General features: G+C 35.9%; 3 protein-coding genes across 9 annotated transcripts; 2 read left to right on the forward strand and 1 right to left on the reverse strand.

The window, feature by feature from the left end:
- The first annotated feature begins 2,712 nt into the window (after positions 1 to 2,712).
- LOC131434627 (heterogeneous nuclear ribonucleoprotein K-like) lies at positions 2,713 to 52,284 on the forward strand. Of its 3 annotated transcripts, none has more exons than XM_058601540.1 (10): positions 2,713 to 2,843; positions 34,192 to 34,334; positions 34,427 to 34,483; positions 35,595 to 35,638; positions 36,573 to 36,645; positions 38,521 to 38,619; positions 49,633 to 50,018; positions 50,076 to 50,337; positions 50,397 to 50,566; positions 51,399 to 52,284. In XM_058601540.1, exons 2-10 carry the CDS (start codon positions 34,203 to 34,205, stop codon positions 51,451 to 51,453), a joined length of 1,278 nt encoding a protein of 425 aa, XP_058457523.1. In that variant the 5' UTR covers positions 2,713 to 2,843; positions 34,192 to 34,202; the 3' UTR covers positions 51,454 to 52,284. The 3 variants fall into 3 exon arrangements, with proteins under 3 accessions (XP_058457523.1, XP_058457524.1, XP_058457526.1); XM_058601541.1 differs by having other exon boundaries at positions 50,079 to 50,337; XM_058601543.1 differs by lacking the exons at positions 2,713 to 2,843; positions 35,595 to 35,638 and having other exon boundaries at positions 34,252 to 34,334.
- Positions 52,285 to 77,502: 25,218 nt separating this feature from the next.
- Positions 77,503 to 81,514, forward strand: LOC131435330 (RNA polymerase II-associated protein 3-like). Of its 5 annotated transcripts, XM_058603093.1 has the most exons (7): positions 77,503 to 77,627; positions 77,945 to 78,084; positions 78,650 to 79,609; positions 79,673 to 80,122; positions 80,841 to 80,996; positions 81,054 to 81,246; positions 81,307 to 81,514. In XM_058603093.1, exons 2-7 carry the CDS (start codon positions 77,956 to 77,958, stop codon positions 81,396 to 81,398), a joined length of 1,980 nt encoding a protein of 659 aa, XP_058459076.1. In that variant the 5' UTR covers positions 77,503 to 77,627; positions 77,945 to 77,955; the 3' UTR covers positions 81,399 to 81,514. The 5 variants fall into 5 exon arrangements, with proteins under 5 accessions (XP_058459076.1, XP_058459075.1, XP_058459077.1 ...); XM_058603092.1 differs by lacking the exon at positions 77,503 to 77,627 and having other exon boundaries at positions 77,845 to 78,084; XM_058603094.1 differs by lacking the exons at positions 77,503 to 77,627; positions 77,945 to 78,084 and adding an exon at positions 78,094 to 78,500 and having other exon boundaries at positions 78,560 to 79,609.
- LOC131435332 (N-acetylgalactosamine kinase) lies at positions 81,467 to 103,387 on the reverse strand. Its single transcript, XM_058603097.1, has 7 exons — positions 102,841 to 103,387; positions 90,479 to 90,646; positions 90,215 to 90,416; positions 89,887 to 90,152; positions 89,574 to 89,830; positions 89,326 to 89,518; positions 81,467 to 89,266 (listed from the first exon to the last, which is right to left on the reverse strand). Exons 1-7 carry the CDS (start codon positions 102,972 to 102,974, stop codon positions 89,071 to 89,073), a joined length of 1,416 nt encoding a protein of 471 aa, XP_058459080.1. The 5' UTR covers positions 102,975 to 103,387; the 3' UTR covers positions 81,467 to 89,070.
- Positions 103,388 to 144,179: the final 40,792 nt, after the last annotated feature.

Raw genomic sequence — 144,179 nt, forward strand, 5'->3', positions numbered from 1 at the left:
TTTGGTTGTCTATTGACAATGGCTACCAATTGGAATAGTTTCGAGGCAAGTTAAGACATTTTTTTACGTGTTTTGTTTCGCCGCGTCGAGTGACGGTATCCAATTTTTAACAAACTTCACCCTATAATTCCGGAACCGGAAGTCGGATCCGGATGAAATTCGGAAGTTTTGTATGAGACTATGAGACCTTTCATTTGGTTTGGTCTAAGTTTGTTGAAATCGGTCACGTCATCTCTGAGAAAAGTGAGTAATTTGAAATAAGAATTTTTTCACTAATCACACTATAACTGCGGAACCGGAAGTCGGATCAAAATAAAATTCAGGAATTTTGTATAGGACAATTGTATCTTTCATTTGAATCTAAGTTTGTTAGAATCGGTTCAGCCGTCTCTGAGAAAATTAAGTGCACTTATTTTAATTTTTTTGCACATATCACCCTGTAATTGTGAAAGTGAAGTGTGAAAGCTGAGCAGATTTCTCGCTTGTACTCTGACAGGGCTCTTTCGATTTGCTGCTAATATCATTCCCGCTCTAGGTTTGCTAATGTCAGTCACCAGCTCAGCACAGCTTCTCGCTCCAACTCTGCCTTCGGCCTAAGGCTGTTATTAGTTTCATATTATGGTGAGTCAGGAGAAAAAAATTATTTTGCCAAAAACTGTCCACGTAAAAATCAACGACACTAATAAGTTATGATAGCCCTATGAGTGCTCTACAAAACTCATAGTAGCCGATGTTAGTTAAATTGCATTCAATATTTTTTGCGATTTTTTCAAAATTTCCTAGTTTTAACAATCAGCTATAAGAGAGCTAAAAAATTTCGTTACGTTGAAAGCGCCCTGGCGACGTATAGCGAAAGCTTAAGCTCAGCAACCAAAGCTCTCTTTTAATGTGATACAACATACAAACCAGCAAAAAAGTAGTGTATCACTGTAGCTAAACATGACAAGATGATGAAACGTCATCGACTTTCGCTATCGTTTCGTGCAAGATGCAATACAAAGAGGAATAATCCTTTTGAAGTATGTTACCTCGGAAGATCAATCTAGACATTATGGGGGTCTCGCTAGAGTACAGTTTAAGAGGCTATGTGGCTTACTAGGTGTGTCGGCTTTAAAAGTACTGTTAACCGTGTAATACTAAGCAAACTGACAACCCTGTCACCTGTGTATTAGTTTTCCTAACAACACTTATTTCAATACGCGTTTTTGTATTTCCAATTTTAAGAATAAATGCTCACTCTGAGCTTGACTATCATCATAAATAAAGTAAACCTAGATTCCCCAGTACTATAGTTGAGCAACCAATGACACCAAAAGCGCCGTCTGGTGTAGAATGGGTACGTAAATGCTCCTAAAACGCATGTACAAAGTTGACTGCGCATTTAACACAACCACAGTAGCTAATGGAAAAAGTACAACCGTTTTCTTTTTGTTTAGTTTAGAAGGTGTTCTCGATCTCGTTCTCATTTACGTCGTGCCAGTCTTTAAAAAAATCATTGTAGAACAACTTTCGGTACATCTAAAACAATTGAGCAACAAATCTGAAACTTGTCCATGCTGCACTAGCAGTTATAGAAATTTCATTTTCACATCGTCACGTTAAAAGCAAGTATAGCAACTATAACAATTGTGCAAATTACCCTAAATTTATCAAATGGCTTTCACAATTGTGTTAGACACAATATACACTGAGGTCTTTTTTTACACGGAGAATACGTACCGTTAAAAAAACCGCGTAACTTCGGAGATCCGTAAATGAAAACTACGATACTTCGGAAAGTCGCGTAAAAAACGCAAAACTAAAGAATTTTTTGTACCGAATGTCTTAGAAATGCATGAAACGTCCAGATCTGGTGTAATCCAAGAACAAATTTTTGAAAGAAACGGACTGGGGCATAGAAAAGTTTTAAGATTTCTGGAAACGAAATTTTTTATGCCATATGTTAGCGTGGATTGCTCTGGTTTTGCATTTTCGAGCAGAAGTGCAATTTTTTGACGGTGTTTCATGATCATTTCTGCTCGAAATTGCAAAGCCAGAGCAACCCTCTCAGCAGGCGGTTCTATTTTGTAGGTCGTTGAGCGCTTATTGAACGACATACTGCACGAAATAAAGAAAACTGAATTCGTTCAGTTTGCTGGTATGGTTTGTTGTTGTTTTTTCTCTTGCAAAAATAGTGTTAAATCTAGGTGTTACCTTCATATAGAAAAAAGATTTGTTGTTATTCTACGTGAAGTAGAAGTATTGTACAGGTATGTAGTGTTAGTTTAAAAAAATATGTGGATAAAGCTTCTATAATTGTCCAGTAAAACTAGTCCAACGGGGCTTCAACTCCCCATATTAAAAATGGCAAACAATGGACCTCTGTCTGCCGAGTTTGTTGAACGAAAAAAATGGCATTCGGTTCAACGGTCTGTTTCAAAATCGGCAAACGAAGGTCCCGTGTTGGCCTCCCGTTGAATGATTGATTAGACGTTCATTGGACCGTTCAACGTATTGGACCAATGGAGGACCGCCGTTGAAAGTTTTTTTTTTATTTATTTATTTGTATTTAGCGTAAACTGGGTTAGGTTTGGCATCAAGTGAAAACGACGTTAGTCTATGCCAACCCTGTTTCGCGTTTTCCCTTGTGGTAAATTAAATTATGGTAGATCGAATTATAGCAAACGAGCTTGATATTTATAGACAAGACGAACAATCAACTTGCTCGAATGTCCGGCTTTATGACTAATAATATTCGAGGATAGCAGTTCATTGTGTTTGCAAGCCACGCCAAGCTTAGTCGGAGAAGTGAAAATTATAGTGAAAAAACATATTTGATAGGGTTTATCTGACGGAAATTTGAGGTAAGTTTACTAGTATGTTGTGATAGTTTCAGAAATACTTTTGGTAAAACAGATTGTTAGCTTATTTGATGTAGTAAAACTAGGTTTGTTCATAAGACGAGGATAATGGCGAAATTGGAAAAACGTACGCTTCATAAAGGTCGCTTTTTAATACGATTTTGGTTTGCTTTGTTTTTATTCTATTTTCCATGGTACAGTTTATGCTGCAACAAATCAAAAAAATATTTTGCCGAATTGAAAACTTTATCGCCTGAATCATGCATGATTGCACTATGGGATACCCATATATAAAATTCACGTTTTTAAAATGGCGCATCAGAAACAGCAATAAACTACTTAAAGTGAAGGTCAGTTTGCTGTTGTTTTCTTTAGTATTAGTTATTCAACGTAAAATACCTCTTAAAAGGATCAAGACTCGCACAGCTTATATAATTTCGATCCTTTTCATCTGCATTGTAATAAAGACTATTTGCTTATCAGTGGTGCCATTTTGACAGTTTTGAATTATGCATAAAAATGGTTCTATACTCGATTATTGAGGTATTTGTGTTGTCTAGTGGTTGTAGGGCTGCCTACTTGAAACTTCCAGTCGGTTTCTACTCTGTCTCGAGAATGCGTTTGCAAAGGAATGTAAACAAAACTAGTGTTTGGCGAATACTAGAATGGCAAGATGGGCTATACTAGAATAAACGCTTTTGGATAACGCTCCACCGAATTTGTTTTTCGCATGTGTTATTTGTAATTCTGAAACGTTCGAAGTTTATAGTTCTTTCCGAAGAGAATTATGGTTATCCAATTGATGTTCATGCCTATTCATTCGAACTTACTCACTATCAACAAAGAAGGTGGTAGACTACTTGAACTGTTTTTCAAATGAGGGTGAAACTAACATTGACAGCAAATAGAGAAAAACATCAATGAATGTTTCAATTTTGGTTTCAATTCCTATTTTGAAATTATGTATGTATGTATGTTTGAAGCCACCCTCAGTTCAAGGCATTACCAGTGTATGCGGGTAGAATTACAGTAGATCCGAATTTGATTATAAGATAGCTTTCATATAATAGCTGTTAAGAAGGCCAAAATGGGTTTTGAGGACACGGCGCCTTCCAGCAAGAACATCCGGCCATATAATAAAGAATTTCACTGTGCCAGCTTAAACCCGCCTGATGGTTTGTTTGTTAGAAGGGTGCGTCTTAATCATTTCAGACCTTCAGGGAAAAACACAAAGCTTCCCCCACGTGACTCAGGTTGGCCATCCACTCCATCATCCAGTCATTCACTTGTAAGATACCCTGATTCACTTGTAAGATGTCCCTCCCCGTTGTCGATATACTTGAGCGTAATACAATATAATATAATATAACATAAATTTATATAAAAAAATATAATATAATACAAAACAATATAATATGATATAATTCAATAAACAACACGATATATCATAATATAATATAACATAATTTAATGCAATACAGTATACTACCAAGCTAGTACAAACTTTTTTTAAAAAGCTGTGAATATCCGTTAAAAGTGAAAATCCGTTCAAAATCAGCGTTGCACACGACTTTGCACGTATGAATGTCTGTTGGATATCTGTTCTCTGTGATATAACATAATATAATATAATATAATGTAATGTAATAAAATATAAAATAATAGAACACTATAATATAACATTACACAATATATTCTAACAATATACTATAACATAATACAATATAACACAATACATATACTTATAATATAATATAATACAATATAATATGATATAATACAATGCAGTATAATACCATACAACATAATATAACATAACAGAAGATACTATATGAAATAATATGCTATGATACAATGTATAACAGTTGATGTCGCAGTGAAAGTTTTGCTCTTCTTTCGTCGCAGTACTGCAGGAAATATAATATTTCTTTGTTAATCATAATAATAATAAAAATAATAGTAATAATAATAATAATATTAATAATAATCACCCTCATTCTTGTTTACGTCCGTATCCGCTATACGACGAACGGGTACTTTCGAACGAATACGAATAAGCCATTCTTGTTTTCACTCGAATGAATTCGAACGCGACTCGTTTGCCACAAAATATTCAAATATCAGTAAACTTCAAAAAATGCTAAGCCTTGATGAAATCAGTCCAATTCTTGTGATTATATGTGAAACGCTAGAATGTATGCCATTTTAGTTTAAAACGATACGTGTATTCGAACATCATTCGTACGAACGAAAAGTCGCATTCTCGTTTACGGACGAATAGACGGAATGCCATGGTTTCGATTCGTCAGTTTAATGTTGCGAATCAACCGTTCGAACACATTGAAAAAAGTTTAACCAATTTCTAACAAAATTATTTTCGAATCTAAAGGTGATTTGTGATCAAATCATGAATTTGTGTTTTGCATAAAACATTTAGAAAGCATAGCAATATAGTAAAGTGCTGTTTTTTTCTGGGGAGCTCTTTGAATATATGCGAGGTTCAAAGTTTTTACGCATCAATTTTATATCTATTAAGTACTTTATACAAAATACACCATGGGTAAACATGGTTTATTTTATATTAAATGCATGATTTTACCAATGTAATATATATGTAGGCTATCGAAATCATGACAAAATTGCAAGAAAAATGCAACATATTTTTCGCAGATACTACTGATCGGAAATAAATTTTAAATGTTTTTATCACCTGCAGTACCTACCTGCGCTACCGATCCTTATTTTGCATAGGAATCGCGTACGTACACGTTCGAGTGAAAACAAGAATTGCTTGTTCGCATTCGTTCGAAAGCATGTGTTCGTCGAATAGTCGATACGGACGTAAGCATGATGATACAAAATCAGCGAAAAAAACAAGTCAAATAACAAATGATATCAAAGATTTTTATTTACAACTCAAATCTGTACCAGAACTGATAGTTTAAAGTTGGATGGGCGTTGTTTTTATGCATGTACGATGTTTAAAAGTGTGATTGATTCGAACGTAAACGGGAATACGAATTTGATATACTTTCGAACGTATCGCATACGGCCGTAAACAAGAATGAGGGTGAATAACAACAATATATAATACAATGTAATATAATTCAATTCAATATATAACAAATAATGCAACAAACAACAGAACCAAATGTTGCAATATACTACGATAAATATTGCACTTTATAATGGGCTTCAAACTACAAGCCATTTCGCACCCTCTCATTCTGTTACTAACGCAGAAGCGAATAGCACCCAGTCGACGCAGTTCTATTGACCAAATGTCATCATAGACACTCGGGGAGGCATGAGATAGGAACATGTGAGGACTTAGTTATCTAACCATTTGACGACCATTATGATTTGGTTTTTCTGGTTTACAAAAACTTACTACTTCAAACGTTTCCTGGGAAGGGAAAATTTTCATTTTTAATTCCTTGTCTCCGTGGCGGCTCAACATAGTGAAACGATTGTGTTCCAGAAATGGTTTTACATTTTTCGAAACGATTTTTAAGAAATTTCTCTGCTTTTACATAATCTTCCGAACATTTGTATATGACTGAAATATTGGGTAGAGAAGATGCTTTCCTAGCCCACTTGTACAATTCATTCGCGGTCGAAATTTGACAATCATTGATAATTTGTAAACTTGCGCGACGGACCATTCTTTTGATAGTTCCTCAAGCACCGTCGCATGGCCCTTTTCCAAGAGCTGTCGCGTGAAAATTCCACTGTACAAAACGATGAAAATCATGCTTGTGATGAAAAATATTCGCAGTGTTTTACATTTTTGAATTGTTGAAGAGCGCCGTCAGAAAAATAGATGCACTTGCGTATATGTGGATAGTATTGTAAAAAATATTGATTAAGAGCTTCGAGAAAAACATCACAGTTATTGCGTCATGTTTCTTGCAATCAGAAATAGTTACTAATGTTTTATGATCGATTTTGCTGTTCATTTTTAGTAGAAAACAATGGGGAATATAGTCGCTTAGTCGTTGTTCCAATATAAGCCAGTTATTGCGTTTTGAATAACGAAGGCGTAATTTTCCGCAAAATCGCAAATTACTAAACTTTCGTCACTCTCCAAATTTTTTTTAACATTTTGAAAATATGAAGTTTGTTTTCGAGCAATAAAAAAATTCTTGAGAAATATTCTTGCAGCTTTGCAAAAATTTTCGAAAAACTTATCAGTAGGTGTTGTTAGTTTTCCAAACATGTTTTAGGTTTCATAACCTGATTCTGACTCCTGCGTGACTCTTTTATTTCATTCTTTTTAAAAACTACGTGAATTTTTTTGGACATCTGATCATTAGTTGGACATTTTTTACATTGCCCAAAAAAGCCTTTTTCACTAAAAATGTAACAAAATATCTTTGTAGTGGCAAACACGATAATCGTTGCTGATCATTAATTTGACCAGTCGACTGCCTGAAAACAACGGGAATAGTAACGTTACAAGGAAACAAACTGAGATGTTTCTATTTATTACCTGAAGTCATCAGTCTCATGTTTTCGTGAATGGGACACAGACAAACATTGTGTATCCCACTAGTACCAGAAAAAACACAGTGCTCTGGTCGGAATGAGCAGAATTTTGAAAAGCTAATTTCGATCCCTTCATTTTCACCTATGAATCGTTAATAAACGTCTTAAAGATTCCCAAAAAATAATCTTTTTTGAATTATGCATTTTTTCCCATAAATTTTTACAGATTTCGTGTCCTTTTGACCTGGCATCATAACACTTACAGCGTCACGCTCGTAAAATTTTTTGACTTTAATAACTATTTCAGGGGAAAATTGTTTTTCTGTAAATTATAAATATTTATGGTTTTATGTATAAAGACAACAAGAGTTTGATTCAAAAATAAGTTTTTATTTTTTGTTCCCGGAATCGCAAAAGTTATTTTTTTCCCACGAGATTCTCTACTTTCGTGACAAAATGTCTTGATGTGTTCATCGTATGCGCTGTCTTACGAATACTCCAGTTTTTGGCAAAAAAGTTAAAATTCTAATTCTTTCCGATTTAATTGCATCTTTAGCATGCAATTTTCGTTTTAATTCGGTACGATAACCGGAAGGCAAATATGGTTCATTCTAAAAAGGCAATCAATATTTTAAAATTTGAGAAATGCAATGTTATAATGTAAGTAAATGTACGAATTACTTCTGTATTGTCGCTGAATATAGACACATTGTCATCAGTCTCAGAGGATTCAGAATCTGTGATCATTATTGCATCAACAGAATTTTCCCTCACAGCTGAATAGTGAAAATTGCATAAGTTTCGCAAGTTTTCCAAATTTGTATGTCATCATTATTTTAATACTCACGTAAAGCCCCAATTTTATTCGCTTTCTGCCTACACGGTGCACACAAAACATCATTTGCCTGCAAAAAATCGAATTTCTCAAGAAGGGAAGAAAAAACCCGACGCATCGAATGTTTTTTAATTTGTTAACATGAGTCTAAAAATTAAATGGATTGCAGCAACGATTTTTGAATTTCGAATTCATTTTTACACCGCGATCTTAACTGAAACGTTACTAACAATAAACTGACAAAGTTAGGATTTGATATGTTGCGCGACATGTGTCGACAAGTTAAGCCCGTATACGAGCGAATTGCGCTGCGGTACGCTCCGCGCGTGCGGGTCGTGATTAAAAAAATCACGGCTCCAAAAGTATTGATCTTTCCACGCTGAAACTTTGCCAAGATTCTTTTTTCAACAAAACAAAAATTAGGCCCAAGGTTGAATTTTTTTATTTGTTTATTAATTTTAACTTTTTTTCATTATATTAACTTTAAAGGTTGTTTTATGGAATCGCTTATTTGAAAGCTAAGGAAAAGACGCACATTTCATGTTTTGGACGAATTTTTGTATCTTTATTAGATTTTACAGTAAAGGCTCTTTTTTGAAAACGCGAAATTTCAAAAAATCATGTCTCGAAAACTCCACGTACCATTTTGAAATAAAAAAATACGTGTCGAATATTTTCGAGTTCTTTACCGAAAAAATATAGATGAAAAAAAATTTGGGTGGCTGATTTTGCGTGGAATGCCCCATATATAAAATAATTGCGGAAAAAGTGTGTGTAGCTAATTTTCTTTAGTATGCGTGGACCGGGTGGCCAAGGAAGTTTTGATATTTTCGGTTACAAGTTTGATTACATCACTAAAAATCCAAAAAAGCTACCGCTTGTTTGGCAGCCTTGCTGAACCTATTTTATTTCTCTCTCATGTTTCGTTACGTTACCAGGGAAAAAATGGCGCGTCTAAAAAAATCGACTTACCTTCACAAAAATAACATTCACTTCATTTTTATCGCGAGAACATATATGTTTTTATGTACTAATCGCATCTCAATTAAATTATCTAGACATTGTCAGGATAGATTTCTGATCCATGCTTTTGAAGGCGAGATATTCAAAGAACAAGTTGAAAGATGGCGTTTTCAGTTATGCAATTCGGGACTCCCGACCGCTAATGTCAATGAATCATTCTGAAATTTTCACATAATAATCTAAACTACATTTAGGGGTTTTTTGGGTTTGTACAGAAAAGCACATATTTTATTTCAGCTTTCTTCACGTTTCGCCTTCGGCTCATCAGTGCTTAAAGCAGTTCAAATTGAACTGCCATCTCCGCCTAACAGTTCAATTTGAACCGCTAAGCAGACGCAAAGTTTACACTATTTATGTAACGACTTTTCGGATATTGCACCGAGATGCTATATCCTTTCTGATGGCTAGAACGAAAACGAGTGACGACTGATTACTGGTCGCCGCAGAGTGTGAACATTTAGGGGTTTTTTGGGTTTGTACAGAAAAGCACATATTTTATTTCAGCTTTCTTCACGTTTCGCCTTCGGCTGATCAGTGCTTAAAGCAGTTCAAATTGAACTGCCATCTCCGCCTAACAGTTCAATTTGAACCGCTAAGCAGACGCAAAGTTTACACTATTTATGTAACGACTTTTCGGATATTGCACCGAGATGCTATATCCTTTCTGATGGCTAGAACGAAAACGAGTGACGACTGATTACTGGTCGCCGCAGAGTGTGAACATTTAGGGGTTTTTTGGGTTTGTACAGAAAAGCACATATTTTATTTCAGCTTTTTTCACGTTTCGCCTTCGGCTCATCAGTGCTTAAAGCAGTTCAAATTGAACTGCCATCTCCGCCTAACAGTTCAATTTGAACCGCTAAGCAGACGCAAAGTTTACACTATTTATGTAACGACTTTTCGGATATTGCACCGAGATGCTATATCCTTTCTGATGGCTAGAACGAAAACGAGTGACGACTGATTACTGGTCGCCGCAGAGTGTGAACATTTAGGGGTTTTTTGGGTTTGTACAGAAAAGCACATATTTTATTTCAGCTTTCTTCACGTTTCGCCTTCGGCTCATCAGTGCTTAAAGCAGTTCAAATTGAACTGCCATCTCCGCCTAACAGTTCAATTTGAACCGCTAAGCAAAACTAATTTTCTAGGAGATTATCAGTTGAGTTTTTTGATATTCGTCAACGTTCCTGAGAAAATCAGATTTGATGCGTGAAAATAGTCCTCTAAAACGCCCTAAAACACACTGGCCTCATCCCTTGAGTAAGGGCGCCAAATGAACAGCATACAGGTTTCCATTTTCAGATATATAATTTTGGGTTCAATGCCGTAAAGTCAAATTACAGAACGACAATAAGAAAAGATAGGGATTAAAGTTTTTTCATGATTCGTTGTTTTCCTAAAACTCCAGAAATGTGAATCTTATCTTCACGATAGATATACAGGGTCCGGCACTCGATGTGTAACCAATTAAAAAGGCCATAAATTCAGTTTGGAAAATTACTTTTACTTAATTCAAAGTACAAAATATGTAAAAATAATACAAAATTCAGAATCAATTCACTTTTGCTCGATATGACCACCTTTTGCCTTGACTATGGCCTTGAGACGGTCAAAAAACGAATCGCAAGCTGCCCGAATGTGACTTGCAGGTATTTTGGCCCACTCGCGGACAATAACTTTTTTCAGCGCCTCGAGACTGGTGTATCTTTTAGTTCGGACTTTGCTCTCCAAAATGGCCCAAAGAGAATAATCCATTGGATTCGCATCTGGTGAATTCGAGAGCTATTGTGTGGACGTGATGAAGTTCGGAACGTTGTTTTTCAGCCATTCTTGGTTCACTCGAGCTTTGTGAGACGGTGCCGAGTCCTGCTGAAACGTACATGGTCTGCCACCGAAATGTTTGTCTGCCCACGGCTTCAAAGCAACCTCCAGAATACTTTCCCGATAAAATGTCGCATTTACCTTGACGCCAGGCTCGATGAAAACGATTGGAGAGCGCCCATCTGCTGTTACAGCGGCCCAAACCATTATCTGTTGCGGGTGCTGCCTCTTGGCCAATCGATGACTCAAATTCTCGTATGAACGGTCGGTCAAGTAAACCCTATTTTGAGAGTTTACGAATTGCTTAATTGGAAAAATTTTCTCGTCAGGAAAAAACAATGTTCGGAAATTGGCCGCTTTCGGCCAAACGAAGCAACTCCTTCGCTCTCTCAAGTCAAGATTTTTTTTTCGCGTTCACTTTTGGCAAAATGTTTTCTTGCGCTTGTAAACAATACAACTCCGAACTGTCATTTAGCAAATTTCTAGAGAGCTGATACCCGTGCGTCAGCTGCGCGAGCGGTTTGAAGTTGGTTACACTTCAAGTGCCGGACCCTGTAATTGTTGCTGTCACAATGCACTTCGTCTTCAATTGGCCCAAACGCGATTCGAATTATATCAACCCAGAGTACTTCGAAATTTAAAATTATTTGCATTTGAGTGGCTATGAACAGTTTCGTCCAATGTACTCGAATCATCCCGTTTCCCTGCTATTATTAAATTACATCGATGGAATCGAGATTTGGGAACTCATCGACATGTTTTACCTATTCGAATGAATCACTCTCTTGCTCATAAACTGTCAAACTGATTTTGATTATTATTGTTTTTACGTTTCGTCTTTGACTCATCAATGCAGAGCAGTTCAAATTGAACTGCTTAGTGCTAAACTCGACAGTTCAATTTGAACCGCTAAGCAGACGTATAGTTTCTGCTATTTACAGAACACTTTTTGTTTTGCAACGGAGTGCAATGTCTTTTCTGACGTGCCGAAGCAGACGTAAAGTTTCTGCTATTTACATTTTTGATTTTGGTTGTATTTTGCTTGGATCATTTGGGACTATTAATAGCAGGTAAAAACTGCTTTAAAGTGCGAAGTGTACGTGTATACCTGTTTTGGGGAAATTTTTTGAGATCGAATAAAAAACAATTGTCAGATCGCGAGCAATCATGAGGGTCGTTCGATTATTCTGACTTAAGGGGCGAGTAGGGTCTAACACTTTTTAAAAATCATTTATTTTTTCTTTGTATTTTCTTATGTAAAACATTTCAAGAATATTCTGTGAAATTTTCAAGTCTATCGGAACAAAACTCTGCAAGTTATGGGTCTTTATCTTTGCTTATCTCATACTGCGAAGAAGTAAGAGCTTGGCAGACAGGCCCAAGGCTTCTGCTTCGATTGACTTAAAAACTTGACAAAACATTCACGAAATGTTGCATTATAACAAATTATAAAAGAAAAAAAATATTTTTGGAAAATATTAGACCCAACGGGCTCGGGCTCCCTTGAGTAATAAATGGTTACCATTGATTTTATAGACAAAAAACTTTACACGCGTTTTTCTCGAAAGCTGGTTTTGAAAGTCCGTGTCCATCGTCATTCAAAAACTACTGCATCAATTTTGTTCAAATTTTGCACACACTTTCTACATATAAAAAACCAGACCCCAATGTTTTCCTTTTTGTTGTTTGTTACTTTGGGGAGGTTTTACAGCTTCAAAATTGCGGATTTTTTGTGAAAAATCGTAGTTTGAACAATCACCAAAAATTTTAAAAAATGAAACAGAAACGTTGGGGTCTACAAAAACTTCTACCCTAACTATGCTGCTTTGATTTGTTCACTTCTGATTAGTCTGCGCTGAGACACAGTGGACACCACAAATCATGATTTTTAGAAGTGTCCTAAAAATACTTCTTCACCGACTTATTTCTCAATATTTTTCCACGAAAAAATTACAAAATGTTGTTCGAATGATGCTTTTTGTCATGCAAAACACTATTTTGTTTAACGATAATTCTGAAGAAAATCGCAAAATGATGATTTTTTTTTCATCATTTAGACCCTATCTAAGATGTTGGGGCCACTATCGTAGAGCATTATAATGATATTTTGCTTCAATAATTGATAAGTAATTTTGATTTTCTACATCTAATCTAATATTGTTGCGCTACGAAGTGTGCAGGGGTCCGCTAATATTGATATACACTGAGGTCTTTTTTTATGCGGTCTTTTTTTATGCGGTTTTTTTTACGCGACTTTTTTTATGCGAATTTTCAGAGTTATGCGGTTTTTTTTTATGCGAAGTTTCAGAGTTATGCGGTTTTTTTTAATGCGAATTTTCAGAGTTATGCGGTTTGCCCTTCTGCGGTCTTTTTTTATGCGAAGTTTCAGAGTTATGCGGTTTTTTTATGCGAATTTTCAGAGTTATGCGGTTTTTTTTTATGCGAATTCTCAGAGTTATGCGGTTTTTTTTATGCGTTTTTTTTATGCGGTACGTAAATTCGCATAAAAAAAGACTTCAGTGTATAATATATTTGGTCTCAGCCTTTGCTGAAAAAACTACAAGGATCAGCCCCATGGGGTTGTTCGAGCCATTGATGTGGAACAAGGCAACCAAAATTTCTAATGATCTACAATCAAACAGTTCAATCAATCGTCACACTTTTTTTACGTTGCTGACAGTATGGCCTGTATAAACGATGATTCGGAGCTTTCACCTGCCTTGAACTGACTGAGTTGCTGGAAGCTACCCAAAAACGTCACACCAACAAAGCATCCCAATCCAAAATAATCTCTTCATTGCTACAAGCTGAATTCAATACTGTATAGATCCCACCCTCCCTATGTCCCCTTACTAACTCTAGGGGAGTATGCCGCCCCGCAATACGGCATCCCTTTCTCTCTCCCAAACAACAAGACAATCGGCCACGTTAAGCTAAAAATCGTCACATTTTTGAATTCGCAAACGTACGAGAGTCTGCTTAGATTGAACCAAAACCGAACACGCGAACCCAGAATATAGACTTTATTTGTCGTGATTTGTATTTGTTTTGTAGCCGACGAAATTACACCAAAAGCCCAAATGTATGCAATTATATGTTTGTACACGATACGGATATCCATATTTAAGCTTGCTATACGGATATCGATATTTAAGCTTGTGTTCACGTTTTGTATGCAAGCAGTTATTTTTATAGCGTTTCTCTACCATTAAAACCATACTGGAATTTCGGTTGAAGCGATAAACTTTTTCTTATTATCAATCGAGTTCAGTAAAATAGGACACTGCTAGCTATTAATCAACAATTTAATGATATACAATTAAACATACATGGTAATGAACATTCAAATCAATACGTAGAAATATTTCCAATAAAATGGTGACATAATATTAATAATTGATACAAAATAGACTGAGCTGTAAGTGTTTAAAACCTGCCACATTTCTACGTGTATTTTTCTTGAATTTCTGATTTGCAGCTCTATATAGGAAATAAAGATGTGTTCCACATCAAAACTGAGTCGTGTCTCAAGGTAACATGGGGAAAATTAAAGAAAAAATATTAAAAATTCTTGTTTTTAAGTTTGCTTATGATTGTTCTTATTTCATAACAATCTGTCTCAGTAATGTCATATTGAGACAATACTTGTGTTATACTCATATTTCTGTGAGATAGGTCAATAGGGCTCACAAAATAGTGGAAAAGTTGTCGACTTTGATCTTATCCACCGTTTGCAGGAGGTATATGAGTTTCTTATTTGAGAGCAGAAACTGATTTCTGAGGACCATTATAGAATCTTAGAAAGATTATAAATATGGACTGATTTGTTCAGTGAACCTATGTTTAATTTTCTTCTTTAATTTTCTTTGAAAGATCTTCAACTTTTCCATAGTAGGATCACACGAACGTAATGTTGATGTAGATGGAAGACATTTGAATTTAGTTTGAGCATTTGGTACTGATAGACTCCTAACTTCAATAATGTAATGATTTTAATTTTGTAAAAAAATTTCAGGGTTTACCTTATTTTCGAGATCTGTATCCTAGCCGATTAGTTCTAAGGTATTAGAATATATAACTAATTGAACTAATCAGTGCTTAATTTGAAACACGGAATGTTATTGGTAGATAGTTCGAATTTGAATCTTGTAGTGTAACAATCGATTAAACATTCCATGATACGTCGAAGTAATTTTCACTCAAGAGTGTAAGGTACTTCCAGAGCCGATATTCAGAAACCAGCATAACCCAAACCGATTCGTATGGCCATATGACAAATAAATTACAATATTTTTGAGTCCAACTTTGAAGCTTTTCGGGATTGTCATCTTCTATATCGCTTTGAATTTCAAAAATTCATCATCCTACAATTTGAGAATCGGAAGTCAGAATTGGATAAAATTCGATTTATTTTAATTTGAACTTTTGTTTCTGAAACTCGATTAGGCTTTTTTTGAGAAAACGATTCAGCTTTGAGAAACGATTCGATACTGGAACCGGAATTCGAAATTCGGTGTAGCCGAAGTCAGACAAATTCACCTGAGGAGTTGTATGGTTTACATTTGTTTCAAAATGTGTGAAAATCAATGTAGACATCTTTAAGGAATCGTAGTGCGAATGAATTTTTGGGTGCCCTCCGAAACGAAAACTGAATACCACTAAAACTGAAATAAGTTTATTTGGTTATCGATAAACCTGATTAATTTATGTGAAATAGACATTTTTATACTAATCACCCTGTATCTCCAAAACCGAAAATTGGATTCGACTGAAAAAAGTTTTATAGAATCTTAGAATTTTTCATTTGAATCTTAGATCGGTTCAGCCATCTACGAGAAAAATGAGTTACACAGATTTAATTTCGTTTCACATATCATCCTGTAGTTCCGGAACCAGGGGTCGGAACCAAACATAATTCAGGAACCTTGTTTGGGAGTATACGACTTTTCATATGAATCTGAGTTTGTAGAAAACGGTTGAGTCATCTCCGAAAAAAATTGAGTGAAATTATTTGTCACACACGCATTTGCTGATCTCGACGAACTGATTCGAATGGTATATGGCTGTTATGTTCTTCCAGCATTTATTTCTGTAAATAGTTTAAAACAATATAATTATGGAATTACATATGTCATATTCGAACGAATATGTTGCTAAAAACGAACCGTGCTAAAATCGGTCCGATGTAAAATATCATGCTGTACACAGTCTTTTGGGTACTTAGAAACAAATGTATGTAACAGTATAAAAAATCGTGTTTTATGTTGCTCCCAAGCATTTCTTTGCCAGACAGCGCTCAAAACATCTACTGCTAGAATAGGGGAAAAAGTCACTTACACAAAAATTTCAATATCTCCGTTAAAAATGGACGGATTTCAACAATCTATGACTTGTTGGGTAGGTATTACCGTGCGGAATCTAAGTCTGAAAATATATTCTGTTTTCAAGGTCAATTGTGACAGATACTGTCAAAAAACTGAAAATTTTGATATAAAACTTCGTACAACTCAAAAAGTAAACATCCGATCTCAAAACCATTCAATAGCGTTCTGGGTGACGGGGAGACCTTTCATTTGCGACTAGTTTGATCAAAATCGGTCCAGCCATCTCTGAGATCTCGACCTCTTAGTTGACAACACACATATAGACACACACACACGGACATTTGTTCAGTTCGTCGAGCTGAATCGATTGGTATATGACATTCGGCCCTTCGGGCCTCGGAAAATTTTTCTAAAGTTTGAGCGAATTCTATACCTATTTTTTATATTTATAAAAAAAAGGTAAAAATAGTATTTTAGAAGAGCAAGTCGTAGCAGTCGAAGGTTTGACTAAATATTAGGTATATGTGCATCTAATGATTTTAAGTTGAATTTTATTACATGAGAATTTATATTTTTTGTCTGATAGGACATTGTTTTATGGTTTCCATCACAATCAGAGCATGACCATCTAAGGGTATCATCCATTGAACAGACGTGCTTGCAATGCTACAATTTAAACAGCTTATGTCCATATGACAATGTGTTGTACCATGGCTGACGAGATTGTGTTAGGTTCGCTGTGCCATCATTTTTTTAAATAATTTTTCCGACGAGCTGAGATTTTAAATTTCACTTTCGGAAGAAACGAAGGAAGCTCTGTACAAAATGCTTTGAAATCGCAGGCATAGGTTTTTGCTGGTTTTTCAGAGTGGCAAGCGTCCATTTTAAGGATTGTTGTTCCTTATTGATTTATATTCAGTCATACGTTTGCCAAAAAATAATAAAACAGTCATGTGTGCTAGAAAGAAATCTTTTACGTGTAAACAAAACTTCTAGATGACTAGTAAAAGGCTTTATGATTTTCTTATATGCACTTGTAATAATGAATCTTCCTTATCTATACATCGAGATACCCGAAAAGTACTGCTAATCCTCGATTAGCGGGCCTATTATAATGTTCTTGTTTTGGCCATGGAATATTTGTTTAAAGCTTGAACTAAAAGAATATTTAAAAAAAAACAGGCGAATCGAGCCTATTCCAAAAACCGGTAAACCACTTGCCACCCTGCGGCAGTCGACTTTCCGGAGTTTGAGGATTTCAGAGAGTAATCGTTTCAAATGGTACGTATTGACACGATCAAATTTCATCACAAGATAATATTAGAAGATTCACTAACAAACTACCCCTTTCCGGGGTTTATAATAGTGACAGGTATCAAACTAAGAATCCTTCCCTTCTAAAGTAGATCTGCACTCGGACGTGGCCTAATGCTAATCAACAGGAAACATGACGTCAGCGTGTAATCCTCCAAGACCACCGTTACAATGCAATGCATCGCAAATATTAACCTTATATTATTCAAATTGTGTAAGCAAAAAATATGTTGTATGTAGGGTAACGGAACCCCAATTCATCTCATACCCTTCATTCATCTCATATACAAAAACCTGTTTTAATCCACCTAGTGGTGTAAAGATGCCTTTTCTCATTTCTAATTTTCTCCTGTATATTAAAGCAGAAATTTCCCGAAATACAACAATTGAAAAAAGTCTAGAAAATAGTTTAGAAGATTCCTGCTGCATAATACCGCTACATTGATATACTACATTTGAATTTAAGTTAGTGAAAATCTATTCAATCATGTGTGAGAAAGTGAAGTGAGCTACATTTTATTACATTTAATTACTATAGTTGGTACTTCCGCAACCAAAAGCTGGACATTCGGTTCATTCAACCATACACTAATATGAGCTACAAATTTATTTACGATTTTCTATGAAGATTCGAATTTTGGAAAAATATACTAGTAGTCGAACTTGAATAAAATTCAGCAGATCTTTTATGGGATTATCAATGGTTGGTTTATTTGGTTACAGACTCTCATGGTCGGCAAACTAGAGAAATTAACTAGCAAATAAAGAGAGGTAGTTTATGAAAAATAAAAATTCTTGAAACTGCAATTTTTACACTAAGCACCCTACCTCCCGGAAGCAGGGGTTTAAGCCGAATGAAAATTGGAAGTTTGTAGAAGTCGGTTCAGCCATCTCCGAGAGAAGTGAGTGTCATTTTTTTCATATTTTTAAGGCATTATTTTCACAATTTTAATGCATATCTCCCTGTAATTCAGGAACCGGAAGTGGGATCCAAATGAAATTGTGGAAATTTGTATGGAATCATGAGACCTTTAATTTGAATCTAAGGAAAACCTGGAAAAATTCGGGAATTTGATTTCACCGGGAAAAAGTCGGAAGTTTTAATGAAAAACCGGGAAAAATATTACTAGCTCACCTATGATTAACAGTTGTTAGCATAATGATTTTTTTTTCAACAATTGAAAAGTAGGAGACAATACCCAATTTTGCGTTTGAGCGAAATGTTCAGTACAAGTGTTGAAACAACTTATTGTCCATTGGAAATTGGGCCAACACACTATGTCTCGTCCAACGACTTTTGGAGGCTTGCAGGCAGTTTTTAATCAAACGGGAAGCATCAGAGTATTTTTAGTTGTTATCAATAACAGCATAATGAAAGCTCATTTTGAAAAATAAGGATAATTTGAATGCTTCTGTTGGATTTTTATTGAATTTTTGAATAATTATACAAACCTGCAAAATTTATGACAAAATCTCAAGGTAACATAGGGAAATTTTTCAATAAAATTATTGAAACTGATTTCTGAGGACCAGTATAGAATCTTAGAATAATTTAGAAAATGGATTGATTTGTTCAGTGAATCTATGTTTGATTTTCTTTTAAAGGTCCTCAACTATTTCATAGTAGGATCACATGAACGTTGATATTGATGTAGATGAAGGTGAATTGAATTTAGTTTGGGCTTTTGGAACTTCAAATAATGATTTAAATTATATACGGCTATATATAGATTTCCCAAAACAATTTCAGGGTTAACATTCGATAGTATTCTAGTCGATTAGTTCTAAGCTGGTAGAATATATAACTAATTGAACTAAGCATTGCTTAATTTGAAACCCTGAATGTTATTGATTGATCTGCTAGAATCAGATCAATTGTGGAAAGATTTCTCATAAAAGATAAATTAGTTAAGTAATTGGAAATAAAATTGGTTTGAAACCAGTGGAGAGTTCATCTTGAAAAACTCGTACTTTCTGATTATTTTTCTGCTTACTCTACGAGCATTTGGAATGCTATTAGAGAAAAAAGATCGATATATTGTGCATTTTAACAGCTATCATTTGATTTTTTTGTCCATCAACCCATTGAAAAAAATGGTGTTTTAAAAGAGCAAGTCGTGGCAGCCGTACGGTTTTGCGAAATATTAGGTATACGTACATCTAATGATTTTAAATTCAATTCTTTTACATGAAAATTTCAAATTTTTGGACTGACAGGACTTAATAATCGGTTTTATGGTTTTCATCACAATCACAGCATGATAATTCATCTGAGGCCACGATAAAAGCCATCCTTGGCCATCATGCCGTTTATAATTTTCCCGCCGAACTGAGATTTCCACTTTCACTTCCGGAAGGAGCGAAGAATGCTCTGTGCAAAATGATTTGATGTTGCTATCATAGATTGTTGTTGTTTTTTCCGAGTGGCAAGCGTCCGTTTTTGGGATTGTTGTTCCTTATTGATTTATTTTCAATCATATGTATACCAAAAAATAATAAAAACAGTCATGTGCACTTGGAAGAAATCGGTTACTTGTAACCAAAACCCCTGAATGACTTGAAAAAGGATCTATGCTTTTCTAATATGCACATGTTATAATGAATATTTTCTATTTATACATCGAAATGCCTGGAAAGTATTTGAATCCTCAAATAGCGGGCCTATTACAATGATCCTTTTTTGACTTGGGACATCTGTTTAAAGTTTGAATTAAAAAATGTTAAAAAAAATTAAACAGGGAGCCTATTCCAAAACCCGGGAATTTTCATCTAAAAAAACGGGAAAACCGGGAAATTGAAATCAGAAAATTCACTTGCCACCCTGGAATCTAAGTTTGTGAAAATCTACTCAACCATCTCCGAGAAAAGTGAGTGATATTTTTTTACATTTTTTATGCATTATTTCCACATTTTTGGTGCATATCACCCTGTAGTTCCAGAACCGGAAGTCGGATCCAAATGAAATTCAGGAACTTTGTATGGGGACATAAGACCTTTCATTTGAATCTTAGTTTGTGAAAATCTGTTGAATCATCTCCGAGAAAAACTAGTGGCAATATTTGTCACACACACTACAGCACAGCATCTCACACACAGACATTTTCTCAGTTCGTTAAGCTGAGTCGAATGGTATGACATTTGGCCCTCCGGACCTCGATTCAAAAGTCGGTTTTTGCAGTGATTGTGTAGCCTTTCTATATGAGAAAGGCAACACCATTACTGAGAGTGGGATCTACTATCTCTGTTCGATTCATTGGCTCAAATGATAGAATGAATATTTATACATTCGCAACGAATTTTCGTGTCCCTGTAGCAGTATTATTGCACATTTGTCGAACTCATTTTTCCGTGATATTGCTTCTCAAAGCCACAGCAAAGGTATTGTCAACAATTTTATCACAATTCGTTGATTTGAAGTCGGGTATTCGCATTAAAACGGCAACATTCTTTGTTGAACTTGGAAGTTTTTCGATTTTTTTTATTAATTTGATTCCCAAAATTTTTATACCAACAGAGCTTTGCAAAAGATGTTCATAGTAATTATAAAACAGCTTAAGATTGTTAGTTTTTCTAATAATACGATCATTCTATATTTTGATCTTTTATGGTATGTTATTTGTTCATTTCACTAACATAATAGTGTGGTACAACTAGAAGTGTTAAAGTTTTTCCACTTCCGATGTGTACTGTCTACAGTTACTAATAAATTATGCACTTGTGTATACTGTTCAATTTCATTGCATGAATCGTGGTCTTCCCCTCCGTAAAGCACAGACAGATAAAAGTGGTCTAGCACATAAAGTATATGAAGGATGTGCCTTGGCAACGATTTGTTTGGGTCTCGATGATGAAATGTCAAACATTTCTCGAGATCTTTTTCATTACACATATTCGTCAATTGCTTCAGAAACCAAATGAATGGACATCATGCACATTGTATATTATTCCGTATAGTTTCCCTATCATTATCGAATTCTTCTGCCAGTATTGTTTCGTAATGGTAGTCAGAAATAATGTTTTTTTCATCATCCGGTCTACATGCAAATGTAGATTTCATTTTTCAGGGAAGTAAAATAGTTCAAAGATGATTAATATTGCAATATCCTTAAATTGGCCGTCTATGCTGATGTCAAGAATATGGTACCTTACTTATAGAGCTTTAACGACTATATGGCGTCCATTTTCGGTAAATTATTCATGAACTACTTTTTGCAAGCCTTGGGAAATTCTGCAAATGATCCGTTGTAATATTCCTCAAAGTTGCGTTGCGGTGACGTCGACATCGTATGTTACATGACGTGTACGCAAAACACGTGTCAGCAGTACTTTTAGAGACAATTTCGAAAACATTTTAGAACTTATGATTAGGAAATAATATCTTACCCTCCACAAGTCTGCTAAACCTACTTGCAGTTAAGCATCTCCTACTACTAACTCTAGTTCAGAATATAAAAATTGAAAAATAAAGAATTTAATTAATACGCGGTGTTACAAAAGGAAAAAAGAACAATTTTTATTTTACTCGATTAAACATCGCAATGTAGATGAGTAAATGCAACTTTACGACCGCAATTTTTGACGTATCTTCATTATTTCTTTCTGGTATGCAATTCCTGGTATATGTGCAGGATACAGTAGTTATCGACTCAATAGTGTACTGAATTTGCCTGCTAAATTTTACTCCCAAACACATAAAGAGCTCACGGCTGATCCAGTACTGAACCACCAACTTTGCCGGTTTCCCTTTTCCCTTGCCGAAGTGGTCAGTCTACATTTTAATAACTTTAATTCTGAGTTTGCCAACAAAATGAAGGATATTAAATTGATATTAAACATTAAATAGATATTAAATTAAAGCAATAAATTTATTCTAAAGCATAACTTACTCGTGAAGACAGTCAGTCAAATTTCGTAATTTCACAGGTGAAGCGTCGATAGTGCGGAATAATCATTGCCAGTGTGTATTATATGTTTTTCTTCTGAATTTCGTTTCATCGGCATTCGACTGGTAACGAATAGCTCAAAGTTTGCAGTTTGATGAACACTAATGTATAAACGTTTAAGGGAATTGTATCTGTATTCGCCCATTGAGTCGGAACAGCATCTCTTGTTGTTCCATGCTTGGTCTACAATTAACAGATTGCGCTGGTATCGGTACCAAAAACTTCTCAAAAACAATATTGTTTATTATTACTTTCACAATTCATTTGACAGTATATATCCTAAGGAATAAAGATGTGAAAAATGAAATTCGAAACTAATAACCGAAAGTTTTGATCGATGGAATTAATAGATGAGACGATTAAAATATAAGCTCGGGTACCCAATAGAGAACTACACTGATCGAAAAACCTTTGATGTAGGTGTACCTTTACGCATTCGCTACATTCTGTTGAATTATGATTTGTTCGAATGAACAAATCTAATTTGAAAGCGTTCTATGCCTTGCTTTGACACTTCGAACAAACTTTTTTCTACAAGGTTCTAACCAACCAAGGTAAGACCTTTTATTATATAGGGACATTTACGAAACTCATAAGCTCCGGTCAGATATATAAGACTCAACTGCTGTATATAAATTACTTGTTGGTTTTCGATTGACTAACGTGGTCCAATGAAGGAATGCATATAGATTTGATAATGTTTAGTAAATAGTGAAAATATTAACCCCACCACTGTACTGAAGTTTCCCCTCGAAAATAGAATTTATCGATAAATAGAACTCCTTTACCACTGTTCCAATTAGTTTATCGTTTCCGGTGCATCCTATCGGATGTCCAGTGCTCAACATTCAGTAGGTGTTGTGTTTGTAGTACAAAAAAAACTTTACAATGTGCTGTTTTCTTGAGCTTTAGTCTATGTCCAATCAAATTTAAAGTTGGATAAAGTATTCGTTTTATTTTATATGGCTGTTCTCATTTAAAGAATATATCTGCTTCCGAAAGGTAAATTTTTTTATTTCGAATAGGTAGTGTTGTGATGAATCTTCATGTCTAGTTTTAGTTTTTAATGAGCTAATTTTAGTTTTAAGATAACGATCATTAGACACCTTATTAGACGAACTTATATGTTAGAAAAATATACAAGTGCAGTAAATTCAGTTCAACTGAGATTTATTTTGATATTTTATAACTAGATCGGTTCTACAACAATTTTCTTTCTAAATAATGAACTGTAGAACATAGTTGTGTTATATAGCCCTGATGTAACAGAAAACAATCATTACTGTTCATATTTAATAAATCGAACTAAAGGATTAGGTAAATTTATTCAGAAGTGAATAATTTTTAACAGTTGTTTACACTGTTTCAGGAGAATGATTATTTGTTTCATTTTTTTTACAACTGGAACGATTGTATCAAAATGCATTTGAAGTCTTATGACTACCGCATTTTGTTCACTTTAGTATTATTTTATCATTCTATTATCAAGATTTTTGGAAGAATAGGTAAGATAAACACAGTAGTTGACCTATATACATTTTTTATCATTTCATTAGATTTTCCAGGAAAAGCTCCGACCAACCAAAACCTTAAAACTAGTAATGGTATTTGGTTTATAGTTTTTTTACGGAAAAGTAGTTCGGAGAAATATTTCTTTGCTTCGCCTAGAAGCTAGAGCAGATAGCATATGCTCTTATTTCGTTTATTGATTGTTTTGTAATTCTACTTTTGTATCTTCTTTTTCTACTGGAATAATGACATTGTTTTAAAAAATTTTGAATTGTACACGTATTGCTTTGAAATGAATCGATATTGTCACTCTTGTAATAATAGATATCACCATTGTTCGTCAATCACGACACATTTTGGCTTCAACAACCATTGCGCTATGGTCCGAAACGGGAAATTAGCGTGACAAAAATATTTTCACTATTAAATATTAATTTTTTGTAGTTGGCGTCTTCACAAAAGTTGTTTGTAATCAAATGGCGCTCGTTTTGATGAAAAAAGTTACTAGGATGGTCCTTATTTAGATTGAAATCTGAAAACTAACTTTCTTAATTGAACTCAAAAATGGTTTTGTTGTACAATAAAGTTGAAAGAAATCCTATTTTGAGCAACTTTGCTTTAAAAAGCACCTCTCTAGCTCTTCATTTGATCGAGTTACATCAATTTTCTCGAGTAAAAGTAGGGTGGCTCCTGAAAAATCACTTTTTTTGTTCCAACTTTTTTTGTGAAACGTTATATGGAGTCTCGTCTTCGAGAGAGTTATTGAACTAATTAGTGTGCACAATTTTACCGAACCATTTTTTCATATGAGCTATCAGTAAAAATTTATGATTGTTTTTTCATCAAAAAATAGTCAAGCTTCAAATATCAATATTCATTAGATGCCAGATCGATAAAAATGTGTGTTATACGGTTTGTGAAAGGTTATAATATAAGTAAAAATTTAGGAGAAAATTGGAAGGGTGTTATTTTTTTTAACTTATTTAAAGTAGTCTTAAAAATACCTTCAAAAAACTCAAAAACATTGCATAACCCTTAAATGTATCAACATAGTTTTTATAATAAATAACTTTTTTTTGGAATATGAGTTAAAATTAAATTATTGAGATGGAAATGTGGTGTTCAGCCTTAAGTGGTGACTTTTCAGTCCTATTATATAAATGGAACTTACTAACTAATACAGAGAGCGAATCGATTCAATTGAAGATTGCATCGATTTTTGTCGGAATTTGCTTCTAATATTATGTGACATTACATCTAATGGTTCTATATTTGTGAGTCTGTGTAACTCATTTGTACTAACCCAGGGAGGACGCTCAAAATCATTTTCAGAATTTTCTGAATCCTTTGAAGCGTTTTCTTCCTGGTGGAACAACAACTTGACCAAATTGGTACTGCATAAAGCATGGCTGGTCTGAAAATTTGTTTATAAATTAATAATTTGTTTTTTAGACAGAGCTTAGAATTTCTGTTTATAAGAGGATATGAACATTTAATATATTTATTACACTTTTCCTGGATTCCTTCAATGTGATCCTTGAAAGTGAGTTTTTTGTCATACGTTAAACCTAAGTATTTTGCTTGATTAGACCATGTCAATTCCAAGCCATTCAATTTGAGAATTTGATTATTGTTTGGTTTAAGAAAGGAAGCTCTTGGCTTATGAGGAAAGATAATTAATTGCGTTTTTGCTGCATTTGGTTTAATTTTCCATTTTAACAGATAATCACTGAAAATATTTAAGCTTCTTTGTAGGCGACTGCAGATCACTCTTAGATTTCTACCTGTGGCTAACAGACTTGTGTCGTCACAGAATAGCGATTTCTGACAATCAACGGGTAGATTTGGAAGATCAGAAGTGAAAATATTATGTAAGATTGGAGCTCTACGCTCGAACCCTGCGGAACACCTGCTCGTACGGGTAGCAATTCTGATAGCTAACCTGAAGATGTCGATGTCCGCTGAATTTTCTAAAATAGTTTCATGATCCACATGATTTTCAATATGAGATCTGTAATCCAACCAATTAGCTCTATGATAGTTGAATATAGAACTAATTGGATTAATTAAAGCTTCGTTGGAAAGTCTGAGTGTTACTGGAAGATGATCTGAGTCAAAGTCAGCATGTGTAATCGGTTCACTGCAAATGTGACTTTGATCTGCTAGAACCAGATCAATTGTAGACGGCTTTTTCACGGAAGAGAAACAAGTCGGATTTCTTGGATGAAGAACTGTGAAGTAACCAGCTGAGAGTTGATTATGAAGTATTTCACCATTACTGTTATTTTGCCTACAATTCCACTGGACATGCTTAGCATATAAGTCCTCTATTACGAAAAATTTCGGTCGATATCTTGTGAGTTTTTTCAAATCGCCTTTAAAGAATTTTAATTGTCCACCGGTGCATTTGAATGGCAAATATGCTCCAGCGATGAAATAAATTCCATGAATGTCTTCAACTTCGATTCCCAAGCTTTCAATAACTTTAGTATTGAAAGAAGGTAAAATTCGATGCTTAATTTGCCGTTGGACAAAAATGGCAACTCCACCACCCATTCCAGTAAACCTGTCAAATCGATGAACAAATAATGTGGATTGCTTTTCAATTTGATATTTGGTTTGAGAAAAGTTTCTGTCACAATGGAAATATGATTTTGTGAACTTTGAGAAAATTATAAAATTCATCTTCACTCGATTTCAAAGATCGAGCATTCCAATTTAAAATATTCAAATAATTATTTAACATCACTGTTAAATTTTAAATTCATTATAATATAATTTGCAAATTTCCATCCGATTTGAAATGCTTCAAAAAGTGATGAAGTCGAATTCATTTGGATGATCATTTGAAAAAGTTGATCTTGTAGGTAGATCATTTTATTTTCAGTTATATCGCCTAAATCGACTTCATTTAAAGAAGCGAATGGCATTGAAGGAATATTGGTAGGTAGATCTACCTGTTACACTAGTGTAACTGCCATTAGAAGATGTTTTGGCCGATCTACCTATTAATAAATTGTTTTAGTTAGAAGATGAACTGGAAGGCGTTCCTGTTTTGATTATTTACATTAGAAGAATTATGAAGTATTTTTTTACCTGCTACCAAAGCGTAACTGTCATTAGAAGAAGATGATAACGAGATCGATCCACCTGTCAATAAATTGTTTTCGTTAGAAGACGTATTGGAAGGCGTACCTGTTTTTTGTTTTAAATTCGAAGAAATAAGTGCCTTAGAAGAATTATGCGTGGCATTTGCAACGGTTTTTTGATTTTCAGGTATTATCTGTAAATTTAAGGTCGTCGATTTGACTTGTTGTCTGAGCGAACGAGCGTTTAAAATTTTTTCCGTGACAGAACATTTTTAATAATTTGATTTACAATTCAAAGTAATAATTGGATTTACAATTCAAACACCGTATATCCATATGACAATTTCTGGTTCCATGACCGAAGCCTTGGCAACGACGACATTGCGTTAAGTTTGCAATACGATTATGCCGTTTATAATGTTCCCAATGAATTTTAATGTGGGAAATGAAACGTACTTTTTCTAAAGTTTTCAAATTGTTTACATCACTTCGATTGAAGTTCATGAGAAATTCCAGAGCTTCGCTCTTTTTTTTCATAATTATTACTTGGGAAGCGGCAAAACCAAAGTTCATGAGAAATTCCAGAGCGTGGATTAGAAGTACCATTTGCTCTTTTTTTCATAAGTATTACTTGGCAAGGGGCAAAACCAAGCAATTCTTTTAATTTTTTAATTTCATCAGTACTTTGATCATTTGATAAGCCTTTCAAGACAGCCTTGAAGGGCCTGTCTGATTTTATATCATGTGAATAAAAATTTTTGAAGTTTCTCGGACAAATATCGGATAAGATCTTCGTTCATCGTTCATAATCTTCCAATCCATCATCCAAGACTCGACATTCTCCTCTTCGTCCGATTTGAAATGAGATTTTCACTTCCGAGAGAAAAGTAGAAAGCTCAGTACGGAATGCTTTGAAGTCGGAAATCATCACCCTCACTGGTGGCATAGATTGTTGTTTCTTCCCAGAACGACAAACGACCATTTGGGAATTTTAAAAGAATTTTCTTCTATGTCGCTACAATCGGATTCAGGAAGAATCTAGTAAATATTGCTAGACGGCATAGAATCAACGGAAGGGAAGTCCGTCCGTTGTCTTTTATTTTTACATTCAGATTCTATAAGATCTTGAATGTTATTAGGCTTGTTGCCTTTCCGGTTGAACGCAGGCATTTTTGAAATTAAATGAACTAGGCTAAATTAGTCTTCGATTCGACTCCTAGTTTGTAAAAGTCTTGATAAAGACTGATTTTGTGGTAGTCTTAACAAAGACTGATTAGTTCTTTGAATAGCTAGCCCTAAAAAAAGCTGATTAATTTATTAGTCTTGAAAAAGACTGATTATGTTAGAATATCACTCTTTGTATAGCCTTGAGAAAGGCTGACTAATTGTTAGTCTTTAAAAAGACTGTTAGTGATTCAGGTAGCCTTGAATCAATGATACTCTAGATAGCCAGAAAAAAATTCCAGAAGCCAAGAGCTATACGCGTGCGGTGCGAACGACTGTTCAACACCGACTGTATCAACATAGTTCCTTTAGCAAAATAATAGTATCAGATTAGTTCTACAAGTGTTCCATACACTGTCCATTCGAGAAATGAGACACACAAAAACTACAGCCGAAAATAGATTTTTTTGCTGAACAATTTTATCAAATTTATTACCAAAATAACTGATTCAATTAATTTTGATTCCGTGATCGCAATAATCGTATCGTTAACATTCAAAATAAAATAAAGAACTACAGTTAATGGCGGTTTGGTATGTATTGTATAAATAAAACAATGAATTATTTTAATATCTAAAACTAAATATTTCACTTGTTAGTGTAAGTCGTCTGAACTTCTCATATTTTGTTTGTTCGACATTTCAAAAACATCTTCGATGTTTACGTTTCTGCTGAATTTTCTAGCGTGATTCTCTCTGAAGTTCCAGATACTTTTATTTCGAGTCTCCTGAGCTTCTTCACTAATCATACATACCTATAGTTAAAATCACGTGCTGACTCCGTGTACCAACAATTTATGATCAGTTGATGATAGTGGATACCAGCCATACAACGATACTTACAACGCTTGTATTTTCTCTGTGTTACTTTCGTCGTCGTTTATCTTATTCCGGTTATTGATCAATTGACCTCATCAAAATGATCTACTTGAGTAAGGAACTTTCTTCAGCATTCGGAAATTCTTTAATGATATACTGTAAAATGTCATTATTACTCTTACCAGCGATCATCAAATCCGTAAGCTTTTTGTAAATCATTTTCTGTTCATAGATTTATCATGTTCAACTAGTGCGGAACAACCATTTTACACAGTATCTCTAATCCTCAGTTGCTCAAACTCAATTGAAGTAGTTATTTTGGTTAATTGAAATTGTTCTGCAATCTATTTTCGGTTGTAGTTTTTGTGTGTCTCATTTCTAAAATGGACAGGGATGAAACACTTGTAGAACTAATTTGATACTATTATTTTGCTAAAGGAACTGTGTTAATACGTTAAGGCGTTTAAGAGTTATGCAATGTTTTTGAGTTTTTTGAAGGTATTTTCAAAACTAATTTAAATAAGTTTAAAAAATGGCACCCTTCCAATTTTTTCTTAAATTTTTACTTATATTATGACCTTTCACAAACCGCATATTATACATTTTTATCGATCTGGCATCTAATGAATATTGATATTTGAACCGTGACTATGTTTTTGCTGAAAAAACAATCATAACTTTTTACTGGTAGCTCATACAACTCTTTCTAAGATAACTTTTCCATATAACGTTTCACAAAAAAGTTAGAACAAAAAAGTGATTTTTCAGAAGCCACTCTATTTTTAATCGGAAAAATTGATGTAACTCGATCAAATGAAAAGCTAGAGAGGTGCTTTTTTAAGCAAAGTTGCTCAAAATAAAATTTCCTTCAACTTTATTGTACAACACAACCATTTTTGAGTTCAATTAAGAAAGTTAGTTTTCAGATTTCAATCTAAATAAGGACCACTCTAGTAACTTTTTTCATCAAAAGGATTGTCATTTGATTGATTGGTTGTACAGCTTTTTGGCGCGGGATTTTACCATAATATTCCATTTATAAGTTCGGTTAGATAAATACTAAGTACTTGGAAGGCAGCTCTATAAGCACTTGACAGATTGTAACTAAATTTTTCATATGTAAGCATTACACTCTAAACAAAATTATTGCATTTTTTCGAGTACAGTCCTTATTCAATCGGTACCAACATGTGATTAGGACATATCGTAAGATAGGCCCTTTTGAAAGTTGCTAGAAATAATGCTCATTACTCGAGTTTTATGCATAGAATTCGAGTATTTTGTACATAATTCCGTAGATTGAGTCTCCGTCTACGATAACATATCGATTATTATGTACACATGAATGCTGTAGAGAGGAGCAATGAGCATTACAGTTAGTAATATTTGCAAGGGCCTATCGCACGATATAACCAAATCACACGTTGCTAACGAAATGTTCTATACTAGACTATACAAAAATTATGCAATAGTAACAATAACCATAAGGGGAAATTTTTCTAATAAGCCTAGGTTTATCAAAAAACGTTGAGTCTCATCTTTGAGAAAATTTAGCCCATGAAAAAGAGCGGCTAGGCTGTTACGTCACCTCTGTCATATCTGGAACCAGAAATGACAGCCTTCTAATTTTTGAACTTTATAAATGACTCATACACTCTATAAATGACTATCTCTAAAACGAGCCTATGCATGTAGAATTCGGTTTAGCCGTCCGAAAATCTTGAGCCATTTCTGAGTTAATTGAGCGGCAAAAACGCGTTTTGTCGGCTACGTCACTTATACCGTTATATCTCCGGAACAAGGAAAGACAGACATTTGATTTTTGACCTTAATCGATGGCTCAATAGTAGCTTTCAAATAAGCCTAGACATGTTAAAATCGGTTCAACCAGCTTCGTGAAAATAGAGCGGTAAAAAAATCTAAAAGGTGCACAAACTCACATACATAAACAGACATTTTGCGATCTCTTCGAGCTGAGTCGATTGGTATAAAACACTATGGGTCTTTGAGTTTCCGTTAGAAAGTCAGTATTTTAAGCAATTCTATTATCTTTCTATAGAGAAAGGCAAAACGTGTTTATAGCATTACAATTCATATCGCCAGGGCTTTTTTGTCACTTTTTTCTAAGGGACACGCTAGTGTACAATTTGTTGTAGCCCATTCACTATGTTTTCTGTTCATTGTTTAAAAACATAATATTCTAGGAAAAAATAATGGACGAACTTTGATTAAAGTTTTGCTATAACATTTTACTTCCAAATTTTTCTCATGAGTCTTTTTGAATGTACGAATTTTACTGTTAGGGTCCATGGCAGAATGGTAATTTTTATCAACTATGAAACATGCTTAATGCTCGTATATTTTTTTGACGAAACACAGTACATTTTGCGTGAAATAAGAAAAATATAGTACAGCGACATTGAAAAAAACAGTACATTTGGCAGTACGTATTTATTCTAAGAATAGTGAATAAAAAACAAAAGCAAATAATTATCAGATGATTTCTTTCCATAATCTCAAAAGTTTTTTTTATTCCCCTTTTAAAAGTATTTTTAGTTCAATATAAACATAAAAAATGCACAAACTAATTATCAAATATTTTTTACACAATAATTTAGATATTATTTTGTGAAAACGGATAGCTTTAACTTTTTGGTGGAAACAATTTCCTTTTGTTTTAAATCAACAGAATTTAGCAAAATTGTTTTGACGCGTTCTGAACAAGAATTGATCATGAAAAAACCATGTTGGAAAAGAGAGAAAGAGAAAAATCCATTTATTTTTTGCATGTATTTATATTGGGAGCGGGTCATTTCGCTGAGTCGTTCCGCCGAATGGGTCATTTCGCCTAAAGTCGTTTCGCCGAAAGGATCATGTCGCTGAATGGGATTATTATTTTTTTGGCGTTATTATGTCTCGTGGATAATTGATGTGACGAAGTCACATAACAGTAGCCAAGATGGCTCGGTGGCACAAAGCACACTACGTGTTGTCATTTTGCTTCTGACATTTTGTATTGCGGCAAGTCGAAATTCGATGCGTTAATGATTTAAAACTGTTGTAATTCTTGATACGCAAAATACAGTACATTTTAATGGTAAAATACAGTACAAATTGAAGTATAGTTAATTTAAAAGTAAAAAACAGTACGCAGTATTTGGGTAAAAAATACAGCACAATACTGTAAAATACAATACAGATATGAGCGTTCAACATGCTTCATAGGGTCAAATAATACAGATAGGGGTCACTAATCAGCAGTATTTTTTTACTTGTCACTTGATATTGGGTTGCAAGTAAATACAGTTCGTTCTAAACCGCTTCAAATATAGTCACTGCTCTTTGAAATTAACGTGAGTGTATAAGTTATTGACTATCAAGCCTGATGTCTTCCTATAAGTGAATCCTCTGTTCTGATTTCGGCTGTTTTGAATGAAATTCGATTAAGGTCGATTACAACACTAAGTAATCAACAGTTTTGTTTCTCCAGATTTGAAATTATTTTTCTTGAATTTGATTAGAATTAGTGCCATTTTTAATGATTACTAACCATTGACATTTCAAATTTGTATAAAGAAGGTCTAAGGATAAAATCATTGCAAATTTTTTTTAGCGAATCGGTAACGAAAAAGTACTTCAAATCGATGAAGGCAAGTTTAGTATGGTACTTTCAGAATAATTTGAAACAAGTTTGATTCGAACTCGAATTCGAATTATAGTTTTTCTTTCTCCAAACAACTATTCATCAATACAATTTTTTTTGTGCCTAATGGCTATTGAAAAATAATTAGTTACGACTTAACACCATTGGGACTATTCATGAATGACGTAGATTCACAGAAAGGGATTCTCTAACAGTCTATAATCTTATTTTCTAAAACGTGCACAAATGCTTTAGCAGCTTAACGTCCCTTTGCAAAATTTGAGCTTATTAGGTCAAGGGTAAATAATGTCATATCACGATTAAAGTTTTAAGATTTTCAGTCTTGTGTGAAACGCCTTGAGATTTCCGATATCGACCCGTATGACTTTTCTGATCTAGCTTGATTAACGAAACACAGATTGAAGAAAGACGTATGCATAAGATTTCGAAAATAAAATATTGAAAGCACGAGTCGAATCTGCAAATAGGGCTGTTGGCAGTCGAATGTTTTTGGGAAGCGAGAATGTGCGACATATCGATTGAAGGCCGCAATCGTTTGAAGCTGTGAAGGTTTTCACGTCAACACAAAATTCTTCAAAAGATTTTGATGTTTGTATGTGTGATTTTTCTGTATTGTCATTCAATTCTCTTGTTTGTTCAAACTCCTTTGACAGTATTGCAGTACGATCGCCGTTCAAATGAAGCATTCGCTTGACTTTTTTGCTACTGCCTGGTTTCCTTTACCTAACGCGCTTCGTGGATCACATTCGTTTTTATTCTATTAAATAAAAATAATTTCAAAGTTTGCGAAAACATAAAAACAATCATCACACATAAACAAACACAAACTACCTTTCGAGACCAACTACTCGATTTAGCTTTTCACACCGCATACCACATATTCTAATTAGTTTGTTTGCCCACGCGTATTAAGTTTTAACATGTGTTTCCAATTGAAATGTGCACACTTCTAGAATCAGCTCTACTCTCAAGTTAGCTTGGATAGAACTGCTTATGTAAATTTCGATAAAACCCACTAACAAATTGTTACAGTACGAAAGATTGTTGACTTTTTTACGCTGTTATTTCTGCATAGATCATTGAATTGAACACTTCGAAACAATCTGAGACATACTAACGGAAACGTATGCAATCTTAAACTTAAGAAACCTAAACGGTTGAGTGATTTATAAATGTGTTTATCTATATGCAAAGTTCGCTATATAAATCTGCAATTCGAAAATCCCTGCTCCTAACGTTGGCTTTTGAATGAAACGTACACTGTTTTGATGTGTTTTATCTTTTTCCGATTTATTTCAGAACGAACAAATATGAAGCGTGAAATCGAAGACTGTCAAGAAGAGGACCAGCATAACGACGGTAACGACAACTCGGATAAAAAACCACCAAATAAGCGGTCTCGAAATGACGAGGAAGAAGTTCGTTTACTCATTCCTAGCAAGGTATGTTGTTTTCGTGTTTTTTACGTGTGTTATTTTATATGAATAGTAGCCTTCAACTAATTTTCTTTTGCTAACTTCTTAATTTATTAAAGATGGCTGGAGCTATAATTGGCAAAGGTGGACACAATATCCAAAGGCTACGTACAGAGGTATGCTTAGTTACCGAAAGAGGGTTGCTACTTTAATTTTTAAATTTAATTTAATACGCTTTAGAAGACTTGTATTAATATTTAATTTTATAACATCTCTAGTATACACGGCCACAATTCGAGTTTATACTTATGTTTCTTGTTCAGTCGTAAATACTCCGTTGTTCTAATTCCTCGTCTTTACTGTTAAAAAAGGAACCTATACCATTTGCCGAGAATTTTCCCGTCACCGCCGGTATCTGCGACATAAGTTAATAGAATTACATTCGCAAAATCGTTTCGTGGTTTATGTTTCCTTCGAACATTAAATTAAATTTAAAAAAAATCAAATTTCTATCTACAAGTCTACAAATCTTCTCGAATGATTCTTAACATATATTTTTTCTTCTTTTCTCCGTCTCGGTTGTAAATGTTGATAAAAAAACAACTCACATTCATCTCTACAACGAACCACCAAAAAACTTGAACTGACCTGTTGCCAATACCAATCTCAATAAACCACCAACTCTGCGGCTGACTGATTGTGGGTTCAATCCAAACTCTGTACGATGATCCTGAAATCGGTAAAATCACAATCATTACTTTTTGGGTCAATTTGTATCTCTTCTGAACAAACTGCTGCTGATGCCCGTATCATCAATCTCCAATTCTGGTTCGATCTGACTTTTGACTCGTGCATCAATTTCGCTTGGACCTCGGAACACTGATCCCACGTCAAATTGGCCAACTAAAACAAACAAAAAAAATGGTTCACGAATATATTCGTTTGACTAAAATTGCGTTCAATTCTAACAAACGCAATCGATCCTGTGTTACTATGCCAATGACCAATCTAACAATGCCGATTGCTTACAATCTTTGTGGAAATATGCTCTTTCGGCATATCCAAAACCTGTGCTTCAATTCCTATTATAAAAAAATACACAAAATATCGACGCGCCATATGTGAACATGTGTAACTCTAATGTGCTTGGGTTATCGACTCCACCCTGGCTCCATCGTCGTCCCTGGGAAACACAATTCTCTTGTGGTATCGTGTCCCACCTGAAAACAACCACACCGCTACCGAACCACTCAATACGTCGTCGAATCCCAACGAACCCGTCTACAGTACCAAGCCCAAGTGAATGTAGGCGATTGTACAGGCCCTGAACGGTAAACACCTTTTATTCTTTATTTTAATCCTTATCTTTACTATAGAGCAGCTCATAAGTCTTCTAGGATTTAAGATTCTCAAGTGTAATTGTTATTTACTCCAACATACACGCATATATTGTAACTTCCTCATCTTAGATGGCATCCCACAGTTTCAACACACTGAGGAAAACCCTGACTTCAACCCTATGTGTTCTTGTTGTCTTTGTAGAAGTACTATTTGTATGTGCCTCAACTCAATTCCGTTTTCAGACTAGAAGCAAACAACTTTGTGTGTGGGATTTAAATTTTCAGTTGAAGAAAATAGCTGGAGATCATGACTTTTTCACGAATCGTTCATATATCTACCAACAAAATCAACCCAAATTTCTTACAGTTGTAGTTCATCAGCCAGTTGCACATTACTGTTATTTTTATTCTGTTTACTCACATCAAACAGCATATTAATCAAATTTGATATTTTTCATTCACTTGGAACTGTTAGAGTGAGAAAACAGAAATAAAAATAAGCGTGCCAAATGGAGAGAGATAATATTAAACTCGATGATAAGCAATGCATGGAATCCATATTTTCAAAACAAAGTTGTAAAACTTTGTGTTCGGGTTATTTGATCAAACATTGAAACAGTTTGAATAAACAAAAAACTACCTAAGATATTTTCGATATGTTAATTTTTCGTTTAATGAAGTTTTTGGAATAAAGCCAACAAACCTTCCTTTTCGGTTGAATCCTGAATTTACTGAAATGGTATGCTGTGCAAATCAAAACTGGAGCAAACTAACCCAATTACTGGAAACAAATAGAGTTTTCTTTCTTCTATAGATCTAAAAGGGATAATATATATATGTTAACCCAGTAAAAATTTTCGTCTCGTAGTGCAACAGTACTTGCCATCATTCCATAATTAATAGGAACATTGGTATATACTTCCAGTGTCATCACCATCGGCGCCGACATGGAGACAGCAACCAATGTGGTTAAGGACGTCATGAAACACTTGGACAAGGTAGGTGCATGTTTCATCGATTGTACTATAGATTTGCCTGTATTAACACGGTGGGTGAGATGGTAAAAACCTCTCATGATTTTCATATTAAATAAGTGAAACAGTAGAATAGCTAGTATAACGCCACCCATCGATATCGCGTGCTTTGTAATTACAAGTTGAAATTTTCATAAAGTGCATGGCGACTATATGTCTGTGCACATGTGCTCTCCGTTACGCCTCGTTGCTTGCTTCCTTTTCTTGCGGGGCATGATTTTTTCATGACTTTCCACGATAAAGCGGAGGTCGTCCTAGCGCGTGACAAACTATAGTAGCAGTGGGTAGTACCATGAATTCGAAGAAAAAAAAATCAGCTAGCACTATCTGACCAAACAGCGAATTGGAAATAATAGTAGAGTTGGTTGGTCTGTAATAATACAAATATTTTAATAGTAGAAGCTACCGAATACATAGAGTACAGATACAGCAAATGATTGAAATATTAACTAAAGTACTATGCGGTAGCTCAATTTTTCTATGCAATGGAAAGTTAGATTTCGAGTTTAAACGAACAAATGCAAGGGTTGAAATAATCGCCATCAGCCTACTTTAAACTGTTTTTATGCGACTGTGGGTGCCTTCAGCATACAACGTAAGGCTTAAAAGTTTATTCTTTGCTCTATTTTGATTATGCCTCGTAGCCATCCACCATTCAGTATTGAAAATTTTAACTGAAACGAGCTATACTACTTACAATATACTTGTCTTGTAACTGTATCGGCACTAATATTGTTACTTTGAGCTACAGTTTAGTAATAGGGGAGAGTGGGGCTACTTGAACCACTTTTTTTGTTAATTGATATATCTTTTAAACTATTTGGGGTAAAACATGTTTTACCTACGGTTAATCAAAACAAACCTTTCTTTTCGATATTCAATGTAATCAATAAATGTAAATTCGATTTTTGACATAAATAGCAGCTTTTTACAATATTATGTCAGATATTATGTCCCCATGCATGGGGATGCTTGAACCACCCCATGGGGATAATTGAACCACCTTTAAGGAAAGAATAAAAATATATAGATATGGTGAAGTTAAAATTGTAATGCCATTTTTCTTTGCTAATTCCAAAAATCCCAATGTACAGGTGGCCTTCGTGGTTTTCGAAATTTAATAATTTCAGATTTGTTTTTAACGCGTTCGAAAATTTAATAAAATGCTTCAGCACCTCTAAAAACTATTCTGCATTCATGCATCCTGTTCTATTTGCAAGGCCGAGTGTATTCGGCACACTGTTTTTCAACATTTTAAGAATGAAGTTATCCCGTGGAAATACCATCGCATGTGGTAGAAAACCTCCAGCAGCATAGACGAAAGTGGTTAATGTAACCCCACAAAAAGTGGTTCATGTAACCCCACAAATCATTAACAGATTGGAAGTGTTTTCAAGACGATAAGAAATTTTTTATCTTTTCAAACTTTTTGTGAAAATGAATGAATTTGTATGTATACACGATAACAATTAATGTTATGCAGTTATGTACCACAGGTGGAACACAATAAATATTTTCCAGAATAAAGTGAGGTCGCGATTCGTGCAGTTTCATGCAGAGAATAACTTTTACATTTAATAACAATAACAACAAACGTCAGAAGCGTGCACAAATATGTGTGAGGTTAGGTTACCGATAGGGTTACCGGTACACATGATCGCAGAAAAGTTTTTAGTCAGTGAAGAAATATCCCTAATGGTTCATGTATCCGTGGTTCATCTAACCCCACTCTCCTCTATCCAATAAATACTTAGTTATTTATTAACACAGTATTAAATTATTCCAATTCTTGAGGATTATTGTTAGGACTACACTATTAATCAACTTAATGTATTACAGGCTGGCGATAATGAATACGAACTAAGAGTATTGGTACATCAAAGCCTCGCTGGATGTGTAATCGGACGAGGAGGAACTAAGATTAAGGAACTTAAAGACGTGAGTGATAAATTATATTTTCTTCAATTCTGTTGATTTTCAATTTGTTTTTGGCAAAGATATTAGGTTTTACACGATGACGACACGAATGAACTACCGATGAATCAAGTTCATCTTTTGACAGCTATCAGTGGTTTGTTTACATATCTATTAACACGTATTCAAATTAAAACCAACACATAAACAAGCCACTGATAGCTGTCAAAATTCATTTTGTTTATTTTTGTGAGGTTATGTCAAGTTCGTGCAAAGCCTAATGTTTTGTATTTTGTGCTTGAGACAACTAATCGATTCAGGTGAAGAATCGCTAAAGCTATTCTTATTAATCAAGAAATCATAGGGTCTAGTTAATCAAACATGATTATCAATTATACAAGTAACTTAAATATTTGTTGATGCATGTGATGTTTTTATGTTACAACTAAAAGATTCTTTTTTCTGACGATTTATTCTGTTTCAAAATTAGAAAACAGAATATATGAATATGTCAATAATAATTAAATTTGTTGGTACAATAATCTGTTAAAACAACTGTGAAAATTACTATATGATGTTTTATTTTTGATCCTGACGAAAATGTTCTAATACACTTTTATTTATCTTGACGATATACTGCCCATATTTCTATATCAGTCTCATTTAAAAAAATCGACATGTTGAGGCATCTTTCTACTATTCATAATCTATTTTATTTTCTTCGATAGCAAGTTGTAATATCTGACGGCATAGTAGGGATAGCTTTCATTCGACAAGATTTCTAAAAATGACAAAAATCCATGTGGGGCTGATATGGAAGTGTGGGATAACCATACGTTCAATAATATGAGCTCCACAGTTCTTCTCATATATTCAAATATATCGTTTCATATATCAATTTATATAACATATATCAATATACATTAATTAATGAGGTGAACCGAGAAGCTATCACTGTTAAATGCAATAACTAAAGTATAAGATTAAACTTGGTGGATTCGCTTCGATTGATTGTGTTGTTGTTGAAATATTTTCATTTTCTACTTAGTCGTGATGTAATATAGGGCCGGATGAATAAAATGTAGTAAAGTATGTTGTTTGTAGTATCTTCTCAAAAACAAAGTCCACAGAGTATTACGCGGTTTGGTATAAATAAAAAACAAGTTCGAACATGTAGTTTATGCTACTTCCGAATTTAAGCATTTACTGCATATCGTATCGACACAGAGCCAGAAAAGCTGGCATAAGCATGCACAAAGCAAGAAACGTACTTACATCTGTAAAAATGCCACTTTTTTAATTTCTGTACTTCACTTTATCAGCAAACATACGAGTAGCAACCTCTAGAGCTACCTACCGAAAACTTGTAGTAAATACTATAGTTTGTAGCATGTTTTGACAGGAGCGTGATCCACACGTAGCATTTACTACCGAAATTCAAGCATGCTACGTTTTATTCATACGGCCCATTGTTTTAGGGCCGAACCTAAGAAATATACTGAGAAAATAGAAAATATACACTCCGTCTGATTGTATATTCCGAACGACCAACAATAGTCTGCTCAAGTCGTAAATATCGTAGCAGTGAGCAACAATTTTATGACTTCTAGGAAAGAGGAAGAAAAGAGGCTTAAATTAAAAAATCTTAATTCCTGTGCGGAACTAGACTCGCTGTTCTTTCATAGCAATTGAAGTATCGCCCTATATTATTGAGACGAAGTCGATATAAATCCGATGCCTCCTCGCAAATTGATCTCATGAGTGATCGGGGAGGTCGAATGCGAATAATGAAAACAGCTCATAAGAAATATTCAAAATACTGTCTATCTCACCATCCTAAGTGGAAACAACGACCGCAGTAGCACCAGATCTTATTCATCACCCTAACCTTACGAATTGTAAATAAAACAATTCGACAGTTGTTGACTGGGTTAGGGTTTCTTACTCCGCAAATGGGGACAGACAATTTTTTTTATCCGATAAGCGAGAGACCGCAATTAGGTTCAAACCTCTATGATCAAAAAAGACAAACAAAACAGTTCTAGTTTGAGTTATTCGTTTTTTGCCTTTCTTATATGGAAGATTATACAATCATTGTGAAAACCGAATGTCATACACCATTCGAATCAGCTCGATGAACTGAGCAAATGTCTGTGTGTGTGGCAAATATTTTCACTCACTTTTCTTGGAGATGGATTGTCACAAACTTATATTCAAATGAAAAGTCTTATGGTCTTATATAAAGTTCCTGAATTTCATTTGGATCCGACTTCCGGTTCTGGAATTACATGGTGATATGCACCAATGACGTGAAAATAATATCACTCACTTTTCTCGGTGATGGCTAAACCGATTTTCACAAATTTAGATTCAAATTAAAGGTCTCATGATTCCATACAAAGTTCCACAATTTTATTTGGATCCAACTTCCGGTTCCGGAATTACAGGGTGATATGCACCAAAAATGTGGAAATAATGAATCAAAAATGTAAAAAAATATCACTCACTTTTCTCGGAGATGGTTGAGCTGATTTTCACAAACTTAGATTCCAGGGTGGTAAGTGAATTGTTGATTTCAATTTCTTGGTTTTCCCGTTTTTTTAGATGAAAATTCCCGGTTTTTTGGAATAGGTTAAATCGCCCCTGTTAAGTTTTTTTAATTCAAACTTTAAACAGATGTCCCAAGTCCAAAAAGGATCATTGTAATAGGCCCGCTAATTGAGGATTCAAATACTTTCTAGGCATTTCGATGTATAAATAGAAAATATTCATTATAACATGTGCGTATAAGAAAAGCATAGAGCCTTTTTCAAGTCATTCAGGGGTTTTGGTTACACGTAACCGATTTCTTCCGAGTGCACATGATCGTTTTTATTAATTTTTGGTATACATATGATTGAAAATAAATCAATAAGGAACAACAATCCCAAAAACGGACGCTAAATTTCATTTGGATCCGACTTCCGGTTCTGGAATTACAGGGTGATATGCACCAATAACGTGAAAATAATATCACTCACTTTTCTCGGAGATGGCTAAACCGATTTTCACAAACTTATATTCAAATGAAAAGTCTTATGGTCTTATTCAAAGTTCCTGAATTTCACTTGGATGCGACTTCCGGTTCCGATATTACAGCGTGATATGCACCAAAAATCTGAATTTCTCTAGTTTGCAGTCCTTGAGAGTCTGTAACCTAATAAACCATTGATCAACCATAAATGATTGACTAATTTTTATCCAAGTCCGACTACCGGTACATTTTTTCCAAAACTTAAATCGCCATAGCCATTAAAAAATTTGTATTTCTTATTAGTGTGTGGCTGAATGAACCAATGTCACTATGCCGATATCCAACTTTCGGTTGCGGAAGTACCAAATAGAAATCAAATGTGATAAAATGGAGCTCACTTCACCTTCTCACATATGATTGAAAAGATTTTCACTAACTTAAATTCAAATATAGTAGTATTATGCAATAGAAATCTTCCAAACTTTTTTGAATTGTAGTAATTCGGGGAATTTATGCAAGGGATATTTCCAACACATTGGAAGCCTATAAATTTTATGCCAAATAGCCGTTTGCCAAATAACCATTATACCGAACGGAGTAGCCCCGAACTGGATTGGCTTCGGCTTCGATGTTTGATTGGATTGAATTTTAATTCTTCAGTCGGCGTCTAGTCGCCAAATTAAACGATTGTCTTTAACCAATTGTAACCCAGGGGTATTTGAAATTTGAACCAAATGAGCAAATATCATCAATTCCATAACCCGACGAATGACCGTAACTAGGTTAAAGCAGGGTATAACTAAACGATATAAACAAAATATTTTGGGTTGAAGATGTTGGGAAATGCCAAATCACTATTAAAAATCTTTTCCAAACGAGATTTTCCTATGTATGATATATCGTACGCGGGGTCAATACAGTAGCAACAAAATTATAAGAGATATGCCTATATTTTGGGAGAGATATATACGATTCAATTTCTTTTTAATAGTACCAGTAGAAGTACTTTTAAAGATGAAGGCATAATATAAAAGCAATATTCTATGCATTTCATCCAAACTATACATCTTCGTTTTGGTTTTTACCGGATTGTTATTCATAATATAATTAATGTGTACATTCAAGCTGCAATAAACAACTTAATTTGTTTCCATTTTGTTTCTTAGAAAAATGGATTACCTGTTTGTATGATATTCGAACCTATAGTAGAATTCAATTGTGTAAAAATATTTTATTCTATCATAAATATTCTACTAAACACCCAGACCCTGTTAATTAGCTCATTCGATAGTTTTTCCAATGTTCAATAAGTTTTGGAGGTATTCATACTTCCTTTTCTAAGCAAGCGTTCTACTCCATATTCATGTGTTCGTCAAATCGTAAAGGGTCCCTATTCTTATCGCTATTATTTGCAGCCATGTTTTTGAATAAAATCGATTCGAATGGCAAAAGATTTTCGAAAGACTTTAACTTATTAGAAAATTCTGATTCTCGAATTTATCGGTTAACGATTTGCGTTGGAAAAATACTGCTGCATTGTCCCACCGTATGATATATCATACGTTCAAATGTTAACAAGTTTTTATTGTTTAACATATATTTGTCAAAAGATGGAAGTATCACCTATGGTTTCGAACACAAGATTCACACGAATATGTTGCTTACTCTTCCTTGGTTATTTGTGCGAGCTTTGCAAGGTTATAGCACGAATAAAACGTTGACACTTGAGAATAATTTTAATATACAAAGAAATTAGAAGTGTAAACTATCAATTGATGCTCTATTAAAGTTGTTAGGTATTAAACTTCTAAAGTAAACATTTATTAAAATATAAGAAGTTTCGCGTATGATATACCATGCGCTAGGTCATAATGGGTTAATGAGTATTTCTGGTAATTCCACAAGGACGTGAATTTTCGTGCTATTTTGAAATGCACAATAGCGCGGCTGCTGTATTTCATCAGTTGCAACTAGATCATTTCGTCACAAATTGGTGTGATATCAACCTAATTAAACTAAAACCGTAAATGTATACGATCACCACGTTTTCGTACAAAAAAGTACATATGAAATTCGATTACCCACTTCAAAGCACCAACATAAGTAAAACCATTTGTGTGAAAAGTTTGGGAGTCGGCAAATCGCTAGTATAGAACCCCCACTATCTCAAAAACAAAGCTTATTACATTGAATCGAATTCTCTTCTTCGGTTATGAACATCGAAAGCAGCTGGTTAGATTTGATTTACTGTATGTAGAACGAGTATTATCTCGTATCTTGTTTGTTTTTGATGACTTGAAAAATACAACAATAACTTTCTAACACTAACTCTTCGCAACGATTTGTCTGAAGCAATCATCGCTTCTCTAGTTTCGAGAAGAAAATATTCAAATGCATCAAGTGTATGTATTACTAACAAAGATGTCTGGATTTGAAAGAAACGTCTCCTCGTCGGCCTAAACGTTATTGAATTTTTTTGAGATCAGATGTTTACTTTTCCATTTATACGAAGTTTTATTTAAAAAATGTTTAGCAAAATTTTCAATTGCCACACGATTGTCGAGACTGGCAATCATCATTTTGGTACTTCACCATCATTGAGCTCAGCTCTCCTACTAATCGATTTCAGTAGCATTACTGGGTGATTTGAGTAACTAGGCAATCATTTGCATATTGAGAAAACATAGCCTCAACATTGAGTGGCAATCAATCAGGAGCACTGAGCGCACGGAAAATATTACAATCCATTGAGAGACAATTTGTAAGCCGAGATTTGATATGTTTATGAATAAATTTAATTTTTAATGAAAGTGTAAGGTCAGTAATGATGGATTCTTCATACAAATTTGTAATGTCATTACATTAGAAATTATTAAAAATGATATTCATAAATCTCGTGTAAGGGCTGCTATTCATACAATTATGTCTCGCTTGTATTGCTCTCCACCAGAGTGCCGTGGACGGCCGATATTCGAATTCATTTCAATTCAGCAGCCAGTTGTGCTTTGTTCGAGACATGGAATTCAACCGTGTGCCATGTACACCACGCTACGGTTCGGTTCCTGTTTCCGTACATCGGTACGCGTGCTCGTTTTGAGTACCAGCAAAAATACAACCGAAGCTAGGGTTGTGTTGGTAGATCTGGAGGGTGAACATATAATCACCAGTGAAACTCAGTACGGTGTTCCGAAACTCATTATTAACTTTTGAAAACTTGGAAAGAGAGTTAGATCTTATGAAATCAAAGCTGAGAACCATCAATACCACCACAATTTGGCGTCAGCGATGATGGGTTTGTATAAATCAGCGATGAGTTTACCATTATTTTACAGATTGCATCTTAAATCATGAGGTGAGCTGATGAATAGAAGAAATGAGTGAGTCACCCTTTCATACAATTTCTATTTTCCGTCCGACTTCGAGTTCCGAAATTACAGGGTAATGAGTGATTGGAATCTGAATCGTCATTTAGAACGTCGATCGTTAAAATAATTTCATGAAAACTAAAAACACCGATGAATATTCAAAACACATGCGGATTGATAAGAAAGGTAATTGTAAAAACGATTCTGATTCATTTTGAAAAAGATCGGTTAAAAAGGAAAAGTTGTTCAATATCAAATTCAAATCCATTTATTTGGATTTAGTATATGTTGCCAAGCACACCTTATTATCTCTATTTATGTATTACTATGATTCGTTTAGTTTGCGAGCAAAATCTACACCGCTTGGATATTACTTGCGTGCTATCCGACCTTGCTGCTGCTCGTTCTAAGAGATAGCTGATGGCTTTCGATTAAGGCGGCTAATGCATACACGTATCGAGATGTTATAAATATGACCTGTTACTCGTAACACAAATTCGACAATTTCATTTTCTGATTTTGGAAACAAAATTTTTGATATTCAATTTTATTGAGGTTAATATTGAACCATGATAAAAAATCAAATAAACGGTAGGCAACGAATGATATTTACATTGTATGGCTCTATCGAATGAGCAGAAGATATGAGAAATTCTCGGTCAATCGCACGCACATTTTCATTTCTGGGCTACTTACGAAGTTGGAAGATAAATCATAGTACTGTTTAGTAATTCTCGGAAGTACTTTTTTAGTCCCAATTTAGATAACATCGAATGCGTTATGGAGGGAATGTCCTTGTGCCAGATGTCAACTACGATTAAAATATTCAAAAAGCGTGACGAGCAACATTGCCTCTTGGATATGCTTCCGGAGCTAGCATTAGCCTGTCGTGACATCTGGACATGGTGTCGATCAAATGAAGCACCGTAACTCAATGGTCATATTTTAAGGTGCATGATTATAAATGTGCTGGGTTTAAAAAGTCGGAAATGCTCAATTATTTAAACCGTTAGAATACCATCGGTTATTCTTTGCTTATGTATTGTCTGAAATGTTTATGAAAAATGATTGCATAAATGCTTTCCTATAGTCTGTCATACCTGAAAAGTGTTGTTCTATTGATTCGTTAGATAATCCAAACGAGAATTATCTCTAAGTTAAGATAAAAATTCTGATGGATTGAAATGTATAGAAAATACTTTGTTGCTTCGTTGTTGTCGTTGCATTGCCCTCCTATTGACGCTGATGATGATGATTTCATCCGCAAATGATGAAAAAGGACACGAGCTTACTCATACAATTTGATCACCCTATTCTCATTCCTCCTCTCTATAGAGTGAGAGGGCAGAATAAATGATACCCTCTGATGATGAAATGAAAAAGGATTTCGAGAAAGAGAGAGAATGAGAGCAAATTGTACCCGAGCTTGCGCACCCGCCTTCATTATGCTGTACACCTTTTTAGTTGTTCAGTTTTCGTTCAACTTCATTCCTTGTCACATAGTGTTACTTTCCCTTGAAACAATCTTGTATTAAGATCAGACCTGGTGAATAAAGTTTTCAGTGAGTCCTAGAAATTTTCTGGCCTGTCTGTCATGAGAATGTGTGAATATTTTAATTACTGGTGGATATTGGTACATGGAAATGTGCAAAACACAATTTCTGATCAACGTTGGACTCGGCACTATCCGATAATCGATTGGATGAGTGAATGCACTTCTCAAGTGTGATTACAGGACAAAGAAAATCGAATTTTCCAATTTCTCATTAGAGCAAGCAATTATGTGAATGTGTATTCTAACTAGTGATTGCAGGTAATGTATGCCTTTTTTGATACCCCAATTCTAGTATAAAATTGTAACTACTACGAATATATCACTATCGAGCCAAGTGAGCATAATGGTGATGAACATTTTAACCATACCAAATTGCTTAGTAACCTGTAGCATTTGCTCAATAAATTATTTTTATTAGCACTATCAATTATGTAAAGTCGAATATGTTAGCATATGTTTGTTTGCATTGTTAACGTATTGCATTTTCCTGGTAAAATTTGCGCCTGTTGTCAAACCTTCTATCTATATTTTTTGATAGTAAAGTTGAAAATGTATCCATGTAATATATGTATAAATCTCCACACATTATATGTATTTTTTATAATGCTCTGATGTACTTTGCCTATTCTAACCATATTGGAAAGATTTCGTACCAATGCTGCTGTCGAGATTTACGCAAAAGATGTTATTAATTTTTTTTAAATAAACATTTCAACATCTAAAACATATATTTTTAAATTATGAAGCGAAGTAAAGCTAGAAACCGTTTTTGTCCTACTAGTATCACGTAACTGTTAGGATATTATTTGAAGTTTTCAACAGTTAGGAATTGAAATTGAAATTATGGTAACGTTTCTAATTAGCGAGCCATTCCAAACACAATGTATTAATGTATTAGGTATAAATTGTGAGAAGTTTTGTCAAAACAAACAATATCTTCCCAAACATTAAATCCACAATTGTATCGTACTCGCACCTATACTGTCTTGCAAACTTTACTGATGAATTATTTATAACATGGTATAAATTGTGACTACCACTATTCAGAATTTGTAGAAAAGGTAGAAAAATAAAATTTATTCAAAAAGTAGTATGAAATTTTTAAAATATTCGAACGAGATTTTCGAGCATTAAAAACAATTACAATGTTATCTTTATTTTTTACACGAAAAAAAAAATAAGGTTGTCAGCTGTCCCGTTTTTTATTTGAGCACAGGCATTCATTTTTTTTCTGTTTTCCGGTGCGATCTACGTTCGTTTTCCGTTGCATTTCAAAAAGCTCTTCTTTTTCATTTTATTTTGTATTCTTTATAGTGGCTGACTGCGTTCGATAATCATTACTTTTCCTTCGTCTGTTTTTTAGATGTACGCACATCTTGTGCTTGGTATTTCTTACTGCTTGAATTCCTGAATCGAAACAGGATGCATAGACATGTGTATAGAGGACATGTGGACGGTAAACAACATAGTCGGGATCTTTTCGTTTGGTCGAACGCACGTTAATTTTTCAAAAGACACAAGCCTAAAACGAAGAGCAATAATCGTTAACCCAAACTGAAACATATGCTCATTCTCGTACGTCTTCCCGCTCCTTCGTGAACATTTTTTTTGTTCATGGAGCTCACATCATCTGCTTCGCTATCACCTTTGCCATTGGTAGAAAGAAGAGCAGCCGTTTTTAAATTAGTCAGCCTTTCAGGGTTGTCTTTTGTCGAGTTTCTTTGTACTTTGTCCCTCTAGGTTTGACGAATCAAGGGAAAAAGAAGAGGAGAGTACGGGAGCTGTTGTAAGAATACTTTTCTTTTGCAGAACGTGCAAGAAAAATGCCTGCGGTGTGCGCGCCTGCTCTGAGTTGGGCACGTTCTACTTTGTTGCTACTGTTTCATATTTGTCGGACAAATCTCAAACTCCATTTGACGATTATTCACCTTTATTTTTTAAACTTTTTACGAAATGAGACCTTTGCAAAATTTGTTTTTATTCGAAAATTTATCTGTTTGAATCGTGATATCTTTTTCATAGACGTGTTATATGATGAGGATACTTAGCAACGAATTTCCATTTGATCCCGGTGAACTCATGTTTGTGTGAGAGGTGCTCGAGTGTCATTGCTTTGATGGTGGTCAATAGAAATCTTTGTTGCCATGTTGTAGTCAATTTAGCTTTCTATAAAGGCTTAGAAATAAAATAAAAAAAAATTTAGTTATTTAACAGAGAATTATTGAAGGATTTTCACAAGCTTAAGCCTCACATGCATAAGTCAATGTTACTTCAGTTAACTGTTTAAGTAGATTTATAGTCGTGGTTTTATATAAAAACTACAAGACATAAAAAATGTGGAAATTCATAAAAATTGAAATGCAAGAATTTATCAGCAAATCTCTGCTAGTGCGTTCATACAGGAAAAGTTTTTCGATTCAAAATCTGCTATAAATCGAAATAAAGTCATTTTTACAAATAGTTATGTAATTAGTAAAATCACCTAATTATTTGCGAATATTTCCACTTTGGTTCTAAGAAGTACTGCGGTTCTAGCGACGCGATTATACCAATGCATCGAACAGAGATAGCAAATCTCATTCTAATGATATTAGTATGTGAGATGAATGGAAGTACCGCTGCTCTAGTTGAAACATTGACCCTGTATAATACACGATAAAGTCATTACTACACCGAATGTTGGATTAAAACAGTTTTTCCCTGCATGATAACTTGATGAATTTTCATGTGAATGTGTATTAACATGTGAAAAGGACATATAGTACTATAGTACGAATGTTACAAAAAATATTGCTCATTACTGTAGTTATAAAAATTGTAGTTTGATATATTGCATATAATTTCGTCTTTATTATACGTTTTATAGATTATAGAGCCGAACAATAAGTATTGTTTTTTTTTGTAATATTTGCAGAACGCTATCTACTATGTACCATTTTCACATTTATTTAGAGAACTGAAGTTTCAGTATGATTCGGGGAATCTGTATCGCCGAACAATAGCGCTATATCTTTATGTCACATTTTGATAATTTGTCTTTAGTTTATTACATATCACTTCTGCATAATTCGGAATAATGTAATATTTTTTTATCGATTGCTTAGGAAATCGGTTGCCGACTGAAGATTTTCTCCAACATTGCTCCACAAAGCACTGATCGCATTGCTCAGGTCGTTGGCAGCGAGGAACAGTGTTTAAGAGCATTGAACGAAATAATCGCTTTGATCAAGGGCACTCCTATTAAAGGACCCGTCCACAACTATGATCCCCACAACTACGATGACGTCTACGCTGACGAGTACGGCGGTTACGGAGCTGGAGGAGGTGGTGGCGGAGGCAACGGCGGCTTTCGTAATGGCCGTGGAGCTGGTGACGGTGGTAGCGGCGGAGGTAGATTCGATCAACGTGATCGATTCGACGACAGACGTGGTGGAGGCCGTGGATATGATCGTGGAAACGACCGGGGTGGGAATCGGGGTGGTGGAATGACGTAAGTTTTTATTTGTTAGAAATAATTCTATACATAAAAATATCGCACTTCTTTTAGCAGAGATCGTGAGTTTATAAATCCATGGGCACCGAATGTAAATGATAATCAAATGGGAGGTGGTAACTTTGGAGGAGGCGGTGGTAGTAGAAACGGATTAGGGTTGAGTAACTTAGGAGGGATGAATTTTGGAGGATCCGGTGGAAACATCACCAGTTTAGGAAGCCTGGGTAACTTATCCAATGGGAATATGGGTGGATTCGGAGGAAATAATGGTAATATGGACAACAAATCTTCCACCCAAGTAACAATACCTAAAGACGTTAGTAGAGATACAGATTTCAAAATATGATACACGAATACAGATGATATTTGTTTTAGTTGGCCGGTGCCATCATCGGAAAAGGTGGTGGTCGAATTCGCCGCATACGGAACGAGTCTAACGCTTTTATTCAGATTGATGAAGCTCTACCAGGATCATCGGACCGCATTATTACTATAACTGGAACTCCGAAGGAAATTCAGGCTGCTCAATATATGTTACAGCAGAGGTAAGTTTGTTTTCGATGCAATTCGTAGAACTATATAATCAAACCTAATTATAAGAGTAGAAACTTGATCACCAGAATTTAAATTACATAACACATCTATATCGAAAAAAAAAATTCCATGTGTATCATTATATGTGCATCTCTAAGCGAAATGTCTATTTTTAGCGGTGTAAATTAGAATTCTTCACCGAATTGCTCAACACTAGAGTCCGTTAACTACCTCATTACTGATGGATAAATTTCAGAAAGTCATTTCGCATCCTTCCTGAACTATGTATATTCTCTATTTATTCTTGATACTGCTAAATATTCATAACATAATAATCGAAACGATGTTCTGAAAAAAGGATGTATCATAAGAATTGAATTTTTATGTCTGAATATGATTTTGACATTCACAAATTGCTACCCTTCTTGTCGCTTGCTGTTATATTTTACCATCTTCGTTCCGTAACGTTAAAATCGATTTTCGGAGACACTAGAAATCATTTGTCATGTTTTCGGGGTGCTGCAAACTGCATAGCTTGGTGATGCTAACAATACTACATTACTAAACACGGTTTTTCGTTCCTTAAAATCCATGTGCTGCTTATTAACAAACTGTGTATTGCAATATTTTGTATGGAAGACTAGTGATTTTGTTGTTTGGTTTAAGATAATAACAATAAATCTCAAGTCTTTCTACAAAGGTTGCTGCTTTCTGCTGGTATTAAATAATGTACAAGTGTCATTACTGACTAAAGAAGAAACATATATCTAACAGTGAAAAAAATATTTTATTATGTAACTTGCAATAGTCGAAATTTAAAGCGTTTTATTTTCATCATTGCAGCGTTCGTGAAAATCTTGCTGGCGGTGGAGGAGGCGGGGGATTTAATCGCAATTAAATGCATTTAAAATTATCCTTTACATGCTAAATGATTTAGCCCTAGACGACCATACGTGCGTTTAGCGCATGTAATTGTAACTAACAAAAAGCCACCGGCTAACAAACAAATCGAAGGAAGAATCGCAGCAGTAAAATGTCTTCATTATACATTAAATGTCATGAAGGTTGATTAGTTTGTCACATTTCATACTGTAACATGTGTAGGTAGTTTAGAACCCAGATCATTTCTAAGCTACTGTATATTTTACAACTGATTTCATAATGGGTTGCACACCATCGCGGTAGTATTTTTTTTTTCAATGTTTAACGTTCGAATTATCTGTGTATAGTTGACTTCGCAGCATTGATCTATTTTTTTGATTCAAGATATTGACGACAACAGCTAAAACACATTTTATACACATATTTAAACACAAATTCTAGAACAAGCTTTACATTATGAATATTACAATAGTTCTAATAACGGCCAGTCATGCTTCATTCATATGTTTTACATATATTGTTCGTAAAAACAAATCGAAGCAAATACCCTGTACTGTTATCGATTCTGTCTAGTACAAACAGTTACAAATACTATAATCGAGAACTCAATGAAAATAACATTTACCGCAAATCACAGTACCAAAGGTCAGGTATGTGCAGGGCTGGAAATTGAATGAGAGTTTGATATTCGAATGTGTTTTCATTTCCATTGAAAGCAGGCTCAGTAAATACGCAATCCTGGAAAAATCATAAAAAAGTGTAACGACATTGAAATGAGTGCATACTCCAATGAAATATCCTTATTTTATATAACGATTTGAGTTCAATAAACCATACCGAAGAGCAATATTGTTTATTCCTTACTATTCCGAAATATAAATCTGCAGGTGTCACGTAAAGCTGTTAAGCCGTATCATTCCGTGTAAAAACAAAATCCAAACGTCAAAATTTAAATCTATCGTTTCTACATCGATTCAAATGTACTTTCGTTAAAAGAGGTGTAATAATTCATTACGTTTTCCGGCATGATGTACGCCGAAACAAATTCGTCTTCGAAAAGTGCGATATCGCTAGTATTTGTAAAAGGTTTTGAATACCTGGCCCTTATTACCGGTATCACTACACGGTGAAAACCAAGTGAAGTGATTGTGACCCTTCCTTATCGATATCACTTCACAGTGAAAATCAAGTAAAGTGAATGAAGGTCATTATCACGAAATTCGATTTAGAGAAAAAAAGAGTAATTACTAAGATGGGCTTGTGGTTGTTAGCACATCACCAAAATTTTGAAGAATGATTTTTTTCACTACGGTGATTACTTCACTTTGCATAATACTGGAAATAAGGAAAACAAGTGAAGTGACATGTAAGTGAAATGAATGTGAAAGTGGAAGTGAGACGGTAATAAGTGGTCCTGTCTATGAAGTGACATCAGTGAGTTAGAGTGAAAACATAAATAATTTCACTCAGTACATGATTGATTCAAGTTCATTTTCATCCAGAGATACCAGATATATTCATATAAAATCTGTATTACTGTGAAAAAAAATTGTATATATCTGTATTCACCAGCTCCCTGCTAGGAAGTCTGTGACCTGTTATTCTTTGGTCACAATATATTTCTTTTGGTCACTGAGTCCAGCTTGTATATTTATATTCTTCGAATATTGTATATTTTTGTTTATTTGCATTGTCAGTAAATGTCTGAGTAGAATTTAAACGTCAATCGCATTCCTACTCCGTGTATACATGTTTGAGTCACGTTTAAGTTCTGCTTAATCGCCTCGGTTGGTGTCAAAAGTAGGGTTTTGTTTAATTATTTATTCTATTTATTTATTTATCAATATATTTATTTATTCAAAATTTATTTACATATATTTACTAGTTATTCATTATATATAATGTTTTCAAAAGTATTTATTTATTTATATCCATCAATTTATATAAATCTTTCTTATTGTTCAATACAATTCATATATCAAATCATATTACATATTAATACAATAAAGGGAAACAAGTGTAGTAGTTACAAATATAATCCAAGACACCAACCTGAAGCACAAACGATAAATCATTGTAACCGTCATCTGTCCACACACTGTCATCGTCGTCATCATCATCATCATCGCAGCATAAAATGCGGGGTGGACTGCTTTGAAGGTGGCGGTGGGATTGGGATGGAAAACGGACAGCAAGCCGATAAAACCGCGGGAAAACCTTTGCGCGGTATTTTTCAGACCCGGAAGAGTGAAGATCGCAGCAGCGAGTGACAGTGCGTTTCAAAAGCCATCCATAAAGTTGATCCAAAGGTATCTTAAACCGTTCAGTAGATCCACACAAACGTTAGTTTCTGTTAGGTGAGTCGAGTTGGGATCAGTGTGGTTGCCGTTTCCTTGAGTCGTACGCCGCGAGTGCAATAGATGGTCAGTGTTGTCAAAACCAAAGACGCCAATTACGACGCCACTACCCACGTATTGACAGGGTTTGGCGGGAAAGACCGATCAACAAAGGGAGGACGCCAATCACACATTAACACAATGCCTTTATTGCATTTATCAATATTGGCACTTTCGTTTCCATACAGTTGTACAGTTGCGGCACACAAAGGGCTCAGTTTTGACAAGTTGCTGTTTCATGGGGCACAGAGTGGCACACTTAGACTTACAGTATATCACGTGTTTTTTTAGAGGCACAATATAGTTCGTGTTAAGCGACTCTCCCCTTGCCGATAGAGTTAAAAATCCCATTCGACTTCGCGTTAGACACTCGTGATAACCTAAGTGCACGTGTACCACTTTCCGGGTTGTTTGTGAAACGGAGGCCTCCGTTACAAATAGGCCGAGTTGCTGCATCATCTGGACACCCTGGCCATCACATCACTGTTCCATCGCCCCGAAGCCAGTGCCGTCCCGCCCGTCATTGCCCGCCGAGATCATCAAGTCGACCAACGATCATCACGGCCGCAATGGAGTAGTGAACTGAAATTTCTTCGGAGATCTAAAACGCAAACGACCCTGAACTTGTGGTTCGCGGTAAAAAGTTGCCACTAGTAGTGATATACGAAACAATACGTAACAAGTTATGTAACTTTGGTCAGAATTCTTCTGCAAAGACCAAAACAATGATGAAGAATGGCTAACAAAAAATTGAATATTACTACTTTTGTCGTGAATACGACTTACTTTACTATGGGGCGCCTTTTCAAAAGTTACCCTCTGTGAGAGTGATAAGTTTTTGATCGTGAATAGAACAAAATATCTGCTGCTGTACAACAAATCGTTCGAGAAAAATGTTCCGAACAGTGCTTAATATCGTAGTGAGTTCCACAATTTGGTCCTTCTGAAAGGCAGGAATGAATCCCGTACAGCATCCTGATAATCGACATTAAAATTCTGTATGCGGCTATTTTTATAGCCGTTAGGACCGCCCATTAGTGAAAAAGCTACAAACGAAATCACGTAAAAAGAAACCTCTCAACAAAAATTTAATCAGTTTGAATTCTATCGCCACTACGAGCAGATGGATTGTGTGTCGTTTGCAAAGCTAGTTTCGCTTCCGACAAGAGCGATTACGTCACAGCTGCCAGTTGTTTGCATTGGTGAAAAAACAACGAAAAGAGGACAACGTTGGAGAGCATCACACAAAAGCAGACGTTCTAATGGCTCTAAAAGTTTTCTAAAGAACTATTAGGATTTCTTGCTCGCAAATCGAAGGTAAAAAATCTCAGTTTAGTGCAAATCTAGAACAGTTTGATTAGATTTGTGCACTATTCGCTGTGTGAAATTTACAGTAATCGAGATTAAATGAAGCCTTCTTTGTTTCTGCCAAAAATGTGAGAAAAGGCAATGCTTGCATAATTTATACAATTGATCACCTAATTGATATTCGGAAGTGTTAAGGAACATGTCAGTTGTTTTCGTATTCACGACATTCAGTTATGTCTCTGACATTACCCACCCGCCTTTTTTTCAGTACCCTTTACCATACTCTCACAAATTATCGATCAGATCACTACGATAAGAAAATTAAGACTACTCGATTTAAAATGCTCTATTGTTTGTTTACCATACTTTTACTTACCTTACCTAACAGCTATAAGCCTGGGGTGTCCTTTGCTGTATCAAGAATACGTCTCCACATAACTCGCTCCATGGCTGCTCGTCGCCAGCCACTCAAGGCACGGACGCTTCTGAGATCACCCTCCACTTGATCGATCCATCTTGCTCGCTGCGCTCCTCTTCTTCTATACATCCTTATGACATGCCCAGCCCATCGTATACGTCCGATTTTAGCTGTCAGTACGATAGGTGGTTCTCCTAGCAGCTGTTGCAATTCGTGATTCATACGCCATCTCCACGTTCCTTCTTCCATCTGCACGCCGCCATAGATGATCCTCAGTACCTTTCTTTCGAAAACACTGAGGACGCGTTGGTGCTCTGCCAACATAGTCCAGGTCTCGTGGCCATAGAGAACAACCGGTCTAATGAGCGTTTTGTAGATGGTCAATTTCGTGCGGTGGCGTACTTTTCTCGATCGAAGGGTTTTTCTGAGTCCAAAGTACGCACGATTCCCTGCCAAAATACGTCTCTGTATTTCTCTGCTGGTGTCATTGTCGGCGGTCACCAGTGAGCCCAAATACACGAACTCGTCAACCACCTCGATATCTTCACCGTCTATCAATATTCGTGGTGGGAGGCGTTGTGTTTCTTCTCTAGAGCCTCTTCCTCTCATGTATTTTGTTTTTGACGCATTTATGGCCAGTCCGATACACATATCTTCAGTTATCAGTTCGATGTATGTTTCCATTATCTTCTCAAGGTTACGTGTCACAATATCAATATCGTCGGCGAAGCCAAAAGTTATACGGACTTCCGGAAGATCGTGCCACTCGTGTCGATCCTCGCTCTTCGAATCACACCTTCCGAAGCAATACTGAACAAGATACAAGAGAGTCCATCACCTTACCGTAGCCCTCTCCGAGATACGAAAGGACTCGAGAACATTCCAGATACTCGGACGTAGCACATCACTCTATCCATCGTTGCTTTGACCAATCGCGTCAGTTTATCCGTAAAAACCGTATTCGTGCATTATCTGCCATAGCTGTTCTCGATCGATTGTGTCGTATGCCGCTTTGAAGTCAATGAATAGGTGATACGTGGGTACGTTGTATTCACGACGCTTCTGGAGTATTTGTCTTATCGCGAATATGTGATCCTTAGTGGCGCGGGCTCCAGTAAATCCCGCTTGGTACGGCCCTACGAATTCCTTTGTTATTGGTGATAGACGACGGCAACCCAAGTAGCACACGTTATTACACTTCAATGACAGTAACTTATATGACACAAATTCATGGAACAAGTTGAAGACTTTGCAACGTGCATTATAACTGCTATGTAACCTGAAAAGCGTAAGAGGCGGAGCTTGTGCGATTTACCAAGGGTTGTCAAACAGCTTCCCAGTAAAGAATATTTGATTAGATCCACCGCGCATATTAGTCAAAATGAAACAGAAAATATAAGTTTGTGTCAAGTTACAATTTGTTGATGTTTTTCCCATTCAACATTTACGATTAAAAATTGGCATCCGATAATGAGCTAAAATATAGAATTCAATATTCTTGAAACTCACTATATCTACTCAAAATCTAAGTGCTATTCGGTATTTATGGTGAAGTTGATCATTGTACTTATTGAAAACGTGCGCGCCTTCGATATTTTGGGTTTCAGAACATCGACATACAAAATAATATCCATATTTTTATTCCCGTTATATGAAATTTGAAGCTAAAAAGTCGAAATGAGTTCAGTTAGAACTTTTTGTGATTAATATTAGTTTTTCATATACCAAAGTTAAAACAGTTGACCAAACGCAATTATTAAAAATTGCACTTTTTTTTAAATTTAATGATTATTTCATTCCCTGGTCATAATGGTAGCCATTGGCGTAAATTTTTCCATGCATACACTGCCGTGACAAAGTGTAGAAATATTCTCTCTGGCAGTGCGAATGTACTTCGAAAAATAAAACAAGTTCTGATCTGTAACTGTTTTTTTGTGGTGTTGATATCTACAATAGGGAGTATTGACTGTGCACTTCTATACATCTAATAGATCGTGGGCAGCTGATACTGTTCTGGTTGTAGTTTTGGCTTTAGCTGAGGTGGCGTAAGTAGGTGTGGATATTCGCCAACTTCTTCGGATTTGTATCAGTGCGCGGCTCGTGATTTGCATGATATGATTAGCGTATGTAACAAGACACAAGGTGCAAGGTAGTTACTATCATTCCTATTGCCGGTGGCGAAGGTACTCTATCTGAAGACATTCTTCAATATTTACGTATGTATTTGCAGTAGTGAGCTGTAATTTATTTCCGCTGTAAACAAACTCAATATCAATATCCCATTTCTTATGTACTCATTTTCCACTCATAACACATTTATTTTCCAAATATCAAAATTTGACAACATTGTAACCGATTTCAAAAAAATAAAAGCAGAAAATGAAGAACTGAAACGAGAAATCTTGTAATCCGCGACGAGCTAACTTCGCTGTCTCTAGAACTCTTAAAAGAATTGAGGAAAACACAGGAACTCCTCAACATAAAATATAGTTGGCCAGGTAGAAGCGGAGTTATACTTGTCAAAAAAGACGAGAATTCAAAACCGGACTTAATCAAGAACAGGGAAGACTTAAGTCGATTGTTCTCCTGTTATTAAAACAGCTCCAACTCAATCAACTCTCTCTCTCCTAAGAGAAAAAAATTAACTTCTATGCTATTTTCTTTTTTCTGTTGTATTGTTCCTTTTTTGTCTTATTCTCTTTATTTTAAATGTCTAGTACGATTAAAATTTTTTTTTCATGATAGTGTTGCTGACTTCAATACAAGCTATACTGAGAAGAATAACAAGGATCTACGAATAGTCCAGTGGAATATAAGAGGAATGAATGACATAGATAAGTTTGATGGTATATTTTGAATGACTGTGATGTTGTTTTGGATATCATTGTCATTGGGGAGACATGAATAAAAAATGGCAATACCTCTATTTACAATATCCCCGGGTACAAATCCACCTATTCCTGCAAAGATTCATACCATGGGGGATTAGCTGTGTTCATTAGAAAAGAGATCGCGCATAGCATTATAAAAAACGAAATCATTGATGGCCTACATGCTATCCATGTTGAAATCAATATAAATGCGCAGCTCTCTGATGTCGTATATGTTTACAGACCCCCTTCGTTTGAGTTCGCTAGTTTCCATGACATCTTGGAATCCTGGGGTGGAATCATGTAAGGTGATAAGTGACTATCACCTCCTGGTGATAAAGAGGTGATCACCAGAATATTTGGAATCACCGAAGGTGATCACTTTTACTATCACCATCACCGGTGATTGAGCCAACTTCAAATTCACCTAACGGACAATAATTTATAAAGCCACTTCTAAAAAAATCAAATCACTACTGAAAGTGATAACTAAATTGCTATCATTTCCATTTTGACATTAAGGTGATTAAATCGTGGTGACTATCACCTTACGTAATGCCAACGTTTGATAGTGATGTTAGCCTTTCAGCAGTGGTGACAGAACTTGGTGATTATAAAAAACGATTACATGATTCCAAATTTTCAAAAGTGATAATCACTTGGTGATAATCACCTTACATGATTCTACCCCAGATTTTTTATTGATGACGTTGGCAAGCGAGGAACTCTAGCCAAGACTTTGCTCATGGAGGAAACCCTTCACTACGACCGAGTAGTCGAGCTGATCAGGCTTTTTACTTAATACGTACGATCATTCAGAGCAAAAATTGACACTTCGTATTGAATTTTTCAATAGGGAGGCAAGGGATTGTTACTCTTCTATTCCGATTATTGTAGCAGACGATATTTCCCGGTAATGAGTTATGACAATTTCCCGGTAATGAGTTATGACGATTTTACGGTCATGATCGAAAGTCGAAGGCTTCAGATATTATTAAACGTAAGTGTGGAAACGGTAAGTAATCAATACAAAGTTCAACAAACAAAATGAAACTCACTTGTTATTGAGGCCATATATAGAAAAAAATCTCAGAGAATTGTAAGGTTTTGTTTTTCAACTTCAATATCGTGAATTACGCTGACCAATGCGTTGATCTCTTTTGTCACTGGCATGCGTGTATCGGACGTTGTGGTTATACTGTGGCGGATAGTGATCGTACACATTCTGCGTGAAAAACCCTACCTAGAAGGATATTGCAATCCAGACCAGGCGTATTGCTTTCGTTTGTATCAATTAAGAGCCATTCGCTTGTGTCCTTAGGTGAAGCGGAACATCTGCGAATGGTACGCTGCTCTACCGAACTACAATGAATTGTTAGCTATTTCAAGCAAAGTCTTTTCTAATCTAATGGAAGAATAGTTTGTTTTGGATTTTTTTTTGCTGCAAAAGAGTTTGCTTGACAACGAGTTTGAAGCAACCATAAAAGTGTTACTGGAAATATATTTTTCAATAATTAACAAGGGGTTGCTGTATTTGTGGTAACTGGCGGTAAATCGCTCACGGACACGTTTTATTGCGATTTTTCTTCGGAGTGCCTGGTCACGTCGTCGGTTAAACCCTCGAACCAAATATTTTTCGTGGACTCAGGCTGAATCGTTGCATACCATCTTCCTTTTTCTATAGCCGTTTTCTTATATACACTATTCCAATCCATTTCTGTTTCGTTTTTGGCCAGGACAAAGCAATCGCCGACTGTGAGTGAATTTAAAATAGTTTGTCTACCTTCTGCTGCCTGTACCGCTTTTTGGTCATCTATTTCGTTGCCACTGATGCCTGAGTGGCTAGGGACCAGTTGAGTTTTAAAGTATTTGCATTCTTTGTTTCTCAGTTGTTTGTAAATGTTCCACGCAGTAGGTCCGCCATGTAACTTTTTTTTAAACATGCAATAAAACACAAACGATTCATCCGATTTCAAAATTTATTTTTTCATACTAAAGTAAAATCCTTCCGGTTAATTGTGGAATATAATTTCATTCAAATGGCTGCCTCGGCTGGCCTTGCAGTACGCCATACGGTCAGTCCAGTTTTTTAGTACATTTTCGATTGTATGCAGCTTTATTCCAGCTATGGCTGCACGAATGTTGTCCTTCAAGGTCTTGAATTGTCTCTGGCTTGTCCACATAACAATTGTTGAAAATCAATTTCCTACTACTTCCTCTTCGACCAGTGAGGCAGATACCACTTCAACATTCCTGTCACATTTCACCTTTTTTTCTTTTTCATTATAATAAAAAACCCTAACCTTACAAGTATATACCAACACGTGAAATACAACTTCGTTATTGTTACTGAACTTAATCGCTGTGTGTCGTTCTTATTCCAACTGATTAAACTGTTTACCCAAAAGGTTATGGGCCCAGTGCTACGCGAAAAGTGAATTCATTAATAAAAACATGGAGAGAGAAGATTTTGTGCGAGTGCCTTTATTTGACGGCAGCAACTATCCAGCATGGAAATATCGAATGCAGGTGGTGCTAGAGGAGCACGATTTAACCAGTTGCATTGAGCAAGATATTTGCGAAATGGATGAGTTGGTGGTCAAACCAGAGGATAATACTGCTACTCAGCATGCAAAAGCAATACTTTCTGATAAACGGATGAAGTCAGAGAGGCGCTGTAAGTCTTTGTTGATATCCAGAATTCACGACAATCAGTTGGAATATGTGCAAGATCACAAAACACCAAAATCCATTTGGTTGGCTCTTCAGCGGGTGTTCGAACGGAAGAGTATAGCTAGTCGGTTGCATTTGAAACGAAAAATGCTAACGTTACGTTATGAAAATGACTCTTTGAGTGAGCATTTCCTTATTTTCGATAAAATTGTTCGCGAGTATAAGAGTACAGGTGCACAGATCGATGATCTTGATGTGGTTTGTCATCTTCTTTTAACGTTAGGACCATCCTTTGCAACAGTTGTTACAGCTTTGGAGACTATGCCAGAAGAAAATTTGTCCCTGGAATTTGTAAAATGCCGATTATTAGACGAAGAAATTAAGCAGACAGCTGGAGGAATTGTGCCGGCCGCTTCGGGATCTGTACCAGCAGCCTTTTCTAGTACAAATGCAAATAAACGACAGCAACCGAAGAAGAAAACATGGAAATGTTTTGGGTGTCAGAAAGAAGGCCATAAAATCAGTGACTGTCCAGAGAAAAATGAATGGAATAAAAGACGGGTGGGTAATGTCAGAGACATAACTGGATGTCGTGAATACGAAAACAACTGACATGTTCCTTAACACTTCCGAATATCAATTAGTTGATCAATTGTATGAATTATGCAAGCATTCCCCTTTGCACATTTTTCGCAAAAACAAAGAAGGCTTCACCTTTTGTTGAGAGGCTTGTTTCTACCTGATTTCGTTTGTAGCTCTTTCACCAATGGGCGGTCCTAACGGCTATAAAAATAGCCGCATACAGAATTTTAATGTCGATTATATCATTTTGGATTTGCATAATTTATTGAAAGAAACTATCAATATGCTGTATGGATTCGTTTCCAGCATTCAGAAGAGTCAAATTGCGTAATTCTCTACGACATTAAACTCTGAAACATTTTTCGCGAAAAAAGGCTTCACTTGATCTCGATTACTGTGAATTTCACACAGCGAAAAGTGCACAAATCTAAGCAAACTGTTCTTGATTTGCAGTAAACTGAGGATATTTCCCTACGATCTGCGAACAACAAATCCTAATAGTTCTTTAGAAAACTTTTAGAGCCATTAGAACGGCTGATTTTGTGCAATGCTCTCCACCGTTGTTTTTTCACCAATGCTAATGACTGGCAGCTGTGACGTAATCGCTCTTGTCGAAAGCGAAACTAGCTGTGCAGACGACACAAAACACATCTGCTCGCAGTGGCGATAGTATCCAAACTGATTGAATTTTTGTTAAGAGATTTCCTTTTATGTGATTTCGTTTGTAGCTTTTTCACTAATGGGCGGTCCTAACGGCTATAAAAATAGCCGCATATAGAATTTTAATGTCGATTATTTCATTTCGGATTTGCATAATTTATTGAAAGAAACTATCAATATGTTGTAGGGATTCGTTTCTAGCATTCACAAGGACCAAATTGAGGAACTCACTGCGATATTCACCACTTCTCGGAACATTTTTCCCGGACGATTTGTTGTACAGCAGCAGATATTTTGTTCTCTTCCTTAGAACGCGTTCTGATTGGCTGGTGTTGACATGGATCAAATGAGACAGGTTTTTCAATAGTGTACTATTGAAATACTTCAATGCTTTTGCTATACACGTTTAAATTGAAAAATTTCGATTCTATTGGTAGTTAGATTATATAAATCCTTTCACAGATCACTGAGCTATGAGCTTTAAAAATACGAGAAAGGCAAACGCGCCTTATGAATTATCCTCTTCGATACTCGTTTATACCAAACATTTCAGAAAAGTTTAATTTTGAATTATTTGAGACTATGTCACAAAACTGAAAATTTTATCATAAAATTGTGATCATATTTCCGATGGCATGTCGCAAGAATTATGTTGATTCATTAGATACAACAATAGATATTCACGATCAAAAACTTATCACTCTCTCAGAGGGTAAATTTTGAAAAGGCACCCCATAGTAAAGTAAGTCGTATTCACGACAAAAAACATTCGAAGCAAACCAGTGCATATTTTGGGGATGACGATGGTGGTGTGTGCTTCATGAGTGAACAAACATTCTCTGCCAAACAAAATGTGAGATGGATTATCGATTCCGGGTCATCGGAGCATTTAACGAATAATCGTGCATTGTTACAACAACTTAGTCCAATGAAATGTCCAATGACAATTGCAGTAGCTAAAGAAGGGGAATCTATTGTTGCAAAACATCAAGGTGATGTAAAACTATTTTCCGTCGTTCATGGTAAATCCATTCCAGTTTGTCTTAAAAACGTGCTATATATACCTGATGCTAGAGTTAATCTCCTATCAGTGCGAAAAATGGAGATGTCTGGATTAAATGTGACATTTGCAGACGGAAAAGTTTTAGTGAAGCGAGGACATGCAGTAATTGCAGTAGGTGAACGACGTGGTAAGCTTTATGAGCTAAACTTGTCCGAGAGTGAAAGCATAGGTGAGTCATCTTTCTATACGAGCGGTCGAATACCAAAGGAATTAGAGATATGGCACCGACGTTTCGGCCATCTGAGTGCAAAAGGATTAGACCAGCTAGTTCGAAATAACATGGTTCTTGGAATAAAATTAAAAACTCAAAGATCTTGTGATGTAATACTTTGTGAAGCATGTGTTGCTGGAAAACAAAGTCGACGGCCTTTTATATCGAGTGTGGAAAGACAATCAGGCAGAATTTTAGAGCTTGTTCATTCTGATGTCTGCGGACCTGTCACTCCGATGGGTGTCGGAGGCGAAAGGTATTTTGTCACTTTTATTGACGACTGGAGCCGATTTGTAGTTGTATTCTTGATTAAGTCTAAGGATCAGGTTCTCGAAGTTTTTCGAAAGTATGTGGCAGTTGTATCAGCAAAGTTCGGAACTAAGATCTCTCGTTTGCGTTGTGACAACGGCGGAGAATACAAAAATGGAAAATTTTTGAATTTCTGTGAACAGAATGGCATACAAATTGAATTCACCGTTCCGTACACGCCAGAACAAAACGGCGTTAGTGAACGCAAAAATAGGACATTAGTTGAGAAAGCCCGAGCTATGATGGAGGACTCCGGGGTGGATAAGAGGCTTTGGGGCTCTGCAATTCAGACTGCTGCTTATTTGACAAATCGAGCCCCCTCTCGTGCACTCAATCACAATGCGACCCCTTTCGAGATTTGGGAAGGACGGAAACCCAATGTTGAAAAGCTTCGTGTCTTTGGAGTTTATGTGTATGTGCACATACCGAAGGAACACAGACAAAAACTTGATGCAAAATCATGGAAAGGTATATTCGTGGGTTATTCACCCAACGGTTATAGAATTTGGGATTCAACAAGGAAGCGAATTGTTGTCGCTAGAGATGTGATATTTGTAGAAGAGAAGACTTGTAAGACTGAACCACTCATTTATCAAAATAGAAGCACTGAGCATGATGCAATTCGTGTGAGTCGTGATTCGGAGATCTCATCATCACATGAAGAGAGTGATACGGAGAGCTTTGTTGAAAGTGACGAGCATAATGCTACACCAGGAGACTTATTCGATAGTTGTGTAGACAATACTATTTGCGAAGAAAGTGAGCCTGAGATGGTACAAAATGCACGTCCTGTGCGTAATCGTTCGACACCAGCCTGGTATGAATATTATGAAATGGACATGACTGGTTTCGCTCTAAATGCAGCGACCTTTGTAGATAATTTACCGTGTACTATAGCGGAAATGAGAAAACGTGATGACTGGCCAAAGTGGGAAATTGCAATTTGCGAGGAAATGGATGCATTGAAGAAAAATCACACATGGGACTTGGTTAAACTTCCGGCAGGACGCGTACCCGTTTCTTGTAAATGGGTTTTCAAGGTTAAATACTCTGACGATGGTGCTGAAGATTCCTACAAAGCGAGGCTCGTTGCTAGAGGGTTTACTCAACGACAAGGATTCGATTATTCTGAAACTTATTCACCTACGGCCAAATTGGACACTTTGCGTACAGTACTAGCCGTTGCGAATCACGAGCGAATGTTAATTCACCAATTAGATGTTAAAAGTGCATTCCTCAATGGAGTAATAACGGAGGAGATTTTTATGACTCAACCGGATGGATTCGTTAAAGGAAATGGGCTTGTATGCCGGTTGAATAAATCTCTCTACGGTCTCAAGCAGGCATCCAGGGCATGGAACGAGCGTTTTCATGTTTTTATTGGAAAATTAGGATTCAGAAGAAGTTTGAGCGATAAATGTCTGTATATACGAGGAACAGGACAGCAACAGTTATTTTTGATCATTTATGTAGACGATGTTCTATTGGTTGGACGTCAGCTGAAAATAATCCAAACTATTAAGCAGTGTCTGTCTAATGAGTTTGAAATGAAGGATTTTGGAGAAATTAACTGTTTTCTGGGCATAAAAATTGAAAGAAAAATTGAGCATAGAATTATTCGAATAAGTCAGCGTGCATTTCTGGAGAGATTACTGAAGCGTTTTAACATGGGCGATTGTAAACCTGCATCAACACCGATCGAGCATCGTTTACAACTAAAGCGAGGTGAGGAATCGCAGCGCACCAACAAGCCATTCCGGGAGTTGATCGGATGTTTAGTGTATGTGGCTTTAACAACTAGACCGGATATAAATGCCGCTGTGAATTACTATAGCCAGTTCCAAAGCTGCCCAACTGAAGAACATTGGGGGCACTTGAAGCGTATTTTGCGGTACATTCGCGGGTCTTTAGACTTAGCTCTTCACTTTGAAGGTAACGATAAGGCTCCGATCGTGGAAGCATATTCTGATGCGGATTGGGGTAACGATATTATGGATAGGCGTTCTTTGACTGGTTATGTTTTCCGAGTTTATGGATGTTCGACAAGCTGGCTGACAAAGAAACAATCAACCGTTTCGTTATCTTCGACGGAAGCAGAGCTCATTGCATTGTGTATGACTGTCTGCCATGGCATTTGGGTAGTGCGATTACTGGAGGATCTTGGTATCAAATTGGTTTTTCCTGTAGTATACCATGAGGATAATCAGTCGACGATACGTGTAGTAGAAGACGAAAGGGATACTGGCCGGCTAAAACATATTGATATCAAGTTCTGTTTTGTAAGAGATCTGATTCAACGGGGGCAAATCAAGATTCAATATATTCCGACGAATCTTCAGCCAGCTGATATAATGACGAAAGGCTTGCCAACGAAGCTATTCCTGCAACATCGAGCGGCTTTGGGAATGCAAGTTTCTGGAAATTGAGCGGGTGTGTTGAAAATCAATTTCCTACTACTTCCTCTTCGACCAGTGAGGCAGATACCACTTCAACATTCCTGTCACATTTCACCTTTTTTTCTTTTTCATTATAATAAAAAACCCTAACCTTACAAGTATATACCAACACGTGAAATACAACTTCGTTATTGTTACTGAACTTAATCGCTGTGTGTCGTTCTTATTCCAACTGATTAAACTGTTTACCCAAAAACAATTACCTTTGACAGCCCCCCAAAGATAAATAATAAAGACATGTATGTGCTTACAAATATTTAAAAAAAATCTGGTTCGTTCCCGGTACTTTCTAAAATGACCGCACTCACCGCTTAATTTCATTGTTATCATTTCGATCAAAGTGTGCCATAAAATCTTAATATTTACAAATGAGCTAACGAATCCGGCCTCCTGTCACGACGCCATCTTGATGATGGGAACTCAGCAGTGCAACCAATTTATAACCATTGGTGCCAGTTTCACGGAGGACCGTAGATGTGCGCCAAAAAAAGATCATGACTGTCATGTCTGGAAATTCGTTTGTGGTCTAACGGCGTCAAATCACAGCTCCGAGGCGGCCAAACGACATCCGAATTTTAACTGATAATTCGATCTTCGAAGACTGTGCGCAGAAGATCGATCGTAGCGTTGGCTGTGTGGCACGGAGCGCCGTCTTGTTGGAACTAAATGGTGTCCAAGTCTTGCTCTTCAAGTAACGGGAAGAACCAATCGCTAATCATGGCGCGGTAGCGCTCTCCATTGACTATGGTAGCGGCTCCTGCCTCATTTTCGAAGAAAAATGGCCCAATGATGCCGCCATACCAAAATCCGCACCAAACCGTCACTCTCTGAGGATGCATCGGCTTCTCCATGATAGCGTGCGGATTTTCTGTCCCCCAAATGCGACAATTTTGCTTATTAACATACCCACCGAGATGAAAATGTGCCTCTTCCGAGAAGATGATTTTTTGGCAAAAATCGGCGTCTTCTTCAAGCTGATCGCAAGTCCAGTCGGAGCGTTCCTCAAGCGTATACACAACCATTTTCGTTCAGCGGAAGGATAAAACTAAGTTTCTGTCAAATCAGAAGTGGAATGAATGTTACCAATGTCGTAATAATCGCTAGTTCAAAAAAAAGTTGGCGGACCCTGTAGTTGTCGTGCAATTCCTTGTTATTTCGTAGTGCATGCGCCATGCACTTTTGAAGTCAGTTAACACCAAGACTTTCCTGTATTTCGGTTGTTGTGCTTACTCAAGTGCTGTTTGGATGGCTAATAATTCAGCGTTGGTTATTGTGATGTTGGAAATTACTTTGTCAAAAATCAAATTTAAAAATCTAGGGTAACGGCTCCCTATTTCATCTGAGCTCCTATTTCCATCTCATCCCTTCACCTCATTACTTTGAACATGAATAATATTTTAAAACCTACCTGAACCAAACTGTGAAATGTTTTAAAATGATTATAAAAAGCTATTGTCACACTTTCCTATTGAAAGAAATGGTTTTAAGTTCTTCGGTTATCGTTTTTTTTCATTTCAAATAAACTCACTTTTCAATTTAGGACACATTTTCGTCTCAAGATTTACAGTTCGTCATGTTTCTGATTATCTACTAATCGATTCGTCTCAAAACATGATCACTTTTTCGCACAATTACACTACCATTGAATGCTGGATGACTTCATAATTAGTAATGTTCACTTGCTACTTGTTTAATTAACGATTTAATACTTCAAAAACTACCCGACAAACAATAAAAGTCTTTAAAAATATGAGATGAAAGTTTTTCACTTAGTTCACTTGATTGCGCTTTGTATTCATCTCATTTGGTTTCGCAAAGTTGCCAAGTTATCTCATAATGTTACAAAACAAAAATTGTTTTTCTTCTTCAAAATCTCATCAAAAAGTATGTTTTTTGGTATCCGTGACATTAGTTTAATTATATTATTGATATTAATATTTCAATAAAACTGTTTTGGCTTCGAATATTACCAGGAAGAGCATGTTAAATACTAATGAAATAACCATTGTGGCAAATCTAGTAGCACTGGTTTCATTCCGCTATACGTCAACATAACGCTGTCCCACATTATCGAAATGACGGAATGCGTAATGAATTCTTACTCGACTGCATGATTTTTCAGTGCTCGATCGGTTCAGTGCTAGAATTTTCGCCTGAATTGGCTGCTCGATCAACCTGATTGACAGTGACATTATAAATGTCATTGAATATTCGCTCATTTTATGAATGTGTTAGTGTAAAATTTAGGCGACTTAAGCCATTTCACTACACTCCAGCTAGAAGAATGGATGATGCTGACTAAGGTAGGCCGTTTTGTTAATTTCCAGCGAATTTCAACAGTTTAGTTTGGAATTCTAAGAAGAACAGGTTATTTACTAGTTCTGTATATCCGAAAAACATGAAGATTTCAATGTGTATAATCAGTTTACATGTTTTCATTTAAAAATAAACTGAAAGTCAGCACAAAAACGTGCAAAATCGGGAAAGAAGAAGAAGAAGACAAATTGACAATTCAGTCCGCATCTTCTCACTCAATTCCGAATGATTTCCGAATCAACCGGTTGTAGGCGAACCGGTTCATTCGGAATCGGTTGTTGCACTGGAGTTGGAATTGATTCGGAGTTCATTATGATTTCCACATGAAATTCCGAATGAAAATTTCTCGCCGATTCGGAATTGATTCGGAATCCATTCGGATCTGATAATGTGGGGTGAAGTGTGTGTGTTTCATCGGCTGTGCACAGAGATGCCAAATATTTTCATAAAAAAATATGTATTACGTTGCATAGAAACTCTATATCTGGTCTATCTGTTTTCACTAATAAAATGATGTTAAATCTGTTTTCACTAATAAAATCTGTTAACATCATTTTATTAGTGAAAATAGATAGACCAGATATAGACTTTCTATGCAACGTAATACATATTCTATGAAAATATCTGGCTTCAAATAGTTCAAATTGGTTCCAAATTTTAATATAAATGTTTGTCAGTGTTCATAATCAATTATCTACATAAAAGAGTTCCACTTTAACATGTGATTTGTCCGTTGATTAATAAACTTTTAAAGAATCACCGCAATCAAATACTATACTCAGAGAGAAAAGTCTAATTTTTTAATTCTGTACAAATCTGTATTAAATTTAGGAAATCGTTACAAAATCGGTACTTTGATTTAAACCAGTATGCGAACGCAAAAATCTATACAATACATATAAATCTATATAAATGGCATCTCTGGTTCTACACTTTGTTTTAAGAAGGGCTAATGAATAAATAGTAACAATCACAGTTTTGTTTTTATTTAAAGTTCACCAATTTAACTTTTCAGTAAAATTTTAAATTTAAAGCGGAAGGTAACGGAAACGACTGAAAAATTTTTAAACGTTGAAATGATTTCAAACTGGTTCTGAAAATATCGTATATTGTCTCATTAGGCCGTTTTTAAGAAGAATTCTGACATTTTGAACCTGAGAGTGTAATAGTGAAATATTTCGTTTTGATTGCTGTCGCCATTGCTAATTTATAGGATGAATAAAGGATCAACGATAGGATGGATAAAAATCCATTGAGATGAAATTAGGAGCAGAGTAGTGAACATTTCATAAGTGTTTGTTGCTGTTTTATGAACATTATTTAAATTTCCAAGGAATGTGAATCAAATCTCAATGTGGAGCAAGGCGAATGAAGCAGTAATATGAAATAGTTATAGTGATTTTAGTGGCTAAATCGAGGTTTGAATGCGACGTCCTTACAAATGAGATGAAATAGGGAGCCCTTACCCTACTAAGAGCAAATTCAGCAGTTAAAAGTTCTATATGGAAGATCCATAATAGAACAGAAACTGGAACAAACGTGTCCCCAGCAAGCCGTTCTAATTTTATTTATTCGATCAGTTCTTCTGTCAAATTTAAAACTAGTCTACGATGCCGTTCTATTTTTTGTATATTTGAAACTCGAGTAAAACACTGCTGGGGCTGCTAGTTTTTCTTGTTATAAAATCCAGATTTAAATTTTGTAACTGGCATGAATTAAGGGCATATTCAGGAGTGTTCTAGTTCTAGAAGCATAATTTATGTCAGTTTTAAAATTTAAATCTAGAAATTATAATAAAATAAACTGGCAGCCCCAACAGCGTTTTATCTGTGTTTGTAACTGGCATGAATTAAGGGCATATTCAGGAGTGTTCTAGTTCTAGATGCATAATTTATGTCAGTTTAAAAATTTAAATCTAGAAATTATAACAAAATAAACTGGCAGCCCCAACAGCGTTTTATCTGTGTTTCAAACAGGCGCGTATACAGGGGGGGTTTTAGGGGTTCAAACCCCCCCCCCCCCCCGAAACAAAAAATTATAACCCATGGGAAACATTGTGATATAAATTGTACATGTGTTGATTTATCACCATGTTCTAAAACCCCCCCCGAAAATTTTCTCTGGCTACGCGACTGGTTTCAAATATAGAAAAAATAGAACGACAATGTATACCAGTTTTAAATTTGACAGTAGAACTGGTCGAATAAATAAAACTAAAACGGATTGCTGGGGATACGTTTGTTTCAGTTTCATTTACATTATAAACCACCCATATGAATCTTGCAGCTGCTGAATTTGCTCTAAGCATCTTGAACTAAAACACTACTGAATATGCTCTTAACTGTTTTGGTCTTTCAAACAAGCTCAATTTTTCTACGTGTATGGTAATGGTCTCTGTTACTCACACCGAAGCAGAGTGCGCAGATCTATTCATATACGAAATTAGAATGTGTGCGAGCCAAAGTCAAAGTTTGTTGTGGGCAGAGATGCCAGATATTTTCATAGAAAATTTGTATTATTTGTATAAAAAATCTGTAGGGTAACAGAGGTATTTTGGCCCACTTTAGGATTGATTTTATTTTGGCCCACTTTATAAAAATATCCACCAAATATTGTAATATCTTTAAAAACCCCTTCCGCAATAGGTAATTTAATGTGATTAGCTTCAAATTGATGCAAAATAAGTTACTTAACATCGATAAAATCCGATGAAATCGATAAAATTTGTTAGGTGGGCCAAAATATATGAAGTGGCCAAAATACCTCTGTTAGCCTATTAGTCTGTATTCAGTAATAAAATGAAATTCTTACAACAAAATGATGATAAAAGATGTTATTCCAATAGATTGTGGTTGTAGAATGGTAGATTCAATCAGTCAATTCAACGACGAAGTTTCATAGTTTTTTTTTTATCCACAATTGAATTGCAATTTCATATATTTATCTAGTTTGAAATTGATGACTTTATAATTTGACATGGAATTTCAACGCCCAATATGCAACGTCAAGTCGGTTCATACAACTCTCAGTTTGACAGTAAAGTTTCATGATGCCATTACTTCCTTAAATAAAGTACTGTCTCTGAGCGTATCCAAAAAATCATCTTTTCTGTTAGTTTTTCATTCATTTGGCTTCTCCAATATATGTTTTCACTCAGTCATTGTAAAAAATGAATATCAGTTCAAATTGGTTTCAAATTATAATATAAATGGATTTCACCGATTTTCATATGAATTTGTGATTTGTCCGTTGATTGATAGACTTTTATATCGTCACTGGAATCAAATACTCAAAGATAGCTCAGACAGAAAAGTTAAATTTGTTCTTTCTTACTTTTTGTGACAATCTTACCATGAGGTAAAAACAGTTTTGACTCATAATCATACACTGCGAAAAAGGCATATAGAATTTCGTAAGCTATGAATAGCGGCCCTTACACGATCATTTAAAGTGTCATTACTAAGTAATGACACTTCTGCTCAAACGCTCGTCATTACTGCATTACTGTACATCATTACTTTTTAGCATTACACGTTCATTATTAATGATGAGTATTTGAAACTACTCCAGCAATAGCAATATTTTTATTTTCGTTTAGCTGAAAATAAATTTGATTTGCCATTGAAACGTTAAGGGTCATGAAATATTAACAATTTAAATCTACACTTTGTCATTTTTTCGCATATAGTTCTAAAGATGTTCAGCACTTCCACAAAAAAATAAGAAGAAGAAATAATGTTGGTAATGATGGAAAATCCGGAATTCCATCATTACTCGTGTCATTACTGAACTCGTAGACTTTTTAGTAATGACACTTTTAATGATCGTGTAAGGGCCGCTAATAATGAACCAAGTAGAAGACAGTTCCATTCAGTGCTGTCAACTGGTTTTTCCAAAAATCTGTATTTGGCGAAAAAAACTATCTGTACAATATCTTTCTCGAAAAATCAAACATCAATTTAGTGCGAAAACTGATTTTGCGACCAAAAAAAAAAAAAAAAGGTCGCTCGACCTGGTTTACCCCTATGGAATCCAACACAAAAACTGAAAATCGGTATTTATCTGTATGAAAATTGAAATATCGGTATTTTGAGAGAGCATATCTGTATTCCTGTATCGAGTCCAAAAATCGGTATAAATACCGAGAAATCGGTGTAGTTGGCAGCGCTGGTTCCATTACGTGATATAGATGGCATATATGTCTTCAATAATTGGCACGATGCGGCACGACAAAATTCACTGGGTTATTTCGACATACTCACACTAGCATTAACCTTACAACTGCTGAGAATAGCCACACCAACACATTCGCACGTGGATTGGACTCACGACGTAAAATACACTGGTGGCGTAGTAAGACAGGTTTGGTTGTGTTGGTAATTTTCTCACGAAATTAAGTATGGCGCGCCGGGATTCAAGCATGTAAACATAAACAAATGACCATTTCAGATCGGGATTTCACTTCTAAGTTACTCCAGTTGTCGCGCAGCCTGGCGAATCTTTGGCACTAATTGAAAATCTGGACATTTTTTCTTCAAGGGCTTGCAAGGTAACGCCGAAATATAGAAAATTTTACACACATCCGATTCTGTTCATTTCGTTGGAGGAAGAATTTGGCGGATCGCACTGTGGTATCTATTACAGTTATTATGAATAATGGAGTGATTGTGCTGTGGGTGGCATTTCAAATGCAGGTGATGAAAACGATTGAAACATCCCGGAACAAAACACCGCATTTCACTGTCAATATTTTCGCAAACAGAACCAACTCTAAATATTTTCATAAAAGCAACTCCCGGAACGTCATTTGTTTATGTTTTTTCTTCACGTCTCTCTGTTATTCCAAAATAAAATGACAACCGCACTAACACATAGAAAAGCGTGATCACCAGGGTATTTTACATCGTGCAACGCAGCGACGATTCCGAGCGATGTTACATCATGTATAATTTGTTGTCTTGATTATGAACCACGTGCTTTAACATAAATCTCGTGTAATTTTTCAAAAGGGCGTATAAGCAAGTGACAGTTTCTCCGACGACACGACCAGACACTCCGAAGAAAATTCAGCAATAAAACTGATCGCTAACGATTCACCGTCAGTTACCACAAATCTAGCGACCCCTTGTAAATGATAAAAATAATCTTCTCGAGCAACACTGTTTAAGTTGCTATGGACTAGTTACCAAGGAACCGCAAAACAAATAAACATGTTTTGAAAGCAGTGGAATAGTTCTATTAGTGTTAAACTTTGTCCAAATTAAGCAGAAATGCATTTAAATGAACTCGATTTTCGGAATTTAATCGAAACTATGGATGAAACCAACGAACGAGGACTATGATCTGCTTCCAGCGATTCATCCGTACACTTCAACCGCTAGCTTTTCTGGGCAATAGGATTCGGTGTAATATGCCGGTGTCAAAATTGTTGGTTGATTGCGCAGCAGTGGAAACAGTATTTCACCTTGTTGGCCACTATTCGAGGATTACTAGTGGAATTCCACAAAGAAATCATATTACCGTACGTTATGCAGGTACCGCAGAGCACTAGCCTCGCTCAGCTCGTAGTCGGTCATTTCCATGTCTTCCTTCTCACACAAGGTTACCTGAATTTTGAACTTAGCTTTATAAAAGACATAACTCATACTCCTCAATTTTTACAGAGTCAGGTAAATCCATTAAAATGTTCCGTAATATAATAACCGATCTGAAATTTATTTTGTTTACATTCATCTTGCCTTCGATATGCAGTAACCAAGGTTATGGTGACTGTTATTCAAAATCAATAAATATCTCAACTTGTGCTGCCAGTTTAAAAAAATTCACTAGCTTTTTTCGATTTGATATTTCCAGTTACTGAGGGGTAGTTAAATTTACGATACAGTTTTCATAGACGAGTGGCAGGTCGTGTCGTCGGGTTCTCTTTAATCACTCTCTCTTTCGATTATTACGATGTGATTAAAAAGATTTTCTTTGATATCACTATTCTGTTTGAAAGTCGAAAGTTTCGGGTATCATTTCATGCAAAGAGTTGAGTGATAAACGTGGAAACCGCTTGGTAATTAATAGAAGAAAAAGTAAACAAAAAGAAACTGTCACTTGCTTATACGCCCTTTTGAAAAATTAACCGAGAAATGAATCTCGAATCGACAAGCCTCCACAAATCGTTTTTGTTGTCACTGACATTCAGCCGCAGCCGAAGTCGAGATCCGAGAACTCCCACAAGACTACCGACTAATATTTCGTGCAATATGTTGTTCAACAAGCGCTCAAAGACCAACAAAATAAAACCGCCTGCTGAGAGGGAAACTGTGAATTCGGCTCGTACACATTCTAATTTCGTTTATGAATAGATCTTTGCACTCTGCATCGGTGTGGATAACAAAGACGTCAAATTACTCAATAGACTGGCGACTAGTTCTTAGGGAGCCAAACAAACCGTCAAATTCCCATGCTCTAACATAGGAATTTGACGGTTCGTTTGGCTTTCTAAGAATTGGTCTGTTACTGTTACTCCTAACCTGAGTTCGAGTTCCGTGTCTGCGGTAACATTTTCGCGATTTTCATTACACACATGTCAATTTTCGCCTTCATATGTCAATTTTCTAATTTTCCAATCTGCTTATCCGTTAGGTACTGATAATAGTTTTAAATCATGTTTGAATTACCATGTCGTTAGTTTTTGTATCATACGTATCTCTCTCTCTCTCTCTCTCTCTCTCTATATATATATATATATATATATATATATATATATATATATATATATATATATATATATATATATATATATATATATATATATATAAATATATATATATATATATATATATATATATATATATATATATATATATATATATATATATATATATATATATATATATATATATATATATATATATATATATATATATATATATATATATATATATATATATATATATATATATATATATATGGATATTGAAACGCATCGTTCTTTTGTTTCTTGAATTCGCGACGCTGGATAATCGCGCCCGAATTTTTGCAACCACAAGATAATGATAATGTGTCACCACTCGGATGTCGCCAGGTGTATTTACGGATATTCTTGCGTGCGAAGTAGGTGCTGCTGATTCCCATCACCCTAGTAGCAGCGAAGGTCACCAGCCGCAGACCATTATCGTTGGTAACGGAATGAAGGCTTTCAGTACTAATGACAGGGTGAAAAAAGTTTTCTTTCCCGATCTGCGCGTTTGCATCTCCGATGACTATCTTTATGTATTGTTTTGGGCAGTCACCGTAGGCCTTGTCCAGGCACTCATAGAACGCATCCTCCATGTCATCGTGTTTGTCGTTCGTTGGCACATGAATGCTGATCAGGCTATAGTTGAAGAATTTGCCCTTGATTCTCAACACACAGATTTGGTCGCTTATCGGCTTCCACAGAATGACTCGCTTCATCGCCGCCGGAATAGTAAATGTTGTACTTGAATGAAGTGTTGGTGATGGGATCCATCGCTCGGAATTAGCGTTCTCCAGTTCTGGGCCAGCGAATTTCTTGAATTGCTGCCACATTCAGCAGTTCACGATCTAAGAGCCCAACACGTGCGGGTTCATTCAAAGTTCTCTCCTTCCAAGATCCGACTTTTCAATCGTTGTTTTTATTTCGTTACCGGGTCTGTAGCCGTTGAATCAATCCGTTTGTTCTACTATTGCCTTACGTGGTTGGTCAAAATTTCGGTAAGCCACCTTACCAGGATTGCGCTTCCAACATCATGTTAGGAGGGCTGCCTCCTCAATGCTGGCACGATGCAGCACTTGCTGTTCGCTTGTGTTTTACGTGATGACCACGATCATAGCCACCACAACCATCCTTCTTTACTAGGGATTTCGACCTGTACCTCAGGTTCTCAAAAGTTTCACGTTTTTCGGACATATTACTACATATTGCGTACACTGCGTACATTTTTTAGAAATCTATCCAGTTCCAAAGGATATATTTAAGTCATCTGAAAGAACGAAATATTTTGAAACTAACGAATTTATCACTTTATCTCCACGGGCGATCAACTCTATCAACTGTAATTTATAAAAATTATTTTGTACGCTTAAGATGGTGCGCTTTGCACAAAGTTTTGAACAAGGGGCAAATCACTCTAAACTCTAGACAATCTCATACTAATAAACTCAAGTCATTCCAAAATAATCTTCTCTAATCTCATTTAACCCCAACTAGTCTAGATAAGTTTGGGTAATTTTAAACTAATCCAACCTAGTTTTGCCTAATCTTGTTTGAAGTGTGTCTGTCATTCGAGCTCCCACGCAGGTACAGATATTATACAGATTTTTACATGCGCATGTAGATTTAATACAGAGTACAGATTTTATACAGATTTCTCAAATTCAATACAGATTTATACAGATGCCACAAAAAGTAAGAAAGAAATAATGAAACTTTTTCATCTGAGCGTGTTTGATTGCCCATATGATCTGATGTTCAAGGAAGTCATGGCGTTATGAAACTTTATTGTCAGACTGAAAAGTTGTATGACCTGACTTGACGCTGCGTATTGGGCGTTTGAATTCCATGTTTGAATTTCAAGTCATCATTTTCAAACGAAAAAAGTATATGGATTTACAATTCAATTGCGGTTAATAACAAAAACAATTAAATTTCGTCGTTGAATGTTCCTGTCAGTGCGGCAAGGACTTACGATATAAAGGAATGCTCCTTGCATCTGCCATTCTATAACAATAATCTAACGGAATCACAACTTTAAACATCATTTTATTTCCGAAATTTCCTTTCATTAGTGAATACAGATAAATACAGATTTTTTGTTTGACAAAGTTTAGAGTGATTTGCCCCTTGGTTTTGAAGCAAAATTTCCATTTTTATGGTTTGACTGATTTTATTAGGAATAATTATGACATTTTAATAAGGTAGACTGTTATAAAAATCATAAATTGTGTTTTTAGGAATGCATATGGCATTGAAATGAAATTCATAAGCCATACTTATGAAGTTCATATGTGAGCTTACTGAATGAATGTCGTCAATGAAATCAACATTTTTCTGGTTCATAAGTCACAACTTATGGAATTATAAAGTTTTTTTTTTCGGTGCACGTTCCCACCTTCTTCTGAAGCCAATTATATTGATGCTGTTGTTAGTCAACATTTTCTGGATTTTATTTCAATGCTGTTTCAGAAGAATCTCAGAAGTAGGGTTTTTTAAATCAAATTTGCTAATTTTTCAGGGGAAGATATAATGTCGAAAGCGGTCGAAGCTCAGTTGGAAGTAAAGGTCAAATGTGAACAAATGCAAGAAGCTCTGAAAGGACTGCATGAATGGGCAAACGAAATGAAACAAAAAGATAATTTGTGTCAGTCAAACCAGGTTAGATTATGTTGCTAGAATGATCGATGTAGTTTGTTTTTTTTTAATTTACCCTTTTAACTAATGTTATTTGTGATCGCTATAATTTATTGGCAAAATACCTACTACCCGTGCTTTTAACTTGATATATACTGATTTATGAAAGTGAGATCGACAATTTATCCATGGTGTGGTCGGGCTGATGAGACAAAATATTCACCCCGATTCTGTATTTCGTTCGAATCGGATTGTTTCGATCCAATACAAAATTTTGCATTCTGTAGCTCGACCGAGTTCGAGTTTTCCATACAAAAGCATCATTCGATCGAATTGCAAAAGGCAAATTTTTACATTCGTTCGGGTGATGGTTCAATGCTCCGTTTGTATTATTATTGATATAATGATCCAAGCTGTATCGCAGGATAAATGAAGCAAATGTAAATGATTTTTTATTTATGACCTCACTGTTAGAAATTTAAACATAATTTTTATATAGTACATCTTACAGATCGAAAATACACTTGAAAAAACAAGTATAGGTACCTCGACATTGAATAAATCCGATTTGTTTGAACGATATTTACAGAATGAACTTGTACCGACAGTACGGAGCCATGTACATGAAATGACCAAATTTTCCGAAAAAATGTTCAACATAGAGAAGGACAAGAATGTTAGTGTTTCAAAATTCGATGAATGTCTGAAGGAGGCAGAGCGATACAATGATAAAGGAAACGAGTTTTGTAAGCGAGCTAAGGCAGGGGAATATAAGGATAACAATGATCTCACAGCAATTGATATGTACACAACATCAATTCAATTGAACAGTAAAAATCCTACTTCTTATGTAAATCGTGCTCTCTGTTATTTCAACCTTGAGCGATATGAAGAGTGTATTGCAGATTGCAAGAGAGCACTTACGTTAGATAAAACTAATATTGAAGCATTATACCGTCGAATGCAGGCGTACGAGTACTTAGGTCAGAACCGACTAGCAATTTTAGATTGCCAAGAAATATTGAAAGTTTCTAAAGATTCAAAAGAATTATCCAAAGTCAATCATGATATGGAAAGAATCACTAAAAGAATACGCCATGAAGCTGACACATTCAAACAACAAGGAAATGATCACCTGAAAAACAAGAACTACGAAAAAGCTATTGAATATTTCTCAGAAGCTATTAATCTGTTTGGAAGTGATGAAGTTTACCATTATAACCGTAGCATGTGTTACTTCCACTTGAAGAGCTATGATAAATGCTTAGAAGACTGTAATAAAGCAATTGAGACAAATGAAAACTATTTTCGCCCTTATTATCAACGAATGCGAGTACGAGAAATTCGTGGGGAATACCTCGCAGCTATAAATGATTGCAAAAAATTTCTTGATTTGGTTCAAGATGAAAAGCAACGTTCGACGGCTTATAAAGACTTACAACGTTTGTTGAAAATACAATCCGAACCTGCTCTGTGTGACTGGAACGTATTAAGGAAAGACGCCTCTCTAATTAACTTCACCCAGAAACCGCCACACCTACGTTCAAAGGTATTTAGTGTTCATGTGGCTATTTATGTCTAATATAATGGTTTATGTTGTGTTCTTTCACAGAAACCACTAAAGCGCATTTCGATTTCTGAAGAGCACTCGATTGCAAATTCCAAATCAAATCCTCCCAACTATATTGTAGCATCCGACTACGAACCCATACCGGATGCTGTAATCGACAAAATGTTCAACAATAATACAGGAGAGCGTGTCGAGGAACCGATGGAGGATACCAACTTAGAAAATCTATTTCCATCGTCATCGAAATCTAACAGATTAAAAAGACTTTTTTCGCCGGCCACCACCCCAACAACCCCACCAAAAGATCTGTTCCCAAGTTTTGCATCAGTTCCTAACGTGGTTCCCATTGGCGGTTGTGAACATTCACAATCCTCGGAGGCAGCGTCAAAAGAGCCAATAAATTCTCAAACAGTAAAAGTGGTAACAGATAGCAACATGGAAGAAAATATGCACCATACGAAACGTGAAAAGGATATTATCAATCAAGGAAATGTAAGTTTATATGAATTATGTGTGGTATTTTTATTCGTAAAAGGGTTTTATTTAATTAACTTCATACGGATTGAATTATAAGCAATCTAGTTAAACACATCAATGCACATAACATTGATATAGTTTACTAATTAATCTAGTATTACTGGGCTTACGACTAAATAAGAAATTCGGTTCATGTTTTAATTTAAGTTCCACTGTCATATTTTTACATTCTTACTAAGTGTAACAATCGTTACAATACACGTGTTTGATACATATTTTGACTGTCATTCATAATAATCATCGGTGTATCAAATGTCTATCAAACTGTGGTCCAATGATCCAAAGTATTAGACCAACGAAGGACCACCGTTGAACGTTGTTTTCCTAAGAGGGCAGTACACTGACACCAGCATGCTGGCAGCCAGCAGAAGTGTAAACGGGGCATAACCCAACACTTTTGTTCACGAACGAAAAGATACTCGCATACCGGTCTCATCTTAGCATGCTATGCATCTTTCGCACGTGGCAAAATTTTCAATTTGTGTGAAATTTTTAATTGTTCGATTCAATTAAATTTGTGATATCATATCAGGTCTTGACCAATTCAATTGTATTGTGGGGACTGCCAGCAGTAAATATTGGTACAGTGTACATTTTTTATTTTCAAAAATGTAACTTTTAATGAGTGAGATTTTTAAAATAATGTCAAAACTTCTACGTTTTCTTTTAACAGTGCCAACCCGAGGCTGAAATACGTCCTGATAAAGTTCGAACTACCATCAAATATGAGAATGATAATCCCTACCCAGTCATGCCACACTCATCGGTGCACTTTTATAATATTTGGATCAATCTAAGAACTGAAAATGAAAAATACAAATATTTGAAGGTATGTGCAGACTAATTTTTGGGAGTTTGTTATTAATAAATGTTTCATTTCTGACAGAGACTTGAAAATGCTCCCTTGCATAAGCTGCTAGGAGCGGAATTATCTCCCGAAATGCTTACTGAAATTTTATCAGTGCTGGAACGGTACAGTAAGGAAGAAAACTATTCTCCATTGCGAATCCTCACGAGTATTCTGAAGCACTCTGGTATCGGACTACTTATGACAATGATAACCGACAAGGACAGACGTTGTAAGTAACAAATCAAACCAAAGTAACATTCTCGCATTAATATATAACTAATTTTAACAGGTCTTATCAAGCTCTTGCAATTAATGGATACAATAGAAGTCGACACCGATGCCGTGCGAGATGTAAAAAAGTGTTTAACACTTGAAGTTTAGTCTGCGTAATTACATAAATCAGTTGTTTTCGCTTCATTAATTTGTGCAAAAAATGGCATTAAATCGTTTCAGTATGTAATATTTGAAAAATGCAATAAATTAGTTTTATGAACATTTGACTATGGCTGCGTGCCTAGCCAATCATTATGAATAGAGAATATGAGAATGTTCCGGTTAGGAGCTCGTGGTAGAAACTATCGGAGGCGAGGTGCTTGTTGCGTCGTTTGAAAGAGCAGTTGATTGAAACCACTTCTGATTGGTGTGTCGAACAGGTATGGGTGCTGATGCTTAAATAAAATCGTTGCAAGAAATTTCTCCTACTCATGCGGTACCCATAGACGAATTCTGTCATAAGCAAAATCGAATGCTAGATCCTTGCTTCTTCAGCAGAGCAGATGTTGGCCCTTAGGATAGTACTTCATCATTCCCTCTGGTCAAATCTGTTCGTCATTAGCCACGGTTACATACTGTGTTCGACTCGAATCGTTTGCAGAACGTCTGCAGCAAAACCGTCATTATGAACAAAAGTTCTAATAGAGCCACAGAAAATGTAATTGACGATGTACGGTCATTTCGCCGACGGTCATTAGGCATACGGCCAATTTGCATAAAGATCATTTGACATATACATTTGGCATATATACCATTTGGCATAAAGGTCATGTGGCATAAAGATATTCAGACGAATCACAATTATTAACTCAACTGTTTCACGGAAATTCCTATAAATAGACATAAATAATTGCGCAGCCACATAAACGAAGCTAAGAAGGTTGGGTGGCACTAAGCCACCGAAGCGACACCGACTGAGTCAGCCGTCGCTTGTCTGGTATATCCAAAGCTAGGGACTATTCCTGAACCCCGCATTTTTTATTTTCTTTTTTTATGTAACAACGAAGACAAGGTAACCAGTCGCAGGTAACGCAGTCCGAGTAGTCCAATCACTAATCGAAAACGACTGTCTCTAGCAAGGAAACCTGTTATCCATGTGTTTTCGGTATGACGGAAGCGGCGACCGCATGCAAAAAGCCTTGTTATTACATTCCTGTAGTGGAATTTGAACTTCTGTTTCAACAGATTTCGCAGCCGATTCAAAGTGTACAGAACCATTGCATGGCTGGTGCTACGATTCTACTGACACTACGAATCCTTCCAGGTCGGGGCTCGAACATACGACAACTGGTTTGTAAGACCAGTGCCTTATGCTACGAACCGCCAACCCGGACAATGCGACCCCATGGAAGCAAACCATTAATCCACCGGTTCGTCCGATCTACCCCCGTATGCCAAATGACCTTTATGATATTTTTTATTATCTTTTATTATTATTTTTATTATCGACTTTTGATATTTTCACCCAAATAGCACCTGTAACGTGTTCATAAAAACGTGCTTAATCCACCTAGCAGTGTTTGACCTTTTTTATCAATAAATTCAATTTGACCTGTTTTTAGAGAACGATTGAGCTGTGAAAAACGATTAAATACTAGAACCGGAATTCGAAAATCGATGTAGCCGAAGTCAGTTAAATTCACCTGAGGAGATGTATAGTTTACATTTGATTTAAAAAGTTTGAAAATCAATGTAGACATCCTTGAGAAATCGTAGTGCGAAATAATTTTTTGGATACATTCCGAATCGAAAACTGAATACCTCTAAAACTGAAATAAGTTTATTTGGTTATCGACTATCCAATTTTGCAAACCCGATGAACCTGATTAATTTATGTGGAATGGACATTTTTAACTAAAAAGTAAGAAATTTTATAGGATCTTAAAACCTTTCATTTGAATCTTAGGTGGTTTTTAGATTTCATTCGAATCTTTGATCAGTTCAGCCATCTGCGAGAAAAATAAGTTACATTATTTAAATTTCGTTTCACATATCCTGTAGTTCCGGAACCAGTAGTCGGATCTAAGCGTAATTCAGGATCCTTGTTTGGGAGCATACGACTTTTCATATGAATCTTAGTTTGTAGAAAACGGTTGAGTCATCTCCGAGAAAATGGAGTGAAATTATTTGTCATACAAGCATTTGCTGACCTCGACGAACTGATTCGAATGGTATATGGGTGTTATGTTCTTCCAGTATTCACTGCTGTAAGTAGTTTAAATCAATATAGTTATGTAATTGCTTTCAACTCGAAAATGCGGCTATCATCTTGTTTACGTATTCGAACGATTATGTTGTCAAAAACGAACCTTTCTAAAATCGGTCCGAGGCAAAATGTTATGAAGATGGATGCTGTACATAACCTTTTTGATACTTAGAAACAATTGTATGTAACAGTATAAAAATCGTGTTTCACGTTGCTCCCAAACATTGCTTTGTCATACAGTGCTAAAAACTCTTACTACTGGAAAAAGGCGAAAAGTCGCTCACACGAAAAAATCTATATCTCCGTTAAAAATGGATAATAATCTATGGTTTGTTGGGTAGCTATCACCGGAATCTAATTCTGAAAACATATTCTGTTTTCAAGGTCAATTGTGACAGATATGGTCAAAAAAACTGGAAATTTCGACATAAAATTTCGTATAACTCAAACAGTAAATATCCGATCTCATAACCATTCAATAGTGTTCAGGGTGACGGGGAAACCTTTCATTTACGACAAGTTTGACCAAAATCGGTCGCGCCATCTATGAGAAAAGCTAGAAAACATATTTTTATTTTTTTGCACATTTTACCCCATAACTTCGGAACCGGAAGTCAGATCAAAATGAAATTCAGGAATTAGTATCGGACCTAAAGAGCTTTTATTTGAATTTAATTTTTTGGAAATCGGTTCAGCCATCTCCGAAAAAAGTTGGTGCACTTACTTTCACATTTTTTTTTGCACATAATTCCGAAACCGGGAGTCAAATCCAAATAATATTCAGGAATTCTGTATGGGACCACAAAACCTTTCATTTGAATCTAAGTTTGTAAAAATCGGTTCAGCCATCTTCGAGAAAAGTTAGTGCAAAAAAACGTTACATACACACATACGCACATACACATACATACAGATATACACACACAGACATTATGCGTACTCGACGAACTGAGTCGAATGGTATATGACACTCGGCCCTCCGGGTCTCGGTTCACAGTGATTGCATAACCTATATATATGAAAGGTAAAAAATAAAATTAAAAGATGCTACATAATGGTCGCATGACAGACTTGACGAATTAAGTCGTATCATGCTGGTGACAATGAAATAAAAATAATGTTACGAATTTACATCTCATCATGTTAACTTACAATAAGTTCCGACGTAACTTTCCAACTGGTCACCGTAACAAAATGTGACAACGAAAAGTTACAAACTACAATAGAATGTTAAGTAATGATTTCATAACGGTTACCACACTCGTTGTGATTCAACAAAGAAATACAAATACAGTGTCGGTTGAAAGCTTCCGTACATTTTTCCGAATAACGATATTAAATCAATAAGTAGAATAAATATAAAAATGCGAAACAAACTTGTTTCGTTTTGGAAGGTACATTCTCTCTACCGAAGAGAATATTTGTACACTTTGTCACGGTAGTGTATGCAAGGAAAAACTCATGTAGATGGCTACCATTATGACCAGTGAATGAAATATTCATGAAATTTCAAGAAATGCATTTTTATTCATAGCGTTTGATCAAATATTTTGAATTTGCTATATGAACAACTACTATTAATCACAAAAAATCTATCTAAACACATTTCGAATAAATTGACGGAAAAAAAGTATATTACTTTTAATGTCGGACAACATATTTAAGGCGCGCACGTTTTCAATAAGCACAATGCTCAACATCACCACAAATATCTAGAAGCACGTAGATTTTAAGTAGATATAGTGAGTTTAAACAATATTGAATTCTATATTTTCGTTTTGATCATCGAATGCCAATCTTTGGTCATAAATGTTGAATGGCAAAAACATCAACAAATTGTGCATTGAAACAAACATTATGTTTCATTGTGACTGAGAACTTATTTGGCAACTCTCGGTAAGTAGCACAAATTCCACCTCTTACACTTTTCATTTGATCTTCGAACTTGATCAATGGCCAAACAGTAGCTTTCAAACAAGCCTAAGCTTATTAAAATTGGTTCAGTCATCACTGAGAAAATTGTGCGGTAAAAAAATAACACGTTTCGTCGGTTATGTCACTTATATCATCATATCTCCGGAACCAAAAGTCACAGCCATTTGATTTTCGGACTTGATCAATGGTCTAACAATAGCTTTCAAATAGATCTAGGCTTGTTAAAATCGGTTCAGCCATCTCAGAGAAACTTGCGCTGCAAAAAAAAAACAACACGTTTTGTCAGTTACATCACTCGTGCCATCATATCTCCGGAACCCAAAATTAATGCTAGGTGCACATACCCATTTTCAAATTAATGTTACGTTTCGGTTTTGAATTATCAGTGCGTTGCAGTTTATGTTAATGAGTCGTTATTCCGGAATTACAGGGTGAAGCTTATTCAAATATTTATACTGTCACTAAAAGTGGAGAAATAAAAAACGTAAAATATTTTCTAAACTTGCATCAAAACTATTCCAATCGGTAATCATTGTCAGTAGACGGCCAAACAAATTAATTTCGGTTTTCCTTGTTCCTGGTATTCGATTAACGATCGGAGATTGTAGCCATAGACTTAAAAAAGGATTCCGGTTTCGGAAGGACCTGCAATAGTGGAACTACGTTTCCTCGAAAAAGGCATAACTGACCTGAGTACTGTTTCACTCTGTAGGTTATACTAGTTTATGGACAAACCTTTTTATTTTTCTAGAATCAAAGAAAATTGAAAAATACCACACATTCATATACAGGGTCCGCCATCTAACATTTTTTTTAACTATCGGTTATTTCGACATTGGTAACCTTAATGTCACTTCTGATTTGACAGAAACTCAGTTTTATCCTTCCGCTGAACGAAAATGGTTGTGTATATACTTGAGGAACGCGTGAAAATAGTGCAGTTTTACTTTGAAAATCAAGGCACATTTTCATCTCGACGGGTATGTTAATAAGTAAAACTGTCGCATCTGAGGGACGGAAAACCCGCACGTTATCATGGAGAAGCTGATGAATCCTCAGAGAGTGACGGTTTGGTGCGGATTTTGGTATGGCGGCATCATTGGGCTATTTTACTTCGAAAATGAGGCAGGAGCCGCTGCCACGGTCATGATTAGCGATTGGTTCTCCCCGTTACTTGAAGAGGAAGACTTGGACACCATTTGGATCCAACAAGACGGCGCTCCGTGTCACACAGCCAACGCTAGACTATTATCTTTGGGGGCTGTCAAAGATACGTGTTATGTGGACAAGCCAGAGACAATTCAAGCCTTGAATTCAAGCCTGCATACAATCGAAAATGTACTAATAAACTGGACCGACCGTACTGCAAGGCCAGCCTAGGCAGCAATTTGAATGAAATTATATTCCACACTTAACCGGAAGGATTGTACTTTAATATGAAAAAATAAATTTTGAAATCGGATGAACCGTTTGTGTTTTATTGCATGTTTAAAAAAAAGTTACATGACGGACCCTGTATGATAATATGGGAGATATGAGATAGGCATCATTACACCACCAAGTGGATTAAAACAGGTTTATCCAAAGAAATCATTCAAATCCATGTAAACTGCATCGCAAATCAAGTAAATTATTAATGGAAACCCTTAATTCATTGTGACATGTTTTGCCTTTCTGCTAAAAACGGTGATAGAATTGCTGGAAAATCCTACTTTTGATCGGAGCTCCGGCGATCCCTAGTGTTATATACCAATACACACAAGCTTACAATACATACAAACTTACAGTACATACAAGCTTAGGTTAATTTGGAAGCTGCAATTGGGTCTTTCACCAAGTTAGAAGATAAAATTGTTATCACTTCTGGTTCCGGAGGTATAGTGGTAAAAGTGACGAAAACGACAAAACCTAATTTTCTCGAAGATGGCTGAATTGATTTGAACATGTTTAGATTCGTTTGCAAGCTACTGTTAAACTCTTGATCAATTTCGAAGTTCAAATGGCTATCACCTCTGCTTCCGGGGATATAATGTGACGTAACAGAAGAAAACGCACTTTTATATTTTCTGCACGAACTTTTCGGAGAAAAGTGACGTGACCGAATAACACATTTTTCATCAGCTAGATTTTCTCGAAGATGAGTCAACGAATTTTAATAAACTTGGCTTATTTAAAAGCTGCAATGTGGTCATTGATCAAGAACCTGAGTCGTGATGGCTGACTCGATTTTGAAAGACTTATAGATTCGTTTCAATGCTACTATCCAGTAAATCCAAACTTCGGACGCATCGTGCAAGAAAGCTTTTGATTGCGTTTCGAGCTTACATAGTGTATCGGTAGAACAAATAAGTGAAGAAATACCAAAGCAGAGAGCGGATGTCTGATACTCAGGGGATGGGATATATCGGGGTTGGATTTCCAACTCCGAACATAGGGCCAGAGTTTTTCTGGCCCCAAGAGTCGAATGACCTTAAGGTTAAAGTCTCTATGATCGAAACAAAAGAATGTATTTCCACACCCTATCCGGGAGACGTCGACTCGAAAATTCCTTGTTAGATGTTCCTTCGCTCTGTTCTTATAGCGATACATAATGTAAACATAAATTTTTTTAGGTCGATTTTTAGCACTACGATCAGCCCCATATCGTGCTCAATCGGTCTGATAATCGGACCGATGATCGGACTTATGTGGGTCGACAAATTTCACTGGGTATTAGGTTATTTGATCCCAATGATCCCAATACTACACAGTTCGAAAAAATCTTGTAATTTTACATCTTATAAGATGCACATAAATGGAGTGTCGTATTTCACACAAATTTTTATTCAAGAACATGTAAAATTTTGTGATTTGAAAATTACATGACTTGAATACGAACGAAATAAAGAACAAAAGATCTTTAGCAGTAGCGCGACTTGAACCGAGAAACATTAGATCACAAGTACATCGGTTACTCGACTGAACCACAGAGCTCATGCATTGAATAATTGATACATATAAATCCATACAGCGGCACTTGGTAGCCGAGTGCAAATTACATTCGGAGCGTGTAAAATTCTGTGCGAGTGGAATATTGCGTCATTTGAAAAATTAAGTAGTTGTGAATTGTATCGTTTGTAGAATTCTGGCACCTGTAATATTCATAATTTTTTTCTGTGAAATGACCGATTATGTATTATTATAAAATTGTTTAATGTGAAAATTTATATGGTAAGAGAATGGCACTATCACACTTCTAGGTGGATCTGAAACAGTTTTTGTTAGTAGATTTACAAGATTGAGCGGGCATGATGGAAAATTAGAAATTGGAAGTAGATTAATGCATGAACCGTTCGAATCGTGATCGATAAAATCATACATATGAATGTTCACAATCATGCCATTCACGACAAAAATTACAATTGTTCTCTAATTTTTGTGTATGCTGAAGAGTAAGATTGTTTCTAGTTTTGACTTAAATAGAAAGCCTCTTGTGTTTCAATGAATAAACTATAACTTTTTACTATGCGTTTTGTACGATCTATGAATATTATTATTATTATTATTGATTATTGCTAATAAATTGTTTCACTGCCTGAGTCCATTGTACTGAGAAAGTAATGGCATTGGTAACTAGAATAAGTCGATTTGGAACAGTTCTCATCCAATTACGCTTCTAGCTGTATCAAAAATATAAATTTCGGCGCCTCGTTGTGGACTCGTTGCAAAGACTAGTTCGTCCAAGTTTTTGCCGCTTACTTGTGAATGACTGGCATAGTAAGACTGCTTAAGCATATTTATGTACTGAATACTTTCTTCAGTCCCATCGCATAGCGCCACAATACAACCTCCCCAACTGAAAATGAACTTTAAGATTATTGAAATGCGGCTCATGGCAATTTTCATTATGCTTACCCTGCTCCAGTAAGGCGTGCACCAACTCCAACAGAATCCGAGAGCTCAACTAACTTGTCCAAATTCGGATGAGAACATTCATACAATGTTTTAAGACTTTCATGCGATTGTCTCATGAGCTGTTTCATCAAGTTGATGGATCCTTCAGCTTGCTGCGTGGCCACTTCAATGAACGTCTTGACACGCAAGGATTCTATGAAAATATAAATAGGATTATATGTTCCAACTTTTTTATGGAGCCTTGGTACCTTGAAAAACGTGTAATGCTCTTTGTCTTAGTTTGAAAAATTGAACATCACGAGTGTTGGCTGTAAGTAAGTTTTCGACGAAATCGTCGAGCTTAGTTTCAAAAATTTCCAATAGTTCTTGTCTACTATATACCAATTGTGGCAAATTGTTTTTCACTAGTATTTCCATTTCCTCCAAAGTGAAATTTAGTGCTGCTTGTAAATCGGCAAACCTCCAGGAGTCTCGCCAGTTTAATTTCATCTTTTTGGCTAAAAGGCTGAATTTATACATATTTCTTATCTGTTCGTAATATTTCGCTTAGTAATATCATACCGACATGCCAATCTACATTCCACAACACGTTCGTTGAAGTCGGACGTTGCAGCTTTGTTTGCTTGTGTCAAACTGTTGGCAATAACGAAAATGGCATTTTTCGGAAGAATCACCGATGTGGCTCTTAGCGGATTCCATTCGATGAATTGAGCACATCCTTGCTTCGCTAAGTATGCGATTGCTTGATCCATACCTCCACCTTGAGTACCAATATATTGCTCGCAATCAGCCGAAATCGTTGCTAAGGTTTGTTTTTCAAGAGGTAGCTACAATTGAATTTGGTTTCTACATAGAACAGATTTATATTTGTAAACTAATGAATAGTTACACTGTATAAGTATGCTGTACCAAGCACAGATGCGCTTACAATGGCACTTGAGCTTGATAGACCCGAGGCAGCAGGGATATTTCCCGACAAAACGACCATCATTCCTTTGGTATTGGCAGGTTTCGCGTATTCTAGGATACCTTTGATTCCACAAAGAAAATATTTGTACCATTCTGGACCACCAGATTGTACTGCCTCAATGCTATAATTGAAGTTCATGAAATGCTAACTATTTTTGTTATACAAAATTGGATTGTAGTTTACCAGAATGTATTTACATTACACTTGAATGATTTGTACTTGGTATCAATGTTCTTTACGTGAATTAGATTATCATCAGATGAGGCTACCGCCAGAAGGATAGTTTGTTCAACTGCCACCGGTAGCACCGGATAACCGCAATAGTCAACATGTTCGCCAATGATGTTAACTCTGAAAATTAAATGTTAAATTGGATTATATGATAACATTTAAATGGATTATAATTATATAATCTTAAATTCCAGTTAACCGAAAGTTCACGCAACTCAAATGTATGTGCATGTCGGAATTTTCCTTGCGAGCGGTTTGAATTAAGTTCTGAGGTCTCATAGAATTAACACGCGTTTTGTTTTTTTTTAAGTTCGAAAAAGTGTCCGAATTTAACTTGCTATCCACTTGATCGATACATCTTGCTCGCAGTATTCTACACCAACGTATTCAACGAATTGTGATAAAATCTGATACAATATCTTCACTTCGGCTCTAAGAAGCAACACCGCAGAGAAAATAGTACGAAACTTGTTCAGTACTGCTGCTATAGCGACGTGAAAACTCGAAGTGAATGTACCTATTTTCATCTTACCCTTGAAGTCAATCTATTAAACAGAGACAGTAGATCTCACTCTAACTAATGGTTTTCGTAGGTAAGATGACTACCGCAGCTGAGGTGATCACTGGAGCCGTTACCCTATTGCCATTCGTAGTTTATACCCTGTCTTCTAGTTCTGCTTTCCATGAGCATTCCGCTATAAATGGTTTGCAGCACTTTTCGCTCGAAGATACTAAGGGAGCTGCCAGATTCCACACGTCACGCGAAGAAGTATCAAGACATGCGTACGAGCTTACGAGCTAGTTCCATTTGATCAGAGCAAACTTGTCAGAGTGAATACGATGCGCTAACAGTGCTTCGCATTGAATCGCTTACTTATCTCCGCGCTCACTCTGACTCTTAAGTGATGTATTTATTTCGATCGTTATTCTGAGTCCAAAATATTCACGATATTTTGATTTTTTTCCGGTAATATCTTTGTCGGCAGAAGATATCGTATCTTGCTTTTGTTGTCACGCATATTTCAGAACCGAAGGAGCATAACCAGTGTTGGCATTATCATTCTCAAAATATCAAAAATCAGTTATTATCGCCGATAATAATTGTTGGTGATTATCACTTACAAAATCATCGCCGAACATCATGAAGAAAATCATTTGATATTCTGAGAATGATATTAGAAAACGATTATCACTTAATATCGGTGTGCGAAATTTTCAAAACATCAAATATCACCGCTGAGTATGGGGGAAATCATCACCCGTTCAATCTCACTTTAGCGATGTTTCGTAAACTCACACATGATTATCATTCAAAAGCATTATCACGATTATCACCCATGCGCGATTTTCACTACCACATGGTGATATTCCGTGAGGTGAGTGTGGTATTGAAAATCAATTTCAACCAAATCTTAACATGCAGTATGATTATTTTTGGAACGGGTGGTGTCGAAAATCATTGTCTGAAGTTATTTGAAATTGATGATAGTGAATTTCGGTTCGTAAAATTTTATCAAAACCCATGCAATATGGGTATTTTTGGAACGGGTATGATGAGTAGGTGTTGAATATTGATGTCTGGAGTCATTTTGAAATCCAACATGGCGGCTCTCGGTTCATGAAAATTCAACTAAACCCATGCAATATGGGTATTTTTGGAACGGGTATGATGAGTAGATGTTGAATATTGATGTCTGGAGTCATTTTGAAATCCAAGATGGCGGCTTTCGGTTCATGAAAATTCATCTAAACCCATGCAATATGGGTATTTTTGGAACGGGTATGATGAGTAGATGTTGAATATTGATGTCTGGAGTCATTTTGAAATCCAAGATGGCGGCTTTCGGTTCATGAAAATTCATCTAAACCCATGCAATATGGGTATTTTTGGAACGGGTATGATGAGTAGGTGTTGAATATTGATGTCTGGAGTCATTTTGAAATCCAACATGGCGGCTCTCGGTTCATGAAAATTCAACTAAACCCATGCAATATGGGTATTTTTGGAACGGGTATGATGAGTAGGTGTTGAATATTGATGTCTGGAGTCATTTTGAAATCCAACATGGCGGCTCTCGGTTCATGAAAATTCAACTAAACCCATGCAATATGGGTGTTTTTAGAACGGGTATGATGAGTAGGTGTTGAATATTGATGTCTGGAGTCATTTTGAAATCCAACATGGCGGCTCTCGGTTCATGAAAATTCAACTAAACCCATGCAATATGGGTATTTTTGGAACGGGTATGATGAGTAGATGTTGAATATTGATGTCTGGAGTCATTTTGAAATCCAAGATGGCGGCTTTCGGTTCATGAAAATTCATCTAAACCCATGCAATATGGGTATTTTTGGAACGGGTATGATGAGTAGATGTTGAATATTGATGTCTGGAGTCATTTTGAAATCCAACATGGCGGCTCTCGGTTCATGAAAATTCAACTAAACCCATGCAATATGGGTATTTTTGGAACGGGTATGATGAGTAGATGTTGAATATTGATGTCTGGAGTCATTTTGAAATCCAAGATGGCGGCTTTCGGTTCATGAAAATTCATCTAAACCCATGCAATATGGGTATTTTTGGAACGGGTATGATGAGTAGATGTTGAATATTGATGTCTGGAGTCATTTTGAAATCCAAGATGGCGGCTTTCGGTTCATGAAAATTCATCTAAACCCATGCAATATGGGTATTTTTGGAACGGGTATGATGAGTAGGTGTTGAATATTGATGTCTGGAGTCATTTTGAAATCCAACATGGCGGCTCTCGGTTCAAGAAAATTCAACTAAACCCATGCAATATGGGTATTTTTGGAACGGGTATGATGAGTAGATGTTGAATATTGATGTCTGGAGTCATTTTGAAATCCAACATGGCGGCTCTCGGTTCATGAAAATTCAACTAAACCCATGCAATATGGGTATTTTTGGAACGGGTATGATGAGTAGATGTTGAATATTGATGTCTGGAGTCATTTTGAAATCCAAGATGGCGGCTCTCGGTTCATGAAAATTCAACTAAACCCATGCAATATGGGTATTTTTGGAACGGGTATGATGAGTAGGTGTTGAATATTGATGTCTGGAGTCATTTTGAAATCCAACATGGTGGCTCTCGGTCCATGAAAATTCAACTAAACCCATGCAATATGGGTATTTTTGGAACGGATATGATGAGTAGATGTTGAATATTGGTATCTGAAGTCATTTTGAAATAGAAGATGGCGGCTCTTGGTTCATGAAAATTCATCTGAAACCATGCAATATGGGTATTTTTGGAACGGGTATGATGAGTAGATGTTGAATATTGATGTCTGGAGTCATTTTGAAATCCAAGATGGCGGCTTTCGGTTCATGAAAATTCATCTAAACCCATGCAATATGGGTATTTTTGGAACGGGTATGATGAGTAGATGTTGAATATTGATGTCTGGAGTCATTTTGAAATCCAACATGGCGGCTCTCGGTTCATGAAAATTCAACTAAACCCATGCAATATGGGTATTTTTGGAACGGGTATGATGAGTAGATGTTGAATATTGATGTCTGGAGTCATTTTGAAATCCAAGATGGCGGCTCTCGGTTCATGAAAATTCAACTAAACCCATGCAATATGGGTATTTTTGGAACGGGTATGATGAGTAGGTGTTGAATATTGATGTCTGGAGTCATTTTGAAATCCAACATGGTGGCTCTCGGTCCATGAAAATTCAACTAAACCCATGCAATATGGGTATTTTTGGAACGGATATGATGAGTAGATGTTGAATATTGGTATCTGAAGTCATTTTGAAATAGAAGATGGCGGCTCTTGGTTCATGAAAATTCATCTGAAACCATGCAATATGGGTATTTTTGGAACGGGTATGATGAGTAGATGTTGAATATTGATGTCTGGAGTCATTTTGAAATCCAAGATGGCGGCTTTCGGTTCATGAAAATTCATCTAAACCCATGCAATATGGGTATTTTTGGAACGGGTATGATGAGTAGATGTTGAATATTGATGTCTGGAGTCATTTTGAAATCCAACATGGCGGCTCTCGGTTCATGAAAATTCATCTAAACCCATGCAATATGGGTATTTTTGGAACGGGTATGATGAGTAGGTGTTGAATATTGATGTCTGGAGTCATTTTGAAATCCAACATGGCGGCTCTCGGTTCATGAAAATTCAACTAAACCCATGCAATATGGGTATTTTTGGAACGGGTATGATGAGTAGATGTTGAATATTGATGTCTGGAGTCATTTTGAAATCCAACATGGCGGCTCTCGGTTCATGAAAATTCAACTAAACCCATGCAATATGGGTATTTTTGGAACGGGTATGATGAGTAGATGTTGAATATTGATGTCTGGAGTCATTTTGAAATCCAAGATGGCGGCTCTCGGTTCATGAAAATTCAACTAAACCCATGCAATATGGGTATTTTTGGAACGGGTATGATGAGTAGGTGTTGAATATTGATGTCTGGAGTCATTTTGAAATCCAACATGGTGGCTCTCGGTCCATGAAAATTCAACTAAACCCATGCAATATGGGTATTTTTGGAACGGATATGATGAGTAGATGTTGAATATTGGTATCTGAAGTCATTTTGAAATAGAAGATGGCGGCTCTTGGTTCATGAAAATTCATCTGAAACCATGCAATATGGGTATTTTTGGAACGGGTATGATGAGTAGATGTTGAATATTGGTGTCTGAAGTGATTTTGAAATCCAACATGGTGGTTCTCGGTTCATGAAAATTCAACTAAACCCATGCAATATGGGTATTTTTGGAACGGATATGATGAGTAGATGTTGAATATTGGTGTCTGAAGTCATTTTGAAATAGAAGATGGCGGCTCTTGGTTCATGAAAATTCATCTGAAACCATGCAATATGGGTATTTTTGGAACGGGTATGATGAGTAGATGTTGAATATTGGTGTCTGAAGTGATTTTGAAATCCAACATGGTGGTTCTCGGTTCATGAAAATTCAACTAAACCCATGCAATATGGGTATTTTTGGAACGGGTATGATGAGTAGGTGTCGATTATCGATGTCTGGAGTCATTTTGATATCCAAAATGTGAACTTCTAGTTTATGAAAATTTTTCGAAAAATTTGAACTTAGTTTGTGTAGAACGCTCGTCGCGTGCGATTGTATTTCTTTGTTGCTCTGCGTTGTTTCGCTGTGTTTCGGTCGGATTTTTCTGCAGGTTCCAGTGTTGCATTCAATATTTTTGTTGTTAAAAACGGAGAAATGATGAATTTGAAAGAGGAAAGAAACTACAACTGATGCCAGAAGGGTGGACAGTGCATGGAAGTTCTTTTTTGGTGTTGGTATTTTATTCTCGTGAATGCAATCTATCACCGTGTTTTACCCACCAAAACTGAAGTGAAAACCACGGAGTTTTAACTTTTTCGGGAGTTGAGTGTCATCTAGCGGCAAGTAACACTCATCAATTAACCATTTACTATATATTAAATGGCATTAAGTGTGAATTGAAAATATTAAACGTCACCGTGATTGGTAGTATCTGCTACACAACCTTGTAATTTTGTCGCTATAATCTGCAACTCTAAATTCTAATTTCATAAGCTTGTAGGTCTACTAGAAGACAACTGTGCAGGCTATTGCGCATTAACGTCGATTTTGCAGTAATGTTTCCGACATTACTTACCGTTTGTTTATAGAGGTAATTTTTTTCAAATTTCGGATAAAAACGGACAATTTTCTTTGAAAAATTAGTGCAACACTTCGAGACGGTATTGTAGATTTGAATTCATTGTGCGAAAGCAGACATTTATTTAAGAATCACTATCAAAAATTTATCATCGACAGTTCTGCAAATATTGCACTTGAACCAATACTACTGTTCTAAAGCTTGGGAAAAGTAAGGAACTCGTTTGTTGAGCATTCTGGTAGTCGAATTGTTGACATCAAATTGGTTGCTGTCAACCAAATGATTGGCGATTGAAAACTAACACAATCCAATTATACATATTTTCGAAGATTTGCTATGTTTAATCTATCACTTCAAACAATTTTCTTACTTTCGTAGTATATTTTTATTGCTGATCTTGGATTTCAAAATGACTCCAGACATCAATATTCAACATCTACTCATCATACCCGTTCCAAAAATACCCATATTGCATGGGTTTAGATGAATTTTCATGAACCGAAAGCCGCCATCTTGGATTTCAAAATCACTTCAGACACCAATATTCAACATCTACTCATCGTACCCGTTCCAAAAATACCCATATTGCATGGTTTCAGATGAATTTTTATGATCCGAGAGCCGCCATCTTGGATTTCAAAATGACTCCAGACATCGATATTTAACATCTACTCATCATACCCGTTCCAAAAATACCCATATTGCATGGGTTTAGATGAATTTTCATGAACCGAAAGTCGCCATCTTGGATTTCAAAATGACTCCAGACATCAATATTCAACATCTACTCATCATACCCGTTCCAAAAATACCCATATTGCATGGGTTTAGTTGAATTTTCATGAACCGAGAGCCACCATGTTGGATTTCAAAATGACTCCAGACACCCATATTCAACATCTACTCATCATACCCGTTCCAAAAATACCCATATTGCATGGGTTTAGATGAATTTTCATGAACCGAAAGCCGCCATCTTGGATTTCAAAATGACTCCAGACATCAATATTCAACATCTACTCATCATACCCGTTCCAAAAATACCCATATTGCATGGGTTTAGATGAATTTTCATGAACCGAAAGCCGCCATCTTGGATTTCAAAATGACTCCAGACATCAATATTCAACATCTACTCATCATACCCGTTCCAAAAATACCCATATTGCATGGGTTTAGTTGAATTTTCATGAACCGAGAGCCACCATGTTGGATTTCAAAATGACTCCAGACACCCATATTCAACATCTACTCATCATACCCGTTCCAAAAATACCCATATTGCATGGGTTTAGTTGAATTTTCATGAACCGAGAGCCACCATGTTGGATTTCAAAAGACTCCAGACACCCATATTCAACATCTACTCATCGTACCCGTTCCAAAAATACCCATATTGCATGGTTTCAGATGAATTTTCATGAACCGAAAGCCGCCATCTTGGATTTCAAAATCACTTCAGACACCAATATTCAACATCTACTCATCGTACCCGTTCCAAAAATACCCATATTGCATGGTTTCAGATGAATTTTCATGAACCGAAAGCCGCCATCTTGGATTTCAAAATCACTTCAGACACCAATATTCAACATCTACTCATCATACCCGTTCCAAAAATACCCATATTGCATGGGTTTAGATGAATTTTCATGAACCGAAAGCCGCCATCTTGGATTTCAAAATGACTCCAGACATCAATATTCAACATCTACTCATCATACCCGTTCCAAAAATACCCATATTGCATGGGTTTAGTTGAATTTTCATGAACCGAGAGCCACCATGTTGGATTTCAAAATGACTCCAGACACCCATATTCAACATCTACTCATCGTACCCGTTCCAAAAATACCCATATTGCATGGTTTCAGATGAATTTTCATGAACCGAAAGCCGCCATCTTGGATTTCAAAATCACTTCAGACACCAATATTCAACATCTACTCATCGTACCCGTTCCAAAAATACCCATATTGTATGGTTTCAGATGAATTTTCATGAACCGAAAGCCGCCATCTTGGATTTCAAAATCACTTCAGACACCAATATTCAACATCTACTCATCGTACCCGTTCCAAAAATACCCATATTGCATGGTTTCAGATGAATTTTCATGATCCGAGAGCCGCCATCTTGGATTTCAAAATGACTCCAGACATCGATATTTAACATCTACTCATCATACCCGTTTCAAAAATATCCATATTGCCATGGGTTTAGATGAATTTTTACGAACCGAATTTCACTATCAACAATTTCAAATTACTTCAGACATCGAGATTCGACACCACCCATTCCAAAAATAATCATACTGCATGATAAGATTTGGTTGAAATTGATTTTCAAAACTTCACTCACCTCATTGAATATCACCATGTGATAGTGAAAATCTTTGCATGGCTGATAATTGTGAGAATGATTTTCAATGATGATAATTTATAATCATGTGTGAGTTTACGAAACATCACTATGGTGATATTGGACGGGTTGTGATATTTTCCATACTCACTTCGAGTGATCACAATTATCATTGATATTGTAGATAGTGATAATCGCTGTCGAAAATCGCGCATGATTTTCTGCAGCGGTGAGATTTGATTATTTGATATTTTCGCAACACTGAGCATAACAATTAACGGGATGATATGACCTTTTATTCGAGTTTAAGTTAAGAGTTTACTTTCGGTGCTTTCTGAAACAAAAACACGAAAAAATAATTAAATAGTTTAAAAAACTACTAACACGATATGCAAACTAGAAAAAAATCCGAACTCAGACACTCAGTTCCAGTTTCAGTAACAAGAATTTAGTTCAGTATTGAATCAATAGCAGGACGTTCACAGAGCCAGTTTCCTCTCAAGGAAGATCGATTGCGTTATTTTGCTGCTGGTCGTTTGCATTGGGGTAAAATACAACGAAAAGGGGAACATTATGACAAATCAGTCCTAATGGCTCCAAATGTTATCTAAAGAAAAATACAGATCTTTGCAAATCGGACATACAAATTAAATACAAAAGTTTAGTGCAAATCTAGAATAATTTTCGCAGTGCGAATAAAGCCCGCATTTGACTGTTTCGCGTTCGAGAAAAATACTCCGAACAGTGTTTAATATCGTCAAATTGTGGAATTGACTCTTCTGAATGCCAGAAATGAATCCTTTTTTATTAGAAAGAACTATACAAATTATTTCGTAATATTCAATTATATATCAGGAAGCGGATGCGTACCAATTTTATTCATATTCACGTCATCCAGTTATGTCTCTGACATTACCCATCCGCCTTTTCTGATTGTTGGTTGGTCAGAACGTATAGATGAGTAATTCAAAATGTCTTTGCAAACGAATACAATCCAATGTTTTATAATTGTACTTTATTGTTTCAGGAGAGTATTTATTCCACAATCAATGCAGTATGCAGTTTTAGAATCACTATACGCGAATCATTCGGGAATCGTCAAAATGATGCAATTTGCAAGGCGCTCTGGGTTGATATGAATAAATAGAGGAGAGTGTTCGGTTACCGGCACCCTTTTCTTTTAAGCATATAACTTCTGACTAAGTGCCCATTATACTGACATATATACATCAATGGAAAGCTAAAGTCCCTAGCTAACAACTGAATAAGAAACTAAGTTGATTCAATCGATTGAAAAAACTTTATTATCAATTTAGTAAAGTGATAAATTTAGGCCATTTCAAAAAAGGTGTTCGGTTACCGGCACCCTAAGAAATTTCGCTAAAAATGGAATAATATAAGTAAAGATTGCAATTATTCAAACAGAAAACGGAATTTATTCTTTGACTTCGCCTTGGCCAATGATTTTGATGGTGTTGATTAGGCCGATCTTCCACCGGTTTCGCGGGATTGAATACGTTGCTGCAGTCGAATTTATTGGCTTCTTATCCACTAAGTAACGTTTAATGGTATTAATCAGTGCATTAAAGTTAATTTTCCTTGCCTTGGACGATGTGTTTAAAGTCGCCATGGCTAACAGAACCAGAGAACCAAAGTTTTTACTTATATGACGGATGTACTGAAGCCGTCAAGTTGTCCATGTATTGCATATCACCAGAGATGCCAGGTAATACATTAAAGGTGCACTAGAATGGCTGTTGTACCTGAACCAAAAATCAGTTCCTCTTGAGTTCTTATTACGAGGCCTTCAAATAGAGTTCGAGCAGATTTCTTTTTCAAGCAAAAAATCAATATTGATTGTTGATAGTTATTCAGATACGAACGCAGATTTACAAAAAATTATTGTCATTGTTGCAATGTTTGCAAACCAGTTTAGAACCACTAAAAACTTTTTGTTTACTTATAGGCAGAAAATAATAAATTACTTTTCCACTTGCTGCCTACACAAATCGTTCGAGGTTAATTTCTTGTGAACTCAACTGATTGTGCAGTGTTTTGGAAGGCGCTCATAATTCCGGTCAGCCGGAAAACATTTTACCTTTTTTCGTGGAATAAAATCATAGCCACAGGTTGGAATTTTCTTCACTCGTTTTTGTAAATTTGTGTTGTTTTTTGAAATCCGAAAATCCAGAAACAAACAAACAAAAAATTACCGAACAATCAGTTAGATCCACTTGGTTTACAGTTTACGGTAGTTGTTTGACAGTTCAGCAATTACCGAACGATCGGTAATCAATTTAATTACCGAACTGATTACCGAACGTTCAGCTGTTGAAAATTCGGTAAAAAATTAACGAATACTGCGAAATTTTCTTAGTGTGTGGGTTACGACATTTTTAGTAGTAAACGGCGATCCTCCTTTCAACACCGCATATTGCATTTCCTTTCTAGAGAAACAAGGCATTAAAGTCTGGAAAAGTCTTCTTTATCATCCATCCATTAACGGTCCGGCCGAAAGATCGGTTAGAACAGTGAAAATTGCACAAGACATTCTTGCTAAAACTAAATGTTAGGGGTTTGCTCGGGTTGGCGGTTCAATGCATATGATATTGGTCTTGCAAGCCAGTTGTCCCTACATGGAAGGAGTTATTCTTGATTCTAAGCTGATTTGATCTGCTCACATTGACTTCAGGATTAGGAGAGCTTGCATAGCTTTCGGCTAATGCAGACGAGCTTTTGGAAAGTCATGGGGACTCGGACCCAGATACATTCATTGGAACCAGGTATGATGGGTCCTAAAGCGATGATCGGAGCATTTACGAAAACTTCTACTACTGCTCTAGAGGCCCTACTGTACATTGAATGAAGGGGCGGATGAGTTTGCTAGAACCGGTGGAACTAATGATTTCGTTGAGCAACTGTCAACTGGTTGGATCAAGCACAAGATTCGTTCGTGGGTTGCATCCAAACATGCTAGCTGATGAAGCTTGCAAACTTGCGCTTAGAGAAAATAATTGTTTACCAGATTTAAATTTGTGTCTAAATTTCTACTGCAATTTACCAAACATCATTGCAGTATTTTGGTCAGAGCTCTGACAGGTCATTGATAGCTCAACCAAAGATAAATAATAAAGACATGTATGTGCTTACAAATATATTTAAAAAAATCTGGTTCGTTCCCGGACTTTCTAAAATGACCGCACTCACCGCTTGGTGGAGCGCGAGATTAATTGCATTGTTATCATTTCGATCAAAGTGTGCCATAAAATTTCAATGTATACAAATGAGCTAACGAATCGAAAGGGTTCTCACGATTTGACATTTGCATTATGAATGTGATGATGGGAACTCAGCAGTGCAACCAATTTATCACCATTGGTGCCAGTTTCACGGAGGACCGTAGACGTGCGCCAAAAAAAGATCGTGACTGTCATGTCTGGAAATTCGTTTGTGGCTCAACTATCACTAGGATACTATTAATAGTGCTGAGTGTTATTCGTGTGATTTGTATAAATGCGATTGCGGTACGGTAAGATTACAGTACAGGTACTGCTAAAATGCTAAAATTAATAATAATAACAAACTATTTCTTATATCGTTTTCGCAAAAATGTATTCGATAAAATTCCACTTTTGTATGGTAACGTAACGTCAGAGCTTATTTGGTAAATTGTAAAATCGGGACTGATTATAAAGGAAATAGTTAATAAGATTGTCCGACATCATGTCTACTATACAGAGAGATTTTATTTAGTTCTGAAACTGTAAATTCTAATTCAGTGTAAATTTCTGATTATCTATGACCATAGCATGTTATTTTCAAAGCAAAGGTGAACTGATGACGATAGAAAATCAGAATAATCTCAACGAGTTTTATTCTGAAGTCAACATATGGTTTGCTAGTTAAAACGGTAGGTACTCAATTTTTTACTTAACTACAAAAAAAATCAATTGACATTCTCGCTTTCGAGGCCGTTAGTTGATACCTGTCACCAGTCGTATTGTCTTTTCAGTCTATAACCATTGCATTGTAGGAAAACACCTCCACTAAATCATCAGCATTTGTATTTACAAAAGGAACTTTGTTTCATGCAGCTAAGTGACAAAAATATATTACGTTTACTGTGAACACAATTTTAGGCTTTTTTCGATACTGGACGTAACACCTTAAGGCTCAAGGTTTAATCTGCAGCACTTATTGTGTTTTTGCTTAACATTCATTGTGATGTTCAGTGTAGAACATTTTTCTTCGGTGTACCAAAAAACAGATTACCTTCCGCTGCAACGTACAATGAAGTCTGGATTACGGTTGAACGCGTTCACGAAGTATTCTTTTAGCCGAGACACACGATCACAATTTGTGGGTGCATCTAGTATACGCACATAGATGTCACTGGAACTGCTCATCTTGACGTGGAATTCGAGTATGAAAGAGAAATGAAAACGTAAACAATCTGGCCACGAAGGAATTCTCTCAGCAATTTGCAGCCTTGTTTTAACTACACAGCTTTTTCTTCTTATCAAAATACTGCACTGCCGGCAAACACAAATGATACTGAATTGACTTTAATTGGTGCGTCTTTCACGAAGTCGAATAAATGCTATTTTTTCACTAATACGTTCTAGACTAAGATTATAAAACAGCACTGCTAACAGCTCGTCTGCGAGATATGTCCTCAATGGCCTAATGTTCCATCAACTGATTCCATTGGCTATTGAATGTGGTCTGGTAGCGTAAGAAAAGATGAGTAAAGTTCCAGTTAAACGGAGAATGTAGGAGAGTAACTTTATCGCGGGGAAGCGTTTAGAATGTTGAACAATACGAGGAAATATAAATCATGATAATAACTACTATCACCAATTTGTATAAGTATTTGAATGTTATGATTCATTTTTACGATACTCAAGATATATTATTTCACAAGAACAATTTTCCTGACCTTTTATATTAAAATATTGTTGCTTGAAGCTGTGAAACAGATAGCTATTTTTTTTACAAAAACTGATTATTTAAATTTGTACATACTTTTAAATTTCTTGCCAATGTTTATGTTCTCAGTTGGTTGTATAGAACATAAGAAATAATCATAATCAAATTGTCTCTTTTATGTCTGGTGTTTTAGAAATGCAATAAACGTCGATATTTTGCGATGCCAGAAAAATTTTTGTCTAAAAACGTACAGATTATTTTTTCCAAAACAATGAAAATTTTCGAAATCGAAATTATTTTTTTCTATGTCTTATGACCTAGAAATGTATGAAACGTCGAGAGTCGTTTTATGTATCTCCAGGACATCTGGCATAAACATTAATTCCAATTTGACAGAATTTCTCAAACTTTATACAAGGATTGTTTTTTGGTCTCCACTGCTGTAGAAAATATGAATTGATAATTTTTTGGTATTCTGGACACTAGTGGTTAGAAAGAGATATGCTATCGTCAAAAAGAAATGAACTCATGCCTGTCACATACGTGAAATGCTTGCCTATACGTCCCACTCAGTGCAAACTACTTTGAGTTAACTGGTAATGTCACAAAAGAAGCGCTTAAAAAAATTGAAAATTGATAGTTGATAAACTATTGATTTTGAATAATGGTTACTATGACCTTGGTTACTGTATATTACAGAAATGACGAATGTAAACAAAACAAACTCTTAATTGTTTTGTATGTCGCAGAAACTTCTAGGGACTACCGGTGAAACTCTCAACGGGTGAGCACGTTGCATCGTGTTAGTCCGGAGAAAATTCGCAAGAAAGAAAGGATTTTCAGCCGCACTTTGACGATTCGACGCAGCCACACAGCGAGATTTTCGCTTGCAGTCAAGTGAAAAGAAAGTCCACTGGACTATAAACGAAAATTAACTGGCAATGTAGCCTTAGTTGCTGTGCCATCAATTCGGCGTCATCTCAAGTGAGGTGACGCCAACTAGAAAAGAAGAAGAAGAAGAAGAAGAAGAAGAAAAAGAAGAAGAAACTTCTATGTTAAGATTAAGACTTCACTTCTACGATTACTTCTACGATTATATCTTCAGAACTGGAAGTGTCAGCCACTTGATCTTCGAACTTGATCCACAATCTAATAGTAGCTTTCAAACGAGCCTAAGCTTGTTAGAATAAATTCAGTAAACTTCCGAGAAAATTGATTGTTGAAAAAAATTCCCTATCTCGTTGAGTTGAGTCGAATGATATATAACACTATGGTTCTCCAGAGTTCTCATGAAAAGTGTTTTTTTCTAGCAATTCTATTACCTTTCTATAGAGAAAGGGAACAGGGCGATTCTTCCTTTCTAATATCACTCATTTTCACATTAATAATATTTTGGTATTCCTCAACATATACAACGCCATTCTTCTTCGCAAGCCCAGCACTATTTTGACGGCATCCTCAAGCGTATGCACAATCATTTTCGTTCAGCGGAAGGATAAAACTAAGTTTCTGTCAAACCAGAAGGGTCATTAAGGTTACCAATGTCGAAATAATCGCTAGTTAAAAAAAAGTTTGATGGCGGACCCTGTATTTTTGATTCTTGAAAGATAACAAAAAAAGCTCGTTTGTGCATCTACTAATATAATCTACAAATTGAAAAAGTTTTTTGATCGGTTATGCCATCTCCGAGAAAACCAAGTAAGTTCCAAGTACTGAGTACCATACTCGGCGAAAGCCCTCGTTGTTGATATACATCGTGCATGTTCGTTTTATACATTCTTTTGTCACTCGTTTATTTTCTCCACTTCTCGAATTGGTTCGAATATCGTTTTTGCGATGATCATTGGAATTTATTCGAAAAATTCTTCATCTATTATATTCTTAAAACCTCGGAAACCACCGCGAATTGAGTTTTGACGATTATCACTGCATGAATATTCGTTCCTCATTAGCTTATAGGCTATCTGCGCAGCTCCGGAAGCGCCAACATGTGGCGCATAGTGTCTCCAGCGCGGTGCGCTGCATCGAGAGCATGCAATGTCCAACAAAGTATGATAGCTTACAAAGTTTATGATGTTCTCTATTTTCTTCATTTACATAAACGCAACTGGAATTTTGAACACTTATGTCCGCATTATCTGCAAAAACCAGATTTTTTTGGTGAATTTTCACAATATTTTTGTAAATATAAAAAATTAGGTATAGGATACGCTCGAATTTTGGGATAATTAACCGATGCCCGATGTTTTCAGTTTTTCGTAATTGCAATAATTGGATTGTATAGTTTCAAGCCATAGATTGTAAAAATCCATTCACTTTTAACAGAGTGTAACCACATCAAAATACGTTTTCTGTTTGAGTTTCAGAGATTGATTTTGGGGCGTCATTGCATTCAGAAAAAAACTTTTGTTTGGAACTGTCTTCTTCTTTGAATAATATCAAAGTTGTCATTAATCCACTTAGAAGTAAGTTATAAGTTTAAATTTGCATACATTGTGTGGTAGTGACTTCAAGCTTTTTGAAGAATTACATAACATGTTACTACAAGAAAATATGCCGAACATATGAGCCCTTTAAAATGCATTGGTGTCGATATAAGGAGCATAATTGATATGAGGCTTCCAAAATGTAGTTTTTCCATCATAACTTTCTTAAACACACAGACGAAAAAGGGAATTGAGGGAACCACGTGGTCGATTCACAATTTCTACGCGACACACTGTGCTCTGGCCTTAAATAAATATGAAAATACATCTAACAGTGTATGAGTGTCTTAAGATTCGTTATTAAACGTAGCATTCTAATATGCGTTAGTTTTTCCTTAGTTGTTCCCAAAACTTGTTGGGAGGTGTAAAAATGTTCCTTCATTATTTCTATCTGAAAGAAATGATAACGAACGATTCTAAAATAAAACAATTACTGGTAGATAAAAACTGACTTGTCGTTTACGTCACTTATATCATCATATCTCTGGAACTGGTACGGATAGCCACTCTTCGAACTTCACCAATAACTCAATAGTATCTTTCAAACGAATCTAAGTTTGTTTTAATTGGTTTAGCCTTCTACACACACAAACACACACAGAGAAAAATTTTCCGATCTCGTCGAGCTGGTCGTCTGATCGAGCTCGATCAAAAGTCGTTTTTTTTCCTGTAATTCTATTGCCCTTTATAGAAGAAGGCAGAAACATTGATGCAAGAGTATTCAAATGTATGTAGTGAGAATATATGTTATTAATCGTTTTTGTAGGCGAGTTTCCTCAATCGACAAGAAGTAAAGATACCTAAAAACGGGATAATACAAATTTTAGCGTTTTAGCGAGCTATTGGTGCGCAAAACAATTCCCTGGAGAAACCCATTGTCATTTCGCTCTTCCTTATTTTATTCCCTTCCTCAACGACTTAGGTCCTGTCCATAAAAAACGTCACGCTTTTTTTGACGATTTTTGACTCCCCATCCTCCCTTTGTCACAAATTGCCACAGAAGCAAAGACCCCCCTCCCAACCTATGTCACATGTCACGAATTCAAAATAAATAAAATTCATCTCAATACATTCTCAATATGTATGACAAACCATACAAATATGAGGGAAAAATCGATTTATTACATGCTGTCATTAAATTAAAAAATATCCCTAACACTACAAAATCATCGGAATTATTTTATTAATATCAATTATATAAATTAACAAAAGTATTTGGTTGGAATTGATGAAACATTTCAATCATCTGTTTTATTCCTCCTAGGGGTACACAGATATATTATTGTTTTAGGTAAAGAATACTATTTCCTTAGTGCAGCATACAGGGCTGAGAAAATAAAGACCAAAACCTCATCAAAACGAGATCACTGACGGAGAATCTTTTCAAGATCAGTTGATCAGTGAATTTTAAATCACATCGATCAATATCGGTACTGATCTTCCGTCACACAATGGGTAGTGATTTTGAGCTAAAATGATTCTTGATTTATGTAAGTTCAATCATTGGATGATTCGATAAGCTTTGATGTTGGTGGAGGAAAATCACATATGATCAAGATAAGACATGACATGATCTACGTCTGAAATCGTTGATCTCCCGCCCTTTTTCAAATGGAGTACAATTGCATAAACTGCATCAGAATCAGATAAGAGAAATTCTTATGTTAAACTATTATCAATGCCAGAAACTCAAATTACTGAAAAAATTGTCAGTGCATAACTTAAGTTGAACCGTTTGAAGGCTTCTGTTTTCTTTTTTACTCATATTATGCAAAATTTAATATTTTGGCTAATTTACTCGCTCCTCCGTGCACTTTTGCTGATCACAACAGAAATGATTTCCTGCATCATTCATTTCCGAATTTACAAGAAGAAGCTTTTACATCAACAAATACACGTTTTCCTATAGAATGTAAACGTTTATTGTGGAGATTTTTTCAGAAAATAGGGCAAAGCAGTGATATAATTAGGTATTTCAGAAATGCGCTCATTGAAAATATTGGACGTCACATTCCAAAAACCTTCCCCCTTTCCCCCTGTCACAAAAGGTCACGTTTTATGAAACACCCCCCTCCCCCTTGCGGCGTGACGTCTTTTATGGACAGCCCCTTACTAAGGAATTTTACGGTTTGAAAGAGATTTTCAATAACCGTGCTCATACTTCATCTGATTATTCAAATAATATTAATTAAAAAAGTCGAGTTTAGCTTGTAAAACCATGGTTAAGGATATTACAGAGTACCGCGCTGACGCAGCCAGCCCTCACAAGGTGTCGCTTGAATCGTTATTTCGAGATATGCAGTTAGCCTATAGTCATTCGGGGTTTGTTTTATGCGAATATCAACTCTAAAGAACAGGCCTTCATGCGAGTAGCGAAGCAGCGTCGGCTTCGTTTACACTTGAATGTACGAACAAGCCCGAATATCAGAGCGATTATTGAGCAAAGGCGAAGGAAAGCGAACGATAATCATTGACGCTCGTTGCATCGTGACGGTACACAATTTTTAACACTCTTTACCCTATAACCCCGGAACGGGAAGTTGGATCCGGATGAAATATAAGAATTCCACATGGGACCGTAAGCCCTCTCATTTTAATCTATGTTTGTGAAAATCGGTTTAGCTATCTCCGAGAAAACCGAGTGAGATTTTTTGACACATACACATACATACATGCACACATACACACACAGATATTGCTCAGCTCTCGACAAACTGAGTAGAATGGTATATGACACTTGTCTGACTGGGTCGAAATTTACAAGTTGATTTTTCAAGTGATTGCTAAACCTTTCTATACGAGAAAGACAAAAAGGTGTGTTTCACATTGAAAAGCTGCATAACTTAATCACAGCACAGCTAAACGATGTATCTACACTAATGTACGGATTAGTAACATCAAACATTCTTACATACAATTGAATGTAACGAAATGAATTTGTATAGTTCGTTATAATAAAATAATGGTGATTCCGAAACTATTTATGAAGCGTTGATGTTGTGCTCCGATGGATGACGTTGATTTCCGTCATCGACTCCCAGGCTGACCTGTTGTCCATGGATGCGAAACTGATATGGTTGGCGTAGGTATTGCGTTCACAATTGATTATAATATTTCAGTGAAGAAAACAGAAATTCGCTGGATTATTTAATGATACAATAAGTCTATAATATAAAAAAAATCAATACATGTATCTCCAAGCATAGTAGCTTGTGGTGGAACAGATGTCATACACAACTTGCTATAATTGTTCATGAAATATTTTTTTTATTCAATTATATAATATTTTATTTCATGAAAGTCACTAAACGCGAAGAGCCGTGAAACTTTATTTGAACCGAGGTTAATTGTATCTTGCGTAGAAAACCGTGTCGTACTACGAGTTTTCGGATAACGGAATTAGGAAGGAACGGTTGTTCGTTCCTCTCGAGATTCTGATACAGAACTGATATGTTTTAACTGAATGATCGGATACTTGTATTATATTTACATTTTGTTAAGCATATAGATATTAGAAAACTCGATAGTGTATAAAGTAATAATTTAGTTAAGGAGAAATACATTTTAAATTTATCAAAGGCATATTGTTAATGGCTGTAGGTTTCCAACAAAATCAATGAATTTAATATTATCATGTTTCGAGGCATCTATATTGAAATCCCCTACAACTATCGTCGACGTATTTTTACGAAAATATAAAAATAAGTTACGCATGATGAAAAATTGCTTCCTTTTGTAGATTGTATCTGGCGAAATGTATAGAACAACCAACAGTTTGTTTATGCCATTGATGGAACAAAGACTATTAATAAGTTCAACTGGGTGGTCATGTCCTCCGAAAATGTTTAGAATCATTGTTCAACCACAACAAAATGTGTGCATGTGAAGTGCCACGATACTAAAACTATATTCTTTTGAAATAATCGACAACATAATATTCGCCAAAGGAACTTGATGTATATAATATGTTGAGCAAGATATCAACGAAATTATTGAAATAAATACAATAAGTGACTGGATCCTCACTAACGATTGTAGCTCTCTGCAAAGAAGTCAGTTGATCTATTGCAGTGATTCCCATTTTTTGGTCGAATGTCCATTTTGGATATATTATTCTTTGTATTACCCCTGGTAAAGAAAATTAAAATATCATATATTGATCTATTTAGCATTTTTGCAGTCAACTTGAGATTAAAATGTGAATCTAGTGAAGGTTAATATAAAACATTAATTCAAGACCTTATCGAGCAAACATAGGCAAAAAATATAAGTGATAAGTGTTTAAGTGCAGTATTGGACTAAAATGTAAACCATGCCGGCCATGCACAGTGAGATCATATTCCAAGATCTATTCTACCGCTTTCTGAATTGTGTTCCATCACATCCACAGTAATTCAATTGGCAGACCGATTTTCCCGGATTGGAAAAGGTTGAGAATTAATAGCTATATCGCCACTTCACGTATTTCTTCATTTTCATTTCATCAGTAATACTATTAGTTTGTCTTTCCGTTGGGTAGTGGAGAAAATTTCTACTTAGGTTGTGTTTTCATGTGGCATATGTGGACAATAGTGTGTATTTTTCACAGGTGGTTTTGCAATGCGTGTTTACCCAAATCACTGACCGTGTTTAACTCTCGCTCAAAAGTAACTTCTTGAAACATTTATGACTTTGGGTTGTGCGTGAAAAAAAACAGATACATTTCTTCTGCGTGAGAAAAACAGAAACAATAGGGATCAAACAGTTTATTTAAGACTCGCAGTCTTCCGAATGGAAAATAAAGACACAAGTTTCAGTGTGAAGGATATGCATGATTATGTTTATCAATTTTATTAGTATTTGGTTCTATAATTGATAGAAAACATACAAACCATCCCACTCAGTGATAATTATACGATTTCTCATAGGTAACCTAAACTACATTGAATTTTCGTTTGACAAGACATGAAGAAGGAATCGCAACAACATTTTCATCAATGTTTCGTAGGCCAGAATAAAGCTTGGGAATCTCGCATTCGACCTCAACTAGTATCACGCCTACTGTCTGATTTTGATATTTGCTTCTCGGTTGTGAAAACGGAACAAAGTAACAGATCGGCTGAAAAGTTCGTATCGTTTCTATGAGAGGGCGCCACTAGAATTAAATCCATACCATTTTCAGTTAGTATCATCCTTCAAAAGATACGTGTATAAATTTGACAGCTGTCTGATTATTAGTTTGTGACATATTGCATTTTGAGTGAAGCTACTTTTGTTATTGTGAAAAAAAAATGGAAAAAAGGAATTTCGTGTGTTGATGAAACACTACTTTTTGATGAAAAAAAGTGCCGCCGATACCAAAAAATGGCTTGATGAGTGTTATCCAGACTCTGCACCGGGCGAAGCAAAAATTCGTAAGTGGTTTGAAAAATTTCGTACTGGTCATATGACCACCGAAGACGATGAACGCAGTGGACGTCCAAAAGAGGCTGTTACCACTGGACTATAAACGAAAATTAACTGGCAATGTAGCCTTAGTTGCTGTGCCATCAATTCGGCGTCATCTCAAGTGAGGTGACGCCAACTAGAAAAGAAGAAGAAGAAGAAGAAGAAAAAGAAGAAGAAACTTCTATGTTAAGATTAAGACTTCACTTCTACGATTACTTCTACGATTATATCTTCAGAACTGGAAGTGTCAGCCACTTGATCTTCGAACTTGATCCACAATCTAATAGTAGCTTTCAAACGAGCCTAAGCTTGTTAGAATAAATTCAGTAAACTTCCGAGAAAATTGATTGTTGAAAAAAATTCCCTATCTCGTTGAGTTGAGTCGAATGATATATAACACTATGGTTCTCCAGAGTTCTCATGAAAAGTGTTTTTTTCTAGCAATTCTATTACCTTTCTATAGAGAAAGGGAACAGGGCGATTCTTCCTTTCTAATATCACTCATTTTCACATTAATAATATTTTGGTATTCCTCAACATATACAACGCCATTCTTCTTCGCAAGCCCAGCACTATTTTGACGGCATCCTCAAGCGTATGCACAATCATTTTCGTTCAGCGGAAGGATAAAACTAAGTTTCTGTCAAACCAGAAGGGTCATTAAGGTTACCAATGTCGAAATAATCGCTAGTTAAAAAAAAGTTTGATGGCGGACCCTGTATTTTTGATTCTTGAAAGATAACAAAAAAAGCTCGTTTGTGCATCTACTAATATAATCTACAAATTGAAAAAGTTTTTTGATCGGTTATGCCATCTCCGAGAAAACCAAGTAAGTTCCAAGTACTGAGTACCATACTCGGCGAAAGCCCTCGTTGTTGATATACATCGTGCATGTTCGTTTTATACATTCTTTTGTCACTCGTTTATTTTCTCCACTTCTCGAATTGGTTCGAATATCGTTTTTGCGATGATCATTGGAATTTATTCGAAAAATTCTTCATCTATTATATTCTTAAAACCTCGGAAACCACCGCGAATTGAGTTTTGACGATTATCACTGCATGAATATTCGTTCCTCATTAGCTTATAGGCTATCTGCGCAGCTCCGGAAGCGCCAACATGTGGCGCATAGTGTCTCCAGCGCGGTGCGCTGCATCGAGAGCATGCAATGTCCAACAAAGTATGATAGCTTACAAAGTTTATGATGTTCTCTATTTTCTTCATTTACATAAACGCAACTGGAATTTTGAACACTTATGTCCGCATTATCTGCAAAAACCAGATTTTTTTGGTGAATTTTCACAATATTTTTGTAAATATAAAAAATTAGGTATAGGATACGCTCGAATTTTGGGATAATTAACCGATGCCCGATGTTTTCAGTTTTTCGTAATTGCAATAATTGGATTGTATAGTTTCAAGCCATAGATTGTAAAAATCCATTCACTTTTAACAGAGTGTAACCACATCAAAATACGTTTTCTGTTTGAGTTTCAGAGATTGATTTTGGGGCGTCATTGCATTCAGAAAAAAACTTTTGTTTGGAACTGTCTTCTTCTTTGAATAATATCAAAGTTGTCATTAATCCACTTAGAAGTAAGTTATAAGTTTAAATTTGCATACATTGTGTGGTAGTGACTTCAAGCTTTTTGAAGAATTACATAACATGTTACTACAAGAAAATATGCCGAACATATGAGCCCTTTAAAATGCATTGGTGTCGATATAAGGAGCATAATTGATATGAGGCTTCCAAAATGTAGTTTTTCCATCATAACTTTCTTAAACACACAGACGAAAAAGGGAATTGAGGGAACCACGTGGTCGATTCACAATTTCTACGCGACACACTGTGCTCTGGCCTTAAATAAATATGAAAATACATCTAACAGTGTATGAGTGTCTTAAGATTCGTTATTAAACGTAGCATTCTAATATGCGTTAGTTTTTCCTTAGTTGTTCCCAAAACTTGTTGGGAGGTGTAAAAATGTTCCTTCATTATTTCTATCTGAAAGAAATGATAACGAACGATTCTAAAATAAAACAATTACTGGTAGATAAAAACTGACTTGTCGTTTACGTCACTTATATCATCATATCTCTGGAACTGGTACGGATAGCCACTCTTCGAACTTCACCAATAACTCAATAGTATCTTTCAAACGAATCTAAGTTTGTTTTAATTGGTTTAGCCTTCTACACACACAAACACACACAGAGAAAAATTTTCCGATCTCGTCGAGCTGGTCGTCTGATCGAGCTCGATCAAAAGTCGTTTTTTTTCCTGTAATTCTATTGCCCTTTATAGAAGAAGGCAGAAACATTGATGCAAGAGTATTCAAATGTATGTAGTGAGAATATATGTTATTAATCGTTTTTGTAGGCGAGTTTCCTCAATCGACAAGAAGTAAAGATACCTAAAAACGGGATAATACAAATTTTAGCGTTTTAGCGAGCTATTGGTGCGCAAAACAATTCCCTGGAGAAACCCATTGTCATTTCGCTCTTCCTTATTTTATTCCCTTCCTCAACGACTTAGGTCCTGTCCATAAAAAACGTCACGCTTTTTTTGACGATTTTTGACTCCCCATCCTCCCTTTGTCACAAATTGCCACAGAAGCAAAGACCCCCCTCCCAACCTATGTCACATGTCACGAATTCAAAATAAATAAAATTCATCTCAATACATTCTCAATATGTATGACAAACCATACAAATATGAGGGAAAAATCGATTTATTACATGCTGTCATTAAATTAAAAAATATCCCTAACACTACAAAATCATCGGAATTATTTTATTAATATCAATTATATAAATTAACAAAAGTATTTGGTTGGAATTGATGAAACATTTCAATCATCTGTTTTATTCCTCCTAGGGGTACACAGATATATTATTGTTTTAGGTAAAGAATACTATTTCCTTAGTGCAGCATACAGGGCTGAGAAAATAAAGACCAAAACCTCATCAAAACGAGATCACTGACGGAGAATCTTTTCAAGATCAGTTGATCAGTGAATTTTAAATCACATCGATCAATATCGGTACTGATCTTCCGTCACACAATGGGTAGTGATTTTGAGCTAAAATGATTCTTGATTTATGTAAGTTCAATCATTGGATGATTCGATAAGCTTTGATGTTGGTGGAGGAAAATCACATATGATCAAGATAAGACATGACATGATCTACGTCTGAAATCGTTGATCTCCCGCCCTTTTTCAAATGGAGTACAATTGCATAAACTGCATCAGAATCAGATAAGAGAAATTCTTATGTTAAACTATTATCAATGCCAGAAACTCAAATTACTGAAAAAATTGTCAGTGCATAACTTAAGTTGAACCGTTTGAAGGCTTCTGTTTTCTTTTTTACTCATATTATGCAAAATTTAATATTTTGGCTAATTTACTCGCTCCTCCGTGCACTTTTGCTGATCACAACAGAAATGATTTCCTGCATCATTCATTTCCGAATTTACAAGAAGAAGCTTTTACATCAACAAATACACGTTTTCCTATAGAATGTAAACGTTTATTGTGGAGATTTTTTCAGAAAATAGGGCAAAGCAGTGATATAATTAGGTATTTCAGAAATGCGCTCATTGAAAATATTGGACGTCACATTCCAAAAACCTTCCCCCTTTCCCCCTGTCACAAAAGGTCACGTTTTATGAAACACCCCCCTCCCCCTTGCGGCGTGACGTCTTTTATGGACAGCCCCTTACTAAGGAATTTTACGGTTTGAAAGAGATTTTCAATAACCGTGCTCATACTTCATCTGATTATTCAAATAATATTAATTAAAAAAGTCGAGTTTAGCTTGTAAAACCATGGTTAAGGATATTACAGAGTACCGCGCTGACGCAGCCAGCCCTCACAAGGTGTCGCTTGAATCGTTATTTCGAGATATGCAGTTAGCCTATAGTCATTCGGGGTTTGTTTTATGCGAATATCAACTCTAAAGAACAGGCCTTCATGCGAGTAGCGAAGCAGCGTCGGCTTCGTTTACACTTGAATGTACGAACAAGCCCGAATATCAGAGCGATTATTGAGCAAAGGCGAAGGAAAGCGAACGATAATCATTGACGCTCGTTGCATCGTGACGGTACACAATTTTTAACACTCTTTACCCTATAACCCCGGAACGGGAAGTTGGATCCGGATGAAATATAAGAATTCCACATGGGACCGTAAGCCCTCTCATTTTAATCTATGTTTGTGAAAATCGGTTTAGCTATCTCCGAGAAAACCGAGTGAGATTTTTTGACACATACACATACATACATGCACACATACACACACAGATATTGCTCAGCTCTCGACAAACTGAGTAGAATGGTATATGACACTTGTCTGACTGGGTCGAAATTTACAAGTTGATTTTTCAAGTGATTGCTAAACCTTTCTATACGAGAAAGACAAAAAGGTGTGTTTCACATTGAAAAGCTGCATAACTTAATCACAGCACAGCTAAACGATGTATCTACACTAATGTACGGATTAGTAACATCAAACATTCTTACATACAATTGAATGTAACGAAATGAATTTGTATAGTTCGTTATAATAAAATAATGGTGATTCTGAAACTATTTATGAAGCGTTGATGTTGTGCTCCGATGGATGACGTTGATTTCCGTCATCGACTCCCAGGCTGACCTGTTGTCCATGGATGCGAAACTGATATGGTTGGCGTAGGTATTGCGTTCACAATTGATTATAATATTTCAGTGAAGAAAACAGAAATTCGCTGGATTATTTAATGATACAATAAGTCTATAATATAAAAAAAATCAATACATGTATCTCCAAGCATAGTAGCTTGTGGTGGAACAGATGTCATACACAACTTGCTATAATTGTTCATGAAATATTTTTTTTATTCAATTATATAATATTTTATTTCATGAAAGTCACTAAACGCGAAGAGCCGTGAAACTTTATTTGAACCGAGGTTAATTGTATCTTGCGTAGAAAACCGTGTCGTACTACGAGTTTTCGGATAACGGAATTAGGAAGGAACGGTTGTTCGTTCCTCTCGAGATTCTGATACAGAACTGATATGTTTTAACTGAATGATCGGATACTTGTATTATATTTACATTTTGTTAAGCATATAGATATTAGAAAACTCGATAGTGTATAAAGTAATAATTTAGTTAAGGAGAAATACATTTTAAATTTATCAAAGGCATATTGTTAATGGCTGTAGGTTTCCAACAAAATCAATGAATTTAATATTATCATGTTTCGAGGCATCTATATTGAAATCCCCTACAACTATCGTCGACGTATTTTTACGAAAATATAAAAATAAGTTACGCATGATGAAAAATTGCTTCCTTTTGTAGATTGTATCTGGCGAAATGTATAGAACAACCAACAGTTTGTTTATGCCATTGATGGAACAAAGACTATTAATAAGTTCAACTGGGTGGTCATGTCCTCCGAAAATGTTTAGAATCATTGTTCAACCACAACAAAATGTGTGCATGTGAAGTGCCACGATACTAAAACTATATTCTTTTGAAATAATCGACAACATAATATTCGCCAAAGGAACTTGATGTATATAATATGTTGAGCAAGATATCAACGAAATTATTGAAATAAATACAATAAGTGACTGGATCCTCACTAACGATTGTAGCTCTCTGCAAAGAAGTCAGTTGATCTATTGCAGTGATTCCCATTTTTTGGTCGAATGTCCATTTTGGATATATTATTCTTTGTATTACCCCTGGTAAAGAAAATTAAAATATCATATATTGATCTATTTAGCATTTTTGCAGTCAACTTGAGATTAAAATGTGAATCTAGTGAAGGTTAATATAAAACATTAATTCAAGACCTTATCGAGCAAACATAGGCAAAAAATATAAGTGATAAGTGTTTAAGTGCAGTATTGGACTAAAATGTAAACCATGCCGGCCATGCACAGTGAGATCATATTCCAAGATCTATTCTACCGCTTTCTGAATTGTGTTCCATCACATCCACAGTAATTCAATTGGCAGACCGATTTTCCCGGATTGGAAAAGGTTGAGAATTAATAGCTATATCGCCACTTCACGTATTTCTTCATTTTCATTTCATCAGTAATACTATTAGTTTGTCTTTCCGTTGGGTAGTGGAGAAAATTTCTACTTAGGTTGTGTTTTCATGTGGCATATGTGGACAATAGTGTGTATTTTTCACAGGTGGTTTTGCAATGCGTGTTTACCCAAATCACTGACCGTGTTCAACTCTCGCTCAAAAGTAACTTCTTGAAACATTTATGACTTTGGGTTGTGCGTGAAAAAAAACAGATACATTTCTTCTGCGTGAGAAAAACAGAAACAATAGGGATCAAACAGTTTATTTAAGACTCGCAGTCTTCCGAATGGAAAATAAAGACACAAGTTTCAGTGTGAAGGATATGCATGATTATGTTTATCAATTTTATTAGTATTTGGTTCTATAATTGATAGAAAACATACAAACCATCCCACTCAGTGATAATTATACGATTTCTCATAGGTAACCTAAACTACATTGAATTTTCGTTTGACAAGACATGAAGAAGGAATCGCAACAACATTTTCATCAATGTTTCGTAGGCCAGAATAAAGCTTGGGAATCTCGCATTCGACCTCAACTAGTATCACGCCTACTGTCTGATTTTGATATTTGCTTCTCGGTTGTGAAAACGGAACAAAGTAACAGATCGGCTGAAAAGTTCGTATCGTTTCTATGAGAGGGCGCCACTAGAATTAAATCCATACCATTTTCAGTTAGTATCATCCTTCAAAAGATACGTGTATAAATTTGACAGCTGTCTGATTATTAGTTTGTGACATATTGCATTTTGAGTGAAGCTACTTTTGTTATTGTGAAAAAAAAATGGAAAAAAGGAATTTCGTGTGTTGATGAAACACTACTTTTTGATGAAAAAAAGTGCCGCCGATACCAAAAAATGGCTTGATGAGTGTTATCCAGACTCTGCACCGGGCGAAGCAAAAATTCGTAAGTGGTTTGAAAAATTTCGTACTGGTCATATGACCACCGAAGACGATGAACGCAGTGGACGTCCAAAAGAGGCTGTTACCGATGAAAACATGAAAAAAATCCACAAAATGATTTTCAATGACCGTAAAGTGAAGTTGATCGAGATAGCCGACACCCTAAAGATATCAAAGGAACGTGTTGGACATATTATTCACGAATATTTGGATATGAGAAAGCTTTGTGCAAAATGGGTGCCGCGTGAGCTCACAATCACAATGTGTGACAGTCGATGAAAACCTTGCTGAAATTGAACGAATTGGGCTTTGAATTGCTCTCTCATCCACCGTATTCTCCAGATTTGGCCCCCAGTGACTTTTTCCTGTTCTCAGACCTCAAGAGAATGCTCGCTGGTAAAAAATTTAGAAGCAATGAAGAGGTAATCGCTGAAACTGAGGCCTATTTTGAGGCAAAGGACAAATCGTACTACAAAAATGGTATCGATAAGTTGGAAGATCGCTATAATCGCTGTATCGCCTCTGATGGCAATTATGTTGAATAATAAAAACGAATTTTGGAAAAAAATGTGTGTTTCTATTCAACGATACGAACTTTTCAGCCGAACTGTTAAGAGTAGTGACCCGTCCATAATTTTGTTTGTCCATCGCGAAAATTCATACAACTCCCTCGCAATGTTGTCGAAATTGAGCGTGGCCAAATTTACAGTTTCTATTGTGATAAAAGTATTCGAAGAACGTTTGACGACAGCTAGTAAGTCCTGATCACGAGGGAATCGAAAGCCGGGACGCCATGAATCCTCCCAGGGCGCCATAGTTCCGTCTAATAGAATTAAATTGGAACATTGTCAATCGCAAACTCAAGAATAAGCAACAGACAGCTCAAAGTAAAATGGCGTTCTCTGATGAAGAGACTGTACGTAACATGATGAAAGCAGTCGGTATGTAAACGCTGAATAACTTTTACATTTACCAATCGAGCGATTGCATCAGATATGTTTTAGAAACGCCAATTCAGTACATTTTTTACCATCGACCCTTTCACACCGAAACGCGCTAAAATAGTGACACTTTCCATCGAAAACAGTCGTGCCATTGTGTAACTCAACGTGCATATCGGAAAAAAAACATCGCGGCAAATAGGCACCATCTGACAATACTATTGATTTAACCCCCAGACTTCTTTTTGTGGGGTTATCTGAAAAGCATCTGCTGAAATCGACTCTATAACACCCGAGGTGCTTGAAAAGGTAATTGCAAACGCAGAAAGAAGGAGTTATTTTGAGTTGCTAATAAAGGTGGCCACCTAATTGATATTGTTTTCAAAAACTTTGTAAGGACCAAGAAAATTGTAAGGACCAAACTGAATAAAAATACATTTCTTATAGAAATCGGTTTTTTTTCTCAAAGTTTTGCAATGTTTACATACCGACATAAAATATGAAGTACCCTGTATTTGACCATTTTTTGATCGTAACACCCTTTGAGTTTGTATCTGTTCACTTATATTTTCTGACTTATAAATCTCACAAGAATTAAATGATGAATTCTTTCCATTATATTTGCAACTAATAAATTGACTTGATCCTGCATTGAATTTAGTAATGATTTATTGAAAAGTTTCCCACATTTCTATATAAACTTGCATAAAGACATTTTCTGCTACTGTTTCTCAGATAATTTTTTTAGTGACGATGCCCACTATTTGCGACTCAATGCTCATCTATTGACATTTTTGAGTGCCCACTTAAACTGAGCTAGTGCCCACCACTTCGGGAATCACTGCTCTATTGGATTTGTTAGGTTAGCATTATGTTCATCAGAAAGTCTAGATAAAATATTAAACAATTCGAGCCATCGAGCTTCGTTGGCACTCAATGTCATGAATTAGTAGTTGTCGAATCACGGTAAAAACATCATGCTTTCGTTGTTGCCAATATTGAACAAAACTTGGGATAGACTTGAGAAACGATAAATTACGCAATTAGCACAATTTCAATTATGTTGTTCACATGGTAATGGTGTAAAACTCAATCAAGTAAAAATTTTACGAAGGTAATATACGAAGTAATCTGTCGCGTTATAATAGTGAAATGCTTGACGGGTTTAATACTCTAATATTTTAATGCATTGTTTTGCAAGTCATGCAAAACAATGCAATTAAATATTAGATTTTAATATTCTATTTCTATATCTATATCTATATCTATATCTATATCTATATCTATATCTATATCTATATCTATATCTATATCTATATCTATATCTATATCTATATCTATATCTATATCTATATCTATATCTATATCTATATCTATATCTATATCTATATCTATATCTATATCTATATCTATATCTATATCTATATCTATATCTATATCTACTCTATATCTATATCTATATCTATATCTATATCAGAATACTTCGCTCTATATGAGCGATGTATTCTGAGAAACCGTAGTTTAAACGATGCGAATTGTCCACTTTCTGCCCGTATCTTGCATTTCAGTTTCATTTTTGTTCCTCGTTATCAATTCGAGTTAACTTTATGACTTGGTGAATTTGAATGATAAGAATGAGATTTATTGCTTTATGCTGATTTACTGGGCGATATCTGTTTGTGGAATGTGTTTTCATAAAAGCTGTATATTTAAGCGGTTCCGGATCATCCGACAATGTGTCGAGTTAGTCGATTTAAGAGAAACACAAAGGAAATCATGCCTATGGACTACTACATCGTGATCATGTCCATTCTCTGCTACACTGTTATTGATTGTTGTTTTAAGATACAATACATCCGCTCTTAGGTTGAGTAATATGTTTCTGATCACCGTCTTATTGTAACTGTGTTGCAAGATTTGTGCGGCAATATCACATCATAATCGTTTGTTTTTATTCCGTGGAAAACACGCGATTGTGGTCGTCGTATCAAGCAGACCACCCAGATCGATCACGGCTGACAACAGAGCGTATTGAATTTGATTACATGGAAACGTTATCGTTTGGTTGTAGTAAATGGGGCACGTATCGTAAAATTTTGTGATTATGACAGTCTATTTAAGGCGATGCGGTACTAAGACAAGCGACATTTGTTTTTCGCATATTTTTTTCCTATTTTTGATACTGAACTAATTGAAGCATAAGCATCTGGAATTGCGATAAATGTTATTTATAAAGTTATGACTTCTCATCATTTTCCTGATGAAAAGAGAAGGATAAAAAAACATTGAAAGAACTTGTGTAGCGGGGGAGGTGACACAAAACAAAAGGATGCTGAACCGTCTGCAGGTGCCAAAATGCACATTTAAAAAACTTCCAACTCTTAGAAAGAATTCAGAGACTTTACAAAGGCAGTACTCTCTTAGAAGAAAACAGAATGATTCGCCATATTTATGAGCACAACTAAATTCGGCATTCCATAAGGGATGCTAAACAATTTTCCCAAAACGTTTAAAGGACAGTACAGTTAGAATTCATTCACTCCAAGAAGAAAGATGTTCCTCTCTGTTTATAGCTCTTTGGGTGAAAAACGATAGAATATCCTTCAATTTAAGCTCCCCCTACACAGATTCAACCACGTATGAACAGTTATATATCAGATGATACTCAGAAAAATCACACAGCACGCTGAATAGTAGCCATGTGATAGTTCACAAATTTCCAAGTAATCAGGAACAGTCCCCACTTGAGCCATTTGTTCTGATTCCTGATTTTAGCCTGCTGAATAGCAGTGATGAGTTCACGCTTAGGCCCGGTCGAATTAATTAGCTTTTTTGATAAATGTTGAAACCCGTAAGAGAAGCCGGAAAAATCAGGGTGACAAGGCACATGCGAATGAAAAAACGCTTTTATCTGGAGAAGAAAATTTTCGAATCAATGATTACTATCGAATTGAAGATACTTTAAGTGAACAATCGGCGGGACTAAAGTAAGCTTTGTAAAAATTTTATTTTTTTTGATAATTTTTTACAAATGAAATAATTACTAAGTATCCTGATGATTTGGAAGAGACTTTAGAGAACGAATGTATGCATTTTCACCATCAACTCAAAGATTTTTTAACACTGAAGAGGTACGTTCCACGCAGGAATACGCAATGTATTGCATTTTTCGGAATATTCGATATGTTCATCAAAATGTAGACATTGCTCTAAGTGTTTTATCTTTCTTCACTTTCAAATGGCTAAAAACGTAGGGAAAAGGTGGATAATAGTGCGCGGTACATATTAGTGCGCACTCATTGTGAGCTCCTGTGATTGTTTACCACTTTTTACTTGCGAAAAAACACTGAGCATTGACCCTATTAACTTCATTCGGTTACATTTCACCTTCCCTGTTAATTTCATATAAATACGACAGACGTAAATACTAAATCTGCCATTAGATAATATTTTTATATTATATTTATTTCTAATAGAACAACCTATTCCTTGGTTTAGTAAGAGTTTTTCGACCTAGACGAAGTTATCATAAAGTATTCCGAGTATTACGGAAAATTTGAGTATTCTAATACTACGAAAATTCCAGACGATATCCAGATAGAATAAATTTACATATTATGCAATACATTATAGTTTAAGGAAACTGTTTTTTATTTAATTTGTTAATGTTTCTTTAAAAATTCAATGTTGAATATTTCCATTGTTTAACAATTGTAGTTCAATAAAATGAAATAGTATCTAAATAATGATAATAAATCCAAACAAAAAGAATTTCGTCTATTGCAAAGAGCGGCTCTTCAGACAGAAACTAGGGCGGCAGCAAGCCCAAATGCGCCACTTCGGAATAGTATGTGATAGTTGAGTTTGCAAATGTCCAGTCAGAGCTTTTTGACATTAAAATATGGTGAAATGCCTTTTCAACTGTCGGACTATCAGAACAAAAAAAAGGTTTAACACAGATTCTATGCCGAGGTGCCAATTGTGCACCACACAAAATCTTGTAGTGCTTGTAACACCTAATTCTGAAGCCAATGTGAGCAGAACAATTCAGTTTAGAAACATGAATAGCTGCGACGAGCTCAATTTAACACTCCAAATACCAAGCCTCAAAAAAAGTTGGAACGGTAAGTTTGAGCTGTCATAGTTCAGCTGTTTTTCAACGAATCTCAATAAATTTTACACCCTCGAATTTTGTGAAGTTCGTAGATTGATTCCAAAACTTCGTAGCAGACGATTGGTAAAGGAAAACCAATGAAAATTTGATTTTTCCCGTTCCAAGTTTTTTTCACGCGCCCAATATGCCCTATCCGCTTTCCAATTTTCTTTCCTTTAGGATGAACGTCGCATAGAAAATATTGAATACTTCAACTTTACCGAGTCATTACTTTGTTGTTAGTCAACCGATCTTCAAAATTTGTTCACCATTGGAAAGGCACTACTTCCACAAATAAAATGCACTGAAAAAAAAAACTAAAAATAGGGTTGTGTACCCAAAGTTATAATGAAAACTGTAGATAGATGACCTAAGAAAAGGTGAGACTTTTTATAATGATCGTGAATATCTCGAAAATCGAAGCGATGATCTATATATTTTCACACATCATTCGATTGCTAGTGATATCAGCTACAATTTTCGCTCAACTACCATTCCTGCACAATCAGAAGAAAACATTAAAAAATCGATAAATTTATAAATATATATGAATTTTTCAATTTTTTTCACATGTTTGTATATAACTCAAAAATTAAAGCGATGACATGTATGTACATTTTTTTGATTCAAAATATTGGAATCATTACCAGAAACAATGTATTGATGATCAAAATTATATATCCGTTCAAAGAATCTCAAGAAATTTGGTACAAATACAGAGAATTTCTATTATTGTGAAAATTTTGCCAAAAAAAAAAAACAAATCAAAACTTTGAAATTTTATGACATATATTTTTTCATTATTTTAGTTGGAAATTTATTATGAACAAAATTTACAAAAAAACTGAAACTTGGATTACACTGAAAAACCTAAAAATTTTGGTAAATACACCTAAAATCTAAAAATAATTATGGTTTTAGTATTGGACAAAAGAACTGAACAATTTTTATGCACAACCCAAAAGGAATTGATAACTACTAAAATTAGTTTTTGCAATGCCTGAGTGGAAATATATATTGGAGAAGCCAAGTGAAAGAAAAACTAACAGAAAAGATGAATTTTTTGGAAAAAGATACGCTCAGAGACAGGACTCGAAACTGCGTTCTTATGCATTCCGTGCATACGCGCTACCATTTCGCCACTCTGATCTTGCTTTAGCCACACTAAAACTCACAGATATAGTAGCAACATACATCGAACATGGTCTACATCCTGGCCGTCACCCGACCGATACCTTATATCCAAACATCTTCTCTGTCCATCAAACACTAGTCCTCTCGCTTTATACCCATTTCTCCGATCAAGCATTGAGTAGGAGAGTGTATTTATAATCGCTTGTCCATTAAAGAAGGTGATAAGCGATTATAAATTTATTTATTTCGTCAAGCAAATGTAGACTACATATAAATTGTTTACAATGTTCACTTACATACTACGCATTATTTCTACGACAAAGCTGAGATTTGATTTGATTTTTTGACATAGTAAGGTCAAGATGTTCGCAGTATTGATTGTAATGGCGCATTATTCGATTGACTGGACTGTATTTTGCATAATTTGTTCTAGTGTTTCTTTCTAAAAATAATTTCCTGGTTCGTAATTGACGGCTAGGTGTATAAAAATTTAGTTGCGATAATAAAGAAGGTGATTGAATGCGTTGAGAAATAATGTCGCTGTTAAAATAAAGCATTGCAAGGTCGCGGCGTTCTTTAAGTGTTTGTATATTGATGAGCATGCAGCGTGCTTCATATGATGGTAGAGGAAATGCTGTCCAGTTTAATTTACGAAGTGCATATAAAAGAAATTCTTTTTGAATAGATTCGATGCGTTCTTCGTGAATAATATTATATGGATTCCATACTAGGCTGCAATATTCCAAAATAGGTCTGACATATGTAGTGTATAATAATTTTATTGTGTATGGGTCCTGAAAGTTATGACTGAAGCGTTTAATAAAGCCCAGCATGCTATTTGCTTTATTGATTATGGTATTGTAGTGTTCCACAAAAGTGAGCTTGGAGTCTAAGATTACGCCTAAATCTCTTACAATTTTACATTTTTCTACAAGTTGATTTCCTAGATGTATGTTTGTGGGTATAGTTTCATTTTTCCTACTGAAAGTTATTGAGTTACATTTTTTTACATTAAGTTGGAGTAGACTTTTGCAGCACCAAATGTAGAATAGATTGATTTCGTTCTGGAATATTACAGCGTCGTTGATATTTTTTATTTCCATGAAGAGTTTCATGTCGTCTGCATATATAAGCACTTTCAGATTTTTGAACATGAAGGAAATGTCGTTTATATGTAAATTGAAAAGGAGAGGCCCTAAGTGAGAACCCTGAGGTACGCCAGAAGTTACATTAATTGGTTCAGACAGAATGTTTTGGAAGCGGACTACCTGTACACGATTCGTTAAGTATGATTTGAGCCATTCAAGAAGAGTATGTTTTTTGCCATATTTTTGTAGTTTGTGTAGAAGTAAAGGTATGTCAATACGGTCGAAGGCTTTGCTAAAGTCAGTGTAAAGAGTTTCTACGTAGTTGCCGGCGTCAGTTGCATTCAGAGTGAATGTCATAAATTCTAAAAGATTTGTTGTAGTTGAGCGGCCTTTAAAAAAGCCATGTTGTTTGTTTGTTATTACATTTTTAAGTTGATGAAAAAGTTTTTCGTTTACAATTTTTTCAAATAATTTCGGAATGCATGAGATAATGGCTATTCCACGGTAGTTCCGAATGTTAGATTTTGCACCAGATTTAAATATTGGTACAAGAAAGGAAGATTTCCATGCTTTAGGAAAAGTACATTTATTAAGTGATAAGTTAAAAAGTAGTTGTAGTGGTAGTGTGAGTTCTTCAGCAAGATTTTTTAAAAATATTGGTGGTATACTGTCAGGTCCAGGCCCTTTTGAGGCGTCTAAGTTTTTCAGTGCTGTCGAAATGTCATGTTCTGATAGATAGTTTACAGAGATGGAGCTAGAAAATGCAGGTATGAAAGAGAAGTATTCACGGTCACGGTCAGTTTCTGAATAAGATGTATATACTTCTTGGAAAAAAATTGCAAATTGATTGCAGATTTCTGTACTATTTTTCCCTACATGTTCGTCGAGGTGCATTTGAGATGGAAAATTGTTGCTTTTTAGTCTAGTTTTTGTGTAGTTAAAAAAGTTCTTAGGGCAAGTCTTTATTTCGTTTTCAATTTTGCGGTTGTATTCTTCGTGTGCTGTGTTAATGGCTATTTTGAGTTGATTGCATAGATTTAAGTAATTTTGAAGATGAGCGTCACTTTTTTCTTGTTTGTAAGTTTTGTGTGCTTTTTGTTTCCTATTTTTCAAATGTTTTAGTTGTGAATTGAACCATACAGGTAATTTGCTGTTATGATTTGTTCTTCTTCTTTTCATAGGCAAAGTTTCGGCTAATATTTTGTTTATAATGTGATAAAATTTGTTTACTTCGACGTCGACATTTCCTTCTGTACTCAGTATGTTCCGCCAATTTATTATACTTAGTCTACACTTGACTTCTTCAAAGTCAATTTTATTGTATTCCGGCACATCCTCATATTCCAAGTCGTAGGGAAGGGATGCATTGTGTGTAAATAATGAATATTCAATTGCGGTGTGAAATGCTTCATTTTTCCATAATGGCAGGTTTGATGCGTTCACACAAAAATCTTCTGTGCAATTTGTGAAAAGAAGGTCTAAATATACATTTTGTTGATTTTTTACGGAGTTCACTTGATGTAGGCCAAAATTAGAAATTTTGTCGAAAAAGTAGTGCAATGTTTCGTTTTCTCCAACGACTGGGAGTAAGATTGATTCATTTTCAATGTCAGAAATGAAGTCCGCATTACGTTGATTGAAGTCGCCAAAAATATGTAGCTTTACTTCGGGTTCCATATTCGAAATAATTGTGTCTAAAGATTGAAAGAATAATTCAAAAGAGAATTTGTTCGCATTTTCGGGTGGGAAGTAGACAGAGCAGTAAATATGTTCTTCTCCCAATATTGAGACTTTGGCCCATACATGCTCAAATTCTTTATATTTAGGAGTAATAATTTCTTCAGAAGTAAAGCAAGAGTTTATGGTTATGAGGACTCCACCTCCAGATTTTTTCTGACAGAGAGATAAATTTCGGTCGTGCCGGAATACGTTAAAATTATTTCCAAATACACTCTCCTACTCAATGCTTGATCGGAGAAATGGGTATAAAGCGAGAGGACTAGTGTTTGATGGACAGAGAAGATGTTTGGATATAAGGTATCGGTCGGGCGACGGATGTAGACCATGTTCGATGTATGTTGCTACTAAAAGGTGATTTTTTTGAGGTTAGGATTTTCATGCATTAGTATTTGCTCAGATTTTTTGAGGTTATGATTTTCATGCATTATTATTTGCTCAGTATGCTCTGACATTTCATCATGAATAGACTTACTAACGAGCAACGCTTGCAAATCATTGAATTTTATTACCAAAATCAGTGTTCGGTTCGAAATGTGTTTCGCGCTTTACGCCCGATTTATGGTCTACATAATTCTGGTTGAATGGCTACGTAAATAAGCAAAATTGCCGCATTTGGAGTGAAGAGCAACCAGAAGCCGTTCAAGAACTGCCCATGCATCCCGAAAAATGCACTGTTTGGTGTGGTTTGTACGCTGGTGGAATCATTGGACCGTATTTTTTCAAAGATGCTGTTGGACGCAACGTTACAGTGAATGGCGATCGCTATCGTTCGATGCTAACAAACTTTTTGTTGCCAAAAATGGAAGAACTGAGCTTGGTTGACATGTGGTTTCAACAAGATGGCGCTACATGCCACACAGCTCGCGATTCTATGGCCATTTTTAGGGGAAAACTTCGGAGAACAATTCATCTCAAGAAATGGACCGGTAAGTTGGCCACCAAGATCATGCGATTTGACGCCTTTAGACTATTTTTTGTGGGGCTACGTCAAGTCTAAAGTCTACAGAAATAAGCCAGTAACTATTCCAGCTTTGGAAGACAACATTTCCGAAGAAATTCGGGCTATTCCGGCCGAAATGCTCGAAAAAGTTGCCCAAAATTGGACTTTCCGAATGGACCACCTAAGACGCAGCCGCGGTCAACATTTAAATGAAATTATCTTCAAAAAGTAAATGTCATGTACCAATCTAACGTTTAAAATAAAGAACCGATGAGATTTTGCAAATTTTATGCGTTTTATTGTTTAAAAAAGTTCTCAAGCTCTTAAAAAATCACCCTGCATCTGTGAGTTTTAGTGTGGCTAAAGCAAGATCAGAGTGGCGAAATGGTAGCGCGTATGCACGGAATGCATAAGAACGCAGGTTCGAGTCCTGTCTCTGAGCGTATCTTTTTCCAAAAAATTCATCTTTTCTGTTAGTTTTTCTTTCACTTGGCTTCTTCAATATATATTTCCGCTCAGTCATTGCAAAAACTGAACTTAGTCATAGCGGCTTTACGTCAAACTAAAAATTAATAAATCGGTACTAAAATTAGTTTTTTTTGTTTTAGGTTTTCCGTAAAAAATCAAAATTTCTGATATATATTGCGTTCCAACGTTTCTGCAAATCAAAGTGAAAATATTGGAGTTTGTTTTGATTTCATCTGTTTCAAAGAGACGTAGAATTAATAAAATAAATTTTGTGACAACACGAAAAAGTTTTACAATCTATTAAGAACAAAAACATATATCTTAAATTTTCCGCTATCCTAAACACCATCAATTATAATCGATAGAATATTAAAAATCTTAATATCACAAACTTAGAATTATTTCGGAATGTATAGAATTCGAAAATTTTTTGAATTTTCTATTAGTAAACAAATCAGAAAAAGTAGAATCCCGAATTTAGCACAAAAAATCACACGAAATTAAGAAAAACCTGTTTTTATCTACCTAGTGGTGTAATGATGCCTTTCTCATATCTCTCTTATTCTCATATAAAAATGTATTCTTCAAACAGTTTTGTTTGATTTTTGAAAAACATGAAAGATAGTGCATGAACTAGTGTAACCTACAAACTGAAACAGTTCTCAAATTGGTTAGGCCATCTTTGTCAGTGAAGTGAGTTCCACTATTTCAGGTACTTATGAAACTGAAATCGCCCCGAATATTGGCTTTGCAGCAGCCTTTTAGATTAGCACCAACCAACCAATCTATTTGCAGCTTACAGTTGTCTTCGTCTCGAAAAACAACCTCTTCGTTTGAATGCTTTTTACTGAATGAAACCTTGCACCTATGTTATCGGAACTAATTGGTTCAAGTGGCATGTTCCACTAGTTATTTGGAGATTCATGCCTTGCGTAGCTTCTCATCAACTTCCTGATGGGAAGGGAAGGATAAAAGGAACATAGAAGGGAATTGAGAATTGGGTGATGTGGGAAAACAGCACAAAACATAAAAAAATAAATCGTCCTGCATCCTCGATAGAATGCTGAACGATCTGCAGATGCCAAAATGCACGGTTGATAAAACCTCCAACCACCGAGAGGTCATAGAGATTTTACAAAAGCGACACCATTCTACATTCCCCGAAGAATGCAGAACGATTTCTTCCCGAATATGCACTTGAATTAATTTGACACTTTAGAAGACAAAAATACCTTATTTTCATATATAGCTAATAAATGACTTACATGATACGAATATTTTTCAACGAAAAACCCCAACGTATGAGCATAATTTAAAAAAAAAATTAAAAATATCTCCTCCGCCTTTTTTATAAACATGCTCGAAAATATCTTCTGTCAAATCCAAGAAACGGATTTTTTTTCGTTTGCCTCAATGTTAGCAGTTTAAAAATAACCTGTTTTTGAACTAGTTTTGCTCATAACTTCGGTTCAGAAATCGCTACCTGAATGTGGCAGTCATTAAAAAATTGGTTTAAACAAACTCTAAAAGATGTTCAAAGATACCTATACGAAAAGAGAAAAATATAAATGCTAGTGCAAAAAATCTGATTTTTTGAGGAATACCTTAAGTTGCTCTTTAAAAATAGCTGTAACACTAAAACCGTTGCAGATACTACTATGGTGTCCTCAGCAAAGCTGCTCGATATAAGTTTATCTACAATTTTGCCGAAGAATGCAGTCCTCTATCTCAATACATTCGGAAAATAAGTTTTGGATCACCTTAATAATAAGAGCCACCCTAATACCATGTACATCGCCAGATTACTTATCTTCACTCATCATTTGTTTTGAAGACATCATAGCTCTAAAGTATAAGGTAAAGCCACAAATGTTTTTGTCCCCCTAAATTGTGGATCCGGACCACTGTACAATGCAATTTAACTCGGAAATTTTTAAAATATCCGATCTTTTACCTATTTTTTGAGATTCTATGGCAAACCTACAACAAAATCAGAATTTTAGTAGTTATCAATTGCGTTTGGGTTGTGCATAAAAATTGTTTAGATCGTTTGTCCAATACAAAAATATAACTATTTTTATAGTTTTAGGTTATTTACTAAAATTTTTAAATTTTCAGTAAAATCCAAATTTCAGTTTTTATTTGTAAATTTTGTTTATAATAAATTTCCAACTAAAATAGTAAAAAAATATATATGACATAAAATTTAAAAGTTTTGATTTCATGTTGTTTGGCAAAATTTTCCCAATAATGCAAATTCTCTGTATTTGCACCAAATTTCTTGAAATTCTTTGAACGGATAAATATTGAAGTTCTCAATATCCGATTCGCGATGCAGGTGCCGCATGAATGCAAATAGGGCACATTTTGAGCTTGAAAAAAAACTTGGAACGGGAAAAATCAGATTTTCATTAGTTTTTCCTTTTTTTGAGGCTTGGTGCTTCGCGTAACTTTTTTAGGCTTGGTATTAGGAGTGTTAAGGGGGTCAGCTACATGTGCAGCTACAAACTGAACTAAAAAAATATTGAACAATAACATCTGATGTCGACAGTTTCAAGAGGTAAGACATCTGTCATTAATATTTATTTCATATTGCTCCGAGTTTTGAAAAAAGCCCTTGTTTTTCACTGTGTTAATTATGACCAGTTTTGTGTAAACTAAGCAGCATAAGCGGGAAGTTTTAGTATCTGTTTTAATTAGAAGAAAGGGCAGCTGAAGTGCATCAAATGCTGGTGGATGTTTATGTTGGAGCATTATCCAACTGATAAATCATGTAGGGAATGGTTTCGACGTTTCAAGAATGGAGATTTCAGCGTTGAAGATAGGCATCTTTCTTTACAATCAAAAAATTCTAAGACATACAGTTGGAGGCATTACTTGTGAAGATCCGAGTCAAGCGCAAGAGGAGCTTGCAGAATCATTGGAAGTGACTCAACAAGCAGTTTCTGTACGATTGAATTCCATGAAAATAATTCAAAAGCAAGACAGTTGAGTGCCTTATGAACTGAAACCGAGAGACATTGATAGGCGGTTTTTCTGAAATTGTACAAAGAGTTTCTAGATGATCCGACCTGGGACTGGTAAATCATCCTTCAATGTACATCTTCTGGTAATCCCAGAATTCATTGATCAGTACCGGCGCCGGCCAGGCCCGAACGTAGATCGTTTAAGGAATGGGAAGGGATGTTAGTCCAACACTTGTTGTTACTAGAGGCCGTATATACTACTGCGCACTGCACAAGTGTCACGGGAGAAGGATATTTGTTAGTAAAAATTTCAGTATTGGTATTATTCGCGCGCGATTCAGTAAGTTCCGGTTTCAAGATGCTCGGATGCACCACTAAACTCACTGACTTCCCGAGTGAACGTTTCAACAATATGTCAATACAATATTGAAGTCCCGGGAAGTCTTGATTCACAGCTCTTATTCTAGGAAACTGAAGAAAAATTTGCAATACTATCGCGTAAAGAATAAGGGAGGGGAGGGGGATATGTATGATAGATGCATATCAACATTTGACGACCCCTTATTTTTAATTCAAATTCCCATGAAAGCCCCTCACTGAACACGCTGCCCATGCGGTAAATCCTGCGTACGTGCCTAAAAGCGTTTGACCATGTGGCTCTCTCATCAGACCTTGATCCGTCCCACTGCCACCTCTTTGCCTAGTTGGGGACATGTTCAAAGTGTTAGAGCACGGCCGCAATAAACTTTCACGCCGACATCTTTTATGCGAGGTAAAATCTGCTTGAAAGGACTGTTGAAAAACGTCAACACAATTTCGGCTCTCAATGCAACGAAATGAAATGACACCTATGTTTTACCAATAGCAATACAAAATATAGAATGCTATTGAGCGTAAAATAATTCCAAGTACACCTAGTAGTTCAGTCGTTAGAATAATAAGCCAGACCGAATAAACGAATAAAAAAGGCGGGTGGGTAATGTCAGAGACATAACTGGATGTCGTGAATACGAAAACAACTGACATGTTCCTTAACACTTCCGAATATCAATTAGTTGATCAATTGTATGAATTATGCAAGCATTCCCCTTTGGACATTTTTCGCAAAAACGAAGAAGGCTTCACTTTTTGTTGAGAGGCTTGTTTCTATCTGATTTCGTTTGTAGCTTTTTCACTAATGGGCGGTCCTAACGGCTATAAAAATAGCCGCATTCAGAATTTTAATGTTGATTATTTCATTTCGGATTTGCATAATTTATTGAAACAAACTATCAATATGCTGAAGGGACTCGTTTCTAGCATTCAGAAAGGTCAAATTGCGTAATTCTCTACGACATTAAACTCTGGAACATTTTTCGCAAAAACAAAGAAGGCTTCACTTAATCTCGATTACTGTGAATTTCACACAGGGAAAAGTGCACAAATCTAACCAAACTGTTCTAGATTTGCACTAAACTGAGGATATTTCCTTTCGATTTGCGAACAACAAATCCTAATAGTTCTTTAGAAAACTTTCAGAGCCATTAGAATGGCTTATATTGTGCAATGCTCTCTGTGTGATTTCAGAGTTCCTGTAATCTCCAATAAGGCCAGTCCAACACGAAAACGTTCTTTCTCTACTGTGTCCAATAATGATAATGTTGAAGATGTCAAACGTCGCATACGTTTGCTGTGATGGAGATGTGCTGGTAGCTAATGGTCACGGAATGAGGTGAAACGTAGCAACTAAGTTCTGGTCTAGAACCACATTGTTTTTTTCCCAATGCTAATGACTGGCTGTGACGTAACCGCTCTTGTCGAAAGCGAAACTAGCTGTGCAGACGACACAAAACACATCTGGTCGCAGTGGCGATACAATCCAAACTGATTCAAGTTTTGTTGAGAGGCTTGTTTCTACCTGATTTCGTTTGTAGCTTTTTCACTAATGGGCGGTCCTAACGGCTATAAAAATAGCCGCATACAGAATTTTAATGTCGCTTATATCATTTCGGATTTGCATAATTTATTGAAAGAAACTATCAATATGCTGTAGGGATTCGTTTCCAGCATTCAGAAGAGTCAAATTGCGTAATTCTCTACGACATTAAACTCTGGAACATTTTTCGCAAAAAAAGGCTTCACTTGATCTCGATTACTGTGAATTTCGCACAGCGAAAAGTGCACAAATCTAAGCAAACTGTTCTTACAGTCATTTTTCTTTCAACCTAGTCGGACGGACGTCAGAATTCTCGTGGTTAAAAAAAAATAATGAAACTGTTCTTGATTTGCAGTAAACTGAGGATATTTCCCTACGATTTGCGAACAACAAATCCTAATAGTTCTTTAGAAAACTTTTAGAACCATTAGAACGGCTGATTTTGTGCAATACTCTCCACCGTTGTTTTTTTCCCAATGCTAATGACTGGCAGCTGTGACGAAATCGCTCTTGTCGAAAGCGAAACTAGCTGTGCAGACGACACAAAACACATCTGCTCGCAGTGGCGATAGAATCCAAACTGATTGATTTTTTTTCCATAACATTTCTTTTATTCAAGTTTTTGTTATCTTTTACATGTTTTTACAGTTTTAGGGATACAACTTTAAGTTTTTCATCTATAGTTACATTTTGCCAACATTTTGTTCGTGGTTAGTTAATATTATTTTACAAGTAATTAGTTTACAGTTTAGCACTTAAGTGCTATGATATTGTTTATAATTATTAATCTATCCTACCTAACTAACCTACATAAAAAGCTCACGAACGAGCCGGGCATCGGACTGTGACGCACTTGTTTCGAACTTCTCCGCACTTTGGGCGATTTTGCTGAAAACATATTCAATGTTTGCTAGCCGATGGACCTCAGCTGTGCTGGTTCTGGTTGGTAAATTCAAGATCATTTTGAGGAAGGGATTTTGGACTCTCTGCAGTTTCTGATGATGCGTTCGTGCGCATGTTTTCCACACAGGAGCAGCATACAATAGCATTGGTGATACTATTTGTTTGTAAATAGCGATTTTGTTGATTATGGATAGCTTAGAACGACGATTTATTGACGGATAGAGACGTTTTAACAATGACGTGCTTTTGATGACGGTTCGGTCTATATGCGTACGGTAGAGCATTTTTTTGTCCATCACTAAGCCAAGGTAACATACTTCCAATGATCAAGGGATATCTACACCGTTGAGATGAATTTTCGCCGAAGGCTCTAGCCGTTGGGTATTCCGATGAGGAAAAACAATCGTTTGTGTTTTACTCGCATTCACGCAAATTTTCCAGGTCGTGAGGTATTCATTAAAAGTGTTTAGACCGTTTTTTTGTCATGGATTTGATGTTTCTACAATTATACATAATGGCAGTGTCGTCCGCAAAGAGACATAATACGCCTCCACCAGGAAGAGGGGGAATATCGGAGGTAAACAGGTTGTAAAGTATCGGGCCAAGGATACTTCCTTGAGGGACTCCTGCGCCAACGTCGTAGGGGTCAGATGAGTGGCCGAGGATGCACACAGTTGATTTGCGATCTTTGAGGTAGTTTTGAATTATTCTGGCCTGATACGTCGGGAAATTGAACTGGACTAACTTGTGGACGAGGCCATCGTGCCACACGTTGTCAAACGCTTTTTCGATATCGAGGCAGGCCATGACTGTCGACTTGAAGACTGCTTTATTTCTATCAATAAAGTTCTCAACTCGTTGTAACTGGTGGACAGTTGAGTGTCCCCGTCGAAAACCAAACTGAACATCTAAAAGGATGTTATTTCTTTCCGCATGGTCGAGTATGCGAGTGTATATCGATTTTTCGAAGGCCTTGCTAAGTGCAGATAACAGACTAATTGGACGATAACTCGTAGGACTGGTCGGGTCCTTACCTGGCTTTAGTATGGGTATCACCTTGGCTACCTTCCAGTGATTCGGGAAATACGCTAGGGTCAAACATCGGTTGAACACACTTGTTATCAAGGAGTACGCTTTGGGTCCCAGTTTTTTGAGAGTCAAATTGAACAATCCATCAAACCCGGGAGCTTTCATATTTCTCGAGAATTTAATGTTATTTTTAACTTCTTCTATGGAAATATTTTCATTTGGCGGAAAATCATTCGGGGTAGCGGCAAGATTGTTAATGGTATCGTTGACGACTTGGTCCATCGGACTAGCAATATTTTCACCCAGCTTGTGAGAAGATTGAAAGTGCTCAGAGATAGTATTTGCTTTCTCAGAAGGAATAATTTTAATACTGTTATTCACAACTAGAGGGGGAATTGGTCTCGGCTTATTTTTCAGAATTTTAGTTACCCGCCAGAAGGGTCGGGAGTAATTCGGAAGATTACGCATATCGGAAGCAAACTGGTTATTCCTTACTGTTTCAAGTCTACTCTTAATTATAAAGGTAAGCTGTTTGGTTAGGTATTATAAATTGGGATTGTTTGTGCGTTGATATTGCCGCCGTGACGCATTACGTTTGGAGATTAAGTTTTTAGTAACAAGATCAATTTCTGTGTACTTACTCCTAGTTGATACTGACGGGACGAATCTAACCTCCGCTTCTTGAATCGCGTTTACCAAGGATTGCAGTGCTTGGTCGATGTCACTTGTAGTTTCCAGGCTGATGTCTTCGGTGAGCTGGTCTTCGACGTAACGCTGGATTTGATTCCAATCAGCGCGGTGGTAGTTGCGTCTCTGATGCCGATCTCGCTGATTAGCACACCACGAATGTCACTGGAAGGTGATCCGACGACAGTTCAGTCAGCACTTCGGGCGTTGAAATCTTTTCCGGAATGTTGGTTAATGCGATGTCCAGTGTGGATCCGACACCAGCTGGAGAATAGTAAGTGGGAGAGTGCGGGTGTACCACTACGTAGTGGCCTGCTTGAAGATCAGCAGCCAGAACAGCTCCGTTTTTATTATTCCTCTGGTTCCCCCAGATAGTGTGACGAGCATTCAAGTCACCGGCGATGATGAACTTTTGACTCCGACGAGTGAGTTTCTGGATGTCATTTTTCAGTTGGGATGTACTTCCATCGATATCCTTGCACTGCGTAGGACAGTACACAGCGACGATGATAAGTGGTCCTTCGGAGGTAGTTATTTCGATTCCTACGGCTTCAATCAGCGAGAGTTTGAATTCTGGGAGCATTTTGAATTCCAGTTCAGGTCGAACGGCGATGGCGACACCACCCTTCTGAGACCTGATTCGGTCCAGTCTGACGATTACGTGATCCGGCAGTCGGAAGTTGATATCGGGTTTTAAATGCGTTTCTGACAGGAAGGCGACGTCAATTTTTTGTGTTCGAAGAAATTCGCAAATTTCAAGCTGTTTAGCTGCCACCGATGCGGCATTGAAGTTAAGCATTTGGAGTGAGAATGCTACGGTGTTGGTAGTAGAATCGCATCATAACGGCGACTTGTTCACTGCTGGTTCGACAGGCTCTTGTTTGCCGGTCCAGTTCCGAAAAGAGGTATGCCAATTGTTCCATGGAATATGGGGCATCTTGTTGTGTATTAGTTAGTGTCTCGGCGTATGTGCGAAAACCTGGCGGTGGTAGAACTGGTCCTGGTGGTGGTGGTAAAGATGGAATCAGTGCCGGGAAGTTACCGTTAGTGAGATCGACCACTTTTTTCTGCTTCGGGCGATTGCGTTTTGCTACTTCCTTCCTGAAGTTGACAAACTCTTCACGTTTGGGACAGGTGCGACTTGTAGATGCATGCTGTTGACCGCAATTCAGACAGGCGATTTTTACTTCTGTTTCTAAACAATCCGAAGAAGAATGGTTTTCACCGCACTTGGAACAGCGGCTTTTCATGTGGCAATGTTTCGAACCGTGACCGTAACTCAAACAATTGGCACATTGAGTTACTTCGCGATGAACTGGTTTGTAAGGTTCCCACTGGATGATGATATTTTGGAGTGCTCTGATGTTCCGGAGTTCTTTCATATTTGTTGATCCCTTCACTAGATGAATGAGATAGAGCTGGTCTCTGTAGGCAACAGCTCGATTGTGTCGCCGCATTTTGTAGATCTGAACAGGTTGTAACTTGTTTTCCTTTAGTGCTGCTTCCAACTGAGCAATTTCCATGTCCGGGAGGCCTCTGAGAACCACTTTGAAGGGCTTTTCCGCCACTATGTCGTGGGTGAAGTATTCGAGATCCATAACATTTAGGTATTCTTTGATCGTTTTATAATGCTCCGAAGAAGAAGCGACTATTTTCACACCGTCAGTGCAAAGACGAATTGTTGCACGTAATCCTTTTGCGATGAGACCATTTAGGTGGCCAATAACAGTATTCGGTACACATTTCACATAAAATGGAGGCAACTTTTCCTTTTTTTCAATTTCATCCACTGGTAAAACAGCATACGGGTTGTTCTTAAGCAGTCTTTTGTTATTGTTTGGGTCTTTATCATCTCTAGGAAGTCTACGCTTCCCACCAGGGAGAGACCGGTTTTTCCCATGTCTGGGATAGGCAAACTTGCACTAGGCAACGCGAATGAGAACGAAGTAAATAATACGTTTGAAAAACACGTCTTGTCAGCGCGAGAGACAACGTACGAATGTGATTGAATTTTTGTTAAGAGATTTCCTTTTATGTGATTTCGTTTGTAGCTTTTTCGCTAATGGGCGGTCCTAACGGCTATAAAAATAGCCGCATACAGAATTTTAATATCGATTATTTCATTTCGGATTTGCATAATTTATTGAAAGAAACTATCAATATGTTGTAGGGATTCGTTTCTAGCATTCACAAGGACCAAATTGAGGAACTCACTGCGATATTCACCACTTTTCGGAACATTTTTCCCGGACGATTTGTTGTACAGCAGCAGATATTTTGTTCTCTTCCTTAGAACGCGTTCTGATTGGCTGGTGTTGACATGGATCAAATTAGACAGGTTTTTCAATAGTGTACTATTGAAATACTTCAATGCTTTTGCTATACACGTTTAAATTGAAAAATTTCGATTCTATTGGTAGTTAGATTATATAAATCCTTTCACAGATCACTGAGCTATGAGCTTTAAAAATACGAGAAAGGCAAACGCGCCTTATGAATTATCCTCTTTGATACTCGTTTATACCAAACATTTCAGAAAAGTTTAATTTTGAATTATTTGAGACTATGTCACAAAACTGAAAATTTTATCATAAAATTGTGCTCATATTTCCAATGGCATGTCGCAAGAATTATGTTGATTCATTAGATACAACAATAGATATTCACTATCAAAAACTTATCACTCTCTCAGAGGGTAGATTTTGAAAAGGCACCCCATAGTAAAGTAAGTCGTATTCACGACAAAACAAAATGCATATTCAGGACCCATTTGGTTTAGAAAAATCCCTGTGTCTTGCAAGGTGTTGATTGCAGGTACTTCTGGCTAGATCTAAACACGCTCTTTCGAGTGCACAAGTGATTTGTTCGAAATTTAACTCGCATTTACATGGGAAACATAATGCGATTTCAAACATGAACAATAAAATAAAAATTAAAAATTTGGCTAGGTCCTATTGTGATAATAAAAATGGATATGTTCTTTTCACGGTTTGCGGTTATCGATTAAAGCATGAACTATCTAAATTAAGCAATCGTTTGCATTGTATATCAACCGATCATCAGGCATTCTTATTTATACCGCAGAGCGAATAAATATTCATCACTGATAGCTTTTATAGTCTACCAGTTGTTTCGATCTACTGTACAAATGCAATATTTTACTAGCGCCACAAGAGGGTTTCTCCATTCAAATTATGTCTTGTCTGCAGCAGCTAAGTGGTAATTGTTTCGAATGAGGGAAACATGCATGTTGCTTTCGCCGAAGGAGTTAGAAATGCAACAATCAATAAACTCATTTTATAGCATGTTCTCACTTTGCAGCAGTCATTATAACAATACTCCGCCCCACTATTGTAGAATATCATGTTTGCTACCGGAAGTGGGTAGTACCGGGTCAGTCAGCGACGTGATGCAACATTCACGGGTGAATTCATCGAGTTAGTCTGGTCGAAAAACGAATATGGAAGGTGAGCAGTGCACTTTGTCGTCTATACCTTCGTGCATATATACATATATATGTATTCCTCCACGGAGTTTCTCACCTTTTAGTGCTGGCTCTCCGTTACTGGAGTAACCGATGCAATTTACAAGTAGTGGGGTGCTTCCCTAGCATTGAAGCAATGTTAAACGCTTGTTCATTTTGTGACGGACTCACTTTACTTGGTTCTTCGCCATTTATCCTTTTAGCAGCTATTATTTTCGACACCGCCAACAACCGTTTTAACTCGATGTAGGAGTGATTAGTATTCTCCATTATGGAGTAACTATACAGCTAGGAAGAAGAACCATAACATCAACGGGCTACCGAAACCGACAAAAGGTGTTCGTACCTAGTTAGCAGGATTGTTCAAGATAGATGCATATCCAATTTATCACATGTCTAATGGGATTGATGCTACATTCGAACGTTGTGTTCAGATATTAGCTATTATTTTAAAATTAAAAATGTTTCAATACTTGATTGGTGTAATGGTACATCATGCCGTTTGTATTTCATTGTAGGTAATGTCTATCCATTGTAGGTGATGTGAATGATGTGCAGGTGTTGTAAAATTTGATAGAGTTTCATAGTATCATCAGAATTATACTTTTACTTTTATGACTATCTACTATCAGTACCTACAATCTACTAAGTAAGAGCGTGCCCATCATAGCTTGCGATCGGTAAGTGATATCGACTTAATTTTTTTGATCGATAGAAGGAACCTCTAGAGGTCTTTTACGTTTTGAGAAAAAATTAGTCGAAGTCAATCTTCCGCCGGGAAAACACTAAAATCACGATGAGTGCCAGTAGTACCAAAGTAGTTTTATATATCCACTAACTAACAAGACCTGCAACTATACATACATAAAAACACAGACATTTTATGATCTCGACGAACTGAGTCGAATGGTACAACCGGACCTCCGCGTCTCGGTTCTTAAGTCGGTTTTCACAGCGATTACATAGCCTTTCAATATGAGAAAGGCATTAAAGTAATATGGATATTATTAATTAAACCAAAAGCTCACAATTTTTTTCGCAACGTCCAAAAAAACCAAAATGAAATTTTCTGAAAGCTAAATGTCTAAAGAAAGAAAATATAAACTACTGAATTAAATACGACCTCAAAAAAAAAAAACATTTTATTAAATCGGTCAACCCGTTTGGGTTTCATCTGACTGATGTCTTATTGATTTACTTTTATGCTAAATACTAGGAAAATGTCTATTTAATATCAATACAATAAGAGTATTAGCAACACTTTTATACACATTCTGTCAAATTTTGACGCATATCGTAGGATTAGTTTTTGTTTGGCGTCTATCCAAAGAAGTTGAAAAATTTTCGTGTGACGATTTTTATAATGGATGAAAATTTAGAACAACGTGCGTGCATCAAATTTTGTGTTGCAAATGGATTTAAGTGTTCCGAAACGTTGAAAATGTTAGAAAAGGCCTTTGGTGAATCGTGTCTAGGAAAAACACAGGCATACGAGTGGTATAAACGCTTCAAAGGTAGTCGTACAAGCTTGGATCATGATGAGATCCCTGGCCGCCCAACAACATCTGTTACTGAAGAAAACATTGAATCGGCGAAGCAAATCGTGTTGCAAAATCGTTCTGTACCGGTTAGAGAGATTGCTGTGTTATTGGGTATCTCTTATGAATCAGCCGAACACATTTTAACTGATGTTTTGGGTTTGAAACGCGTCGCTTCTCGACGCCAAACAAAAACTAATCGTACGATATGCGTCAAAATTTGACAGAATGTGTATAAAAGTGTTGCCAACGTTGAGAGAATAAAAGTTTACCGGTTGGACAAGCGCGGGAATTTTAAAATTAAAATTCCGGTTCTTTTTTGATCATAAGGTATACTGTCAAAATTGAAACTGAAACAATGAAATTGGTTGAACAAAAGATCTATCATTTGTTGAGAGTAGTTTGATTAAAATCGGTACATCCAGAAACACACACACACACACACACACACGCACACACACACACACACACACAAAGACATTATTTCAATTCGTAGAGCAAAATCAAATGGTAGCCGATTAATTTTTTTAAGTTCAGTTTTTCTGCACCTTCCTTTGCTTAGGACAAATCTGATCTGTACACTGTATTCCATGTCGGACTTATACACTATTAACAGTATAATACACTGAAGTCTTTTTTTATGCGAATTAACGTACCGCATAAAAAAAACCGCATAAAAAAACCGCATAACTCTGAAAATTCGCATAAAAAAAACCGCATAACTCTGAAAATTCGCATAAAAAAAAACCGCATAACTCTGAAACTTCGCATAAAAAAAGACCGCAGAAGGGCAAACCGTATAACTCTGAAAATTCGCATAAAAAAAAACCGCATAACTCTGAAACTTCGCATAAAAAAAACCGCATAACTCTGAAAATTCGCATAAAAAAAGTCGCGTAAAAAAAACCGCATAAAAAAAGGCCGCATAAAAAAAGACCTCAGTGTATTTATAATCCCCTTTTGTGCACAATCACTGAATTGTTTTTTAAATAAATGTAAGTTTGTTTCATCATTCGAATTATTGCTCGGCATCATTTCTTTACAACATCTTCGAAAATTTCAAAAACGTGATTACGTGTTGTGCGAGTAAAGGTTATTGACAATGTTCATATCAATAAGTCCCACTGTACTCCTCATTACCCGATCACTTCTATAGAAAAACCAAAACAATGGCATTATTCTGAGGCGGTTAATGTTTTTTACAAGGTCTATCGGTTTTAACAATGCGAAAAAAGAAAAGCAAAGAATTTAGAGGCTATGAGTTTTCAATAGACTATTCTGTCTATATAATCCTTCTAGATAAGGAATTTCATATCAGCATTGCATAGGAAACTATGTTGTGGGGCGAAGAGTTGTCGGTGATGAGTAGATGCTCAGCACCCACGAGGATGGAATTTATCAGCACAATGAATGATTGAAAGACCACCCAGAATTTTATTGTAATGGAGCATGTACGTCGATGATATTAAGAACAATAAAACTGAATTTTTATTGCGGATCGTTTATTTTTCTCCCTCATTTTGCTTCCAACGGATAACCAAAACTTCATTTGTTACGATTCTGGTTTGGTTTCCAGATTCGAGATTAATTGGGACAATAATCATTAGCAATGTGGAAAACTCCATGATTTTGCCTTTGTCATAAAGAAGGGCTAAGCAATCATTGTAAAACCTAAATTTTGAATTGAGGTCCGGGGCCATATACCATTTGACTCAGTTCATCGAGTGCACAAAGTATATGTATGCATGTAATAATTTTCACAAAATAAAATTAAATGAAAGGTCTCGTGCTAATGAATATTATCCGAAGTAACGGGATTGAAAGTACAAAAAATGAAAAAAATGTGCATTCGTTTTTCTCAAATCCCACTAAATCGATTTTCATAACCCTGAGAAAAATACTTGAATTCTGGTATCTAGTATCTCAGTTTCCGGTTCCGGAAGTAATAGAAATAAAGGTTTAAAACTCCCAAAACAGAACGCAATTCATGTTAAAAGATAGCTTAACCTATTTTCACATACTTAGAATCAAACGAAAGGTGTTATGGCTCTATACGTTATCATTGAATTTTACCTGGATCCGACGTCCGGTTTAAGAATTAAAGGGTGAAGTGTTTTTAAATTTCAAACCGTGATTTAATGCAATGACACAAAGAGCGACATTGGGCTCAAAACTATTCTAATTTGTTGGTTATGTTAGTTCTCGGCAAACGAATTGTCTTCGGTTATACCGGCTCCCTTTCCCTCAATTGACAGGTCTTATGGTCTTTTAAGCTGCTGTTGAAGTTTATTTGAATCAATTTTCGGTTCAGAGATTACAGGGATATGTGTGTTGAAAGTTCAAAACCGTCATTTAGAGCGACGATGCAAAAAAAACGTGAACAGCCTTCTAAATGTATTGAAAAATAAATTAAGGTTCATAAAAATTTTCTCAAAAGTTAGAAGTGCTAGACTTACTATATATAAGTTATTTTTCGAGAATATTGTAAAATTTCCGATAGCTTATTTTCATGAAATTTACTACACATATTTATTTTATGTGAAAAGACACGCAAATTTGTCGTCACAATATTTTTGATCTGCAAGTAAATAACTTACGAAAGCACGTATCGAGAGCTGAATCTCGTTAAATTTTCAACTGGACTAGGATTTGTATGTGGAATCGCGTCGCTATAACACCCACATTAAGCAATTTTAAACTATTTTTTCTGCGGTATTGCTTCTTAGAGCCGAAGCAAAAGTATTGTTTTCGAATTTCGAGTAATCAGCAAAATAACA

The sequence above is a fragment of the Malaya genurostris genome, chromosome 3, assembly GCF_030247185.1.
Source record: "Malaya genurostris strain Urasoe2022 chromosome 3, Malgen_1.1, whole genome shotgun sequence".
In the NCBI taxonomy this organism is placed as follows: domain Eukaryota; kingdom Metazoa; phylum Arthropoda; class Insecta; order Diptera; family Culicidae; genus Malaya; species Malaya genurostris.

What these genes read in the sequence shown, in the direction of transcription:
- LOC131435330 (XM_058603093.1), top strand. Translation starts at nt 77,956, where the DNA reads ATGTCGAAAGCGGTCGAAGCTCAGTTGGAAGTAAAGGTCAAATGTGAA. An exon ending in CGCCACACCTACGTTCAAAG is followed by an intron (nt 79,610 to 79,672) that starts GTATTTAGTGTT and finishes GTTCTTTCACAG; the next exon opens with AAACCACTAAAGCGCATTTC. An exon ending in ATATTATCAATCAAGGAAAT is followed by an intron (nt 80,123 to 80,840) that starts GTAAGTTTATAT and finishes TTCTTTTAACAG; the next exon opens with TGCCAACCCGAGGCTGAAAT.
- LOC131435332 (XM_058603097.1), bottom strand. Translation starts at nt 102,974, where the DNA reads ATGAGCAGTTCCAGTGACATCTATGTGCGTATACTAGATGCACCCACA. An exon ending in TGTAATGTAAATACATTCTG is followed by an intron (nt 90,417 to 90,478) that starts GTAAACTACAAT and finishes CTTCAATTATAG; the next exon opens with CATTGAGGCAGTACAATCTG. An exon ending in AGCATTACACGTTTTTCAAG is followed by an intron (nt 89,519 to 89,573) that starts GTACCAAGGCTC and finishes ATATTTTCATAG; the next exon opens with AATCCTTGCGTGTCAAGACG.
- LOC131434627 (XM_058601540.1), top strand. Translation starts at nt 34,203, where the DNA reads ATGAAGCGTGAAATCGAAGACTGTCAAGAAGAGGACCAGCATAACGAC. An exon ending in TCATGAAACACTTGGACAAG is followed by an intron (nt 36,646 to 38,520) that starts GTAGGTGCATGT and finishes AATGTATTACAG; the next exon opens with GCTGGCGATAATGAATACGA. An exon ending in AAGTAACAATACCTAAAGAC is followed by an intron (nt 50,338 to 50,396) that starts GTTAGTAGAGAT and finishes TATTTGTTTTAG; the next exon opens with TTGGCCGGTGCCATCATCGG.